At 35.0% G+C, this 116,976-nt stretch overlaps 2 protein-coding genes across 7 annotated transcripts; both read right to left on the bottom strand.

Moving 5' to 3' along the window:
• Window positions 1-15,100: 15,100 nt before the first annotated feature.
• On the bottom strand, window positions 15,101-63,173 carry PLD2_1 (Phospholipase; the record flags this gene model as incomplete). Of its 6 annotated transcripts, XM_051209334.1 has the most annotated exons (21): window positions 15,101-15,239; window positions 16,962-17,078; window positions 18,212-18,583; window positions 19,984-20,218; window positions 22,156-22,733; window positions 26,649-26,767; window positions 30,149-30,264; window positions 38,680-38,879; window positions 41,053-41,220; window positions 43,179-43,233; window positions 50,113-50,240; window positions 51,174-51,284; window positions 55,467-55,629; window positions 57,549-57,701; window positions 58,876-59,118; window positions 61,001-61,143; window positions 62,464-62,529; window positions 62,563-62,641; window positions 62,674-62,796; window positions 62,837-63,041; window positions 63,083-63,125. In XM_051209334.1, the coding sequence occupies 21 exons, from the start codon at window positions 63,123-63,125 to the stop codon at window positions 15,189-15,191; spliced, it is 3,468 nt and encodes a 1,155-aa protein (XP_051074788.1). In that variant the 3' UTR covers window positions 15,101-15,188. The 6 variants fall into 6 exon arrangements, with proteins under 6 accessions (XP_051074788.1, XP_051074785.1, XP_051074786.1 ...); XM_051209336.1 differs by lacking the exon at window positions 15,101-15,239 and having other exon boundaries at window positions 16,346-17,078; window positions 62,841-63,041; window positions 63,083-63,173; XM_051209337.1 differs by lacking the exon at window positions 15,101-15,239 and having other exon boundaries at window positions 16,346-17,078; window positions 62,563-62,632; window positions 63,083-63,143.
• A 20,488-nt stretch (window positions 63,174-83,661) lies between these two features.
• MCM2 (MCM DNA helicase complex subunit) lies at window positions 83,662-100,613 on the bottom strand. The gene is made up of 15 exons (XM_035733634.2): window positions 100,559-100,613; window positions 100,351-100,523; window positions 100,152-100,318; window positions 99,732-100,117; window positions 99,379-99,699; window positions 98,053-98,187; window positions 97,896-98,009; window positions 97,690-97,861; window positions 95,316-95,566; window positions 91,031-91,270; window positions 89,251-89,400; window positions 85,302-85,415; window positions 85,003-85,185; window positions 84,414-84,685; window positions 83,662-84,073 (listed from the first exon to the last, which is right to left on the bottom strand). The coding sequence occupies exons 1-14, from the start codon at window positions 100,562-100,564 to the stop codon at window positions 84,416-84,418; spliced, it is 2,682 nt and encodes an 893-aa protein (XP_035587756.1). The 5' UTR covers window positions 100,565-100,613; the 3' UTR covers window positions 83,662-84,073; window positions 84,414-84,415.
• Window positions 100,614-116,976: the final 16,363 nt, after the last annotated feature.

Raw genomic sequence — 116,976 nt, 5'->3', positions numbered from 1 at the left:
CCTCTGCATCTCAAGCCTGGACTCAGATTGATCACATCGCGATCAGCTAACGCTGGCGTGGTTGTGTACAAGACTGCCGCTCCTTTTGGAGTACCTATCTGGACTCTGACCATGCCTTGGTCTGCGCCAATCTTGACTTACTTTTCAGTGGCCAACGAAGTGACCGCCAACAACGGATTGATATTAGCAAGCTGGTTGCAACTTCTGTTGCTAGTAAGTATCGAACCGAGTTAGTTTCTAGGCTAGCTACCATTCCACCGAAAAGTATAGATGAGCATTGGTTGCAATTGCATGACGCCATGGAAATGGCGAGTAAAGTCAGTTGTGGGTTCGCGAAACGTCCCGCTTATAAGCACTGAGTTTCTTCAGGCTTCTTACACCTCATCAAAGCCCGTTGGTCTACTCCGGGTGACCGTGAGTTTGACCACAAACGAAGGATGTTACGTAATGAAATCGGGCAAAGCTTGCGTAAGGACCGAGAAGCCTGGTGGTCGGAGCGTGCTAATGAGCTGGAAGCAGCAGCTGCATCTGGTAACTACCGGAAGCTCTTCCAACTCATCCGAGCCACTGGCAGCAAGGAGTTTGGTGTGAGCGAAACAATCTGCGAGGATGACGGGATGCCAATCACTAACATCCATCGACGTCTTGGACGATGGGCAGAATTTTTCGAAGGGCAGTTCAACTGGCTTGCTGCTCCGGCAACATCGGTCAGACTGTCCTGCCCTCTATGGCAGGTGACGACTGATCCACCAAATGAGGCGGAAGTCCGCAAGGAAATCCAGCTCTTGAAGCGCTACAAATCACCGGGCCCAGATGACTTACCTCCGACTCTTTCTAAAGATGGTGGTGACTTTTTGACTAAGGAATTGACGACGCTGTTTACAAAGGTTTGGGAACTAGAGAGTGTACCAACGTCATGGAATGAGTCGATAGTTGTCCCTATCTTTAAAAAGGGTTCACGTCGTTCCTGTAACAACTATCGGGGGATAAGTCTACTTCCGATTGCGTTCAAGCTATTGGCTTCCGTCATACTTCGTAGGTTGTTCAAAACCCGAGAAAGATTGACTCGCGAGGAGCAGGCTGGGTTTCGTTCCGGTCGAGGATGTATTGATCATATCTTCACCCTCCGCCAAATGTTAGAACACCGTCATACTTATCAAAGGCTAACAATCGTAGTATTTCTTGACATTGGGACCGCCTTCGATTCGTTGGACAGAACTGTTCTCTGGGATTGTCTATTGAAGAACGGTGTGCCTGAGAAGTTTATTAACATCCTAAAGGCCCTATATACAAACACCTCAGGCAAAGTGAGGGCATACAACCACCTCTGTCCATTGTTCCATTCGAGCAGTGGGGTTAGACAGGGTTGTACAACCTCACCATTCCTCTTCAACTTTGCCACCGATGGCATTCTGGAAACAGTTCTGATGGATGAAAGTAATGGCGGTGTGGATCTGCATAAGTGCTGGTGGTGGCGTTAGTGATGAGACCGATTCACGTATAATGAAAGCCAGAGCGGCTTATGCCAATCTGGGCCATCTTTGGCGCCTTCGTTATGCTAGTCTGGCTGTAAAAGGTCGGATCTACAACCCGTCGGTGAGGGCAGTTTTGCTCTATGCTTGTCAAACCTGGCCTCTCCGAGTTGAGAATGTTAGACGACTCTCTGTGTTCGATCATCGTTGTCTCCGAAGGATTGCTGACATGCAGTGGCAACACCATGTCAGTAATGCAGAGGTTCGGCATCGTGTTTACGGGTGCAGAGACGATAAGTCAGTTGATGTCATCATCTTGAAACACCGACTTCGGTGGCTTGGACATGTTCTACGAATGTCATCCCTGAGAACTTCTCGTCGTGCATTATTTGACGACGCTAAGACTGGTTGGAAAAGGTGGAGAGGTGGTCAGTGTATGACATGGTGTCGTGGTATGAAAGAAATCTGCAAATGGGTGGCTTGTGTTGGTCCTTCACGACTCCCTGGCTGAGGTCCGAGAGATCGTGCAACAGTGGCTAGAGACGTTATCAGATATGGCTCAGAATAGAAGCCAGTGGCGATCCTGCTGTAACCTTTTACTTTCTTCATAAAAAGTGGTTGATTCTTCCTTAGCTGAAGGATTTCTTCTGATGGTACCTTTTCGTTTTCCCCATTATTATTATTACGCTACCTTACGCCAATCTCTTCGTTATTATTCTCTTGTTTTTTACGCTCCTCACCTTTTTTCCTTCTCTTCAAATTCCCACTGTTTTGTGTGGCGCATATATATTTGGTGCCCTCTTGTATCAATATTTGTGTTCAAATAAATAAATAAATAAATAATAAAACCGCAAATATTAGATCGGATGGAAACTACGAAGCACGGCATGTCTGTATGGTCTCATGCAGAAAAACTACTTTTTACCTGGTGGATTTTTTTCTTTTGGTATTATGGAGTGTAACAACTATAGGTTTAAACATGTTTGGGCTCATATCTACACCGTTTGACTAACGGTATATCGTATCTTCAACTGTATATGGCTTCCACAGAGGCAGTTAATGTAATGGCTAAAGGATTCCATTATAAACAGTCAACAAGCAAGTCTATTACCAATGATTGTTCTAATCGATTCGCTGAGATTTAAGCTTCTCAAAGCCAATCTTTCATTTCAACTCCTTTGGTATCAATCACGTGAAGTCTTGATTCGTCGATGTGATTTAGCAATCTAAGCTAAAGTACACCTATGCTAGGCTTTACATCATGACTGACAATTAAGAAGACTCTGAGTTCAAATTAATCTACAGGGTGATGTGGCATCCAATTTAGTTTAATTGACAAAAATACGTTGTTTTCCTCCTTATAACCCTTCTATATATTTCAAAACAAACTGTCTGTTGGCTGGAAAAGTTTAATTAGCTTGCAACTATACATCTTCAGCACGAATTCAGAACCCTCAATCGGAGTTTACAAACTTGCGTTACTCGCAGCGTAAATAAGATGTCTACCAACTAAGACGAGTTTAGTGAGTGATAGCTCGATTTGTCCTACTTCATGGTTATAAAACTCGGATATTTCTCTCTAAGTACCCACATTATCTTCGTCTAGTTTTTTCTACCACAACCAATACTATTTTCACCTCTACCACTTAGGTTTTTCCTGACAATTTCATCTCGATGCCAATATTGACGACTAGAACCGATGTACATTAGTATCGGGCCCCAAGTTCCATATGACCGACTGGCACATGGTTTGTTGAAGTGATTTGCCCAAGAAAAAGTTTTCATCTAATCAAACATTTTGCCTAGCAGTCATCTTTATACTTACTTTAGATGGTTATAGTAGCTTGTTCCTAACCGTGAAACAGAAATGGACAGATAGATTCTCGGGACGTTTCAAAAACCTTAACCATGAAGGTAATGAACTGTTTATAAAACCTTGGTTTATAGGTATTAATTGATGCCCGCTTTACTAGTTGCGAAACCAGGTCGTAGTGAGACTTCGAATAAAGTGTTGTATATGGAATGATTCGCATTAAAAAGTGTAAGCCTTGTTTTCAAACACCACTAGAAGGTTGTGATGACTAGATCTTTTGATACTTAGTCATTCGGTGAATATGTTTTAATAATGGCTGAATTGCGGACAAAAATAAGCATACAGAAAATACAAAAACCTTCTAGGACGTACTACCTGAATTCTTTTACCGCATATATACTAAAAAATCGGTAAGATATCTTATCCACGATGAAGCAGATTCGATTATCTGCACACACAAAACAACCCAATGATTTACGATGGAACTTTAAAATTTATTGGATACTTGTTACCTTGATTTTCTGAAGTCAGTTCTAACTATATAAGACGCTTTAAATCGAAGCTTGAGCACTTGAACTACCTCCGAGATAAAGCTGCTAAATATTCTGACGATGTCCTTTACAGTTTCAACCTAAGCCTTAGCTTTATACATGTTATCAGGTCTGGTGAATGAGTAAATGCTAAGTTAAGTACTACATTTACTTTGTCTACTATATTTCGACGCTGTAGATAATTCATATAAAGCCAAAAACGATATAAATCACAACGGATGCAAAAACAACAAAACCCACAATTCAAAAATTAGCTCTGCAGTGAGACCGCCAATAGCACGGTTAAGCTTAACAAATCACTCGAAGCTGGAGATATTTTTTCCAATCATTATAATAAACTGGCATGTCCTCACCCTTTTAGAACGTTTATAAATAAGCTCTCAGTCCATCTATGTTTTCGAGACTCACTATGAATGATAAGCCCAGGAATTCTGAAACCCTTCAGGTAACTATCTTCCAATATACCCTAGACATTCACTGAACAAATGCCTGGAGCCTTAATATATTTTTGTAGTTTGAATATTTCTATAACCATGCGTACCATTGTAAACCTGTTTGCGTCCAACTTGGTAAATGTTCAACATAGTTCTCGGAAATACACTCAGTTGTATTGAATAGCTATAACTCGGATCGGCTTGGTATGATGTTCTCTGTTACTCTTTGTCATACTTCGAAGTCATCGCTTTAAGGAACAGGAGACCTGTCAACACTCGGATACGTATTGATACAGAAAGTGAATGGCAAGAGACATAGTATGAAGCCCTATAGTAGTTCACTAATTACTGATTTCCATGAGAAAATTTTGAATTTTCGCATTACTCATGCTGGCAACCAGTTAGCTAGTTTCTAATCCACTCATGCACCTTTCGGAGATTGAGTTTCAGATCTTTAACAGATGCTTGTGTGGAACGTTAATAGAAGTCTTGCTTAAATCAACGTACATAGCATCCACTAGTTTTCTATTATCCAAAGGCTTAGTCCGGCTATCTCTCACGAATGGGAAATATGTTGTACATGAAAAACACTTTTCCAACACTATGTTGTTCACCATGAAACAAGTTATAAATTAATTGTGGGATTTGTAATCGTCCTTTTGATTATACTTTATAGTACGTATACTGAAAAATTCTTAAGGCCAACTGGTCAGTAGTTCATTGTGGGCTACCTCAACCCTGTTTTCTAACTTGAAGTAAAGATTCTCTATTTCCAGCCCTGCCTTAGTTGCGAAACTCTTTAGAGGTAGTAGTGCGTATAACAAGTTGTTTCAACAGTCGGGTATGTTCCTCTCCTGTCCTTGTTGTTTGCTCCGTACCTTGAAAGCTTAGAGTTGTTAGGGTGTCTTCAAGAATCAGGTCTTTTGTGGGGCTCTTTATTTTGTCGTCGTTCAGATCGAACGATGTTTGTTGACGGGCTCTCCACTTTAGTTGCACGTGGATCTGACTGCAATTAGATCCTATGAATGTTTGTTATCGCCTATCCTCGTATATAAATCGCGTTAGCCAATAACGGGATTAAATAAGTCAAATAATGAGAATGGACTTGTGAATACATATATTTTGTATATGCAGCGAATAGAACAGAGAGAAGCGAAACGACACGCAATGAAGATGACGGGTAAGCCAACTCCCCTTTAGTCAGGCGTTAATCAATATTTACAGTTATACAAAAATAAGTTACAGACATGTGATGAGACATGGGATAGGAAGTGTACACACACCTACGTGCTCATATAAAAACGGTCAAGATTGACAAGCGAATAATTAGCAAGGTCAGAATGTGACCCAAGTAGGATGGATAGAATGGGCTATCCGAAAGCTAGAATAAGGTATATGGGCTTAACATAATAACAGACACTACAGGTCCACTTGAGGAAGCCGAATTTATAAGATTGCTCCTATCTATAGCGGTTTGCGAGAAAACATGGTTATGAATTTTGATTTACCTAGTCTTCCTCTATGATCTAAGATACATTGTTCTGTAATTGAAGTGGCGAATCATGAATTTTCACCTGTTCTGCATATTCGGTACATACAATGGTATCCTTTGAAGGTTGACTGCAATTATTGCAAGTTAATTTTCTTATTCCCGTCAAACGACACGGATCGTATTGATACATTAGTTTCAATTGATTTATAAAATCCTTTGCTCTTGCTGCATCAAGAAGGATCACGTTTTCTCATTCTGTTTCAGTGGAAATAAATCCCCGTGATTTATCCAGGGGTGGAAGTGTTATTGAATCTTCATATGATTCTCAAATTGATATCCAGTCATTTAGATTTTCAAATTCAGATTCAGATCTGTGTAGTAAGGACAGAAGGCCTACGGCCTATGTTATTCCTTTTCTGGTATGCTTTTGTGAGTGTCCAGTCTTCTCTTGAAAGAGTCAATTAAAGGTGCGGACACCACTGCTTCAGGCAGCAGGTTCCAAGTATTGATGACTCGGTGTGAAAACCTGTATGCCACGGGTATTTTGTTCGTTCTTGGCTTTTCTACTCGCCTGCTATGTCCTCTAAGGTGTCCTGATCTAGTGGGGAGAAAAAGAGAGAATAAGTTAGGTCCAAAATCATTCCTCAGTATTCTGTACATCAAAATTAGATCTCCCCTTAATCTGCGATAGGACAGAGTAAAGAGGTCCAGCTTTTCAAACCGCTGTTTGTATGATAAACCTCGGAGTTGCACGGGTAGCTGCCCTCTGTACTTTTCTAGGATATCCGAGTCACCCTCTAAACAGGAGCTTGAAGTCTGAACGCAGTTCTCAAGCTTGGTTTTCACTAAGGATGTGTATACTGTGGTGAACATGGTAGTATCTAACTTAGTGAATGTCTGTTTTAAAGCCCAGAGTGTTCGAAATCCCTTAGCTGGGACTTCACGGCAATGGGCCGTCGTCTTGAGATCATGACTCACTGTCACCTCTAGATCCTTATGAGGCCGGATCACGGGTAATGGCACTTCCCTATGCTGTACTTAATAATCTTTGAATCCCCAAAGTGCATGTAGATACACTTTGCCGCGTTGATAGGCATCAGCCACTCTTTAGACCAGTTTATCATATTATTTAAGTCCGCCTGAAGAGTAAATGCGCCTTTGTCTCCAGTTATTACTCGCCAAATTTTTACATCGTCAGCGTATAATAACATTGGAGACTGTACTATACTTGGAAGATTACCATACATTATAAAAAGTAAAGGACCTAGGACGGAACCTTGAGGTATTCCACTAAGTACTGGTCTCCAGATGGAGCACTTGGAATTTATTCTTACCTTCTGTCCACGACTTACTAGGAAATCCTTAATCCATTTTAAAAGAGGTCCGGAATACCAAGGTTTCTCAACTTCAATAGCAGTCTCTTAGTTGGCACCTTGTCAAAAGCCTTACTGAAGTGTATGTAGACAACATTTACTGAGTTTCCGTTGTCTAGCGCCTTTATCCAAAATTCCCTTACTATAAAGAGGTTCGTTGCACAAGAAAGACCCTTTCTAAAACCATGCTGCTCGCTGGTTTCCACACATGTCATTATGGTCTTTTTGACTATTCTTTCCAATATCTGGTGAGGCTTACAGGTCTGTTGTTCGATGGAAGTTGTTTCGGTACTGTTTTATGTATGGTAGTGACGATTGCTTCTTTCCAGTCCACAGGTAACACACCTTGGTCAAGTGACATATTGAATATCAGTCAGTGGGACTGTGATATATTCTGCAATATGTCTCAAGATTTTGGGGTGTAGTTCATCTGGTCCTGTTGACTTTTCATATTTAAGGTGCTAAGAGCCTCAAGCGCATCATCTTGATCGAAGTCAACGGTGGGCAGGTGGTTTGTTGACTCTTTATTTTGGTTTGGTTCTTTGTCTAGAGGAGGTTCCTGAGTGAACACTGCCCCAAAATAGTCAGCCATAGCCTCTGCCTTTTCTTGATCTTCCTCTATCATTTCAGATCCACTTCCTACTTTAATTAGGTTAGGAATCCAGTGATGCATCCTTGTTTTGTAGTTTATGTACGAGTATATTCTCTTGGGCTGCTTGAGTGCAGATTGTGCCAGCTGCATTTCATATTTTCTTTGAGCTTCCCGAATTTTAGTTATACACTCGTTTCTCATCGATCTGTAGCGTTCCATCGTACCTACTGTGCCAAGGCGGATGGCAACGTCCCAGCATTTCTTCTTTTGTCTTAGTAAGCGTCGAATATCCCGCCCTATCCAGGGATGTCCGTGCTTCTTTTTTTTGGGACAGTTCAGGGTATGTATGGTTGAGTTACTCGATTGTATAACTGCCTGAATAGAGTCCATGCTTCCTGTACTGATGCCTTTGAGTCAATTTCCCAGTTTTCAGCCGATGCTGCGGAGTTATTTGCCTGCATATCTGCCTTCCATATGTTGGGACGGGCCGGTGCAACTGTTTGGCAGGCAATCTCAGCCATGAATTTGAATAAGATGACTGCATGGTCACTTCTCCCAAGTGGTGGGAGAAAAGCCATTTGACCAACGTCATCACCGTGTGTGAAAACTAAATCTATAAGAGAGGAAGAGTTTCTTCAGTCGTATCTTGTGGGATCTCTAATGTGTTGGAATAATGCTAATCCAATCAAGGTTTCTAACAGTTTGCAGTCGAACGACGATATAGATGACCTTACTTCCAAGTTAACCCAGTTTACATGTGGTGCATTAAAGTCGCCTACTACAAGGCTTTTACCGTTGTTACACCAGGACTTATGTTTACTTAGGATAAAATCATCTGCTACACCTTCTGGACTGCGATATATTACAACTACTTCAATATCTTGCCTTCGGCATTCCAACTTACATCTCAACAGTTCACATGTCCCTGAAATACGTGCTACTGTCTCTACTAATCTTATGGTTAGGGAAATTTTCGTGTACAGAATAACCCCGCCTCCCCTACGGTTTAATCTATCAGCCCTACTGGTTATGAAACCAGTCAACTGGATTTCACTATCTAAAACTTCTGACGTTAACCAAGTTTCCGAGACAGCAATAACATCCGGTTTTTCTTTATCCACCACTGACTTGAGCTCTGCCATTTTATTTAATAGGCTGCGAGCATTTGTGTAGCATACCTTTAAGTCTGTGGAGAACTTTCCCTTGCCACCCAGAGTGGCTTGAGGATTGTTTTGCTCCGAACTTTTACAACTTGAAAACCCTTAAGAACAAGGTTTCGTTCCCCGTTTTGGCGACGTTCATTTATTTCCGCTTCTGCAGCTCGTCTCTTAATACGATCAGCTAGACTGAGATCCTCACGGACATATATTCCGGATCCTATCAGTTTACGTGAATTACATAGAATCAAGTTCCTTTGTTCCACCGTGTTGAATGTGACCTTCAGGCGGCGGTTTTTCGGAGGACTTTCGGAATCCACCTTTTTTCCTATTCTATAAAGCTTACAAATACTGACTCCTGAAACTGTATCTGGGAGTAGTTTACTTATTGATGTCTTAATATGATTGAGATCGTGTTCAAATCTCGCCTTTGGTTCTTTATCTGAAGATTCTCTTATCTTATGAAAGATGACTGATCTCTCAGAGTGATCTGACTTGTCACGCAGTGAGGATTTTTCTTCAGATAACATCCCTTCCAATGCCTTGCTGACCAGCTGCGTTTTGCCTACAGTCTTCTTCTTCCCATTTCCTTTTCTCCTTACGGAAGTCCATTTGTCACCACTCAGGACAGCCACACCTGGACTACGTGAAACGGTGACAGTTTTATCCGGATCTTCTATTTCAACTAGAGGTGCATGACTGCCGATGTCAATATCAAGCGGCACTTCATTCCTCGTTAATTTCAACGGAGATTTCACGTTCCCGTCAACCACAGTCAGGTGTTTAACGGGTCCAGTAGCAGCACTTACTACACTGACACATTCTTCCCCGTCAGCGCTCTTGTTATAATAATAATAATAATAATTTATTCTCAAATAACAGTTTGTTACATGAGGCATGCCAGTTTACAGGCAAGATCAAATTGATACAAATGATACAATATCCACTGTAGTAAATTACACAGCTGGGTTGATAATTTAAAAGATATGAATGTAGATGGTTTTAATCAGTATCACAGTTGGCGCGCTTCACGAAAGTTGCGTTGCTAATGTGCAACTGATTGTCAAGGTTAGGTCCATTGAAGGTGGGAGCTTCTAAATGTCACAACCTTATGTCCCTTTGGAATGTCTAAGGCTTCGGGAATGGTGCAGGATAAAATCTTTCGTTCCATATCGCAAGGGGGCTGAAAGAGGGAGCAAGTAAAAGAAAACACGAGGGGCGTAGTAGCCAATATTCATGAAGGAATGTTTAAGGTATGATTACTCAGTCTACTTTTCTTTAGTTAAGGTATTTTTTAAGAAAGAGCATTTAATAGGTTAAAGAAAATAAGTGTTAACAAGGTGTGAGTGGACATACAACTGACAAATGGAGGCGATTCGGGAAGGAGCTGAGAGTATGGGATTATGTGTGGTTATAAAATAAAATATGGTGCTAGAAACAGTATTGTGATATACAATTGGCTATCTTTTTCATTTAGCAATTGGAGCCTTTTTCATTTTTTTGTATTATTATTTTTTTCAGGTATCATAGGGTCTTGAGTAAGCCTCGTATATTAGCGAATTGTCTAGTTTGCTTGTAATAGGATTACTGGGTAGAAAGTGAAACCAATTCAACGTTCGTAACACGATTTGAAGGGGTATTTTGCGTGATAAATCAGCATCAATACCATAAGTTCGTGACATCTCACTAAACCATATGGAGCCGTAATTAAACAAAATATTCTGCCCTACAGACATGGGTGGATTGAATTTATCTCCCCACCTTCATGTTTGCTGGTCAGTAACGCCACCCTCCCTCCTTTTGTGATGTTAGGCTCTCTTACGTTTATGGTAAGTATGAATACTGCTTTAATCAAAGCCCATAGTTGGAATACACTGTCTCTACTAGGTCCATGTTACAAGCAAATCAGATAGTTGAAAAGTCTTTTTTTGGGTTAGATGTCCATATAGTATATCACACTGCTATGAAAATAACTAATGGTTTAAAGAAGTAAGGACTAATAGCAAATCAAAAGATATGAGAGGGTATAAAACTGTAGAAAGAAAAAAGAAAAGATTTCAGGGCAAGACAAATAAAACATTGAGAAACTCACAAGACTTTGTGGCCAAATTTTGAGTTTTGTATGATCGGCCTTAGTAGATCAGCATTCATAAGATTGAGCTATCTGTCTATTTGCAGTAGAAAAAAAAGCATGACTTTTAGGAAGAATAATGTACATTTAACCTGTAGAGATTTGGGAACTGAAAGCTAGGGTTAGGAACATAAGGTTATAATTAATAAACAATGAATAATAGGAAAGGATAAGTCATAAATTCTGTGATTTGGTTATATTCGTATTAGTAACAGTCGAACTTGTTATAATCTTGCTCTTTCTAGATACTGGGCGGTCCGTAATAAAGTGCCTCATTGGTGGGCGGGAGTTCAAGGAAATGTTGAAGCTCTTTGGAGTCTAGAAATAGGGTTATTAGCTTTTTGAATCTGGTAAACGTATCACAGTTGCGGATAGGCATTGGCAGCCTGTTCCACAATAAACTATACCGTACTGTAAAAAACTTACAACGCATTTGTTTTTGGTGTTTTACGGTAAGTAGTGTATACGCGTTGTTTCTAAGTCTATAGGCTGGGTCATGGGTGATAGTCGGGCATCGTTTTTCTTGTAGGCCAAAGCCAATAGGCCCTTAGCCTCCTGAATTAGTACCTTTTTATCCGTACAGCAGAACATACAAAGCCAATGCGAGTTAGGCTTCGAGCATCTTTTGTAAGCCGTCGAACTTAGGCGTGTACACATTTTGTGGTACCACTTTTTACAATCGTCATATTGCATTCCCTCCTCCACGGAGAACAAACAACTTGGTTGCCCACATTTGTGAGTCTTACCAACCATTGTAATTAGATTTAAAAGGTTTAAAAACACACAATGATCACAATGTGAACACAAGTGTTAGTCAGGAGTAAAAAAAGTTACCCAGGACAAAATTAAGCAAAAAATTTCAAACTTTGACCAAAGTACTTTTAGTTAAAGTAGACCAAGAATGCTTTTTGGTGCAATAAGTACCCAAAGCAAGTTTAATCACAACAAGTACAAAAATTCAATAGTTTTCATTTTAACAGAAATGAAATGTTTCAATTTAGTAATAATAGTAGTATTATTGATATCCAGTCATTCAATAGCTTTCATTTTAACAGCAATAAAATGTTTCAATTTAGTAATAGTGGTAGTATTGAACGCAAACCATATAGATTCGCAGAGTTAACTTGTAATTTTCATAGCATCCTAAATGTAAAACTAATAAGGTCAGTATCGAATGTCGATGACTTACAGAACTATTTATTTTGGGGATTTATTTGACGCTTCAGGTTAGTAGGCTTATATAAAAATTACTTATTCGCGAAAATATTACATGAAGCCAGGTGAAAACGAAATACTATGAAGCGTAACCATTAAATCATAAATACTTCGCGACGATGGCAATAGTTCATCAAAGCAACAGAGCAGAGAAACAAGTGTAGAGAACATTTGGGCTGTAGAGCATCCACTAACAAGAATTATGCAAGCGACAAACGACCAGAGTCGCTTACAGCAATTGCAACTAGAATCGGCCACAGTTGTTTTTATATAAATGGCTTGACACATTACATTTTCCTCTAGAAACTCAACCCAAATCCTCTTATAAGTAGATTTAGTGTCGTGAAATCGTGGTTTTCTTATTAAGGAGCCATTACATTTTTTTTATCCTGAACACATGATTCTGTAAATGTCAAATGTCTGTGTTCAACAGCAAATATGTCATTACATTTAATTAATTGTCAAACTGTAATAATGGACTAGCAATGAAATATAGTACAGATAATCGTTCGGGTAATTTAGGTCCAGTAACTTTTAGCGTTTCAGTCAAGGCTCTCTGTTCTGCCTTCTTCGTTGATCAACCTTTGATCCTCGTTACCAGCAAAAATTTTATTTTCAGAGTAACTTGAAACGATAACCCACTGGCTCATGGCATAAAGAATAAGTTAATCTATAGTTTCTGCTGCTCAAGGGGAAACACGGAATACAATGGACAACCTGGATGCAACTAGACGATTCGGACTTTGCAGATGTCCTAGCTCTTCTATTCCATACACACGAACAAATGCAGATGAAGACAACCAGTTTAGCAGCAGCCTCTGCAGCAATAGGCCTCAACATACACAAGGCAAAAAGCAACATCCTCAAATACATCACACAGGACACCAACACAATCTCACTTGATGGAGGAGCTCTGGAAGAGGTGGAAATTATCACGTATCTGGGTAGCACCATCGATGAACAAGGAGGATTCAATGCAGGTGTGCAGGTGAGGATTGGCAAAGCAACAGCCGCACTCCTACAGTTGAAGGACATATGGAACTCAAAACCACTGTCAACCAATATCAAAGTGAGAATCTTCAATACGAACGTAAAGACAGTTCTACCGTACGGAGCTGAAACTTCGGGAACTACCACAACCGTCATTAAGAAGGTACAGGTATTTATAAAGCATTGTCTTCGTAAGATACCGAATGTCTGTTGGTCGGATACCATCAGCAACGAACTACTGTGGTAGAGAACAAAGCAACTTCCAACTGAAGAGGGAATTAGGAAAAGACACTGGAGGTGGACAGGACATACATTGAGGAAATCATCCAGTTGAATCACGAGGAAAGCCCTGAAGGTAAACGGAAAGTAATAGGAGGCAGACATCAAAAGAATAAATAGCAGCTGGAGACAACTGGTGGAGCTTGTCTAGGACATAGTTGGATGGAGTATGCTGGTCAGCAGCGCATTCTCGCACAAGGAGTAGCTGCACTAAGTAAGTAATTACCGTTCATTTGACATTTGTTCTTAAACAACGCGTAAAACACTGATTTATACAAAGTGTGCGTGTCTAGAATTATTAACTTATTGTTATTAAGTTGTCTTCTAGACCCAATCAAGTTTTGAAAAAATTCGATGAGGTTCAGTAGAGCGATTGGTATTCGCGATCAAATTACGGGTCACCGATCGATCCGACATATACACTACCAAACGGGGAGCAAAGATGAATGGTGTCTGGCAGTCGAATCCAGATCGTGTGTTTCGTTCTATTTGGGACTCGTCAGTTGGGTGTAAGTGCATCCCAAAGTTGATAATCACTCTGGGACTCGGACTTACTACAATTCACTCCAAAAGCCATCACGTTATTCACTTCGCTACCGAGTCCTGAATTTCACTGCTATCCACCATCCATCTTTGCTTATAGTGCTTGTGTTAATGTTGGTGTTTTTTGCAATAGTTTTGTGATTTTAGTGCGACAACAGACTACTTAAATATGAAAACATCTAAAATATATGAAACTCAGTAATTGATATACTGAATGACCACCTCATACTAGGTGGTTCAAGGTCTTTGAAACGAAACAGCGAGGGGCTTTGAGTGGTCCTAACTTTTTTACCATGCCGTAGGTCACCCATGTGGATGATCTCTTTGGGTGGTCATGGTCTGCTGAAGTTAGATGGAAACAGTATGACCGCCTAGCTTACGTCAAAGTCACATCTGGCAGTTAATATCTGATCTGGCTTATCCTATCTCAATAAAAAAGTTAAGTGGTCATTTGATGTTGTTAAGAGAAATACTGTGAACGGGAAATTGCATATATTTGTAAGAGCGAATAAGAGAAATAAAAAATGGGACCACTGCTCCATATCCATGTTCGTGGAGTGCAACCGCTTGATGGAATCTGGTTGTCTTTAACCTCCATAAGGCTCTATTAACAATTCGACGCTAAGTGATATGCCTAGTGAATGGCTTGACTGAGAGTCATTTACATTTCATTTTCTTTGTACCACAGCAATAAGAGTTTAAACAATTTTAAATGGCTGGTCATTTAGTAGAATATCATATTCTTCATATGACAGAAAAAAAGTATTTTATTTGTAGTAACCATCAGTAGCTAATGTATTATTAGGAACTATGCATAATTAGAGTGATTGTAGAACATTTATTCACCAAACAGTTTCTCATGATGTCCAGAGTTAAAAATCAACCCAATTCTTGCAAAATGTTTTCAGTGTTTAATTGATCAACTTCAAGTTTAATTGATTGATCTGCGTATTCATGACTTCACGAATACGTTAAGCATCTAAAGAACTGTTAGTGAGGTTACAGATATGTTCTCTGTAAAGTATTTCAAATACTCAAGGAAATAAACAGTCACTTACTAGTTTGAATAAGTAAAATATTTTTTTCACATAATAACGGGCACATTGAAAAGCTCATGGTAGCCACTTTCTTTCATCTCACAGATGTTTAATTCTGCCAAACACATTTGCAGATTTTTAATTCACTATGAAGTACAAGCTAGAAAGAAACATGCTTCCAAATTATGACAGCCTTTATAAAGCCCTCAAAAGGAAGAATAACTTTTCTACGTACAGATTGGTGAAATAATTCCATAGAAAAATTAACCTTTGATATTTGACAGTAAGAGTGCAAAACAGTTAGGACGGTGAGGGGAATGTGAGTCAACAGCTTATTCCAACTGAACCTTGACTGTAAATGTTAAATATCCTTAAAAATACTAGTAATATATTAACAGAGTTAAATCCTTCCATACCAGACGTAGTGTCCACATAGAACAGTTCTATAATGGTAGGGTGATGCTCAATAGATCAATAAGGCACATAATTTTCATTCATAAGGCCATAGGGCAGTGATCTCAGTTAACATGCACATGTGAATCCTAAGATTAAAAGCCACATTCGACTGAATAAGTGACCAGTTACTTCCACCTAATACTAACCATAATTTAGGAGAAAAATATTTATGTTCTACTCTTTTCAATTTACAGTCTAACTGCCATATTTAATTACAACCACACTGATATCAGAGAACTCTTATTTCCATCAAACAGTTACCTTTACCTTGTTAACTACTATGACACTTGCATGACACACATTTATCATAAATCTGATTCGCAAGGGGTTATTTTACACTGATTTTTAGGAAAACTAGAGGTCGTCTAGTCTTTTTTTATGACCTGAACAACGCAGCAAAACTTTGTGGTACTACCATCAAGAACACTGATTGTGAATTAAATGAAAAGTCACTCAGCCAGATCTAGAGAAATTATAGGGGCCTGATTTTGATGGTCCATCAATTCACATCGTCGAAATGAATGCATATTGTTTTCTGCAGATAATTTTATGAAATGTCACAGAAGACATTTCACTTCGTTTCATTACATCTGTTTCGTTGAAAGGCGGAAAGGTAATAATATTATTTGACGTTATTTTGTTTTATTTTGGAGAAAATTAAGCCGTCTTAATCAGTTATTAAAGTTTGAATTTGGATTTCTTAAAGTTCGAAAGTTATACTACAATTCAAGTCTACTCCTATTTTGTTACTGTCGAAATGGAGCAACCGAGAAATTTATGTAATTAAATCAGTGTTGAAAAATACACTCATTATACGTAATATTTATTTTTGTTTAATACTGTGAAAGAAAATAAGAATATACTTGAAACATATCTAAATAGTTAATCATTTTGTTATAGGTATTCTATAGTAGTAGTAATAACCACTGTCAGTACCTCTGATAAAAACAAAATCAACCTATTTTAATGTATTCACCGGTTCAAGTTGTTCTTGGAGAGTTATCTTTTTGCACAACTGTAAAAATATTATTCAAAGCTTTATGTTTTACTGCTATTTAAAGTTTCGTTTGGATTCATTTTCAGACTGTTTAGAAAGACATAAACGTGTTAAAATGTTTCGGAAAAGTATAAAAGTTATACTTAGCAAAAATAAAGTTAAGTTAATGAAATCTGAATTACTATAAAAAAGTTACAAATAATTTAAATAAGAACTGATATCATATGATTAATTATTCTTAAAAGTAATGAACACTTTAGAAAGACAAAATAATAGAAGTATTTTAGATTATCTGGTAATATGAAAAAAATATTCCGAGTGTCATGTCCAAATTACTTCTGGAATCATTCGTTCTATACTTCCTACTGGACATACTAGTGATTCGTCCGCAAGGAAATCAGAATAAAATGGTACTAAGTAGCCTCTTACATTTTTAAGTAACTCAATTGCTTTTTCACGATCACTGACAATTAATGGGACTTCATTTCTCCTTTCAGCGCACTGTCGAAAGGTTAACAAGCCTGAGCCAGGTATGCAATTAAAAACCTATTCATAAAAAAAGTAGACGAAATCATCATATTGCTTTATAACGGAATATCTTTTTTGTTGACTAGTGAAAAAACAAATTATAAATCAATTAGTGAGACTCCAAAGTTACAACTTCTAATTATCTGTAAATTCTCCACCGTTCTTAAAACACTACACAAACTTACATTTTGCCAAGAACGTCATACTCATTAACACTGGTTCATCTGTACAGTTTCTCATTTATTTATTTATTTGATGTGAGTCGTGCTTTATTAGATAATATGAGCACGAACATCTAATGAAAAGCTCTTTAGTTGTACAATAAAATTAGGTCACTCTCAAGGAATTGAATATCATAGTGATGTTGACGAGAAAGTGACGAGTGAAATAGTGATCACAAAACGCTTCGAAATTCGTCATCCTATATTTTAAATATGTTTAGAATACATTTTTATATTAAATAAATCCCTCAAGGCCACCTAAATTTTTAGATTTCTAGAGAAGTGAATTGTATATTTTGGTTATTTATTCATTCTATTATGGCACCATGAACGTATGCATAGATGTTACAGATTCTACATTGAGCATCATTTTTAACAAAAGAAAATATCGGCGTGTAATTTAATATCTTCATTTATTGATTCAGTATATATATATATGTATATGAAAAAGAATTGAAAATAACTTCACAATACAAGAAACCTTAACAAGTTCCATAAACACAAAGTACTGCTTTTCATCGTTTGCACAGTTTCTAGTTTGATAGCTTTTGTTTTAAAAACAAGCTACTAGTATTTGACAGATTTCGTTGCAGTTAAGATAAAAACTCGCTAAACAGCCCACTGAATAACTGAAAAGCCATATGGCATTAAAGATTTACACCTGTTGTCAACTTCCGTTCAAATGTTTGTAACATTTTTTTTTACTTTTTTGTTGGTGTTGAGGATTTAACTTCGTTTGTAACATTACTTTTCCTCTTTTTAACAAAAAAACTACTCAACTTAAACAGGAACCCACATTATCCTGCAAACACTATATTTGTAATAATATTTATAGCTATATGGCTACTCAACAATTAAACATGGAGATATGACTTTCATAGAATAGTTATTTGTTTATATATAATATGGAAAAAATAATTAGCTCCTCACTTTCTCGAAAATCTCTCCGTTGTTAACAGCAGTTGCATTCCAAACGTCGTGGAAAAATTCATTTGATACTGGGTCATCTAACAGGTCATGATGCACATACGTTTTGTATTCTTTTGGAATCTTTGGCAACATTCCAAGGAATTCAGCCATCAAACTTCTGCGAAATCTTTGTATAAATGGATGTACTTTTGCACATGTATTTCCAAGCTTTCCCTCAATTAAGTCATTGTCTGAGTTACTTTCGATTATAATACCCAATTCACTATCACGAAAGCCCAACATGCTTCGATCATTTATATTAGCTGATCCCAAAACCATCTTCTTGTCGTCAACAATCATAACTTTGCTGTGAATGTAAATTAGTTCTGTTCTCTGAAATGGAAAGAGAAGGATAAACTCGAAAACGAATAACGCAATGCTGAAAGCCATTTCAATGAGGAATCCTTATATTTTTAATGTTTTAAAACGTTATATTCACTAGGAGATTCATAGGTGCATCATGTCATTGAAACATTACGTAAATAAACTACTTGCTAAAAAGTGGTAAATCATGTTAAAAGTACCTGGAATAATCTAGCGAACTGATTTCCGTATAAGATCATAGATACATTGTTCTAAAAATTATTTAAAATACTCTGCGATCTATGCATAAAAGATTATATTAATTCATGGTTGTTTCTTGTCTTCTACTTTATTGAGTGATCATAAGAAGATTAAATTAATTTATTTATTGATTTTTGAGTAATCTTAGTCGTTCAATCTACCCTCAGTAAAAATTATAGGGTCACTGAATCATACTTACAACGTGACAAATTAAAGTATTTTCGTATTTTAACGCTTTAACGCATACTAGTAGTGAGGATTCAGTTTGGTTAGTAATAAATAGTTCTTTGATCGTCTTTTTTCTCTTATCTAATATTATCTTACCAAAGATGAAATATCAGTGCTGAAATAAGTAAGCATCAGGAAAAGCAATAAAATCAGTAAATATCGCGACGATGAACATAAGGCTACTATTTAAGATTGGTAAACATTCGACACATTTAACAAACATAATATATACACCTAAAACAGACAAGAATTTCAACAGACTAATCAAAGTAATTAGTTACGAAAGCAGTTTCAAAGAGTTTTATAAAAATAAAAAACTTGGAAATAAACTGAAAATAGACTAAGGTAATTTTACAGTCATTAATTAGTGCGGAATGATTTATTCTGTAAAAAGTACAAATATTTAATTGCTCATCATTAATTATGATGTCAAAACAGTCCACATTACAATAATTAGACAAAACAGCAAAATGACAGTGTAAGAAGTGTATAATATCACAAATTTTCAAGTATATTTACTTGAAATAAAGCCAAAAATATTTACGGTTAAAATACATGTATGACTTCAGTGAAAGAGTGTGGAATCCACATAGAAGAATAAATAGTGAATGAACTCTTTGGTTAGAAATCAATCTTGAGTCATGCCAACTTCAGCCTTGAATAATTCAGTTTTAATATTAAAAAAAAACAGCTTTTCAAAACTAACTACGTATGGAATATCCCAGAATAGCGATATCAATTCCTAACCATTTGTTTCTAACATTTCGAAAATAAAGCCCGTTGTCATGTCTTTCTTTTCAGTTATAACGCACGTAAATAGGAATGTTTACAAATAGCTTATCTCATTGACGCTTGAAACAGCAGTCACTAATTTTACACTGACGTTAATTCAAATTACACTGGTTTGTTAATACGTTTAGTACTACACTAAGTTGACTTACTATAGAATCATCAGGCCATTCGTCATAATTTCTTAAGCTACATATAGAAACATAGTCTTCAGGATTCGGTAAAACATGTTTCAACCGGGGAATTAAAGCATGTTCACCTGTAAACAAGCTTTGTCGTGTATAGTGTAAAATTGCATGTATATACGTCCCAGATGAAGTCCCAACTTCACCTTTGAACGCGGTAAGTGAAGGGAGCATTATGAAAACACGGAAGAGTTTTCCTTCGCTGAAAAGTAGAATTCGAAAAATTTAATTCACTTGATACTTATTTAGTTTAAATCTTTATAGGATATATATCAATTAAATTATTTTTCAGATAAAAAACTAACATAAATGTTTAGTAATATGGAGGAGAGGAGGCTAAATACTTGAACATTTTAGTGATTATTCAGTTTAAAACTTGCACACATCTAGTGTTCACAACGAAGAAGTTAGCTTACTCCCGTTTTGTTTAACATAACTTTCATTTAATTCCATTGGGTTAGGCATTGAAATTCTGAAAAAGCTATTCCAATCAAAGGAAAGTCAGTGTTATGTTGACACTGTCTTTTGCCAATATATTTTTTTATTAAATCAATTGTGAGTAAAAATTAGAAATAAAGTTATTTGGAACGTCTTTCAAATACTAAGTAATCACTTTTAATATGACCTTTGAATCGTCGGAAGCTGAAAATGTTGGCGTTTACATAGTTCATAACATATTAGCCACCATCCATATTGTCAGTCCAAGAAAACTGAAGAGTGATTTTTCTTGGGGACTGATAATTCTATGCTCTACCAATCTGAAACCTCTCTTTTTAAGTTTTTTTTTACCATACAACAAAGTTTACTAATATTAGTTTTTACTGGATTGTTGCAATGATTTCAGGAATTATTTGTTCTTCTGGATTATGTTGAATCTTTTATGATAGAAATCTACGTCTTACATGATTATTTACTCCAAGGAACATTCAACATTTGCACTGGTTTTAACAAGGACAACATCAGGTATTTTGACTAACAACATACATCTTAATGTTAAACAACAAAATCTTTGCTGCGTTACAACTGACTAATTGCAAATTTTTCATACACATGATTGCAGACTAAAAATTACATATATTATAACTAGATAGGGGTTTTATGGATATTGTAGTAACTTAATAGTTCGCGTTCGCGCTCGAGACCTATAGCTCTTGAGTTCAAATATTGTGAGGCGAGATCGTGGATGAGCACTGCTGAGGAGTCTCATACTACGGCGAAACGGCCATCAAGTGCTTCCAGGTTTGCCATGAATCTAACTATTAAATTACATGTATTAAGCTAAGTATTTCACATCAAGTTATTAACTTTTTTTCTATCACTAGCTAATACACAGTGGCTTACACATTGTGCCTTATCACGAAGTATTTATTAACTGATGTTCAATTTTTATTTATATTATTTTCACTCATTATTACGTTTATCGATTTTTAGGCAATGTATGTACATTAGTTTCATTCTTTTCAAATTCCAGAAAAGGATTTAGTTCTTGTGTGATTTTGAGTGTATTCTATTAAAATTATACATCAAACATTAGTTGATTGACTAAAATAAATAAGCTGCTAAAAGACTCTGAATATGTTGGTTTCTCGTCCTTCCAAAATCACATAAAACGACTACTTATATGAAAAAAGTACTTCTAAATGTAACAAAGCTTACTTAAAATATATTGAAAATTGATCATAACTTTAAGATGCAATTTTGTTTTCATTTGAAAGTTTATATATTAAGTTGATGCAAATTTAAGAGTTTACTCATACCAGCTTGTGAGAAGAGGATCATACATTGTATCTCAGTATGTTTATTTGTGAAATGCTCAAAATATACCATGCTAGGTTATTATATGATGCTGCTAATTGGATTACGACTAAGTGACTCATGGTACCATACGTGTAAATTTACTGAGAACCTTGGCTTGATATTATGTTGAATATGCATATGTATTAGTGATAAGTCAAACTAGGAAAATATAGCCGCCTAGTTCTCAAATTTCATCTGTTTTGCAGATGACGTCAACTCATAAATCAAAGTACTTTCACATAATGTAAATGGCATTCGGCTATAAACATAGCTTCGGAACCATTTTACTAAAGCTATACTAATAATAGTTGATATATAAAAAAATCTTTTGCATTCTCGTACTTATAAGCTCGTAAAATACGAAGATAAATGGCTTCACATATGCGATTTTTGACCAAAGCATTAGAGTTACTAGGTTGAAGGTGATCAGATGCTTGTCCATGAGGACTTTTTTCAATTGTAGAATTTTTTTCGCTTTCAAGATCTTCATCACTGTGTTGATCTTCTTGTGATCCTAAGATGTAGCTGATAAAATACTGGTTTTCAATATATATAAAGTTTTCTGCCTGGTTTATCATATCAATGTAAGCATTTAGAACCGACTTTTCTAATCCAATTTGTTCTTTGGTTTCATCGAGATCAATGTTATTTTTGTACCGACTAGGCAAGTTTTGATGAAATAATCTGCGGAAAGCTTTACGGAAACCTTTTTTATCTCCCGATTGAACTCCTAACGACCAGTTAGCAACACTTCGCAGAGCTTGTACAGTACACACTGCAGATTGCCTTGGGTCTACAAGGATCGTTGACAATTTTGTTTCAGTCCATGGAGAACATGGGTGTGATGGTAACAAGCCAGGTACGAGACGCTGAAAAATCCGTTTTCCACTTCCTTTTGGTGCAGACCTTATTTTCCTGAACTGTAAGAAAATAGTTCAATTAAATAATTCAAAGGATTTACTAAGTGACAAAAACATGGAAAAAAGTTTAGATATTAAACTTTTGCAAAACTATAACTGGCTTTAAATTAAGATACTCGTTAAGTTCACGAATTACAACCACCGAAGAAGATTTTGTACAACTCTGTTTCGTACACTAACGACTTGATCTATTCGATGATACAATCAAAAAATAAAATAAAATGAACAGAATCTTAAAAATATATTAGATTTTATAGTAGTTCTTATCACAGCCCAATGGAATACTTTTTCCGTACAAGCTTGATCAGTAAACGTGTCATTGGTAGTTTTCTTGAATTATAATTTATGATTTCTCATATGACCAGTGTGATGAGAGTTTTATTGATGTATGTTTGCTGGTTACCATGTATTTATCTGTTTATTACTAACCTAATCAACTGTTTTGTGATTCTATGATTTATTCAACAGACCCAACATTAATTTTGACCAGTATGCCAATTTGGAAAAGCACATATACTAACCGCTCTTATTGTATTGCTGTTCATATGACCGTGCAGAATATGCTCATTTTAAACACATGTATTTTTAACTTCAATATGGCAATTTTATCAACAGTTTAAGTCGAAGAACATATGCGAAGTTATTCAGAATATACGTTAATCATTAATTGAAAAAATTCACTGATAAGATAAATGTAACGCGTTTTGACCAGCAACAAATTGAAGTATCTTTTCATTAAAAGGCTTTTGAGTCTAGTTGAAAAAAATATACAAATATTCAGCTTGAACTAATAATAGTAAATCAATATTACAATGGTACTAAAATGTCAACATACTGGAACAAAAAGAATAAGATTGTAACACTTCTTTACTCAATGAAAATACATTCATTACGCTTATTTGAAATGGTAGAAATGAATTTTAGTAACTTTCAGTCGATGATCACTAATATTATATGTACAGCTCAATAATTTTATCAAACTGAAATGTTTTACTAAAATCAAAAACTCCATACAATGATACTTATTAAACAGTGCGAATTTGCTAATCCCAAAACGGTATTCCATATTTATATATTTTCTGAGGAAGTGCACATACCGGTTTTTGACACTCAGATATCTTGAATTTAGCATGAATAATTTGGAGCATTACCACTGTCATGTTGTCTAGGTTTATGGTTCAGGCAAACCCTTCAACTAGTAACAGTTCATGTAAGATTGCAGGTACTTATCGTAAATCAATTTCAATCATAATGAAATTTACATCGAGAAATTAGAAAAAAATACTAATATGTAAAGCTTGCAATTTATTATAGATGATATGCAAATATTTACTCAGTTCACCTGTTTGTAGTTTCTGAACATACCCCTATGAATATAATTTTTTTTATTGAGTTCTATTAAAAGCTCTATCAAGAGTTTTCTAGAACAAAATTCATTATAGAATATTATCACATTGAAATCGTTTTAAAAAACCTTTTTCAACAAAATTGTTTAGCCTGATAACTTTTTTCTTCTGTTATTTAATCAGAATTTTAATTCGTAAAATGCCAATGTAATGTGTTTTATGTCCATAGTAATATCGCTAAAAATATTCGAAGCAATAGAGGAGTTTTTAATTAGCCGATGTACGTACGCATGTATATTATTGATCTGTGAAATAAAGATGCACTCAAAGATACCTTATACTTATTGTACAAAGAAAAATAAACTAGAAATCAATATGATTTATATAAATTGTTTATCATCTACATACATTTAAATACCATTCAATAATCCATCATCAGTAATGTGATTGTTAAATGGAAATAAAGAAATAATATTTAACTCATATCAGTTAAATATAACTAATTAATTAATTACGAATTTAAGATGATTTCAACCAATTCATCTATTCTAATCAAAATTGAGTATAAAGGTAATATAATGTAAAGAAACATTTGGAAAACAACTGTAAGGTAAATTAGTTTCCAACAAAAATATGATTACAATCAGTTTTTCTTTTAAATTTGACTAATACTGTTAAGCTATTACAAAATTTGTTGTTTTTTAATGACTTTTAAATAACAAAATTATTTACTACTATCATTTGAAAATACCTAATGTTCAAACATAACTATTCATGTGAAATAGTTATCAACGAACATATAAAATAAAAATTTTTATGATCATAAAATGAAAATAATATTCATCGACTAATATAAGTATTATCAAATTAAATCAATCATAATTGAGCATGAATTTGGAAAATAAAAACCAAATATTCACATATCATTCAACAGGGTATGGTTAAACAGAATGAAGGCCTCCGTAGATGCCCAACTTCGAGACCAACAGGCTGGATTCCGTAAAGATCGATCGTGTATAGACTAAATTGCAACATCACGGATCATTGTAGAACAATCAGTTGAATGGAATTCATCATTCTACATCAACTTCATTGACTACAAGAAAGCATTTAATAGCGTGGACAGAACAGCACTATGGAAGCTTCTTTGACACTACGACGTGCCTCAAAAGATAGTCAATATCATACAGAATTCCTATGATGGATTAAACTGCAAAATCGTGCATGGAGGACAGTTGACAAACTCGCTCGAAGCAAAGACCGGTGTTAGGCAAGGTTGCTTACTCTCACCCTTTCTCTTTCTCCTGGTGACAGACTGGATCATGAAGACGTCAACATCTAAGGGGAAGCACGGGATACAGTGAATAGCTAGGATGCAGCTGGACGATCTAGGCTTCGCAGATGGTCTGGCTCTTCTATCGCAAACGCAACAACAAATGCAGGAGAAGACCACCATTGTAGCAGCAGCTTCAGCAGCAATAAGTTTCAACATAAACAAAGGGAAAACCAAGGTTCTCCGATACAACACAGCATGCACCAATCCAATCACACTTGACGGAGAAGATTTGGAAAATGTAAAAACCTTTACATATGTGGGCAGCATCATTGATAAACACGGTGGATCTGATGCAGATGTGGAGGCGTAGATCAGAAAAGCAAGAGCAGCATGTCTACAAGTGAAGAACATCTGGAACTCGAAACAACCGTCAACCAACACAAAGGTCAGAATTTTCAATACGAATGTCAAGACAGTTCTACTGTATGGGGCGGAAACCTAGAGAACTACGAAAGCCATCATTCAGAAGATACAAGTGTTTATTAATAGCTGTCTACGCAAAATACTTCAGATCCGCTGGCCAGACACTGTCAGCAAAAATCTACTATAGGAGAGAACAAACTAGATCAAGACGGACGAAGAAATAAAGAAGAAGTTCTGGAAGTGGATAGGACACACATTGAGGAAAGCACTGAACTGTGGAATCCTCAAGGCCAAAGGAAAGGAAGACGAAAGAACATATTACGTCGAGAAATGGAGGTGGACATGAGAAAAATGAACAAAAATTGAATAGAACGAGAAAGGAAGGCTCAGGACAGAGTGGGTTGGAGAATGCTGGACAGCGGCCTATGCTCCATCGGGAGTAACAGGAGTAATTAAGTAAGTAAGTGTTCACATATTAATATGCAAACATGGAAAACATATTTATTTGCATTATAATATTTATTGTAATAACTCACTATAATAATATCTTTTCATCTACGGAGTTCACTTCTTTTTTAAAATCTTCTGATACCAATGGTATTTTATTGATTAAATGATAATATAATGTGAATATTTTTGCATATTTTTATGTTATCTTTAATGTACTGAAAAGTATACTTGTGTAACAACCTAAAGTAGACACTTAACGCATTGAAAAAAACTGGCAAAAACGTTAAAGTACCACAAAGATATTTACTTAAGGTTTTTTATTTTGTTAATCCAAATTAATTAATAACATATTATACTAAGATAACTATATCTTAAGTAAAACACAATTTTGCTGAATCTAAGTAATATGGTATAACTTACTCGTATTTGATTCCAACGTTGAATAAAGTGTCTAGATATATCACAGGCAGCAGTACCAACAAACACACAGCCAACATCATGCCATGGCATACGTGGAACGCATGTTCTATCTACTAAATCTGCAAATGAAAATACCAAGTAAAATAAGTTTATTGTTAATTTTAAAAAATAATAAATATTTGTGACTATATTTATGTGGTGACGTGTTTCTCATTGGTAAAAATAGTTAACTGAATTCTCATGTAAACGTCAGATATGCCATATTCATAAATAATATTAGTCGATGATGTGGTTTGAAATAAATGTATTGTACATCGATTAAGCTCTAACTTCTAACCAAAAACATTGTTGGTTAAGTTAAAAAGGTTATATATTAAGAGAGAATAAAAAGTAATACGTCCTGAGTTGATGAGTTCTAGTCATTGGAATAATATTGTTCGTGAAAATTGTAGTAGGAAATGTTGTGTTATAGCTATTGTGATGATAACAATGATAACAACAATAATTAGTAAAGACATTACGCAAAGCGTAAAAAATCTGGATAAAAGAAGAGGGGAAATTTTATAATAAATGCTGAGAAAATAGGATTACGAGTGAGATAACCATATTATAGGTTCAGGTGAAAAACTGGTTTCACTATATCACTCTTAAACACATAGGTCAGATCGCTTCTACTTATAATCTTGCGTTTATCCGAAAATTACTCTGTACTAGGCAAATAGTTGTGAAAGTATATACATTTTCAATTACATGAAATAGAATGGCAATGTTTAGTAACTAAGTTACGCCATTTCCTAACTATACCAGCAGTTCCAAGATTGAATTCCATATCAGATAAAACGTTCTGACATACAGCTCTGTAAAATAACACGCAACGAAAAAGCCAATCAAATTACTGCATCCCAAGGACTTAAAACTGAGCAACACAAATAATATATTAATTAGTATTGGCAGCTATTATTCAAACATCAGTCATTGATTGATTTCATAAGAGTACCTCGAAGATAAGGCCAGCAAATTATAGAACAGAAAACAATATAAGCCATCATCCATACGTACGTCTGTTAACCTTAATGGAGGAGGGTAAGCCATACAAAACTGAAGGTCATCCAACACCGTCCTGGACAATCCTTTCCAGTTCTTCCAGATCCTATTCATTCTTTTCATGTCTGCTTCGAATTCTCGACGCAATCTGTTCGTCAACCTTCCTCCTTTCCGTTTACCTTCATGACTCTAAGTCAGGGCTTCCCTCGTGATTCAACTGGATGATTTCCTCAATGTATGTCCTGTCCACCTCCAGTGTCTTTTCCTAATTCCCTCTTCAGTTGGAAGTTGCTTTGTTCTCTACCACAGTAGTTCGTTGCTGATGGTATCCGACCAACAGACATTCGGTATCTTACGAAGACAATGCTTTATAAATACCTGTACCTTCTTAATGACGGTTGTGGTAGTTCCCGAAGTTTCAGCTCCGTACGGTAGAACTGTCTTTACGTTCGTATTGAAGATTCTCACTTTGATATTGGTTGACAGTGGTTTTGAGTTCCATATGTCCTTCAACTGTAGGAGTGCGGCTGTTGCTTTGCCAATCCTCACCTGCACACCTGCATTGAATCCTCCTTGTTCATCGATGGTGCTACCCAGATACGTGATAATTTCCACCTCTTCCAGAGCTCCTCCATCAAGTGAGATTGTGTTGGTGTCCTGTGTGATGTATTTGAGGATGTTGCTTTTTGCCTTGTGTATGTTGAGGCCTATTGCTGCAGAGGCTGCTGCTAAACTGGTTGTCTTCATCTGCATTTGTTCGTGTGTATGGAATAGAAGAGCTAGGACATCTGCAAAGTCCGAATCGTCTAGTTGCATCCAGGTTGTCCATTGTATTCTGCGCTTCCCTTGGATGTGGAGGTCTTCATAATCCAGTTTGCAAAAAGATTTTCTAAGTTGGTATGCAAGGTCATATGTTAAGGATGTATAATGATTGTTTGTCAAAACGTACATACAGTAGTACACTTTCAAGGGATTTTGGCGAAACTGTCAGGAAATGTTTGAAATATAGACGGATGTTTAGATACAAATCATTTAGGGAAACACCATTCAACTGAAAACTATGAAGACTGTGATTATGATCCACTAACAGAATGATCATTTATGGACGTAAGTAGTTACTTGAGGTTTCTAATCGTCGTTTTACTGACCTAATAACTGATTCTGAAATAAATTTGAGAAAATTATTCAAGGACACAATTATAAGATAAAATTTGGAGTTGAGGAAACTATTTGACGGCAAGACAGATGAACAGGATGACTTTTAATGACTTTCAGGAATATTTTGAACAACAGAAGGGAGAATGACACAAATCTATACAATTAACAAGTGGTATTTAAAAGGGTATAGTGTTAATTTATAACACTTTTATGGCCCCATTTTGAGTATTTATCGGACAAACCATGTATAACGAGGATTAACACAAAAGTAAGTCTAAAAAGAAGTATAAGCTACCATAGCACGGCGTGGTACAAATACTTTATTGAATATAGATCTGAACATACACAGGCAAAGTTCCCAATGTTGTCAGTCTCTAGTGTTTGATAATACAACGTGATGCGTTTTTCATTATTCGATAAATTTTGGTTGATCTGTAAACCTATAATTACTTTCAATACCTAAAAGTTTGTTTATTCTTTATCAAATTCCATCAAATTTAAATTATACTACTGCCTTATAAGTTACTCCTTTGTTTGCTGAGCTTTTTGTCCAGATTGAAAGAATACCACAAATCTGGGAAACAGTAACCACTAGAAACTATAGTATATTTTTAATCATTGAAAGTATATTATAAGCAAATTGTAGGAAAATTTGTCAGAAGATAAACTAGTACCTCCGTTTAATCGGCACTAAAGACTTCAAAAAGTGATGCTGTTTACTATATGATTAATCCACTGATATGAGACTGTATGTGAGACTGTAGTCAATAGATAAGAAATAAATTGTGAATAGTGATTTAGTAGTATAATTGGAGCTATTAGGTCAAACAAAGTCTTATGGTAAAATAAATATACATATGTAGGATCGTAGACGCGCATTTCTGAGGATTCCCATAGTAGGATGAAACGGCTGTCCAGTGCTTCCAGTTTTTCACTAGGGAACTAGCTTACATCGACTTGTAAATTTAGCTGTTAAAATGCTACAATCTCTGCAGATATCCATACTCATACATAATCTTGTTACTCAATAGTTGTACAATATGTATATAATATAATATAATAACAGTCTATAAATAACTTCCGAGTCTTACCATTGATTCAATCTTTTTTGGATACAAAATAACCTGAAAATGGTAGGGTTTAGCGATTAAAATTTGATTTCTCTGACTATTTAACCATGATATGTAAACCGTAAAATACACATTTTAAAGTATAGAAAACTAAATTCCAAAGATAAAGAGTGAGGGAAATATAGTACTTCGAAGTCAATCGTATGTATATCAAATTTTATTACTAACCCAATGCTGGATGCTCTTTGGCAGTTGGTTCAACTAAACTCCAGTTGACATAATCTTGTCCAATCCAAGTGCATCTTTGACCGGCTTGTGAAAGCTCTTCTAGCGAGGCCAATTCTCTTCAAATTAATGAAAACAATTTTGTATGATAACAATCTGGATTATCTTGATAATAGAGACATATGAGTATTAATTAAATGAGATTTAAATATACGTAGTAGACTATGAAAAATCTATGATCCTGTTATGGGAGAGAGCTTTGATAGTTGAACGTGTTTCTCAATCCTAGAGAAGCATCTAGTCTATTTTTCACTTGATTGTCAAATAACTAGTATTTAAAAGAAATTAGTTTCTAATTAAAGATATTTATTAATGAATAACTAATTAATCAGTCAAACAATATTATAGAGTAAGACATTCACTATCCTACTGCCACCTATTTCTTCCATCTGGAGGTTGACTGAATTATGAAGACCTCCACATCCAAGGGGAAGCACAGAATACAATGGACAACCTGGATGCAACTAGACGATTCGGACTTTGCAGATGTCCTAGCTCTTCTATTCCATACACACGAACAAATGCAGATGAAGACAACCAGTTTAGCAGCAGCCTCTGCAGCAATAGGCCTCAACATACACAAGGCAAAAAGCAACATCCTCAAATACATCACACAGGACACCAACACAATCTCACTTGATGGAGGAGCTCTGGAAGAGGTGGAAATTATCACGTATCTGGGTAGCACCATCGATGAACAAGGAGGATTCAATGCAGGTGTGCAGGTGAGGATTGGCAAAGCAACAGCCGCACTCCTACAGTTGAAGGACATATGGAACTCAAAACCACTGTCAACCAATATCAAAGTGAGAATCTTCAATACGAACGTAAAGACAGTTCTACCGTACGGAGCTGAAACTTCGGGAACTACCACAACCGTCATTAAGAAGGTACAGGTATTTATAAAGCATTGTCTTCGTAAGATACCGAATGTCTGTTGGTCGGATACCATCAGCAACGAACTACTGTGGTAGAGAACAAAGCAACTTCCAACTGAAGAGGGAATTAGGAAAAGACACTGGAGGTGGACAGGACATACATTGAGGAAATCATCCAGTTGAATCACGAGGGAAGCCCTGACTTAGAGTCATGAAGGTAAACGGAAAGGAGGAAGGTTGACGAACAGATTGCGTCGAGAATTCGAAGCAGACATGAAAAGAATGAATAGGATCTGGAAGAACTGGAAAGGATTGTCCAGGACGGAGTTGGATGACGACTACTGGTTGATGGCCTTGGTTCTTCTATGAGGTGTAACAGGCGTAAGTACCTAAGTAATGAACATGCGTTTTTATGTAGATGTAAAACACATACTGAACGGTTTAAGACTCGTTTTTATATTCTAGCCAACAATACCCTACATCATATCCAGACGCCTATATGCATATCTGTGTTTTGGCTCCTGAGGAAGGCAGAACATTTGTTCTCACTGCTTATTTTTATTTCTGAATTTCTAGCGGTCGTTTCCCGATTTTCCTAATGTTAAGAAAAAAGTATTCCTATAATTTTGGGATTGTAGAAACTATTTTATTCTTTACAAGGCATTACAAATCGATTAAGAAATATGAATACTTTTGGCTGCGATGTCTGTGTTAATAGGCTTTGATTTACATCCTTTACCTGATACGTCAAATCGATTAACCAGCAATTTGAATCATAAGTACCTCTGGGTGTGGAAAGTCAAAACCAGCCGCTTTTCAGATATTTCAACAAATTTACAAGTTTATTACTGAATAGTTCACTAATAAGCTAGTGTTAATAAATAATATAGTTAATAAAATTATTAGTAAATAATGGAAGCTTCGTAACGGAATTGTTCTTATGATCTGATTATATTACATAAGTTATAGCATGATATACCTGGTAGATAAAACTCCTGGTTTTAAGACCAAAGCCAAAAATAAGTGCTTGCGACGAATCCAAGAAAAGTATTAAATACTTGAACAGCAGTTCAATAAAGGTGTGTTAATTTAAGTGATATTTTTAAACTTATAATCAATGTGAAATGCATTGTTCTCAGCGTCACTTAATGATACATTTTGAAATAAAATCTGTTTCATTTTGGTCTGATGTTTCACTTCCCAATATGCAACTTTACTAGATCGAAATCCGGTGGCATAACGATTTATTAATTATCTGTTCGATAATGATATAGTTGAATAAATCTAATATTCACTTAGATAATGTACGTAATGAATTACATGTCGACCTTTATCATAAGTGCCATTATGACTTTTTCTGTTCTTCACTCTTCAACATTAGTTATTGAAATGCTTACGTTTATTCTTTACATTCCATATCGATTGAGTTGTATATGGTAAAACAGAAAGCTAATTTATCTAGTAAGACTACTACATATAAAGAAATTCAACAGACTCATAATCGATCTATTACAGTCCAGTCATTTATAAATTTAATTGATTAACCGTATTAAAATGTTTTTAAGTGAGAAATAGTTGCCTGTTATATGAAATACGACTACACCCTATAGAATGAATTTGACCTCAAGTAATTATATAATATTTTAATTACATGCTAAGGATACTTTAGTAACGTTCTTTTATGCTTTGTTGAATCACAATGTCTGATAAAAGATGTATTTCAAGTTAGTAAATTGAACTGCAAATACAAACAGCAATTATAACTCAAGCGATACGTATTATTCGTTTAAGATAATCAATTACAGACCTAACAGTGCCCAAGATTTTACAGCAAAGTGTGTTTAGAAATGCATATGGTTTACTAATTTGAGAAGAGATTTATTTCCATTCTCTCCATTTTTGTTATTTAAACATATTCTTTAAGCAAATCTTTTATAAAACTCATCCAGTGACTTCTTAAGTTTTTTCTTGGTGATTTCAAGAATGCAGCATTGTAAATAATCACTGACATTTTTGCTCCTAGAAGATAAGAATTTCAGTATAGAAACAAGCATTGTGTTCTGAATAATAAGTAAATCTCTTCCTGAATGTTTAGGTGTAATAATTTTTAAGCAATTAAAAAATATAAGTAACATCTAAATTTACGCAGATAACAACATTAAGAAATTCTTCAGTAAAGTGTTAATGACTGAGATTTTGGAGAAACGTGTTATGTGATTAGATTCAAACCACAAGGCTCCAGGATAATCACTAAATTCATTGACTGTAATGCTATATCTTGACATCTTAGCTAGTCAAATATTTCTAACCTTGACTATCTTCGGTAGCCCGGTCGCCAATACAAATCATTTAGTCACTTATTGATTTAAATATTATATGTAAATAACAAATCTTTATTATTAATGTAGTACATGGTAAATTGTTTTTGCACCTGACACCGCGAATAAGCTTTCATGCTGCAAGTGCTCATTTGATTAACTTAACTTCGTTTCAGCCTTCTAATTCTTTTTTTTCTCTCCTATTAAATTAACTCTAGTTGACACTTCTTTGTAATCAACTACTGCTACATCGCTGATTCTTACTGTCCTACTGACATTATTCTCCCTACTGTTCTCTTCGTAATTATAATAAATTTAACGATTATCAATTATTTTTACAAAAAACTGTTAAAAGGCTGAGTATTTTGTTGCATTTTGAAATAATCAAGTATATTACTATTAAAGACGGATCATAAAGTGCGTCATTAAATAATTGGTCAAAATACATGCAATCAATCAAATTCTATAGAAATTAATATCTGATCACTGTCAGAAACTCTTGAATTCTTCATTACAACAGATTTATTTTGATTGTTTTTATAAGCATCCTACTATGAGCAATTGGTTTGTACTTCATAATTCTATTACGAAAGACATGCTCACGTAGTTAGCAATGTTGATTCTAGTCATATGACTTGTAATTGAATGAATGTAGGTGATAAAAGATTGGTTTTTATATACATCTCATTTCTAGTTGCCTTTTGTTTAAGCGCGATATGTTGAAAACAAGAATGTTACTAAGCATTAGTAAAGTTGTTAACGCTTAGTAATAAACTGTAAAAACTAAACGTTTTACGCATGGTCCATCACTAATGTTTATGCATCCTAACTTCTTAATAAGGACAGATATCTATTCCTTACCATCAAGTTTAGTTTACGAAATCTCAACACCAATTGTTATAACCTGTCGATATTATAATTACGAGTTTTTTGTCAGTCCACATTCCAGTTAAAGTTTAAAAAGGTCAAGAACCGTAAATGTCATTTTTATTATTTATCACTAATTTATGCTTTAGGTAGAAATATCGAACAATATTACAAGTCAGTAAGATGGGATGTGGCGTGACTAAAATTAAGTGACTAAGCAATCAGATTTAAGACAGAGAGTCATGTGTTGTGTCATGAAATCCCTGTATCCATATGGTGAAATATCATTTCACTGTTATAGTTGATGTCACTTCGTGAGGAAAACCCTGATTCTAATGGAGTTTTGTTCTCTGAGCTGTATGGTTTGGTCGTAGAGCTTCCATAGTTATTCTGAACGACATCATCAGCCCAAACTTTAGGCAGAAGTGAAGTGTTCGAATTTCTCCATATATATCTCACAGCTTGTCTTGCAGACCTCGATGTTGATCGGTTATCAGAATCATCCATCTGAGCTACAAATCTTCTCCACCATCTCAAAACCCTGATTCTAATTTCCAACTTCCGATTTCTCACACTAATTGGTAGTCCCCTTTAGACCCTAGTATTTAGGTGAATTTTCTCATTGTCACTTTGGCGTTGCTCAAAGGTTGCCAATAAATTATAGTCTCAACTGGAGTGTTTGTATTAAATTTTAATGAATTATGAATTGACTGTTGTTATTTATCATCGATAGGCTGAAAAAAACATTTAATAGGTGGTGTTCTATGCACGTTTTTATAGTTATGGTGAAAATACCAAAATTATCATTATCTATAAATTTTAAATACAACTAGTGCAAGCTGCTTTCATAAAACAACATTAAAATGTTTTTCTCATTAACAAGAGAATACTTTTACGGTTCCATATATCCTTAAAACAAATGTAGGGATATCAAAAATAATCATCAGACTCTCTTAACATTTTAATAATTTACCTTTAAGAATATTTGCTGATGTCTTTATTGTGAGTAAAGCCGAGTGTTTATTTTTTAATTTAAACACACATCATACTGAAATGTTAAATTGTAATAATCCTTCAAAATAATAAAGCAGAACTTTAAAAATGTTTACTTCGAAAGTTTACTGGTGAAATTACTGTGAAACGATATTGCTTACTAGACATCAAAAATCTAAAGGACATAAGTCCTAAAATACAACTCGGGGAAAACTGAAAACTGATCTTTCAAACATCATATAATTTTTATTACTGGCTTAAATCTTTCATTTGAATTATTTGAATGCATGTGCAAATAAAATTATGTTTAGCAAGAATATCTAAAATGTTTCGATTGAGTTTGATGTGTTATTCAATTTTGAAATAAGTAAAAAATTTAATATACTATATAGTACTTTGTATTTTTTAGTAACGCAATGTTTCTAGCAATCAGCTTAAACAGACAATTTAGTAATCTTAAAGATTGAATTCATGAGCCAATTTAAACCAGACCATCATAGAAAACGTGGAAACACTGAATGGCCGTTTCGTCCTGCAATATGAGACTCTTCAGATGTGCTGACCCAAGATACCTCACGCTGTACTCAAACCCAGTACCTAGGGTCTCGCAAGAGAACACTTAGCCCACAGCGATTGAAGTTAGAAATTAACACCCTTCAATTCCGGCTCAGTGCTCTAGAGGTTAAGCGCCTGCGAGTTAGACCTTAGGTTCTGGGTTCGAGTCCCTTATGACGGATGGTGTGAGCGCGCTTTTGGAGAGTCCCATACAAAGTGGAAACAGCCACACTGCAGTTCAAGTTTTAACATGGTGACCTAGCTCAAATCGGCTCATGAACTAAATTCATAAAAGTACTACAATCACCACAAACCTCCATTCTGATGATATCATTTATTTAACAACGTTACGGTTATTCAATTTAAGTAACCTATTTATTTAGGTAGCAAGCGAGTTCATTACGCCAGTTACACCTCATAGAAGAACCAAGGCCATCAACCAGTAGTCGTCATCCAACTCCGTCCTGGACAATCCTTTCCAGTTCTTCCAGATCCTATTCATTCTTTTCATGTCTGCTTCGAATTCTCGACGCAATCTGTTCGTCAACCTTCCTCCTTTCCGTTTACCTTCATGACTCTAAGTCAGGGCTTCCCTCGTGATTCAACTGGATGATTTCCTCAATGTATGTCCTGTCCACCTCCAGTGTCTTTTCCTAATTCCCTCTTCAGTTGGAAGTTGCTTTGTTCTCTACCACAGTAGTTCGTTGCTGATGGTATCCGACCAACAGACATTCGGTATCTTACGAAGACAATGCTTTATAAATACCTGTACCTTCTTAATGACGGTTGTGGTAGTTCCCGAAGTTTCAGCTCCGTACGGTAGAACTGTCTTTACGTTCGTATTGAAGATTCTCACTTTGATATTGGTTGACAGTGGTTTTGAGTTCCATATGTCCTTCAACTGTAGGAGTGCGGCTGTTGCTTTGCCAATCCTCACCTGCACACCTGCATTGAATCCTCCTTGTTCATCGATGGTGCTACCCAGATACGTGATAATTTCCACCTCTTCCAGAGCTCCTCCATCAAGTGAGATTGTGTTGGTGTCCTGTGTGATGTATTTGAGGATGTTGCTTTTTGCCTTGTGTATGTTGAGGCCTATTGCTGCAGAGGCTGCTGCTAAACTGGTTGTCTTCATCTGCATTTGTTCGTGTGTATGGAATAGAAGAGCTAGGACATCTGCAAAGTCCGAATCGTCTAGTTGCATCCAGGTTGTCCATTGTATTCTGCGCTTCCCTTGGATGTGGAGGTCTTCATAATCCAGTTTGCAAAAAGATTTTCTAAGTTGGTATGCAAGGTCATATGTTAAGGATGTATAATGATTGTTTGTCAAAACGTACATACAGTAGTACACTTTCAAGGGATTTTGGCGAAACTGTCAGGAAATGTTTGAAATATAGACGGATGTTTAGATACAAATCATTTAGGGAAACACCATTCAACTGAAAACTATGAAGACTGTGATTATGATCCACTAACAGAATGATCATTTATGGACGTAAGTAGTTACTTGAGGTTTCTAATCGTCGTTTTACTGACCTAATAACTGATTCTGAAATAAATTTGAGAAAATTATTCAAGGACACAATTATAAGATAAAATTTGGAGTTGAGGAAACTATTTGACGGCAAGACAGATGAACAGGATGACTTTTAATGACTTTCAGGAATATTTTGAACAACAGAAGGGAGAATGACACAAATCTATACAATTAACAAGTGGTATTTAAAAGGGTATAGTGTTAATTTATAACACTTTTATGGCCCCATTTTGAGTATTTATCGGACAAACCATGTATAACGAGGATTAACACAAAAGTAAGTCTAAAAAGAAGTATAAGCTACCATAGCACGGCGTGGTACAAATACTTTATTGAATATAGATCTGAACATACACAGGCAAAGTTCCCAATGTTGTCAGTCTCTAGTGTTTGATAATACAACGTGATGCGTTTTTCATTATTCGATAAATTTTGGTTGATCTGTAAACCTATAATTACTTTCAATACCTAAAAGTTTGTTTATTCTTTATCAAATTCCATCAAATTTAAATTATACTACTGCCTTATAAGTTACTCCTTTGTTTGCTGAGCTTTTTGTCCAGATTGAAAGAATACCACAAATCTGGGAAACAGTAACCACTAGAAACTATAGTATATTTTTAATCATTGAAAGTATATTATAAGCAAATTGTAGGAAAATTTGTCAGAAGATAAACTAGTACCTCCGTTTAATCGGCACTAAAGACTTCAAAAAGTGATGCTGTTTACTATATGATTAACTACTGATTCTGATTCATTACTGGCCCAATTTCTTATCCTTCATTCACACCAATCTGTGGTGTCTCTGAGCATGGGAGTAAGGAAGACTGCATGAATTATCTAATTCATTTATGTTAAGAATGTAAAATGTATTATGAATATTAATGCATTGTTGTAGGCTCAATTTTGTTAATTCTTAAAATGTGTAATGTAGACCACTAAATTTCAACAACGTGAACTAAATTTAACACGCCTTCTGTAAAACCTAAATCTCCCAGATTCGATCCGTGGTCAAACTAATTAGAGCTGCCATAATAATACAAAACTCCTGTTGAGTCTTACGTATTTTTAATCGGTCTTTGACTTATATCAAGATCTGATAAATGAAAAACATCTGAAAATATCTTTATTGCTGCTCTGCAGATTATATGACGGTCTTAAATACGAATGGTATTCAATTTCTGATTTTCTAGTGTATCATGAGTACGGTAATATATTTACTCTAACTCCTTTTCCAGTCATTTAATAGAAATGAATATACGATCACTGTAGTTCTGTGTTTAAAACACTCTGTATGTTAACCACCAAATTAAATGAGAAACGTACTTGCGTATCACAACATTTGTTGTAGCTTCGTCTTCATAAGATGGATTATCGTAAACTAAATGCGTATCGTTATCATAGTTTCCCCATTCTGACTCACAGTAAGCAGGACTCATTTGAGCATTCAAAACTCTTAAACTTTCTTTTTTATCCAATGCCATTTGATACATAATAGAAAGCATTGCATCTCCTGCACGTTGAATCTATTTGAGGAACAATGGAACAAAGGAAATATATTAGATTCTGTTCTGTATGTTCCGAATAAATAAGTGAGTAAATTCACTAGAGCATATATTAAAACCATGAAATGAAATTTTCAATTATATTGTGAAAACTATTGAGATAAATGTCTAGAACTATAAATTAATAAAATCAATTATTTTTAACAATCAACAATTCAGATATTATGTTTTACTGTAACTTTTAAAAAGTAAAGAATAAACTCAATATTATTGCTTAAAACTGAAATTTTCGTTTACAGAACTGATTACATTTGTCTACCAAAATATTTCTACACAATAAATGTATTAATATGTGCATTATTTTTTTAATTAGTAAGATTTCAATGCTATAAATCTAACTTTAATAAAACAGAACTTTTATTCTAGCTACGTAAGTTAAAAATTAATCATTATTTCTACACAAACATATTTGGCTGAGTCGTTACAAAGTAAATATAGATGGATCATTATTATAAATTAATCGATATCTAACAAATAATTCTCATTGAAATTTATTTAAATAGCTGAAGAGATGCTGATGAAAATTTTTTAGATATTTTCAAACAAGATTTAAAGGTGCCTATAAAATATGAAAAAAAATCTATGTAATGTAGTTAGTTGACTGATAACCAAGATATAGTTGTACAATGATAATAACGTTCAATTATCGTGACAGTTGATTGTATAATATTTTATTATTTTTATTAAGAATGTTACCAATAATATTTAAAAGTCTATTTAATAAAATCTCTATGCAAAGTATAGATTTTTTATGAAAATTATAATTGTATGGAATTCAGAAATGATGTAGAAGGTAACATCAGTTACTTTCTGAAGACTGAGTTTAATATTCGATAGATTTTGTGGACTCTTGACTTTTGGTACTATTGAGATTTAATACCTAGTGACTTCAGAAGAATTCGACTTTTTCTGAGATACAAGAAAGGATTTATTGTTTCTAAACATAATATTTACTTACTATTCATGATTCATATCTCAGTTCGATTCATACGATTAAAATAGATTTCATTGTTCTTAAATACAACGAAATTGTAAAGTATAGTATTATTTCAATATGAGATGTACATGACGTCACGGAAGCTTCCGACTGATGAATCAAGTTGTACATTCTTATCAGTTAACTGGATTGATAATTATTCATTAAAGGGAAAAAAGTCAATGATCAATCACGACTACACAATAATACATCATTTATAATTCAGCAGAAGGTAAATGATGTCATGGTACTTCAAATAGTCCATAAAAAACTATTTGATAAAACTACAGATTCAACACGTTTTGTTTACCAATGAATTCAGCAAACGTCTCTAGTAACTCACGTTGATTTTAAATCATCTTCAATGAAATTAGTTTGCAGATTTAAGTAACATCATTGTGTTGACGGTTAATATATTTCTGACAGTAGTTTGGTAATTGTATTGAATTTCATTATTAAACGTCAAACGAATAATAAGGGAACAAGAAATTTATTTGTCGACGGTTTTTGTTATAACTGATCTTAATATGACACAGCTACTCCTGCTGCTTTTTATTCTTGGACACCAGTTCACTCGAAAAGTCCCCAAATAAGAACACGGTTGAACAAGAACGAAATTATATTCCAAATAACAAGGGTAGATGGAAGTAGGAATTACAATAAGAAAAACGTTGTTATATCTCTAGTTTTTGCACAAGAAGTAATCACTAGCACTAATTGGATAAGAAATAACCAATCAGCGTTCACAAACACAGTCCTGCACGAAACGTGCTTTAATCCAATCTATATTCCCTTAACAGTTCTACATCGACTGATATACAATTTAAACACTACTTCCCCTTATATTTTTCGTTGAGGATTATAAATTTGAGTTTGATAATAGCTACTGCTTTCAATAGCTTTAAAGAAGTGCTAGGTGATATATTTATTCTACAGAAATAAATTTTACATTTGTATTTGTGATTTTTGGTAGCACTATCGAACAAGAAGCAATATGACGATCTCTAATTTAATCTTTAATTAGTATTTTGGATGAGAGGGATGAAAAAAGTTCACAAAAAGTTAACCGAAATGAATGATATCTGCTTATCACTAACATGATTTTGTAAGAAACATAACAAGAGTAACTAATTACTAATGAAATCCCCAAATACTTACCGCATTAGTCAGTCTACGATGACGTGGCTTGGGCGTTTGATCACAACTTGAGTTTGTCAGATCACTTTCTGAGCCAACTGTTTGCATTTCCAAGTTAACAAAATCAGAACTTTGTTTGCCTTGAGGGTGTAAAGTTCCCCTTGATCGTTTACGTAGACTTTTTATTCTCTATAAAAAGTAAACATTGTCTGAAATAGCACGATAGCTTATTTATTCGTTGAAACACAATCATGAATAAAACCTGGGTCTTCATACAGTTTTACACTTTGAACGAAATGTTTCCAAATAAACCTAATTTAATAGCGACCCACCCTCTTTGTTTATTACAATTTATTGATTTTTCAAGTGAAAAATACTGATAATTTATGCATAAATTAAAATGTATGTGTACATTTAAGCGAAAAATAGGGTTTTAGATGGCATTGTAAAGACTGCGTGAAATTCTTCTACAGAAGAAAATGACAGATTTCTTTCGATGAAATGACTGCTACCATAAAACTCTAAATTTCATCTATAAGATATTTAAATCTTTTAAAATTTATCTAGTTGACATTTCCTCATTAGTTACGTATCTGGATTTACCTAGCGGCTATAAGAATTCTGAACCCTACTCGACTGATTTACTTAAATTAACTTGATTAAGAACAGACCAGAATAAGACTAAAGATCAGTTCAATAAAATAAGAATCCACTTTGATAATTTACTGCATTTCGATAAATTCAGCTATCAATTATTTTAGTATTGTATTTTGTTGTATTCAGATAACCACTTCACTCAGTTATGACATGTATTTAGTATAAAATTCGTTTCAAGTTATAATACCCTAAATATAGTTTCTGATTATTCAGAAGAAAATCTGTAAATAGTACTTGTTGTTTTCCATAAAATATAGGTTTCGTCAATCACGATTCGAATTCTTAATAGTTCATGGCTAGGTTGAGAATATTGAGGGCATAATGTCTATAGTTTTCAGCTGAGCAGCAAAGAGCAGGTTGTGACAGTTGCAGAGAATTACCTTCAGGACCAAGATATAACGTAAATAATACTATGTAACAACCTTTAGTCTAGTTACCCAATTACCAATTTATTAAATGTAAGTTCCTCCAAAACCGTAAATGAATTTGAGAATCCAGTTTATACATAAATTTCTAAATCGATTTTTGATAAAGAGATTTCTAAAAGATACCCAAAGGTTTTGTACTGAGAAAAAGGAGTCTAGAACAGATAATTGACTCTGATCTTCATTACAGGACGTTGATTCCACATCATCAATATATATGATTAATGTGTCAAAATGATTGGAAGGTGTTGTGTAACAAATTGAAAATTACGTGGTATTTTTATCATATCATATGAATAAGTCGGTAGAGAGAAAGTCATACTCCCGAACTAAGATGCTTTTTTTAAAGCCTACTATAATAACAAATGCATGTCATGTAATGAAGAATTGGTTTTAAAACAAATAATTTTACGTCAGGGTCATGTGAATGACATTTGGTATAGAATTTTATTGTACGATAATATGCAGGTGCGTTAGAATGATTCACTTAACGTGATATAATTTTGTTTAACATGTGTAGACCTAATTGTGTATTTAAAATTACAACCATAAATACGATGTCATTCCTAGTATCGAAAATCTGATCATGACTGCTAAGTACGCCGACCACACCATCGTAGACAGAATCCAATCACCAATAAGAACTAGTTAAGTGTGGCATTGATATCTGTGCAATGAATAATTAATGATATTAGTTTTTGATATAGTACTGACATTTTGCGTTTATGTTTTCATCAGTTATTTATTTTGCAGCTTCTAAAATTCAGGTATTCTTTGTGAAATTAATACTAATTCTTGTTTTGGAATTAAATTTGAAATCATTTGTTCATAATGCAAGACAACCGCGAAATACCTATATTTGGCGATGGAACCACGAAATAAAAAAATAGTACGTTAGAAGAATCGCTTGAATAAGAGGAAACTAAAAATAATCGACTCTAAAATAAATATACATTTCAAGGCAATTGAAACACATGCACATAAACACAGTCATGTTAAGAAGCACTTTGAAGGCAAGAAAGATTTTAATTTTTGGCTTTCCTGAAGGTAAATTCTTCAACTTACTCTTAATTCTGCATTGACCTCCTGAACTTTAGCGATTTTGTGAACATCCTGTAACCTAGACAAAAGATTACAATAACCGTGGAGGTGCAACATATTTAAACGCGTAATTATATTCAAGAAAGTTAAACTTTCATTTATACTTAGTAGTACATCATGGTTTATCTGATAAATGTACAATAAACATTGAATACACATCATGGAGACACATAGCATGTTTTTGATTTTGAAGAGAAATTTCAACTAATAATTCAAGTGGACGTACGATTGATGGTTTATGATCATTTTTAGTAAACCATTAGTAAAATCTAGGAATTTGTCACATCATAGCTTACTACTGTTACTTTTTTTCAGCATTTGATATCGAGAGTTTTTTATCGCATTGTGTATATTATGGTGGAACGGCCTTATTATTTTGGTATAGTATTAGGATAAAGCAAACTTGGCACATTTACTAAGTTCACTATGTGTCTTTGAGATAACTGGTTTATGAACTTTCGGTGACTGAAATAAGTCCCTTTAGTTCCTTTATAAGTTGACCTGCTACTAGTCAAACTATATTACTATTGACTATTATAAACACCAACCATTTTGTTAGACAAAATTTAATAAATTAAATAATTTGACTTAGTTGCCATACATACCAATGAAAAATGTTTTAGATACTAATGAATGGTCTAAAAGAATTAAATCACTGCTGTTAGCAAACTGTATTTAGTGGGTATATCCCATGTCCCTTGAAATAAAAGTCGGCTTTCCTCACTTAGACGTCAGACATCAATATCATCCACCCTTACCTAACAATTTCAGTTAATAAATAACGCTATAGTTTGTTACTTGGACAAATAAAAACAGGCCATGTTGATAGTTAATAATAAGATGGTAATTCTTGCTTTGGAAAATATACAATTCACTTTTCTTATCCAATTTTTACAAGTCTTACAAACAAAGATTTTAGCAAAAATGGTTTCATATACCACTGAAATATGAAGGAGCTTGATGAATTCTGATTCATAACGGAATTCATCCCGACTGCCCAAGAAAAGTTACGATATTTGTGTCTTAAACAGTGCCTATCATAATTTAAATGAAGCAATATGTTTAACATTATGCTATAGGACAGAATTTTATTCGAATAATTTTCCATGTAGGCTTGATAAACGCCAAAATAAATTCTACTGTAGGTGTCTTTTATTTCATGCGCCAAGCAGACTAGTTATGAATACAGAATGTAAAACTTTTTTTCAGCCACCAGAGTGGGAGTAATCCCATAAACCCTAAAATATATTATGATCTAGATCGCTTACATATCAACACTGAAGCGGGAGTCCGTGTCACAATAAATTAGTGATCATAGCCAATATCTCGAGTTTGTATCTATGCGGCTAATAAAACAACACACATATAGAATCGCATACATTTGAATTATTTTAGTTTGAGAACGCATAAGCATACAGAGTTGTATATTTAGCCTGTAAATATCTATCACAAAATCGATACATTACTGAAACAATAACCTCTTCTAATTGGTATGAAATCAACTTGGTTTATCAAGAATAAGTAAGCCAAATAAATAAGTTAAATCTACAAACTAACATTACATATAAAAATCATACAAAAAGACAAAAAATAAATTGATAATTTTTATAAAATTTGAAATAAATATATAATTTTATCTTTAAAACGAAATAATTTGGCATATAGATAAATATCTTCAAGATACATCTTTTGTAGCAAATATGTACAAATTACCAACACAAAACTAACTGCTTTCTTGTTACTTGAATTAAAAAAGAATGATATATTTTTCATTACAACTGGTGCACTTGTTTTGCACGGCCGCATATACTAGCTATCTATACAACTAAACCATATCTTGACTTTACCGTGTTGTAATAATTACCCGAAAATTCAACTCTATTACATCTCTTAGTCACACATGTTGTTTTGGGCCTTACACTGAAAATATTACAAAAATCGCATTCAGAAATGCGATTTGACATTTTAAATCACAGTAAACACAACTAAATGTGCAATTAAAGTTAAACATGCTGCATGTTTCGAATCAGATTTCTCATTCCTGTTTCTAACGTTTCGTTCAGAGATTCTATAAATCTGAACTTCAAAATGACTGTTGACAAACAACAAGAAACTCATTGTGTAAACGATGGAAATCTCAAACTATTTATAGATAGCAGATTTTTCGAGCCATAAAACTAGATTTTACATGGTGTAAATGTTTTGAGAACTAGCTTCAAAAAAACCTAATTGACTGAGCAGATTTGCAGAAAACAGACTATATTTCCATGAAGTTCCAGAAACTTTTCTCATAGCTTGTTCAGTGAATTTAGTTACTAGGAAAGATAAAGATTCAAAATGGTATCATTTATCATCATAGACCAATCCATTTTTGTCACTCAGAAATGAAAAAAGATAGTAAACTACCAATATAATTGGCTTGATTGAAGTGATTTTGTTGATTTATGAGCTACACCTATTCTCGACGACTTCAATACTCCCGTTGTAATTCATGATATGTTTGCTATATATAGTTGGATAGTCCCTCTGCTGGTTTCTTGAATTCGTTTCTACTGATAAGCTGGGCTGATATTTCTTGATGAAGTTGATTTGGAGGTCATTCTTCTGAAGGATATTCACCAGGTATTATTCTTCATTATTTTGCGCTGCAAATGTGCTTCAGTGTGTTTTTGTTCTCTTTAATGGAGTTTGTACGCAGTTAATTTTTCAAGTTCTGAAGTTATTACTGCCGTGTGAGTTGGCTCTCGATATACTTGAGTTTTCAGTTTTTCTGTGTCGGTTATGGTAGCCAAGATGTTCACGAATAATGGCTTGTTGTTCGACTAATTTTCCATTGTGAATTTTATATCATTAAAGACGTTGTTGATCAGTTTGTACGTGTTTTTCATCTCTTCCGTCTTGATGATGAACATGTCGTCCACATAAAGAATCCACATTTTTGCTTGATCATTGGTAAATTCGAGGCTTCCAGTCTCTGAACAACAGTTTTTGCAATAAGTTCTGATATTGTTGGTCTGATTGGTGTTCCTTTCGTCTGTTGGTAGATTTGATTGTAGAATCAAAAATACGATGTTAATCTTAAATCGATGAGTTTCCATGATCTTTGACTTCAACGCACCATGCACTTTGGGAGATTTATGTCGATTGTGAAGAGAAGGGAAAAAGTCTCCTTTGTCAAGCTTGGTTCCGTTGCGGTGAATAAGATTTTTACGTCGAAGGATGTCGTCAGTTCGTCGTCGTTGATTTCAAACTCATTAACCTTATCCAAGAATTGTATGAAAGATTTAATGGAGTGATTGGATGAATACACCAAATGTTTCAGTAATCTTGTAATTTCTCTGGATAAATTGGATGTGTGTGTTTACACACATTCGATTGGAAAAATGTTGAGATCTTGGACAGAGGGAATCCTAAAAGCACCAAGGAATTTTTCGAGCTTGGCACTTTGGTCAATCACCAATCAACGAACTCACCGAAATCTATCCAATCTATCAACCAATCCAGAGAGTCACGGATAAATATCGGACCAGGAATCAAATCAATGGGATATACTATCAAAATAGAGGCAGATAATAAGTTGAAGGTTAACAATAAACAATGAAGGTTGATGTCGACTGGACAGGCAGTAAGTCATATGTGGTGAAATTCGAATACTTCACTTCTGCCTGAAGTTTGTGTTGATGTAATCCAGAAGAATAACGAAAGCTCCACAACCATACCATCCAGCTCAGAGAACGAAACTCCTAAGCTACAAATTTCCTTTACCATTTAATTAAGATGAGTATTTAAGTACTAAGTGGCAAGGAGGACTTGACAAGGATGTAATACCATAAAAGAGATTTCATTTAAAAATTTTATGTCACAATAAACTATCCTATCTTGTTGCTAAACTGAATAATTCAACTGTAGTACATCTCGGAAAATATGTTCATACTGTAAAGATATATATAGTATTATTCAAGACCCGGTTAATTTAGCTGAAATGCATTAGAAAATAAAAACTATCCTATAAAACTATTTTACTCAAGGTATTAGACGTTGATAAAAATGGTCCTAAGTAAGTTACTGTTATTCTTTCAAAGTAATAGTTTTTTAAACAAACTGTTTTTACTTCATTTGGGTATCAGTCACACCCTGAACTGTATACTGGTGAGTTGACGTTCTCAACTTATGTATATACTTTGTTCTGTCTTATGAATAATTCCAGTTCATAGAGATCATGTTTGCATGAAAGTATTTTGCAAAATTATAATGTTGGTAAAACTTTTTGCAATAACATGTTTCTTATCATGTCTAATAAAATTTTAGCCTTTGTTGAGGGTTGGTATCATTTCACTTGAAAGTTTTACTTAGATTCTAAATCAATTACTTTGATTATTGCCTTCTCTAGGAAAAATATTTTAAGATGACCAAAACAAATGTATTTATTCACCTTATGCATAGACATTAGCAATATAAACAGCCACAATGCTAATAGTAAATTAGTAGTGATATAAAGATTCTCGACACATTTTCGTTGTAAAACGAATAAGAGTACTTGATAAACCCAGATTATTCATTTTCATGAATCGAATTGCTTCTAAAGCTAAGGTATTTGTTCGCTAAAAGATATCACCAATATTTTCAAAACTCATCTGTTGAAGTACACTTCCAAGACTAATGGGATGGCATGAGAAATATCGTTCATTGAAACCTTTGTAACGGAAACTGTGATTCACATGAATGTTCTTATCTACACAGATTCTTTAATGTTAAAAAATACGTTTCTATTGCATACAAGGAATTAGTAATAAAACAGAAGAAAAACGAGGAAATAATGTCTGATAACATATATGAACTTCACGATCGTTGAAAAAAATATTTTTCAGATGACTCAATATAACAATTGATCAAGACACCGATCTGAAGATGAAGCGAAATAAAAATAAATTGGGGTATTGATCGTTCTTTTTAAAAAAAGTTTACCAATCGTTAGAACGGGTTTTAACTACTAAAGATATACATCTAATTAGATTTTAAACATGTTTTAAACATGCTCATATTTTGTACATCGGTAAATGTAGAAATACATTACAGGACAACTGTATGGATTCGTAGATCAGGTTAATGATCTTAGTGGATTTTCGTTCTTTAAGCTGAATGGTTTAGTCGTGACGCCATCATTGTCCTTCTGAACATCAGCAGGCCAAATCAAGGTAGCAGACAGCAGCAGAAACAAATGCGAAATTCATCCGTTAGAATGATTTATGTTGTTTTCTTTAAAAACACAAGATTCCGTTTAAAAATAATCAGTATGTATATTACTCTAGATAATCAAATCTTTTGAAGAACAGATAAGAATGTGATATGAAAAAGAAAGTTCTGAAAAACGTTTTAAACATTTGCCTTAGCTTTAGCTGGTTATATATCTTTGCTAATGCAATTCGGCAATCTGTTAGGTTCTCAATAAATGACACAAAAATATTCACAAAACTGTAAAAATTCAGTTTTTTTCACAAAATCATCTGACTAATAATATGAAATTTTTGTCACATTATACAAATAAAAGGCTTAACAATAGCTTATACTTAAGACCACTTTTCTTGTGGTATGAAAAAATGTCTGAAGATGAAAAATAAAGGCAGTTTACTGCATTTTCAACTAATTTTGAGAGAATTATTTTCAAAAATTTTCCAGTAATCTATAAATGCCTACAGCATATTGTCGCTTAATCTTAAACCTACTCGATTTTTGTCAACTTGTGATGCAGTTTCCATTAGAAATAGTCACAAAATGAAGTTTAAACATTGTTACAATTTATGAATCATATGTTTTCTAAAGTATGAACAGATAAACTCCCCACGTAATTTTTATTACTGTGAAGTTACGAAATTAGAACATACAACTAATATAAATAGTACGCATAAAAAAAGATTTAAAAACAAAAAACATCTTTCACTATTTCATCTCTAATACTGAACGTACAAGTATATTGAATACAATGTCACTCAAGAACTTCTAATTTTTTAAAACTAAGATTAAATTGATAGTACACTACATGTTCCACCTGTTTTATGAGTATCAATAAGTAGGCATAAGAAATCGGAATTCGCTGAACAATTTCTGTTGGAAAATTATTAGTTTATTAGGGGTACTGTTCTTGATTAACATTGGTAGCATGAGCTTATGTTGTTTTAGAACTCAGTCTAAACAATAATAACAATTTTATTTGCTAGATAAAAGCTAAAGTTCATACTTGTTGTAGAATACATATAGAAAAATATGAGATGGCATTAAAATCATTGAAAGTATCCTAGCATAGAATGCGCTGACTCCAAAATAATTGTTTGAGCTGAATGTAGTAGCTCGAAAGCTTATTTTAAGTTATTTTTACATAAATAGAGGATTGATGAACAAAAAGACAGTAATGATTATTATTCCCTTTTTGATGGTGTAAGGTAAGGTAGTTTTTATAGAAAAGAAAATGTTAAAAAATATTAAAATATCATAAAAGGACGTATAAATGAAGGCCGATTAAATACGTGAACTCAAGTTTATGAGGATTTGAAGTTTCAGGCAAAATAGTGCTAAGATTGAAATGAAACATTTTGCTTGAATGAAATAGTAGACCGAAACCTTGCTTGATTACTACATGTAGAACGATGTGCATATCTTGTAATTTGTTTCTAAGGTCTCAAATGAGCATTATGAAAGTCATATAATGTAAAATCTGACAGGTTTAGAAGATCAATGACGCAAAAATTTTTTTGACTTATGAATCCAAGATTCTTGTTAACATGAAACCGAAGAAAATTTATTTTCGAGAAATAATAGCATTAGTCATAAATTCTGCGAAAAACTATTGTAAAATCCAGATTATAGGAAAGTGGCAGGACAATGATTTAAATCTATATCTCACCTGTGGTTATTGGTGTCCCATCTACCAAAGCACAGATCGATTCCACCAAGAAAAACTATTGACTGATCAACAGCGACCATTTTCTCATGATGACTCCATAAGCGTGTAGATCGTGGAGAACGGTATATCTTCGTTGAGAGAAAAGATTCAAATTAAAAACGAGTGAATAAATACACGTCGTTAATCTGCCCACAAAAGTAAACCCTTGAAATAAGCTATTCATAGACGATTGGATTTTCTTGTTGATGTTACAGAGAGGGTAAAAAAGTAAATCACTAACGTTCATATACATTTGGTTTGTTTAATAAGTTTTAACGAAAATACAAGGCTTGAAGAATACATTGAATTCACTAGTCTATTTCAATCCTTCTTGATAGCTTCAAAAGTCTGAAATTACAGGGAGTAACATAATTAAAGTCAGAGTGAAAACAATCTTTATCAAGCTGTTATTAAAAATACTTGAATTTCGAAATAATTTAGTGAAAATTATCATTTCTAAAAGGTCTTTGAAACCCGAGATAGAACATGATAGGATTATTTTTATGAGTTGATTAATGACAAGTGTTATTGAACGATCACGAATTGTCAACACTGATTGTACGGGATCATCATAAATAATTTAAGAAATGACAACTAGTGGATCTTGAACAGTAGGCTAAATAGTGACAAGAAGATTACTACGAACACTGAAACTAAGCTGACTGTTCGTATTTCATATTTTATACTATCAACACTATTGTTGGATTAATCAATTATCAAAAAAACTACATGCTTTAGATTTTATTTTATACTTTATTAACTTATTACTAAGAGACAGAGATCCTTTTATTTATTTTTAAAAAATATCTAACTGTAGATAAGTAGAGGTTTACTAATGATAAATCATTTCATTTAATTTTAAATTTTATGATACTTAGCTTTTTATACAATTTTTGCTTTCACTTGGCTATGAAATTTATGTTTATTATCATATGTTATTTCCTCATAAAAGCTAATAGATTATTATAAGTGACATCAAAATTTTCATAGATAAAATTTCATTAAAAAATATATAAACCTACATATATGTTAGAATGCAGAGATCGAAGCCAGCGCTTTACTTTTATGCTTCGAAATTTAACGGCGAGCTCACTTTCTTTATAAAGCATTATATAGATTTTAACTCCTTGTTTCTGTGTAAAAACATTGTAGAATTAATAAAAATGGTATTTGAGTCAAAAACTACAGAAAACCTTTTTTAAAAATAAATAATTTTGATAATTGTGTGTAAAAAGTTATGACTGTAAACGTCAATATGAAAGTATTTTGCGAATGTTCACAAGTCGAATCCAATACTGTAGTGCCTGTATTATTGAGTGAGTTTTAAGAAGTAGTTTCTGCCACTCAGCTCTACAGTTAAATATTGTGACACTTTTTTTTGTACTGGATGGTTATAAAAATCCAGAAGCAGCAGAAACCTACTCAAATGAAGTCTCAATTCGAATTGTCCATCTACACAAACGATGATTTAAGACCATGTAACGTTTTTAGGATCAAATATGCAATCAGAATTCAGAAGTAGATTTAAGTTTCTGGACAAAACTAATAGAATATAGCCTTTATTATTTACAATTGAAAGTTATTATTATTGACATAGTGGTTTGGCAGAAGTTAATCTAAAATCACTTATACTTTCAACCGAATGGATGTGTAGTAAGTGAAAAAACTACAAAGTGAGAACAGATTGGTTTAAATATCGAAAGACGAATAGAGTTCAAACTATTATATTTTCAACGTCAACTTTCTATATCCATTTAAGAATCTAGTAGACTAAATTTTCTATGCATTCAATAAAGGAGGTTTATAATGAGTCCGTTACTAAGATCCTGATGTTTATATATATTGATTACAATAATACACAAATACGATTTCTTACTTTCAAATACAAATAACTGAAAAAAGTGAGCTAACAGGCACACATTAAAAACATAGAATTAACAAAATTTGGTACAGAATACGCTCTTTATTATCTTATTCGATTAAATAAAGACGTTTTACCAAAAATACAAGCTTATTTAAAACAGCTATTATTTTCTTATAAACACCTTTAATAAACTTTAAGTAAATAAGTTATAAATAAATAAACATAATTTCTCAGTGATACTTCAATCAAATCGTATGGTGTTTGCAAATAATGACATGATTGTAAAGCCAGATACAAGCGCAACAATGTTGTATGTAATCGTAACTGTCTTAGTACTGGTGACCCTGACATATTTTGCACGGCACATTATCGTAAGAACTATTAATTTTGACAGCATCATTACTGCTCGTTAACAGACAACTTCTTAACATTGACAGACAGCTGTTCTAAAGAATCTCAGAAGTCCTCATAAAACCCATCTAAATTAACAATTTAGTGTATAAACACATGACACGTTAACATTAGTCATATAGTTTCACATCATTTACTCACTTGAGATTAGTAAATTAAATATTTATTTTGAAAATACATATTGTAGTATAGAACACATTCATTCAGTTATAATTAACGCAAAGCCTGGAATATATATGTGTTGACCCAAAGTACCTTAACTTATTGGTACAATGAGGTGAATTTAAAAAGATTCATAATGAAAAAATTGAAATAATGTAGTGACAATGATAATGAGAGACGCTCAACATTGAGAATTTGGTTTTTTAAAACGGAATGAACAGGTATGTATGAAGAAATGCTGGGATCAAAGACTTACAAAGACATAGTGTGAATATATCTGCGCTACTGAGATCAATTCCGAGTGGAGTTATCAAACGTCTGCAGTCACTGACATCAGTTATCTAACGTTTCTCAATCAGATAGTTTATACCAGTCAACATGACTCAGATCAACAGTCAAAAGCTTTATGGACTGACGGGATGTATTGGTCTTACCACCACTAGCTTTCCTCTAACACACCACTACAAAAGTGAACATGAAGCATTGAGGAAAACAGTGGTTGAGCAAACGCGACATATACCCAAACAACCTTGGCCGATAGAGCTTCATAACATCGTCAACCGATTTTTCGTTTTTCCTCTATGCCTAATCTTACGATTACTCAATCATTCGTTCTACGATAACCGAGTAATTTTGCAAATGTATTCGTGATCAAATACTAGTAACACACGAAAATCTCTTACCTTCAAGGGCCATGTTTCACACACATAAAGGACTTCTGATGGATAACGCTCCTAAGTTACAAGTTGTACACATTAACGGAAGCCAACCTAACTTTACAAGTCCGTCCAGAGACCGTTAGCTCAAACCCACCAGTGATGATGAGACTTTGAAGTCAAGTGAAGTGTTTAGCACCCTTAATTTCTTGACTGACCATGATTCAGATCAGTCACGAAGCTACGTTTTGTACTTAAACAGAGTATGTATCTTAAACATTATTGCCTTACCTTTCACAGCAATCGGATAACAACATAAAAAGAGTGTTTACTAAACATGACTATATTGATTGTATATTCCAAGTCGATAAGCGACCCTAGTAGTCGGAAATTGATCCTAAAAACATGAGATCTAGTTAAAGTAACATAAGGGGTTCATTATATTTCTACCAACCATTTTTTCGTTAATACCATATAATTTTTCTCCTAGACCACAGTCAGAAAATAACTTAATCAGCAAGTTTTCCTGTAAAAAAATGTCAAGAACGGTCTTGCTTGGTGACCTATACTAATATTTTTTCTGTTTCGTTACGTTGAACTTCAGAATTTTTTCTAAACGAAATAGTGAATGCACTAGGTGCACCCTCTAGGTGATTGTGAGTGCATAAGTCATATAACTTAACGATACCATCTTAAACTGCATGATTTCATAAATAAATAAAACACTTTTCGCTAGCTCAAAAATTGCTTGGGTTTTTAACTGAAGAGACTGAAAGCAATCAGTCTGGTCACCAGATCACTAATTAATATAAATACTTGTTTTAAATAAGATGTAAAATAAAAGAGAACTAAAGGTTGTTCCTGGGTCTATATGGAAGCAGTTCGCACACAAAAAGTCTAATTAAATTAAGAAAAAACAAAGTAAAAAAGCTAACTAATAATTTATATGGAACAAGGTATTGTATTATATACGCTTATATGTCAACTTCTTCAGCAAACGTCTAGCTGAAAAATAATCCCTTGAAAAGTAAATACAGTGACATCAATATACCGTGGCTATAAAAAATTTTCTTCTGTACAAGATGTAACTCCGCCTGGAGTCCCTCCGGGGGCTACTGCCGGTCCCAAGCCCGGATAAAGGAGGAGGGTTGGGCATGGGGTTAGCGACCCCATCCCGTAGAAAACTAACTCGCTAAAAAAACGCTAGCCAGAAAAAAATTATTCAGACCTTTAAAAAAAAACAAGATGTACATTTTTATTATTGCTCCAATGGCGAAAGTTGTTTCAGAAAGTGGAATGTAACAGAAATGCAATATGATATTTTCCTAAACAATTTATGAGTACGTTAGTTCCTTGTAAACAATTATACATAAGATAATAAATAGTGCTAGCGTGATATAAAAGGTTATTTTAGTGCGTTCAACATCCATAACGACTTAGCGCATGCATATATTTCATTTTAGAAAGAAATATGGAAACATTACTACAGAACGGTAGTGTGTATGAGAGTCAGGATGTTGAAGGAAAAAATAACAAAATAAATTTAATCACTAGCCAATTTGCACGTGCATCTTCTGGAATATATCCACTATATTATGAACCTTTAAGGATTTATCTCAAGACTCCATAATGAAAATTCCACAGACGCTGGTCCACAAATTAAAACTCTCGGCTGTTTCGAGACCGGAAAAGTTTCATGGCACTGACTCAAATCCGTATAATTTCAAATGAAGAATACGAATAAACCCTCCTGAAAATGTCCCCTCAAGCGTAAACTAGGTCAACTAGCTCGTCCTGTAAACAATTACAATAATTTATTCCCTCAAGAAACAGTAACCATGGAGGACAACACATATTTCGGCACATTGATGATCATTAATTAAACAGTAACTTGCTGGCTAAGTACCTTATATACACTACGTGTTGTGTTCAAACATGGGCAAATAAATGGAAAAAAACGGTAAGTTTCTGAATGCTGCTGAGTTAAGAAGGCTAATGGTGATAAATTTACGATTATCAACTTAGTACAACTCCTTGGACTAGGGTCTGGAGATTCTCCAACCCATCAGTTTAATAATTTATCAGACAGCTTAAAAGAGAATATACCTACGATCTTATCTATGACAAACTTTAACGAAATGAAAATTATTTGACTTTATCCTTATTATCACTATCAAATAACAATCTAGTTAAGATGGAAATACGGGAACTTAACAACTTACTGCCTTTGCGTGAAGCAGCATATCTAAGCGCCATGTGTTATCTCGTACTGGACGTCTAAGAAATACAGTGGGATGCATACACCAGTCAGTAATAAAAACTTCGTGTTGCGCTTGAGAAATTGCTTTAGCCACGGCTTCCATATAACAAGCCCCATCTATAAACCTTTATTTGACAGGGGAAAATAGGAAACTTCTATATTATATTATATGAAGCATCATTTGAATTGGCGGATTGAGTTTTGTACAAGAAAATGACAAATAAAATTCAAAAACTGAGTAATTATGGATTGAATTACAAGCTTCACTCTTGGGGGATCTAATGTTAGGTAAAGTTTTATAATTATGAACCAGTATTTGCGTTAAAAATGTCTCCTCCGAATGATGGAATATGTGATTGCGAAAGTGACGCACTCGTTCACTAACGCCAGTTAATCCGCGTCGTGGAGCACAGACTGCCCACCAGTAATCGCCGTTCAACTCTGTTCCGGACATTCATTTTTGGTTCTTTTCAGTTAATATTCATTCTCTCTATGTCTGCTTCCACCTTTCGACGCAATCCGTTCGTCGGTCTACAACTTTTCATTCTCCCTTCGGGACTCTAAGTCATGGTTTTTTCATGAATCAATTCCACAATTTCCTCAATGTATGTTCTAATTTCCTCTTCGGTTGGAAATTGGTTTCTTCCCCATCACAGTAGTTCGTTGCTGATGGTATCCGACCAACAGACATTCGGTATCTTACGAAGACAATGCTTTATAAATACCTGTACCTTCTTAATGACGGTTGTGGTAGTTCCCGAAGTTTCAGCTCCGTACGGTAGAACTGTCTTTACGTTCGTATTGAAGATTCTCACTTTGATATTGGTTGACAGTGGTTTTGAGTTCCATATGTCCTTCAACTGTAGGAGTGCGGCTGTTGCTTTGCCAATCCTCACCTGCACACCTGCATTGAATCCTCCTTGTTCATCGATGGTGCTACGCATATACGTGATAGGAACAAATATCAAACCAATGGGGGACACAACCAAAACACAGAAGTAAACAATGATAAATTTAAGGTCAATAAGAACCAATCAACGTCGAGCTGAACAGAACAAGCTGTGAAACACATATGAAGAAATTCGAACACTTCACTTCTATCTGAAGTTTGTGCTGATGATGTCGTTCAGAAGAGCGATGAAAGCTCCCTGACTAAACCATCCAGCTCAGAGAACAAAACTTCATTAAAAGCTTCCACCTCTTCCAGAGCTCCTCCATCAAGTGAGATTTGGTTGGTGTCCTCTGTGTTGAATTCGACCAATATACTCTGTTATTTTAATCTTGGTGTTCATTACAAATATATTTTCTTGAGTTTCGAGGAAAGGCACTTTAATAAAAAAGACTTTAACTGCCAGTTTCCTGATATTCGATTGATACAATGATTTCGCGAAATTAATAGTATGAAGAGTTTAGCACCAAAAAAAGTAAGTTAAATCTAGTATTCACTAGCTTTTTGACCATCATTAGTGAACTCTATTCAAAAACACTTTTCATGTTAAGTTAAAGCAGATATAATTTTAATTGAGATTATGAACCGATCATAGTTAGACCACCATTGAAAACCCGGAAGCATCGGATGGCCGTCTCGTCTTAGTGTGGGACTGCCCACCAATGATTATCCATGATTCCGCACTTAAGACCCGAACCGGAACCTTCGGTCTCGCGCAAACGTCTAACCTCTAGACCACTGACCCGCAATCCAACGGTGTTAATGTCTAGCTTCAACCAATCCACGATAATGCGCAACCATTTTCAATTGTCTTTGGTGGGTAAATGCTTCACAGTCAACACGCTTGCACTCGATTGGTTACGGTTATGGTTCGCGCGCGAGACTGAAGGTCCCGGGTTCGAGTCCCGCGTGCGAGACCCTGGATCTGCACTACAGTGGAATTCCATAATGGACGAAACGGCCATCCTGTGCTTCCGGGTTTTCAGTGGTGGTCTAACGATGATCAGTTTATGATCTCAATTAAAACTCACCAGTCTCCACATACCTATACTGACAAATATCACTTTGCTGAACTTGCTTAAGTAATAAACTTACATGCATATTTGTGTATCAGACCTCGGAGGTGCATATGATCCAAAACGATTGTATTGTATGAAATCTCTAGTACCGTCTTTGTAAATGTGTGATGAAAGTACTTTGTTCCAATCATTCATTCGATCATCTGATTGACAAATGACAACTAACTCGCTTTGACATAGAACAACAACAAACAAACGCAAATCATTAAATCATTATGAATAATAACAGACCATGACATTTATTAGCTTTCTAACGAAGAGGAAGTTAAGGTACTTTGCTCTTTTTACAAATGGCTTCAGAGATGTAAGAATTTATGCAAATCACTCCACTGAAACTTTTGAGATTCGCTTAAGCTTATCAATAAGACATGGCAATTACCTGTGAACAAATTTATAAAGCACATAATTTAACAAAGAGGAGGGCACATTCACATATTCTATCAAACATCGAATTTTATAATGTCAACATCTTTTAAAGTTTTCTTGCACCAAAAAGTAACAAGTATCATCTATTGATCTGATGTACTAAATAGCTGTTTTCACTTCAAATTATTTCCAGTTGACGAAGGCATTTTAAATAACATTATTTTACATCAGGAATTATCAGAAATACCAAACATAGACAGAATTTCCTTAATTAAGCAAGTCTGTGTCTTTATTACAGGTAGTCAATGCGACTGAAGATAAATATCTGGTAATGATGTATTTTGAATCGCTCCGTTATTTTCAGACCGGTAATTGTTTGTTAAAGCTACGAAACAAATATGATGTAATGAAACTTTATTCACAACAAAATCTGATACCAATCGGACCATAGTTGCAAGTGTTCTGAGTTTACTGGAAAATAAAAATACTGACAAATATTCATTGAACGAAGTTGACAAGTATTGAGAGGTGAGTTATTATATTCCTAAAATGTAATAAGGTTTAAAATTGTGGGATTTACAGCCAGTGTATGAAAGTGGTATGATCGGTAACGTATACACTTTCACCAAGGATAACCTGATAAATTCTTAAGCTATGAATATGGTAATGGGCTAGCAAAATCGGACATCCATTATTTAGCAATACTTTTATAGGTAGTACTTCAGTATCTTAATAAGAAATAGGTTTTTATAGAGACCGGACATTCATGTTTGATATGAAATAGCCTTCTTTACATCATTAGCATTTCACTTGAGATTTGTATCGTATGGTTGTAATTTCACAAATAATATTTTAGTGAAATACGTTTAGCTCCATATTTCTCCCAAGCTCTGGTAGAGTAAATTGATATCCTGGTTAAATATCTAGAGATCCAGACGGTTTCCAGAAAACTTTCACGGGGTCAAATAAACGCTCACCCAAGGGAATTATATAGTTTCAGCTGACACTGTCCTGATCGCTCTACTATTCTCGTTTTAAACGCAAAGTTTTGGTCCATTAAGAATATATTACACAAACGCCATGATCGGTTTTTCCCACTGAGTTCAATTGAAAACGCCAGTCTTAGTTTTCCTTTTGCTGATTTGTCGATATCTTTGGCTTTCACTTTATCTCCATGCTGTTTCATGTATACGAAGTAGCTATCTTTTAAAATAAGCCACCTATCAAAATGAAAGTAAATAACTTAAGACACGCCATAAATTAGCAAAATTTGATTTTATTGAAAATTCAAGTTGTATGGTCGACTCAACCATGATTTAATTTAAAACCTCAGTAGGTCCAAAACTGTTATTACCATAAACAAAATCAGTCGACCTGTTCTAGAGTTATAGTTATATAAATTTTAAGATTGGAAAAATCACGAAACTAAGTAAAGGATTAGATAATTGATGCATTGCTAGACTACGTCGTAGTCCAACAATTACGAGCTGTAAGACAGTTCGACTAAACGATTTCTTAAACACTGCTTTGGTTTAATTTACAGCCATATCACTTCTCAATCGCCAACATCTAAGGATGTTTAAAGATATATTGACTGTGAAGCTCTTGATTATTGATGTTAGTGAGTAATATATGAATGCTTGTGGTATTAACCAAAGTAAATTTGGAATAGATCAACTGAGAATGCGAATTCTATCAGTTCATAGTTTCAACTGTCAGACTGTCCTAAGCTAACGCTTATTTCATTGTTAATTGTTACCGACTGCTTTCATTAGTAAATTTAAGTTCCTATCATTTGCTTGAGAATTCATTGGCTCACTTTTTCTCTTGTTTTTCTGTAATTTAGACCTCAATAAATGAGAACATGAAATTTCGTTCAGACATTCTCCAATGTTTTTCTGGTTTCTTTTGTGATACCTAGACGTATTTCACTAAGAACAAGTTCGGGACTTCTGAACTTGAAAATCATCAGTAGTTCTCAAACAAACAAGATTCTAATATCGGCTGTACCACCAAGAAGTATCAAATCTGATTTACTAAATTCATTGCACTGAAGCACAGTGATGTTTTGTCCTTGAAATATGTTTCGGTCTCAGTTTCAATACTTTCTGTACAGATTTTGGCAAACAAACCCACTGGCCACCTAATTATCTTGACATTTTTAGTAGTTTAACGAGTTTGCTAGACTTAAAAGATATAAAGCATCAATAGATGGCTATAATCTGGTCGCTAGTGTCTTCAGAAACTACACAAGTATTTTGGAAGAAGTAAATACATGGGGGAAAATTCTTATGTGGTGGTGGTCAATGAGGCTGTTGATTGATGCTGACTCAAAAAATCGGGTGCGTAATATGTATTTTTTGTCATATCGTATTCCGAAGTCCTGTGCTGTCCAGCACTGGAATAGGTTGAAAAAATGAAGATGATATAATATCACTCGTGCTAATCTAATACTTCTTGGTTAAATTATGTTACTTCTAGGATTCTTAGTTTATACTACAATTCAAGCACTCCTAATTACCATATTTTCATATGGCAAATGTTAACCTTGGTTGAAAAATTCAAGTCACGTACTTCAAAATCGGTCGTATTGGCAAAGGTGAACACATTCTATAAATCTTCAGTGTGAAAGCTCTATCAAAATTTTCATTCATTCAAACTAGACCTTTTATTGTACACTTGACTTTCCGCAAAAATCGATTACGTTATCCGAAACTCCTTAATTTTTGTAATTTCACACTACTGCCCCAGGGTAAATACAGGATTTTAAACCAACATAATTTGAGGTTACTTTTATTGTGCTAATTTTTTAAAATCAAAACTCCATATTCATAGACATTACCTTTTGGCTAGAAGTTCTATATCGTAACGTAGGGTAATAAAAACTTCCAGACATTCCACTTTCTCATTTTATTCACTATGGACATGTGCCTACCTCTAGTAAAATAGCCTCTCACTATTACCTGAACTAAAATTATCTGTCAAAGGAAAATGCTAAAGACAGTATTTTCGTCAAATGAATTCCGAAATATGTTAAATTTAGGCATGTAAAAAATAACAAATACAACAATGAAATATGTTTCTCAGTGTAAGCTTACTTACCGCTTCTGTAGACAGATTCCTGACACACAACAGCACTTATTAAAGTAATTGTACGATGGCAGCTTATTAACAAAATCCTCTTTTAATTTCAAACCACCGGAACAATTCACGAAAGATAAAGGTGATACTTCAAGAAGTCTGAGCTACAAAATATTTAAAATTTAAAATCACCATTTTAGTTGATGGGGTTGAACATACGTTATAATATGTAAATCAGGGAAGTAATAAAATATTTCATACGGAGTAAGAGATTTTGTAATGAGTAAAGTTGTTAGGATTGACAAACCCAGATAGCTTTCAAGAGGGATTCTTGGACAAGAAAAGAAATGTAAACATTCCCCACAGAGACTAAAACAGCCCCAAATAACATGAATTTTTTTCGTTTTTTGACCGATTACTTGACGACAACCAATGTGTTGTTATTTTACGGCCTTCAGTGCTGAAATATTTCAATGCGAGTAAACGAAGTTTAGTTTTGCACAGGTTTACTCCAAAATGGTATAGTTGTCAGTTCATCGATCTCCTTCCATGTATTATATTCGTTGCTAAAATGAGGTGCTGAACAAACATATAACAGTCAGTACTGAAAGAATGGAAAAAATGATGGCTCGGTACATGATTTTGAATCCTTTATAACAAAATACACGCAGAAAGCACTTTCCAAAACCCAAATATAAAACCACGTATGGTTTTTGATTTCAATTCTAACTCTACTGTTTTGATGTAAATACAGTATTCGTGTATCACAAGAATAATTTTTGAACTATTATTTACCTTGTTTGAATTGTAAATATAATAACTTTTAGTGTGTACACAGTGCTATCACTTACATAAGAGATGGCCCATTAGTGACAAAGAAAGTGGGTATAAAACTGGTTTGTTCATAAAATTCAGCTTTACTTCCCATGCTTTTTGCAGTAAGTCAATGATCCACACATACACTTGACAATATTTTCACAAGTCGATAGTTACAAAATGTTCAAAAAATACAGTCGAAAGAACTAGATTTGTCTAGGTGTATAGCATTATTCAAACACATAATACATAATCTAAGTAGTTTGGTGTGAAACAAAAACGTTTAGGTAACCTGAAGCTAATCAAAATGTTGTTGAGGTTTTACTAACGCGTATCAATGGAATAAGAAAACTATTTTATCGGAGCATTTCAGGTGTTATACAGCCGAAATATTTTAAATCGTAGGAATTTAGAGATTATTGGGAAACACTCAAGTTAGAGGAGACTTGAAAATCTAAAGTTTATATCCAGCTAGTTCCAGTTTCGATTTGGAAGGGACAGGATGCTAGATATCGTGTGCTAGTTCTAGCAATGGTGATCTCTAAGTTGATCCAATGTTGTATTCTAATATATATACTTTCCAATTTGACAGTCAAAACGGATTTAAAATTTCAGTCATAAGCACCAAGACAGTTTCATTCCATACAAAACCGTAACGAAAAACTCACGACTAGATCTGTTTCTCGGTATTCTCGTACATCGATAATGCTCTGAATGTACTTTTCCAACATGACCTAAAATAATTTTTTTAAAATAAATCTTGCTACCCTGCGATTATATAGTTTTTTATCATTAGCGAATTCAAAAGTTGGAGGAAACGGATTAAGTTTTCGACGGCTGTCCTTTCTGCTAAAAGAATATATGAATATTTTAACTACCTTTTATTACTTATTGATAGCAAGGCTCTCTGTAACATAAACGAAGTATGGAAAGACTTTAATTCCGCCAAAGTGCGGTGAACACTCCACTCGAAATCTCCATGTTTCAATCTTAGCTCGTACCTAGATAGAGTATGTTTAAAATATATTGGAAAACATATACCAACTCTGGTTAGTGAGTACAAGACTGCCATGGGGGAGTTGTTTCCCAGCTAATGACCCAGTTCTTGATTGTAACTGATTTCCAGCATCTATTATTATCTGGGATTCGCAAGAATGAACAATTTTGATTATAATTGGAGTATTTGGGAGAAATACATTTGCATTATTATATCGACTTTTTTCATATTTGAGAGTGGAATCCAAACCTAAAAAGAATCAGTATTGAATCCGAAAAGAAGAAACCAACCTGCTTCATCAGGGGAACTTGTAGCTTCCATAACATTTGACATCGAAAACAAATTACATATGTTGAATAGGGGAACGTGTATTAAAAAAATATCAGGTTACTTAAACAAACAATTTTCAGTCATATCTGTAACTTGATACATCCCTGTAAAGTATACATCGGTGTCCGAAAATTCAAAAAATTATAAGTTGACTGGCCGAATACAGTATTCTAGGTTAGATATCATGGTGGTGAGCTATATAAGGTACGTGAAATTCGTCTAGCCGGACATTTTTCAGATTGGTGGGCTGATTACCAAACACTGAACTGCTTATTAAATATCTCCAAGGTCATTGATTGGCCTATCCTCCAGTTTTTCCGCACGCCATTTTCATGAAGTATGTTCTGTGCGGTGTAGGAGATTGCTTTAGTGTGGTTACATTTGTTGCTTAAGGTCACCTAATCTATCACATTGCTTAGCAGTCATGATGGAGGGGTTCAAAGTGGATATTTGGCAAATGGTGAGGTAAGCTAGAGTATCAGATCATTTTCGTTCAACTTAAATAGACTTCAACACTGTTGCTCTTCCAGTGTAAAATCCCTAGCATATTTCGGCCAAGCTATTTGAACAGAAATTTACAGTCAGTGCTTAGAATTCATCACTGACCCGTAGCATTTTATGTAGGCTTTTTATTGTCACTATTATAACTGAAAGTTGTCTAATAACTTGGTACAGACAGGTAGAGGAATTTAGTCTTGCCATTCAATACAGCGTATTCTACGGAATTCTATGTGAATAGCACCTGCCTTTGGCTATGTGAGAGTTCTTGATTCAAATATTGTAAATTTCCTACTGCTCCGAAGTTAGGGGACTTCCCTAAAAGTCTGGATTCAGAAAACGTATTAAATTCGGCAGCCGGACCAAATCTAGCCAATATACTTGGTTGGCTGGTCGGCAATTGCATGGGAATTATTCGTTAAGGACATAGAATTTCACAGTACCCGGGAATTTAAAGGCGTAACGTCAAACAGATTCAGCAGTAGCCTTGAAATAATGTCTTTGTGAGATGTAAACCATAATCGGTGGTATACCATATTTTGGTCTATTAACCTAATTACACACCGTTTCCTTTTTAACGGGTGGTATATATACGGTCTGAGGCTCGAAGTATGATTGAGCAACCCAACAACATTAGTTCCCACGGGACATACTATAGTGAGTTGGCCTGAAAACCCCTTACCCTTGGTTTATTCTAGATTGATTAACATAATTGGATAAGTATGAAGTGGGACTGAGTTATTTCACTCAGCCAATTTCCCGAGGTGGAACAATCTGTGGTTTCTAAGGGTTTTAATGTAATGTCCAAAACAACGTTCGTTATAAATGAAAAAAATTGCAACAACAATATTTCATATACTCTAGATATCACTTCACTTGAAACTAATGACTTCAAAGCCAGTAAGCAAGAGGAAGTTTAAGAGATACTAGGCCCACCCATCGAAGTGGATTAAACTGATATTCTAAAAAAAATTGACAGCACAATAAGGGAATTTACGACCCCTTCACACTTGTCACATCTTCACTTAGGCTGTATTTACGTTTTATATAAACCACAAAAGCTACAAGACTTCACGTAACGACACAATGCTATAGTGTATCACCACTCAAGAACAGATCACCCTAGTGGTCTATGCCCTTTTATTCCTTCAGTAGTCCAGTTTCTCAACTGCAAAAAAGCGCCAACCAGAGTGAACAATTCAAACAGTTTCAGCTATGCGAGTTGGACGATCTTCATTCTGAAGAATTATGACACCTTACGGTTAAAGCCGAGTTTCTTCGTAAGTCACAAGGTCGATGCTTCTCCTGAAAACCAGAACAAAAATTACTACATATGCATGTGATATTCAGACAATGTGGAGGACCAGAAGGACTAGTCAGCAATAGGCTCCGGGTTTCGCAGTATCTATTGTAATAAGTAGAAGCTTCTGTGTAGGACAGTCGGGAAAGTACCATAGAGGCATTAATTTCAACGTGTCAGAAGGAATGGATCTCCACCGAAAAGCTGGACAAGATTCAAGAAAGTAAGAGCAAGGAGACAGCAGTTAACACCAGCCGAACAACAACAGAGAAAATCAAGGCTCATGCCGAATAAACACAAGCAAACAAGTAAGTGAAGAAGAGCATAAGAGCTGACTAGTAAAAGTACGTGGAAGCACTAGCAAGGGAAGAGGAAAAAGCTGCAGGAGAAGAAATATGAGACAGATATATGACACGACGAAGAAACTATCAGGGAAATATAGAAAACCATAGATAACGGTCAGGGACAAAGAAGGCAAAATAATCACCGAGACTCAAGCACAGATTCACAGATGTGTAGGATGCTCCGAGAAACATTGAGTAGACCAGCCCAATTGAATCTATCGGACATCGAAGTAGTACCCACAGACCTTCCTGTAGATGTTACTCCACCAACGACAATCGGTAGTGAGACAAAACAAGAGTGGGAAAGCAGCATAACCTGACAGTATAGCAGCTGAAGCACTGGAGTCAGACATAGTGGTAACTGAAAACATGCTCTACAGTTTAGTTAAGAAGAATTGGGAGGAGCAACAAGTGCCAGCCGACTGGATAAAAGGATATATCATCAAGATATCACAGAAAAGAAATCCGAGGGAATGTGAGAACAATAATGAAATCCCACTGTTGTCAATATCGGGAAAGGTTTTCAACAGAGTATTGCTTAACTGGCTGAAGGATTCAGTAGACGTACAGTTTCGAGATCAGCAGACCACATTCCATAAGGTCCGGTCGTTCATAGACCAAATTGTGAAACTAAGGATTATCGTTGCATAGTCAGTTGAGTGGAACTCGTTAATACACTTCGACTTCCTTGGCTATTAGAAAGCGTTTGACGACGTGAAAAGGAGAATTATACGGAACCTCCTTCGACACTATGGTGTGAGTGGCTGAGAGAATCGTCAACATCTTCCGGAATCCAAACACTGGACTGCACTGCAGGATGGTGCATGGCTTACAGCTGAGAGGTGCGTTCCAAAACAAGACTCAAAACAGAGAGGACTGATTACTCTCACCCGTTCTCTTCTTTCGGAGGGTGACTGGATTATGAAGACCTCCACATCCGAGGGGAGCACAGAATACAATGGACAACCTGGATGCAACTAGACGATTCGGACTTTGCAGATGTCCTAGCTCTTCTATTCCATACACACGAACAAATGCAGATGAAGACAACCAGTTTAGCAGCAGCCTCTGCAGCAATAGGCCTCAACATACACAAGGCAAAAAGCAACATCCTCAAATACATCACACAGGACACCAACACAATCTCACTTGATGGAGGAGCTCTGGAAGAGGTGGAAATTATCACGTATCTGGGTAGCACCATCGATGAAAAAGGAGGATTCAATGCAGGTGTGCAGGTGAGGATTGGCAAAGCAACAGCCGCACTCCTACAGTTGAAGGACATATGGAACTCAAAACCACTGTCAACCAATATCAAAGTGAGAATCTTCAATACGAACGTAAAGACAGTTCTACCGTACGGAGCTGAAACTTCGGGAACTACCACAACCGTCATTAAGAAGGTACAGGTATTTATAAAGCATTGTCTTCGTAAGATACCGAATGTCCGTTGGTCGGATACCATCAGCAACGAACTACTGTGATGGGGAAGAAACCAATTTCCAACCGAAGAGGAAATTAGTACATACATTGAGGAAATTGTGGAATTGATTCATGAAAAAACCATGACTTAGAGTCCCGAAGGGAGAATGAAAAGTTGTAGACCGACGAACGGATTGCGTCGAAAGGTGGAAGCAGACATAGAGAGAATGAATATTAACTGAAAAGAACCAAAAATGAATGTCCGGAACAGAGTTGAACGGCGATTACTGGTGGGCCGTCCTTTCTCCTCGTCGAATCCTAATAGATGTTAAGTAAAATACTACAGATTTTGACGTTTTTCGGTCTTATTTTGTTTGATGCCGGCATCAATTTTTGATAAAACGATAAAAAAACTCAAGAGACGTGGTATTAGTATAAACATTCAAAACTAAGTCTCTGTGTGTTATCACTACATAATCCTGGACATATCTTTTTTACCTCAGTGGACTGCAAGAAGTTTACTCTAGGATCTACCCAGGACTATTGATCTATGTTTTTGTTTCACTGAGCTACAGTTTTTGCTGTTGTGAACAAATTTATCTCAAATATTTTCTTGTTAATGCATTTTACTTCAACAAAACTCAATGCCTTATTAAAACATATTCAGGCATCCAACATTCTACAATCAAATCATTGCTGCGTTGTCCAGATTGTTAATGTACCACTAAGTGACTTTAATTCCTCATGGAGGGTGAGCATTTTAATAGCAACATCAGTTATGTGATGGACTAAAAATAAATGTACGTATATATCAAGGGTTTTGTATTCAAAAGCTGTGTAGCGTGGTGTCGAGTTGAGAATAACTATGAACACCGCTACCAAAAAACACGTGCCAAGTAAATCAGAAGGCGAAGGTTAAACGTAACCAAATAATACCATAAAATCCCCGAGAAGCCAAATATCAGAAGGCAGTTAATGGACCAAGTCGAGATATATTAGATGGCGATCTCGTGGTATCGAAAGGATACCGAGATCGTGCCAGGATAGAAGCTTGGTTACAGAGCGTAACCGAATTCGCGCGAGGTCACAATCAAAGTGTGAGAATAATGGATGCTTTTTAGCACAGTTAAACAAAAGCACATTAAAACAGTCACTGGTACACTTGGCCATAATAATAATTGTTTTCAATAAATTAATCGCGTTCTCGTGATAAAAGTGAGTCACTACAGGTGTAAATACAACTCCAATGTTTATAATATGATCTTTGATTATGACGTAATGTTTTCCAAGAAGATACGATAATTCACTATTTAAAGATGCATGTAATAGGTGTGTTAAGAACCTGTTTGTCGACGAATAAAGTAAGAACGATGAATGATGTGTAACGCGTGCATCTTATCACCGGTTAACAGCGTAGAAATACTAGTATAAGGGTTGTGGAGATTATTAAGTTTTTGATTGAGATCATGAACCGATCGATGTTAGACCACCTTCAGAAACCTGGAGGCACTGGTCGGCCGTTTCGTCCTATTGTGGGACTCCTCAGCAGTGCGCATCCACGTCTTGCTCGCGGGATTCTAACCCAAGGCCTTCGGTCTCGCGCGCGAACGCTTAACCAACTGAACCTAGCAAAACGTTTTAGTGAATATTTATGCCCGTGCACATCAAATGAAGTTATGAAAAATAGTATGAATAATGACAAGATACTCACGAATTTATTTAATTAATTCGTCAGTTATTAAAGTTTTGTGTGATATCCGAATTTACTACAGTATTACCCGAGGTAAACAACTGGTGGAAAAACAAAGAAACTGTGAACTGGGATACATTATAATGAATATAATCGAAGTGATATTATTCTCACATCTCGGCACACACCATATTATTTTTAATATTTACGATCTAAGGTCTGTAAACTAATTCAAGTTGCTATACTGATAACAAGTTTCCTATTTCCATTGGTTAAAATCACTAGTCAGTTTCTCGTGCGGTTTTAGATATGCGTCACAAATTACATCACAGATATGAAAAGAAAGAAGGGAGTTAAAATCCAAGTTACTTTTCAAGATACTAAGATCTTTCGTTCTACTACTGTAAATCTCAATATGCGTTTCGCCTAATGTATTCTGTCTGCTTTTTGTTTCAATGATTATCGGGAGGATCACACTTGATTACTCACTAATCATAATAATCATCTCCACCAAGATTAACTGAGGTTATCCATAAAATTCTTACTAATCAGTTGTTGTTTTATCCAGCATTTCAGGTTTCTACTCGTCAATTGGGTTACTAGTTGCTACGTATTACAGTGTAAATTTCGCTGAACATTTTATTTCAAGCATTTCGAGTTATTTGGTTCGGTCATAGTATGTCACAACTTTCCGTTTGCGAAGAGCTTGATAGATGAACAACGTCACTGTGATTTCACAATTCCAGATTGATACCATTTTTATCACTACTTCTTAAAGTCCAGTCACATGGACAATGTTATTTACGTTAAAGTCCTCACTCAAATCAATAAAGAAGAAATCTGAAAATTTTTCTTTCACTACAACACTAAGTTATGTGAAACTTGAATCACCAGCTCAAAACTATCTGTGGATTTAAGCAAATCAAAAGTCGATCATGACTTTTCAGTTGGCTATTATCAAACAATAACAGGTATTTCATTGGTTGGGGAACAGTTTCTGAGGGTAATAATATGATAAATCTTACTAATTGAACGCTATATTCGGTTCCTAAGCTATTCTCGTAATCCACAGGCTAGAATTATACAGCGGTCTGAACACGAGAGAAAAGGCGCTAAATATGCGAGAAGTACATTACTCCAAAGGTTCGTTTTAGTACAGAAAATATAGAGTTTTTATAGTATTTTAGATGTCCTTGGGTTTTCCCAAAGATTCTGGAATGCTACTAAACATGGTAGCAGTATAGTAATCAGTCAATCAGAAACTCTACATGTGACTTTCCACTTTCTTGATGTTTCTGGCTAAAACTTCAAGTGAACGCTGATTGGATGAAATGCTTCTTAGTGTTCCCTGATCCTTTATTGTCCTTTGCGAGGAGTCTTCTGGATCATCCAAACGTAATGTGTGTAACTAACAACAAAATGAACATTTACTGGATGGACAAATTAAGTTTTTCGTGGTATTAACATGATAGTGTATGTAAAACTGCATGTGATTTGTAATAATTCACAAAATATACATTGTTAGCTGCCTGCTGGTAAACTAGATGGTACTGATCTTTTGAAAGTAAGTATCACAAATCAATTAGGATTAATCCACAGACACAAACTTGTTGACATTGTTAACCGTTGAATTATTTTGTGTACTCTAAAATAATGAATTTATTTCAAAAACTATCAGACAACACTGCTAATTTCATCACAAGTGACATGATGATATTATGGCTACATAAGTGATCATATATAGTCTCGATAAGTAATTAAGATTTTATGACAAAATTAAAGTTAGTTCTAAACAATCCTTGAGATTGAAAATAGATAAATACCTTAATGATTTGAGCGACTAGCTATGAAGCAATTATGGCGTGAAATCCCTTAAAATTCTTTTAGAATACATGTTATTATAATTATATTCTTAAAAAATGCTGGTCGACGGAATCAATAAACAGAACCTCTCAACTAGAACTAGATTATATGTTTGATTCACCTCACTACAACATAGTTCACTGATCAGAAAAACAATTAAGAGTTTTCCGTCAACAGCTCATTAGCAGTATTTTGTAACACTTGTTCTTGTTGTTAGGAGAGTTTTCTGATACTACAGCATCGGTAATTGTAGTGTTTTTTATTAGAATCCTAGACCATACTAGTCAGTGTTCTAGCCTCATACTTCTATTATTATCCACGTCCAAATATCTGTCACTTACGTCAGCACATTTTTGCTTTAGGATTGATGCAGTAGCGATGTGAAATAATGTGTTCTATATTGTGACAAATATTTCAATAGCTAATCTTTCGAAGATGAACCTGGAACATACAACTGGAGAATGAATCACATATACCTAGCATGTTTGTTACTTACAACAACCAAAAATTCGAATTCAACTCGTAAAATTTATTGAACTAGACAAACAAGAATTGATTGATATGTTATTTGTATGAAGACGACAAAATTTGGCTGCTTTTTGTAGATATTCATTGGGAGGTTAACTGCTCCATTTGATACTTAGAATGGCTTATAATCAGATTTTGATAACTTTTTTCTAGTCAATCATCAAAACTTTAATTGAAGAGAAAAGACATATACAATTAGTAAATCAGAAGAATTTCGAAGAAATCCTTAGAAAAATATCTATTTACAATAATTTGGTGATAAATATATTAGGTCAAAGAACTACGGTGGCCAACATTAGTAGAAGTCATTTGTTACCTCATCCTGCCTTTATTGGGTTGTGAAGCTACATGAATAATCGGTACAAAGCTAAGTACAACTTAGCCTTTCCTAGAGCTATATTGATCATTCTATGCAGAAAAAATTCAAAGAAACCAAATGTTTATAAATGCATTTCCATGTTATTGACAGTATTATCTACCAGTGAACGTGTTGCATTGCAATATCATGAAGAATATATCGTTTGAAATCCGTTCAAGAATTTAAATCAGGTTGTACTCGAAGGTGAATAAGGAATTAAGCAATGAGATTCTCTGATATCTCATCGGTACGAGATATTAGATCAATAACTCGAAATGCTATAGGGCTAGCAACAAACAACTTGAGTCGAATGATCCTGTATACACAGCCAAACTCCTAATGATAATGATCGTAGCTAATTCGATATATCTTATGCTAAGCAGGTTGCTTACATGATATGAAAAAAAATTTCTGAAAAAAATTAGTCTAGAGATAAGCAGCAGGTCAAATTGAAGAGAGTATATTAGGTGTGAAAATTTAAGAAAATGTAGAAAATACTTGACTGATCCTTGAACATCTTAAAAAGCTCACAATTGCTCGACTGAAAAAAGTTGAAGAATACAGTCAAGAGTGCATGCAATAAGGCTACTGCATAATCTAGCGCTCGTTTTCTTAGCTTTGTCAAAACTGTTGCTATCATCCATATCACATCTGATTTATGTGCTGAAAGAAAAGCAGTTGCTAGTCTTTCTTTGCCTAAGTATCAGGACTATTCACTTTTATTACCATCTAATAACACAATCACTATGTTAACCAACTGAGTATGAATCATCAAATATTCTTCTTAGTCGTCATAACTTTATGTTCATTTATTTAGTTGCGTAACATTTTTACTTACTTAATCAACATGAATTAAATTAAGATATTTAGTTAGGATTTGTTCTGATGAACATTCGAACAAATTCGTTTCTATTGAGGTATGTTAAATTTAATTTTCGATTTTGACTTTTAAGTTTATAAAAAATTATTGAAATGAGATTTTAAAAAATCAAGTGATTCTAATCACTGTTCTTGTTATTTCAAGCCATTTAAAAGAAATAAAAATTTGAAATCTATATGTACGAATCATGTTGTCGTAAGCCATTCACTAGTTAATATATTCAGAGTCCGGTTATCACAGATAAGCCTGATCTTTCAAAATAGTTCTTGCAAAATAAAAAGTAGGTGAAATCATAAAAATACTAAGATAAGTACATTCATAATTTTGTTAACCAAGTTCGAATCATATCCGTTTGTTTGTAAATCAGCAATGTAGCTAGTATCAAAGAACTAATTTAATCAATAATCACTCAGCCTATTTCCCTATTGAATTCTCCAAAAAGTATGATTGAATATCAAAAGTAAACGGTTGCATTCCATTCATTTTCACCAGACTGAAGCAAAATACTCAGTGTTTCGGCTGCAAATGAAGACTACATATTTGTCAAATGTCCTTATTCAAATAAAAGAAGACCAAGTTGAAAAATAAATAAGATTAGGTTGTAATTTACCTCCATATTAATACTTCTCTGTTTTCTAATCATTACCTGAATACATATGCATCAGTTTGTCAAACATTAGTTTGAAATTGTTTGAAAAAATAAGTGTTTAATTATGTGTTACAGTTATAAAATATGCTGGCTTTAATCATTCTTTGATATGATTGTCATAGTAACACAGTTATTCGAAAGTGATATTATCATTTGATTTATTCTCGTTCCATGGTTGATGACCTTTAACCGACTTTTTTGTTAACACCCCCACCACCTTTGCACCTATTTGTGAGGAAATAGCGATTCTCAGCTGGTCGATTAACTAATTAAGTTTTTTTAGACATGAGAACGAAACTAGTTACAGCGTATATTCAGTAATAGTTTCCATAAATATGATGGAATTATTCACAATAATAATATTAGCAAAAATAATGATTATTATTATGGATTTATTCGATTTCGTCTGTAGTTCTCAATTGATGGTATCACAACAACAAACCCTTATATTAAAATTTTTCGAATATACAGAATGCAGGTAGGTTTGATAATAAAAATGTGAACAACCAACATAGTGAATAATTATTTTTAAAAAAAATGTCATTGATTCATAAGTTGGCTTAATTGCTGACAGATTCTGTTTAAATATTAGGTATATAGAACGCGCGCTATCTAAAAAGGACAGTGGTATTGTTTCTCGTTGAGTTAATTAACTGTTTTGATCGTAAATTACGCATCAAAACTACTGTTTACACTTTAAATGTATCTACTTCAGTTAAAGTTATATTGTATTGAGTGTTTAGATTTTGCTTTTGTGTATTTATTGCATCGAAGCATATTTGGTTGACTTTTACTTGATTTATTTAGTTAGGGTTTGAGAATTCTTTTACATATCTTATTTTTGTCACCATTGTAGTTGATTTTTAAGATGGCCAGCTCTGCTCATAAATGTGGACAACCATATTGCTTATTCCCCGTGGAGGAAGGGGTGCAATGTGATGAGTGTAATAAGTGGTTCCATAAGATGTGCACCCGATTAAGCCCCACTGCATATAAAAGGCGCTCAAAGCCCAACTCTCATTGGCTTTGTAGTTTTTGTTGCTCGAGCAAAAAGTTACTCATCCAGGAAGCAATTAACCTCCTGATGTTGGCTAATAAGAAGGTTGATGAGGGCTGTACTGGTAATATTGGTACTGATGGCGAAGATTGCGTTAATGTCGTAAGTGCTGCCACGGCGCAAGCCAGACATCTAACTGTGCAGCCCGCAATTAAACCGTCTACCCCGAAACCATCAGTGAGTGACAACTCGTTAGATATCGGTGGCCATGTTGCCACAGCAGCAACCGGTGACCCAGATAAAAATTTACTGTCCTGAGTGGTTCTAATGTGGATGCTACGACTGATGGGATATGGATTACGCGGAAACGCAGAAGAGTAGGAAAGACAGCTAAAACTAATGACCGTTTACTTGATAAGTCCTTGGTTGACTCTCAGACCACTACGCCAAAGTCCCAACGTACAGCCTCGTCAAACATTGTTGTGAGTCACTCGCTTGACTCCCATGACTCTGCTACAATAAAAACTAATCTCAAGATACCAGTAGTTAATACACAGGATCTAACGTCACGATCGAAAGCTGTGAACACGGTTTCAAAAGATGCCAAACCCCTTCCTAGTTTAATTATTTGGAATCTAGAGGAGTCGAGAGACAACGACCCTCCTAAGAGACATGCACGTGATCTGCAGTTGGTGGAATCTGTGGTAAGAAACGTACTACCTGAAGAAGTTCCAGGGGTACATATCACGAAAGTAATACGACTTGGTAAATGGGTTGGAGGCGAGACCCAACCAGGAATAATATTGAAGGTGGTTCTCGGGGATTTTACAGAGAGATATAGTATTGAAAAACGCACAAAAAACCCGTGATTCAAATATTCGTATCCAACCTGATTGGCCGCTTGAGGATCGAATCAAGTGGAAGAATGCTCTTACGGAGTTGAGAACTCGCAAGTTAAATGGTGAAACTAAACTTACCATTAAGGGTTTTCGGGTAGTCAGGTCTCGGAAGCCTATGCTCTTGAGGCCTGTATGGGTAGAACGAATGATTACCAAAACACCTTAAGTGTGTTCTACACGAACGCCCGTAGTCTTAGAAATAAAACGTCCGAGCTAAGTCTGATGGTGGATGAATTAAGTCCCGACATAATTGTTATTGCAGAAACTTGGTTCACAGTAGATATAGGCTGTTCTCCCATCATTGCAGGGTATATCTGTATTAGAAGTGATAGAGTTTTAAGTCGCAAGGGAGGGGGCATAATGTTATACGTTAGGGATCACTTTCGTATACAATCAACCATATCGGAGGCCCATGTTAGTGGTACATGTGAGGTAGCATGTTTTAAGATTAAATCTAGAAATGGGTTAGTGATTATAGGGGGAATATACCGTAATCCGTGTTGTCTTGCTGACGACTTTATCTTAAGACACATCCGTTTTTGGAGTATGGCAGAATGTTGTCTCATCACTGGGGACTTCAACGCACCGCATATCAACTGGATAGAGCTTACAGCTCCAGGTGGAGGTTTCGATAGCGATCTTTTATCAACTGTTATTCAGTGTGCACTTGTACAATGTATCACAAAACCGACACTTATTGATTTGCAACATGAACCGTCACTGCTGGACCTCGCCCTCACCCACTACTGTGAGGATGTCTTTGATATTCAGCACCTCCCCCCACTAGTGAACAGTGATCACGTTATACTTCACTTTGAGTTTAGGACACATGGTATCCGATTTATATCTGCTCCACCCCGTCTCAATATCTGGCGAGCTAATATTCCGGCAATCAGAAACTTTGCTATCTCGACCGATTGGTTGGTCGACGCGGATGGGTCGATGGAAAACGAATGGAATAAGTTTAATACTACATTCGAGTTCGTGACGTCGCCGTTTATCCCACAGTCAACACGTAAGCTATCACATCGCTCTCCATGGATTATTAAGGAAACCCGGAAGCTGTTGAAGCGTAGGAAACACTTCTGGGACTTATTCTTGTTGACAGGTCATGCACCATTTAAGCGTGAGTACCAAGAATTCCGGAATATTTGTAAGAAAACCAAAGCTAAATCCCGTATTACTTACGAACGACAGTTGGTATATGATAGCCGTACCTGTTCGAAACGGCGAATGAAACGTAGTGATGGTATTCCCTCGTTACTGTCACATGAAAATTTAGATTTACTAGCTGAATCAGATCGAACAAAAGCTGAGACATTTTCAAACTATTTTAGCGAAGTCTACTCTACGTTTACTGTCGCAAATACTTGTCCCATTCACACCGAGATACCAGTCATTGAATCTGTAAAGGTGAATGGGGAAGCTGTCCTTCCGTTGATAACTAACCTCAAACCTTGTAAGATACCGGGCCCTGACGGGTTACATCCACAGCTGCTGTCATCACTTGCGAACATTGTTTCGAAACCGCTTGCGACACTCTTCAACATGTACCTTTCACTCTCTCAACTCCCTACAGATTGGAAAGACGCTATAGTCAGTCCTCTATTCAAGGATGGTCAGAGGCAGATCGTATCTAACTACCGGCCTGTCAGTCTAACTAGCATTGTCGTTAAGTTGCTCGAAAAGATATTTCGGGTTAGGTTGCTAGGCCACATAGATTCATACAATCTGTTAGCTCCTGAGCAACATGGATTTCGTAACAAGCGTTCATGTTTGACTAACCTACTTATTGCGAGAGAGGATTGGACAGCAGCCTTAGATAAAGGCCTGTCTGTCGATGTGATATTCATAGATTTTAGCAAAGCATTTGACAAGGTTTCACACTTAGGTCTTATGCAGAAGCTCACGAGCTTCGAAATAATAGGTACTGTACAGGAGTGGATAGGTAACTTCTTATGTGACCGCAGACAGAGAAAAAGGGCCAATGGGACGCTATCCGATTGGAAGCCGGTCAAAAGTGGTGTACTCCAAGGCACCATCTTAGGCCCTCTGCTCTTCCTTCTCTACGTTAATGAGTTACCGCTGTTGCTTAGGTCGTCGACAGTATTGTTTGTGGATGACGTAAAAATCTGCGGAACAATAAAAATTGGGGCTGATCATCTGGATCTTCAAGCTGACTTAAACGGTTTAGTTAGATGGGCTCGAGGTTGGGGCTTAGAAATCAATTCTAGGAAGAATGTGCTAATGCACATCGGTCTCGGTAATAGTTACAAGTATACTATTGATGGTAAACCTCTTCCATGCGTTCAAGAGCATAAAGACTTGGGAGTAATAATAAGTCATGACTTAAAAACAACTACGCATTGCAGCGCAGCCGCTGTCAAAGGTTTTCGTGCGTTATGGTCACTTTTTCGAGCATTTAAATGCTTTGACGAGGAAATGTTTCGAATTTTATATCCCACCTACGTAAGACCATATTTAGAGTACTGCATCCAAGTACTGTGTCCAAGCAGCTAGCCCATGTCTGGTAAAGGATACTAACTCACTTGAGCGTGTCAGCGTGTCGGAACGAAATTAGTGAAGGGTCTTTCTAAACTCCCTTACGATGAGCGTTTAAAACGCCTAAACCTTTTCTCCTTGTCGTGTCGTAGGACGCGAAGTAACCTAATACTGGCATTTCGTATCTTTAATTATTATTTGGGTGTTAATATGTCTTATCTTTTTGCTCCCTCCAGCAATAACAATCTCCGAGGTCATAGGAAGAAGGTTCATAAACTGTGATCTAATAAACTTACAGTGGGGTCCAGTTTTTCTCATCGAGTAGTCAATGACTGGAACGCCTTACCCGAACAAGTGGTATCAGCCCCATACATGAATATTTTCAAGGAGAAACTGGAAGGCAATCTGTCAGGATCAACACAGGCTCACCAACCTACTATCCTTATTACTGAAGACTGATATTCTAAAGAGATCATAGCTAAATATGTTTACATTCACTTGTATATACGCTGAACCAAGTATCTTTTTATTTGGATTTTCCGAGAGCAGAAGTAAAAAAATCCATAGGTTATGTAAATACGCATAATTTGGTTCATTATTACTAGTCAGTTGTTTGTGTTGATTATAACACATGTTCGAGGTTATAATCACCAATAAGACTACAGAATAAAGTAAAACTTTACAGATGACTTTAGGGTTCTACAATATATCGGATAAAGTTTCATCAACAGTCTACAAAAACAGTGATTGTAGTCCGAAAGGATAGGTCAATTAATAAATTGTAAGAGACCGGTTAAAAGAAAAGAGTAATAAATATTTCATGTACTACATAAAAGGTAAAATCTTTGAGTGCAAAACATCTAGGAGGCAAGAAAACTAATGCGAAAATCAACAACTATTTTAAATACTCAGAATAACAGAAATATTTAACTTTTTAACTCTTGTAACAACATCATTATTTATTGAACTATAGAACCATATATATTTTCAAAAAACAACTCTAGATACAGTGAATATGGTCTGACTGGACTTTATTTTGTCATACTCAAATTCTTTTTACATTAGTAGGATTATTCTATTTACGATATAGAGAGAAACTTGAAAGTTTCCCCATAGCATAGAATTCGCAATTTTATTGCACGAAGAGATTTTTTACATGGTAATTTTAGACACCATCTATAATATAATTTTTGTCTTTAGACGTTATTTGAATATTAAATGCTTTCCCTAATAAAATCAAGTTGATTACCATAGGCTATTTCAATAAGAAATTAGACTGAAATCTTGAGACCTAATCAATTAATAGAATATTTAAATTAATCTTTCATAGTTATTTATTATAACAGTATACAAACATGCTAAAATTTTAGGAAATAACCTTCAGTCAGAGGGTCGGATTACTTTTGGACTATAGGGACTTTATGACTATGATTAGATTTGATGATATGCTACAGATAAATACTTTCGAAATACGTTCAAAATGATAATGAGATTATTAATTAACTCTCTTCAGTTTTCTTTCAACTTTGAAATGTGTTGTTAAATATTTAAAAAATAGACAAGCGTAAAATGAACTAAAAAAGTTTATATCCTAACAACGGTAACTAAGGTTTCTAAATAAATAAGTTCCTAAAATACAATACATGATGTTCCGATTATATTTTCCTTCGCCATCAGTAGATGCCCGGTTATTGTATCTATTGAGATAAACTGCATGATACAAATATTGATGTATTTTTCTGAATTTATTGATCTAGATTTGTGTATAAGTTCAGTTAACAAAGATGATTGTTAGGAATAAATTTAAAGAGTACGATTCTAGAATAACCACTATTTAAATTCGTCGGTTAATCAATCGTATTGCATAAACATTTGGATTCTTTCCAACAACAGATTATGAGGTAAAATCTGTTGATCGAATCTATTGAACAGCGAAGTTAATATCATTTTCTCGCTTTACAAATAAGTAACAAAGTTTTTTATTCATATTAAAAATTGAATTTACAATGCAAGCAGATTTCAATGGTATTGTTAATTAATTTTCGATTTAATATTTTTTACAACGAAGTATAAATTATCACTTCAGATTTCTTCATCAAAATAAAATATAGTCCAATGTCTTTTTAACTAAGAGTGCAGATAATTTGGTATGTTCATTTTATTTAAAAAACTAACGAAAAAACGCATCTCACTTAATATACATTAAGTTGGTTTCGTTATTGTCTAAGATTGTCATGTTCATTTTCCGGTTACTTTTAACTGCTCCTGTGGAGACTTTGTATAGTCTGAGGCTGATCCTTATGACGAAATGAAATAGATGAGGAAAAATTTAGAGCCGCAGAGTAGCGAACAACTGCTTTTTTTTTTTACCTAAGTAGAACAGATGACAGGAGTGCGAACCCTATAGACTTGACATGACATAGAACTACTCAACCACTGAGTGGCCAACATTTTGAACTAAGTCAATTTGTGAAGTATTGAGACCTTCATAAAAAATATCAGACACAGCCCTACTGGTCGATGTTATTGATCATGGCATGTCTAGTAGAACTTCTTGAAATCTGTTACAATTGAGGATATGGTTATCGTTCGTTCCAAGTGATTTATCAAAGACTTCTTTGTAAGAAAAGCTAAGATGATTTAACAAAGTGGTATTTTTAATGACTGTGACAAAAAACATTTCACCTCATTATCAGATGTTCTTTCATATTTGGGAAATGTTTTTGATTATAGCCAAATACACAACTGACGAAAGTGGTTAACTGAATGATATGGTTTGCTTTTTTTAAATAGTTGACTTCCTGCGGTTTTAATATTTTATACGCTATTGGTATTTAAAAAATTGGACCCTTTTAAAATTTTCACTATTCTACGAGAATGTTAATTTTTCGAAATCCCGGTTTATAGAATAACATATTTTCCTCATTGTGAAATACTTCACTTCATTTTTCTTCGGCTGGGAGTATTTTAAACAAAAAACGATTACCAGTATAAAAACTAAATGGACACCAAAGGTAAACTTTTTATAAACACAAAATCCAAGCGTGTGCTCATCTTGAAACGAAATGTAGGCTAAATAATTTAACCGCGAGAATTAATAAGATCAAAACCAACTACAAATTAAACTGAAACAGACGCTCGAGTTATGAAACGATAAAGTTCGTGCCTTGACCACTCTATCTTGGCATTCACTAACACACAAGCAACACAATTAAAAATAAGAGTGAATTGGAGAATGTCACAAATTTAGACCGAGAAAACCTTCAAGAGAGTGCGGGAATTCTAAAGACTTAAGTTTGTATTCAATACATTAAGATATCTATCCAATCTGACAACCTATACATATCCTACATACTTACTAATGAAGTCAATACACTTCATATCACAAATTATTGCTAGGTGACTAAATATTACCATAAACATTCTAGACATCTTGAATAATCAGTGATTTATATCATGTAAACATGATTCGCGAAGTGCAAGTCAACTTCAGAAGTTTGTACATTATAAATGGTAGTTCAACAGTGCAATAAGCTTTTAAATTTATGTAGTAATCATGAGAAATAATGATTAACAGTTCGATATTGATAATAAAACTAGGGGAATGAAGACATTTCATTTTGAACCTATTTAAATGTTTTACTGTCAACTCCAAATAGAATACATTAGCAAAGTTATAAATTACATTGAATAAAATCAATAAATACAGCTAAAATTTAGCATCTGCTTCACTTATCAATTTATTCGAGTCCAACCTTTCACTAAAATCGTGGATTAATTAGTTACATTTATAAACCAAGTAGCAAATATTGCTAAACATTTTCGGCTTACTACGAAATTCTACACTATACTTTAAAAACCCACACCTCATAATAGATAAAAAAAATATCGAAAAACAGAAGAATGATGTGCAAATGGACTAAAGTTACACGTCCCATATACATAATTCTTTCAGCTGAATAGTTATAGAAATTACATAACAGTGGCATTGAGAATTCCAGTAAGAAACCACCCTGTTAGATCCAGGCTGTGTGATATTAAATATAAATGCACTATTAACTAATGGATTTTATCAATAACCGAAGCCGGTAACGGACAAATCAGGGCATCAGGAGCACACTTTATGAACAGTTGATTACCAACAGTAATGCAGTGATGGATACAATTAGAACATATTGACATCAGCTACTGTTGTGAAGTTGACATAAAACTACAGACCATTCCGGACTACACTTGTACATTCACCGCAAGTTTCGGTACACGTATTTATATCTATACACTAATGTATTCAGAAGTAAAACGGTCGCCTTATAGTCCAGTTTATGACAAGAGTGCCAATGATGAAGTCCGGAAATGTCTAAGAGCGCACTCGTTAGGATGAGATACACATATTTATACGAACAATAGACATTCTTTTTGCTAAAAATGTGCAAAAACCCATAACAGTCATCACTTAAATGAAACATAAGGTAACTTATTGTTCCTATTTGAATCAGACACGTTACATAGGACACCTTATTTAATTTCTGCATTTTTAACTCAATCTGCTTCCAAACACACTAATGATTTCAATACTTCCTCACACTTGAACAGTCGACATGTAGTTTAGACAAGTTAAAAGAAAGCAAATAGTCATTTCCTTTTTTACTTGATCGATTCATCTGGATTACTTGCTCTGTCAAAATACATTTGGGATTACAGTCTCATTGTGTAAATCTTTAAATGTCAAATACTTGGTTTGGATACATCTTCCATTCCGCCAGGTCATAAAATCTTATATTAAAATGAATCATGTCGGTATCCTAACAACTACCGACGTTCTACAAAATGAAAAGGTTAACTCGCACCTCAATAATATTTTTTTTGGAAATACACAAGGAACAAGGTTAACTGAAGAGTCAAGATTCGTATCAGTGCCACATAAAACAGTAAGAGATATCATATTTACGAAGTCAAATAACTTGTGAAAGTGAGTCCTGTATACAAATAAACAACTGGATGACTTCTGCTAACCCACAAGTACCAAACACAGCCTGATATTACCTTAGTGTGTACATGAATTATTGAGTATCTACAGAGAAAAAAATTAAACCTAAGGAATTCCAAACGGTTACGATGTTCTGAACTTTGTGGTCATATTATAAAATTAAATACAGGTAGCATGCGGGTCTATTAGCAGACTTTACAGAGATTTCAAACACGATTGACAGCTTTATGTGAAAGTGTCCTTTTATTTTCTCGCTAACTTTACCTTTATTTGACCATACTATTGATCAACACTTCATTGTCAGCGCAACCGTTTTAACCATATGTAGCCTCCCTCACTTATCCCAGGTTCATTTTCGTGAATGTATCGGGAACATAAGACTAGAGTGGAGTCCGGTTACAAATCTAACAGAGATGGCTTCAGTTTACTGGGAATGTATAGAAACATAATGGCAATGAACGACTTGCAGCACCGTCCTTTAACAAAATAATTAAATAGGAAAACTAAGTAGACACGAAGAGTTTAAGTATTCAAAAAATATTTTTAAAGTTGATAATATACAACAAAATTAATCCCGTTTATTATATTTTGGTAATTTTACTCTGAGTGTACGTTTCGAAACGGACCAGTGGAGCGAAATCTCAAAAAGTTATTAATTGACTAAACAAGCGTTAACAAAGCACCGATCTGGTCACAAAGGCATGTAACCACACTGGGTAGCATCCGTCTAGGTTGTTTAAAACCATGGACGCAACGCCGACAGACAAAAAAACTGTTGAGACTGATCAAGGCAGAACTTGACGGCGAACAGATATAATTATGAAATATGTAATGTTCATCGTAGGATGTAGAACAAAAGTGTTTCGACCATCCTTATCACGTTTCATATTACAGTAAATTTTCTAGCAGCCGATTTTTAAAAAACAAATCATTCCAAAAAGGAGATTGAAATTCATGCAAAACGATCTGAATGATAATTGAAAACCTCATGATACAAAAAGCAGCTGTACAGTTTAACAGTCGTAATCTGTTGAGTGGACTGTAAAAGGCAATGATCACTTCAGCGTTCATAAGGAAATTAAGTCAGTACAAACTAGTCTTGGATTGTCGTAACAACTTTATGTATGAAAATTTTATGAATGATTTACCAAAAGTGAGATAAAAAACATTTCTGCGGGACGGACAAACACTGTACTACGACGTAATAAAATCATTCGAATCCTTATACATATGCAATTATTTATGGCGCGTTTGAGTTTAATACACAAATGAATAAAGTAGTTTGTATCAAAAACTTTTTCTTAGTAAGACGTTACACACATACAATTCTAATCATAAAAGGTTTGTCAATTCCACAACTTATTTTAAATTACTATGTCCGATTTGTGCAGTGGGATTTATAGGTAACGATCAGTTTTATGACTACGGAATGCTAATTGATAGAGATAAGATTGTAACTCACACTACTATCTCCGTCCAGACGACGCAAATAAAGATAAATTCCAAACACGTCACAAACAATATAACTTCATAAATTGCGTAGCTACTTTTTCTTAACAATCGATAAGCCTAGCACAAATAGTTAAAATATTTTTATTGAAGTGACGTTACTTTTTTTATTCAAGCCTACTAATACTATAAATTGATCACAACTTTTAAAAGATTCCCGGATTAGGTTAGAATATTACAGGGCAATTGAAATCTACGTTTAAATAAGTACGAACTAGTGAACCTGGATGATTGCACGTCGGTGGGTGTGAAAGTGAAATTAAGATGTGTAACAGTAAAACACAAGTTATAAATGGTCAAACATTTATTTACTTAGCATAAAAAACGATGAGAGATGTACAGATCATAGTATTTCACAACAATCATAGGAACATGGATGATAAATCTGATAAAATAGAAGTATATAATATTTAATAAGTAAAACAGGTCAATAACTGATGTATTTTAGAAAAAATAAGGATATACAGATGCACAGAAATGTCAGCTGTATGAAGTGAGAATCTAGTTCAGTACCAATGTATTGTCCTAAAAAAATCAATAAAGTAAATAAATGTGGGTATATATGAAACAAATGTAACTAATAATTCAGTAACATAATAATAATGATAATAGTAATAAAGATAGACGGTCAGCCGTTCTAGCGAAGGCTATGAGTAGTGCAATCTGTAGAATGAAATTAGCACCTGAACTAAATGTACAATCAGCTCAGATATTTCAGTTTGCTCCACACACAGCCTCCGCTAAATGAACAGCAAATTGAAACAAAGTTACATCAAATTGAAATCGCAATCCATCAAAACTAGAAATTATACTACTTAGTATAGTCATAAAAGACGTACAATAAACCAAGCAACAAGTGGCTCACATTTATACTGTATGAACGATAACTTTCCGACTGGCATCATACACAAAATGGTGTGACTTAAAAAGGTCACTTTGCAAGAATGCACGAACAGAACTGATGTTTATCTGCTTGGCTCGCTCAGCGAATTCTCGTTCAGTGACTTCGATGCGCCACTCTTGACTCCCAGCATGTCGAACACGTTCGAAAGCTAACCGATCTTGGACTAACTGTTTAAGCAAGAACAATAACAATTCTTGGTTGTCGCGACGATAGCTCAAAAATCGCGAGAAAGTCTGGAAATAAAAAAAGATTAGTAAACCAATGAATTGAAAAACCAAAGCACCCCTTGAGTAAATAGCACGTAAAAATAAAAACAAGACAAGAATTTATACTGCTTAACACTAATAACGTTGAAAGAGTGTAGAATGGCCAACACCGAATGAAATGAGTAATTAGTACCAGTTGCTATAGAGACAGGAATGACACAAGAGTTTAATGACTATCTGGAAATCAAATTTATTTGTAGTGTTTATATGCTGATAAAATGGAGGTAGTAAATTGAAAAGGTGTTTACTTCAACCAATTGACAAAAAAAATTTGGAATACCAACCTGTCGCATTGACTTCATGACACTGAATTTTTGAGTAGACACAAATGACTCTAGCATGACACGGAGAGCCATATTAACATCATCGTCATTAACGAATTCCCGCAAATGCAAACGAGCGTGTGCTTCAGACAAACGGATTACCGATTCGATGTGTCGGACAGTTATTGGTAAGCTCCCAGTTACCTATAAGATTAACAAATGATATTAGGTGATCACAAAGAATAAATGAAGAACTCAGAATCGCAAACGATGAATGAGAAAAAAAAGAATGAATAACATGACTAATAAAACAGACTAACCATGGATTCCCGTCTTAGATCAGCGTAAGCTGCAGCAACCTTGTCCTGATCCATTTGGTTTAGCTTAGGATGAATACGGTCTTTTGCATAAAGAATGTATTTCTTTAACAATTCCTGAAGTTAAATTAAAACAGAACATTATCTAGTACGATTCTAAGTGACGTGAACGAAATGTATTGAATTAGAAAACATGGTTGGTGTTTTTAAATGCTAAGAATAAATGTTAATAATTAAAAACCTCAGCCATTTTTATATACATTAACAACATACAAACAAAACAAATGAATATCACTATTTATGTCATTACATATATGGAACTAAACAAAACTAATTAAAACACTAACACCAATGAAATACTAGCTGACCTTGCAAATCGGGGTTTATTTAGCAAAGGCTGGACTATAAATAAGAATAAATTATCGTAATTTATTTAAGACTTTAAGTGGTTGGTTATTTCCAACTCAATTTGGCAAAACGATGACAAAATGTCAAGCAAAAACAGAGTAACAAATAAAGATGTTGACTACAATTATATTTAACCATGGAAACAAACAAACAAAACAGTGCGTAATGAAATGCGTCAAGAAATTAACAAAGTATTTAAGCGAATGAATCCTTTGGAATGACTTTGTCGTAAAAAACTATGCAAAATTTAGGTGGCCGAATTTTTAGGAATCTGAAGAAATATTTTCCTCATCGACTAACGAACACAACTAAATCCGTCCAGCTTTTAAAGTGATGCGACAAGTAATTTAGATTCAACGAGTGATAACGCAAAGTTGCCTTATTTACCTTAATCTCAAAAGAAAAATATATGCATATCGTATACACATAAATTCACCGTTATAAACCCAAATTAGTCCGTTCAGAAAGAACCATATGGTTAATAATGCGAAACTACTGGTCGGGTTTCTGCATCACTAAATATCGTTAAACAAATGTTGAAATTACGAAAACTAACTTGACTCGTGCTTTTAAAGAGCACTTAATTGAGGAAGCAAAATCCATATATTTTGTAGATGGTGGGGTAAAACAGAATAATAAAACCTTTTACAAAATGGAACAGTCATAGGTAGATAACATCCCATTAAACCACAGCTATAAAATACCGAGTTCCCATAAAAATATACTACAGTTTATTAAACCAAACTTGGGTCAAGATGTATAATATATACGACCAGAAATTTATATGGCAACTGCAATTTATGGTTAAGAAATAGGGAAACAGGTATGATTCGTTACCGAGGTAGCATTTAAAGGAAGGTAACTGGGTGTTAAGACTCAAAGTATTATGAAACTGCTGCACATAATTCTGAATAACCGAAGCTTAATTTCCTTATATTTTAATGGAAACAAATTACAACAAATCTTAAGCACTATTTGGCATTAGTTTTTTCTGTCGACAGAATATCTGCTAAAGACAAGCAATTCATATAAGGCTTGATACAGAATATGACTTCATCAATATGAATAAAGCTTGTGTTGAAAACATTAGACAATTTGAGTGGGAACAATATAAACGAACGTCGATCCAGAAATTCAAATGACATACACTTATGTTGCTTCAATATTAATATTAAAGTTTCACATAATGACTATTTACTGTCGAAAGATAATCGCAAATTTTGATGTGACCTGTATGAATCCTTCACATTGAAAAGGCGTGACATTTTGCTTATTGTCTGTAATGTAATTGGTGTTGCAAACATACAACACAAAATAACATAGCTCAGAGCATACTTGATTGATACGGCATCGAAAATATATAATATAGATTGAGAAATTGAATAATATATCGCCAAAAATAAATTGAGAAAGAATATATATAAATCGCGATTCTGACTGAATGTGAGTAGTTTGATCAATCCAGAACACTAATAAAGTAAGTTGCTACACAAAGCTATGTTTATTGTGCAAACAATTAAATTAATAGGACAATTTAAAATAAAGATGGATACTCTTCTTCATTGTAAAAGAAAGCATCATTCCCAAGTTCCACGTTATTGCATTTGATATGATATTTCAAACGGTGGGTTTCTGGCTAGACATATGCATCTAACTGAGAAACTAATATGTTTTACTCTTGAAATAAAATTCCTAAATGATAAGTAAGTATTTGTATTAGTATATAGTGTAAATGTCCGAAGGATGGGAGATCATTTGATGAGGCAGTAAACCAACTGAGGTGGTTGTGACATGTGTTACGTATGCTCAACCACACTTTTATCCATTTATGCCAATGAGGTATGGCAACATGAACGGATGCACCTGCGCCAATGCGAACGGATTGGATGACGTCAGTCAGAAGAACGATGAAACCTTCACCACAAAACCATCTAGCACAGACAATAAAACTCTAACAAAAAATATTTGGACCCATATCATTCAAAGTTTCTAACAATCGGTTACGATAATTACGAGGACCCCAACCAAGCAGTCTATACCTTTTAACATGAATAAGTCCATATTCCAGTGGCTTCATGGACAGATGTCATGTTTTGGTTTGGGCGCCTCTAGCTTTCTTTCAGCCTACTCTTATAACAGAAAACATTCCCCGTTGAGGAAGGTGGTGGTTGGGCATACTTAATACATGTCACAATCATCTTAGTTGAAGATTCACTGCCTCATCAATCAATTTCGCATCTCTAATTAGCTCTCTACTCCGAACCCAGGCATCGCTAACTTGGAGGTCCCGTTACACAAGCAATGTTTCGAAGACACCGATCATCGAATACCAGAAACCTGCGAATATTCTCTATTCTTAGTGGGGATTTTTTACATCCATAAAATAGGACGGAGACAACTGACGCACAGCAAACTCGCCCTTCGGTCAAGTGGCCCCTAAATGCCCTTTTATGGTCGAAAGTGGTGAGAGTCGCTTCTTTTTCTCGAAATGCTCTCACATGGCCACGCATAAACAGCCATTGATAGGGATGTTTTACTCACTGCCTCCATGCTGCGGGGATGTTGTTCACGAAATTGAGGACGAAAAGTGGATGTCCAGCGCTTTAACCGGGTTGATCGATAAGAAGGACCCATCTAGGGGAGTTGGAAAACCCTGATTCCAAACCAATGGTGTTCATGGGCTCCAGTATCCTGAAGGAACAAATGGTGTATGAACCTATTGTTGGTCACCGGCTGATGAGATTTGTGTGGCGCATATTTATTTGGTGCCTCCTTGTACCAATATCTATATGTTAAAATAAATAAACAAATGGGCTCCAGAATCATAAAAAGACAATTGGTATATTAACCTACTGTTGGTCACTGGTTACCATTTTCTTACGCTGCTCTACTGCCTTGTTGATCAGACCTCTAGGTCAAAGAGTCGCTTCCTAAGAAAACCACCTGCTACGGTTTAGGCGGCCAAGCAGTGTCCCAGCCCCTACAATAATCGAATGATTTATGTGGCGCATATATATTTAGTGCCTCTTTGTGCTAATGTTTGTGTTAAAATAAATTAAAACATAAATATTGGTTAAGGAACGGATATCTTGCTTATGCCAAAAGTGACGCAAGTTGGTAAAAGCCAACCAAATTTATGAATTTGTGCCAAGATTTTTTAAGACACTAGACTATCAAGACTGATGAAGCATCCCAGATACGTGGAACGATCAATGCGTCCAACTACCCCACTCATCTTTATATCTTTCGGGATAGTAAGTATGGAGTGGCAACAACACAGATAAATAGAGTCAGTAAATCATCAAAAACTCCATGTAACAGAATATGAACGATAGTTATTACGAAAGGCAAACAATGAGAAGCAAAGAGTACAACCTTAGAGTTGGACGGATTTTTATGAACCAACTATAATTCTACACAGCATTATACGTTACTGCAGATGATGACAGGTCATGCGTGACAAATTATTCAGAAAATTATGTTTACATAGTGTGTAAGAATCACTGAAATTAAAGTATATATATACGAATTGAGAACTAATTACCTGATCTAGTGGTTGGATGTCTGCATAAGATCCACTTCGGGGAACACCACGTTCTGCTAATTGGTCATTCAGAGCAACACGCTCCTCCAGCGTCATATTAGGATGGTGACGCATATGACTTCCAACAACAAAGCGTGCAAGCATTTCATCCTGTCGATATATTACAATCAAATTTCGAAGCATTCAGCATTATTTATTACCAAAACTAAAACAGCAAACTCGTTTAAGCCATGAATATAAAATAAATCGCGGCGAAATCCATTAATATAAATGAGCATATTACAGCCCTCACACAAATCAATTGAGATTTGTGTGGCGAATATGTATCTGGTGACTCCTTGTACCAGTATTTGTGTTCAAATAAAATAAAGTAACTTTACATATATATATATATATATATATATATATATATATATATATATATGATTGATGGATGCACAGAATAGGTTTCAAATGTCGCAACGACACGGAGGACCCAGTTAAGGGAGTTGGAAAACCTGGTTCCAAACCAATGATGCACATGAGCTCCAGGAGCCTGAGAGAACAAGTGGCGTATGAGCCTATTGTTGGTCACGAGATAAGATGGGACTGCACCCCCTAACGTTGCTCTACTGTCTTGTGGATTAATCCTTGAGGTCAAAGGCTCCCGGCGTACCCCTTTAAGAAAATTACGTGCTTCCGTATGGGCACCCAGGAAGTATCACAGCCCTTACACATATCAAATGATGATTAATACTGGTGTCCCTTGTACCAATATCTGTGTGTTCAAGTAAATATATAAATAAAATTGAAAGCTATAATAATTACTCCATGAGCGATTAAAGCAAGTTTGGTCGACGTAAAATTTGATTAGTGTGTGTCGAGAATTTCGATCGCATTATTTACACGTATATTTGCACAAAGGTCAAACCATCCAATACAGGCAACATAACACATCCAAAAGAGAATTAGACGAATGTTTCCATCGCCGGGATATTGAACACAACTAGAACTACTAATTCAGTAAATAGCAGATAAGATCGATATTTTTCAGCATTAATAATCTGATAATTATCGAACAAAATAAACTGTGAACGGTTGCATAAACACTCATAAGAATTGTTTAGTAAATATTTCTGTTGTAAACTTGAATCTAACGTGTGAAAAATGTACTACTGAAATCCCTTATAAGTAGCATAGAACGAAACGGTGCCGTTTACATCACGTAAGTATGTACAAACTAGGGCAAGATGTTTCAAAACATGGATGTGCCTGGAATGGGGTTCTGATTGTCCCTTTCATCCAAAGAAAACCAAACTTCACACTCCTCCATTATAATGTCACCAAAGTGAAAGATCAATGAATTCTTCCAAACCAACGAATGGAAGATTTGTAAGACAGAAGTTACCTAGTAAAAGTAACCTAACTAATTGTTAACTCCAAGATAATAAGTATTTTTGCAAACCTAAGCACTGTGGTTATTTTACTTTTTGTGAACAGCTATTGCCCAGTTATAATCAATAGAGGACTTATTACTTTAATCATGCGGTAAGACATTGCAGAAGTATTAATCATGAACTTTGTACACAATGAACCAACATTCACTTTCGTAAAAATTAGAGAAATAGATGGAATCTTAATACCAGTAGCTAACTTGGGATATTAACCTGCACACATGTAAAATATAAAAAATCGGACGTTTGATTTTTTCATATAGGCCAAAAAACACATTAAACACTTAATCGTTTAATTATAATACTAAATGTTCTAAAGGTATCTAAGGAACAGTGTCATTATTCACCTGAACAGGATCTACTGCATCACGAACAACACAAAGAACATCAAAACGACTCAAAATTGGTTCGCTGAGATCGACATTGTCGGAAAATGTCATGCTCGGGTCATAACGACCACCGATAGGATTAGCAGCAGCAACAATAGTACATCTTGCTTGCAGGCTTGTAACAATACCTGCCTTACTTATTGAGATGCTCTGTTGCTCCATGGCTTCGTGTATAGATGTTCGGTCCTGGTCATTCATCTGTAAAAGGAAACAGAAATCAACAAACAGTAGACTTACTAACTTGACACCAAAAAACACTTAACATAATACATGACTAAGATTCAAGTTACGGAAACTGAAAAGAAAAAGCATAGTATAAATTCGAGAACTATAAATACCGATGACTACAGTTCAAACAGAAACGCGGTAACTAAAGGTTACGAATGCAATATGAAAAAAACATCCCAATAACTATCGGTTTTCATTCTGAGCTATGTGTGACAACTCAAGCTACTAGAATGCATGACTTCTACGATTCCAACAGAATGTGTATCAAGAATTAATAAATCTTGAAACAACTATTCTTTATTTCGCGACAGCATGTCTTAAGCTGATCACTTTACCTTTTACACCCAGTTCCACAGTTTGTAAGTGATGTAAACTATAGGGGACGGGAATTGGAAGCAGACGTCAAAAGGATGAGTAGCGACTGGAAGTCAGTCAGCTACGACGTAGGACCAGGTACACATATGCATTGGTCCATGTTGCCACATCTCATTAGCACAACAAGATGAACACCAAATTCATAGAAGTAATTACTTCAATGGTAGCAATACATAAAAAGCATTGCATATAAGGAAATGATACGGGGAAAGAGAATTCGTCCGCAGAAACAAAGGTATAAAGTGATTTAAACCTCACAGTTTAAGGGAAGACAAAAGAGTGTATACAATCACGCCATTCTGATCGATTCTAAGCGATGTCACACAGAATCTCCAACCATTGGTTACGATAGTCACGTGGACTCCAACCAAGTAGTCTGTATCTACCAACATGGCTCAGACCAGAAGTTAGTAACTTCAAGCACTGATGCCACGTTTTGGTTTGGTCGCCCCTAATTTTCTTCCATCCGTCTTCAACACTAGTCAGCATTACGCGTCGTGGTAATCAGTGTTCAGGCATACGTAACACGTGGCCCAACCATCTCAGTCAACGAAAAGACGAACTGCTGTGCAGCATACTCGCCCCTTAATTGATAGACAGGTATCTCGCCTTCGCCATAGATGACGTAAGTTTTCAAAACGAGTTTCCTGAATCCGTGCTGAGATTTCGTCAGACAGCAACCCATTACGGCTGACCAGACTTCCAAGATAAGTGAAGTTATCGATGCGTTCGACTACTTCACTCCCTATCCTTAGTTTAGGTGTTGACGCAGACCAGTAATGAAGCAATGAATTGCATTTAGAGGGGGAGAAACGAATCCCAAACATCCCGACATTGTTGCTAAGTGCTACCAAAAGACTGCAGTTTATCAGCGTCTTTACCAAACAGAACTATATCATATGTGTATTCTGAATTGTTAAGTGAATCTTCGTGTCATATTTTTCCCAGATCGTCTCACTTACACTTGACTACATAATTACAGTTTCTTTTATTAGTCTGAAAAGCTATCTTGTGTTACCAACAGACACTGCCTTTTTCATCTCATTTGCTTTCATTGCGCACCACTGCTCACGGTTGCTCCTTAGACTTTTGGTTGACCTAGATCTGATTTGTTTTTGTTCTCCATCGTGTTCACAGTCTGATGGGATGACTTTACGAGAATCCATTAGTGCAATAAACTTAGAAGAAATCCATTGGTTTTTCGTAACCCCTCAATTCAAATGATCAATAAATGTCTCTGCTGTTTGTATATTTTTCCAAGCAACATCTGGGTTCTCAGAACTACCTAAGTGTGACGCCAGTTGTTCCTGGAATCTAGTTTCGGCTTTCTCACCACTTAGTTCAACTTCAATGGATCTTCTTAGTGTGGTTTTTCTGCATCCAGTCAGGTGCAGGCAAATGCGTGCTCGTATTAGAACATGATCAGAGTATAAGCATGCAGTCCATAACGATCGGCAGTCTCCTGTCGAGCCCCTCCAACGATGACTGATGGCAATATGGTCTATTCGAGTCCATTTTACTCTGGTGCAGGGGGTCGTCATGTTAGGCGATGCCTCTCATGCTTAAAATTAGTGCTTGCTAAAGATAAACGATTGTTTGAGCACAGTTGCAGCAGACGTTCACCATTATCTGTTCGGTGAGCAGGAATACTAAAATATTCACGTAAATGTCTTCCTGCTTGGTTTAAGCTACCTACATGAGCATTAAAGTTACCTGCTACGAGCAGTATATCTGAGTCTAGCTTCTTGAAGTTCAGAAAGCTTACTGTAAAATTCATCTTTCACTTCACTGGGCTGCAATCAGTATGAGCGTAGGCAGAAACGACGAACGGGCAACGACGTGCGTCCCTCTGCTTCCGAGTTTTTACGGAGCCGTTTAGCCGAACAGCACATAGTCAACTGTTAACAGGGATCCATTCCAATAGTACTTGTTCTGCCCTCGTACTTGGTACTATGCCTACACTTGCCAGTTCACGAGAACTGGCCATCGGGTCGCCAGATACACGAAGGGTGCATCTCATCAGCTCTCCGTTTTGCCGAGGTGAGCTCAGCTGTATGACCATGCTAGGATCTTGTATGTGTGTTTCGGAGACACAACATACATCAATGGTACGGGATTCTAGGTTTTTAGCCAAGGAGGCCAGCTGGCTGATTCAACATAGTGTGTACTTTGAAGGCTCCAAAGTGTAGTTCGGAGCGAGCGTTCAGTAGACCTGGGACAGTGGTTCGTGCACTATAATCGTTGGCCATGGTGACATTTAAGGAGGGAGTTGAAAGTTGATGTAGGGAGAATAATAGGAATTGAAAAGGGAGATTGGTTATGAATACAATAATCCTCATTGCTGTTAAAGGTATCAGGGCGGTTTTCACCTCCCAGTTATCCACACCATGGAAGGGTTCTTCTAAAGGTACTTGAACAGGTAATCGGGTTAGAGGTGGTCTTAGTGACCCAAAAGCATGACTGCAGTGCCCAAGGGACAACTGCTTGAGAGCGGTCACACACGACCTTCGCGTAATCAATTTTTGTGTTAGCTCCGTACTTGTTAAGAGCTTACCGCCGGAGACGGATAACCGTGAAAAGGACTGCTCAGGACAGAGTCCGATGGAAAATGGTGGTGGGGGGCCTATGCCCCTCCACGGGGGGTGAAAGGTCTAAATAAGTAATGCGAGCCAAAAGTTCTCGTATTTTATACTTGCAACACCTAATATTATAACCACTACAACGTTAAAATACACTATCTCGGAATTTAGTATTGCTTATAATGTTGTCATCGAAGTCGATAACGAACGAATACAGGGTTGTCGAATAGTTAGTTCAGGTTTCTCAGCGCTACATTACTATGAATGAATGAAGACAAAAATTTCTGGTAACTTCTAAAACCAGCTCACTTTTAAATGCGCAAAGTACTTGGAATATAAAAGGCGACTGAAGACTAATGATACGGATAACCCCGAAAACACAGAAAATCGGTATGGTCTGCATTCTTTAATTTGAAATCAATCGTTGCTTGACCAACTTTTTAACCACCTAAGCCCTAATATGACATCAAACTGTTTCCACCAGTTACCCGAGACTATTGCTTCATTTGAATTCAGAATGACTTCTGACCGAAAGATTTCGTGCTTTTTTGAAGGCTTCCTGAATAATTTAGTCACAAGTCCTAAGCTCGCACGACTGCATCTTATGAACGAGTTTGTTGTGGTTTTCCAGTTGATGATAAACTCAGACTTAATCGCGTCCTGATCACAAAACGTTGGAAAGTAGACAGATATTCCCAAAAAAGATGTTTAATTCACCAATTTCTTCTGACTACTCTAAAAATAATGACTTAGAAGCAGATAAAAAATTTTTATTGAGAATCTAAAATACAATTGCTTTGAATCTGAAGTATAACAGAACACCGATACTACCAAGTACACAAGTAAATACTAATGGGACACTTTCTGAATCGACACAGAACAGACTCGAGGTTTGTGGTTCTCTAATAAACTATACAACAGTAGCTAGGCCTGCATACTGTTATTCTTCGGCCTCAAAATTTTCCCACAAACAAAGGAAAATACTTATAAAAACACCAGATCCATAATAAATTGAAAAAAATTTCATAATTCATATAAACAGGCAGTACAAGGACATTCACCTTATCGAATTCGTCAATTAAACACACACCACGATCTGCAAGAACAAGTGCACCAGCTTCCAAAGTCCACTCCCGACTCATTGGACTGCGAGTAACATACGCTGTTAGACCAACTGCACTTGCTCCCTGACCAGTTGTAAAAACACTCCTCGGAGCTAGCTGCTCAACACACTTAAGAAACTGTGACTTTGCAGTCCCCGGATCACCACAGAGAAGAACATTAATGTCACCTCGCACCTTGTGTTTTCCTCCTATAAGAATAATGAAAAAAATCTGTGAAAACAAAACACAATATGTGAATAACTGAGAATATTAATAATTTAATATCAACATCAGGCTAAGCCAAGTAACAGTAATAAAATCCCTGTAGACAAAATATGGATAGACATTTGAAGTAAATGCGTGTAAACACCATTTCCGTAGCAATATAAGGCAATGAAGGGATATTTCTAATACAAGGGTAACAAATTGTTACGCTAAATCAAAAGGTTTAGATTAATACATGACACTTATCTCGCTTGTGACTATAGCACTTAAAAACCGAAAATTCTCGAAAAATTAACCTTTAGCATAACATTAGGGCAACCGCGAATTCCAGTAAGCTCTTTGAAGAGCACCAGCTTAAGAGGCGATGATAATAAACCTGTCACCGAATTCGACAGAAAAACTGTGACCACGAAGTTCAAAATAAATTTAGCGAGAGTAAAAAAATTTACCCTTCTCAAATCAAGCTCTGAACTAAAGGTTGGAGCTTTTAATGTTCGAACCTTGTCAATATATAGGACCAGTAGAATTTTCCCATTTAGTATCTCAGTCCCGTCTACTACTTCCCGTGACCTTGCTGGTGTATGTAGACAGTGAAGTTCAAAAGTAGAAAAGGATCAGATAGACTGGATTCCAATAGACAGTCGCTTATGTGTTGTCCGAACAAGTGGAACAGTAAGAACTCGAAAAGACAGGGACACGCTGTCGCCTTTTCGCTTTCTCTGTCTATGCTCCGCCTGATTGTAGGTCGGATGAATTTTATAGAAAACTATCCAACCTTCGAAAAGCTAGACGCTCTGATTTTAAAATAGTGGCAGGTGATTTTAATTTTGAAGTGGGTAAACTAAACCAAACCGAAAGGCACAAAGGCGGATCTTACGGTGTTGTTGCTCAGCACACGGATAAGGGTGAGTCTTTTGCAATCACCATGATCAGATAACCAACTCTTTCTGGCAAATACTAACTTTAAACGTTGGGAAAAAATTGTATGACGCAAAGACCCCCACAACTGACTCAAACGGATCAACTCGTCATTAGCCATCGTTGGAGAGGATCAAATGAAGACCGTTACTCATTCTGGAGCACATGTTGAAACTCGGATCATGCTCAGTTTGTGCACGTATTTTTCTGCATCTTACTGGGCAAAGAGAGGCAACAGAAAGAAAAAACCCTAAAGTTCGACTCTATGTTTAAAAAGTCAAGAATATATTTCATGGACAAATAGAGAAGTAAAACAATAATAAAAGTGATGTTCAACCAGAGGTATCTTGCAAAAATATCCAAAAACAAGTACAGACAGCAGTGATATCCACCAGTAGCTCAAAGCAAAAGGTTAGGAAAAGTCAGTGGCTTCCAGCGGTGTCTACAGAACTGACAGGTACTCGGAAACTCATCTCGTCTGGCTCCGAACACGAAGGGGAGCGGAAGCAGTTTAAACGTGAGCCGACTAAGCGTACGTGATGATCGTGAGTAGCGAAAACAGAAGAGATAGGAGGCGGCGGCTATAGATAACTGTTCAGACTTCTCAAGGAAACGGATATTCAGAACCCTGCTGTTAGTGACTGTCTCGGAGAAAGACGGGACCATTATATACTCTCAATCCAGATTGCACCGATGTACAGCACACTTTAAAGGACACCTCAACTGGCCTTCAGACACATCTCAGTTACCCAATAACACCAAGCAACCTGGTGCGAGTCCTCCAACTCTTAGTGAAGTTGAAAAGGCTATGAGTAATCTAAGGCGAGGGAGAACAACAGAACCTGATGGATCAACTCGAAATTTTTAAGGACGGTGATCCAGTTCTAGCAGTTTAAGTAACCGGAGTATCAGCTAAAATCTGGGAACTGAACGCAATCCTATCTGACTGGCCTCGATCGCTGATCGTCTCCGTTCATAAGAAAAGAACAGAAATCAGTTCAATTAGTGTCTAAAATATTAGCCTCAGTAATGCTTGGACGTCTAACTAGAGTTCGTCGTGAGCGAACCAGGCTGGTTTCAGACCTAGACACGGATGTATGGACGAAATACTCACCCTTCAGTAGGTTCTGCAATATACTGGAGTTCCAAATAATTTAACAACAATGAAAACTTTTAGCTTTTAACGTACCAGGATTTTTAGGTTCACCGCCAAAAAGTGCCAGTGCAATGCCACGTTTAATATCTTCATGACCATACACACTTGGAGCTATGCTAGCAAAAATTCGATCACCAATCCTTTCATCACGTGAAAGTTTCAAGATCGCCCTTGTGTCCTCGTCAGTTAATGTCCCCACAGCGACCTGCATATATAAAACAAGACCGAAATCCACTCACCTTATCATCTTTACGAACAACGTTGTTTGCTAATATGACAGTTGCAAAGACTGGAAAACCGTGCTTAGTATTGAGTGATCCATCATAGCTATGTGTATATACCCCAGTTAACTCCTACAATTGGACTCATGATTGACTGAATTGAAACACGACTCACTATTTCATCCCCCGGTTTGCAGCTGTCAACCAGATCATCTAGAAGAATAGCGTCTTTGGACCTAGGAAGACGACCTGCTGGAACTTTGCCTGGGCTTTCTTGAAGAGTGATACGTTGATAATTTCTATAAACAGTCTGAAAAATAATTCAGAAATTAGATGTGGAAAGTCGTTATCATGAATGAAACAGGCAAACACGTTACTAGAATACATTCGGTATTTATAGTAATGACTAAGCTATGTATATGTTAGCAGTATTTACCACTGTTTTTTCTGTTTACCTCACAATTTCCTGGAGGATTGTTATTTGGTCTAGAATTTTGCGACAGAATGTTTAGAAAACTTAGGAAAAATCCCCTATTCAAATTTTCATCAAAAAAAACATGTCTTAGTCGAGGTGTCTGACGGAAGTTTTGGACAAATCAAATCACCTACTCCCAATTAGTCATCAATAAATTTGTACAAAAATTATTACAAGATGTCTTCTGTCAACGAAATACATCGTGACTGACAGATATAAGTGATCGGGACATGATACATTTTCGTTCAGATAAAAGTGCTAAGATTGTGACCATGGATCAAGAAAGTGATGCTCATTGTCTACTACATTCAGAGATGGAGGCACTTCCAATAAATAAACCGTTAAGAGACGACACATATCTACACCACAGATTTAAAGACTAAACTAGAGTAGAAATCATCCAGGAAGAAATCTTTGAACGCCTCAGAAGTGCTCATATTTACGCAACAAATCCACTGGTAAGATAAATCACTCAGGTCATTCAAGACAGACATAGGAATCATTTTACCTGAAATTATATCTTCAAGAGTCCAAACAATATGTGGAAAGTATGAAGTCAAGGAGTATACATGTTTCTTTTCATTCCAATAAGATTTGCACATAATTCGATACATGGAACAATGAAGAACTATAGTGTAGACCAATATTTGATATCATTTTAGTCAAATTGATGCTCGTAAGGTTATCACAAGAGGATTCAAGTCGCTAATATGAAGATGTCAGCTAACAAACTCGTTTCTAACAGCAAGCACTACCCAGTGGCGATCCACCCCCAGTAAAACCAAAATTTTTCGGTGACGTAGACACTGAAAACTCTTTAGCAAGGTCCCCAGTATATGAACTGCAGTTTTTATATGTTGTTGCTGGTCTTTCGACTATGTTATTTAGGAGTTTTCATTGTGTTGACCTGGCTTCTGGATACTTAGTCCATTTGGTTATATTAAACTCATATAACACACAGTGAACATAAGATTAAATCATACGAAAATGAGAGTAAAACAATTGGAAAAGTCGAAAAGTGATTACCTGTTCCATGCATAGTTCGAATGGACCACCTGACTGGCAGTCTGGACAGGTAGAAGGTTTGACCTCTGAGCCTGTTTGGTTTTGAACGAATGGGCCCAAAAGGCACCCACATTTCGTACAGTTGTAGCGGACTACACTCAACTGAGGCAGGACACCAGAACTACTTGTAACTACTCCACATGTTCGGATAAGTTGGTTAAGATGAAAATGACGAAGACATCGGAGGTCCTCAATGAGAGGAAGGTCGTTTATTCTGACATGGACTCGATTGGTGATTCTGTCGTAACGAGGGAACCGAGTCAATGTGACTTCACGAGCAGCCTAGTCGTATTAGAGCAGAAAGCTGACTTTACCTCGTCAAAAATCTCTAAGACATGTTGTGGGGCTTCTGGTAAAAAATATGCTAGGACTTGCTCCGCCGACGCCAGGTGTTGGTAATCAATATGCAGACTATGTTTGTTCTCTCTCGCCATTTGTACTATACGCTCAGCATATACGTTCCGATCGTTTTCGTCCAAAAACGTTCTGAGAAATGCTTTAAAACGGTTTTTGATTTCTTGACGAGTGACAGGTTGCTGGACCCATTCAACGACAGACATTCCCTTCATATCCTCCAAGTTTTCGATACTTTCCAGCACACCTTCAGGTTCTAAATCACCTTCATCACCTGCAGCTACTCTCTCCGCAATACGCCTGCGACGCGCAGGAATTATTTCTTCCTCCTCCTCACCGTACAAATCTGAGTACATAGCTAGCATAACTTATACTCTTACCGGCTATAAGATCACGCCTAAGTCCGCCAGCCGCAAGCAGACGCTCACGGTCCCGTCGTCTCATTTCACGTTCAGCTTCAGCGCGAGCATTCGGTGATAATTCCTCTAGGTCTTCATCGGGGTCTGCAAGACCTTCTGCCTCATAGACGTCAAGCTCCGGGATGGGACTGAGGTAATTGGACAGAGATTAGAAATTTACCGATAATCACGCTCCATATCGTCACCGAATAAATTCTCTCCGGATTCCTCTTCTTCATCAAGATTGTCATCACCCAGTATGGCGGCGGACTCATCCTCGAAAGCAGGTTCCTCTATATCCGGGCTTGCTGCACCTGAAAGCCCACCACCATGGCGACCTGATAAATCTGAGTTCTACTTCTGTCAAAGCACTTATCTCAAGCACTTACCGACATTTACAAAAATTCAAAAGTCGAGAACCGGGCGCCTGCAGGTTATTTCGACTACTTTAAATCCAACTGGATATTGAACTTGAGTGGAATCACTGGTCGCATGTAAGATATGCATTTTCGGGAAGACCACTAACTCCCGACATACGGAATTATGGGAAATTGACAAACTAAAAATTATCAGTCCTTGTCCATAATTTAGTACAGATAGTAGGTTTCTCTCAAGTTTACAAATAGTTGTGAGTGTTTTTGGACGGAATGAAAGCAGCTGTCGTTCAACGAGCTTCTGTGTCTGGTAGAAATGGTTCACAGACACATCAGGACGTTTGCGATATTCCAGAATATTACATGGCGACCCCTTAGCATTCTATATCTTGAGGGATATACATCTGGTGTTTTCAAGTTCAACTCATTTGAATTTGAAACTCAGTACTCAGAACTATTTGATTACTGTTCTCCTAAAAAGTTCCAAAGTGTTCTTGTCTATATGGACGTGTTGAACAATGAATTAAGAAAACTTTTAGAAGCACATGAGATAATGTTCAACAGAGATTCTCGTTATTATCTACCGAGGCGGCAAATAGATCCACAAAATAAATGGTTATGTAAGTCCTCGACATTGATACTGACATTATTTACTCTAATTGACACAACGTAACTGAAGACGTTAAGTCGAGCATCCATACCAGACCACGATCGTGTACGCTATGCTAAGCATTCTTCTCAACAATCATTCGGCTGAAATCACATGTTTGTGTATAAGGGATAAGTGGCCTTTATACAAAATCGACAACAGACACAAGGCAGACGCCAATCGCTGACAATATTCTAAGTGATCATATACACTGGGTAATTCATGGTCTGCTTGATGGTCGAATACCTCCTAAATCTATCATGATCTGAAACGAATTATTAAATTAGCGTCTCCAGTTAAGCTGCGTCCACAAAGTTAAACGGTGTAAGCATTAATGTCGAAGAATTACAGAAATATTTACGACACAATGTAAACGTTTATGCCATCTCTTAACGGTTTATTTATTGGAAGTGCCTCCATCTCTGAATGTAGTAGACAATAAGCATCACTTTCTTGATCCATGGTCACAATCTTAGCACTTTTATCTGAACGAAAATGTATCATGTCCCGATCACTTATATCTGTCAGTCACGATGTATTTCGTTGACAGAAGACATCTTGTAATAATTTTTGTACAAATTTATTGATGACTAATTGGGAGTAGGTGATTTGATTTGTCCAAAACTTCCGTCAGACACCTCGACTAAGACATGTTTTTTTGATGAAAATTTGAATAGGGGATTTTTCCTAAGTTTTCTAAACATTCTGTCGCAAAATTCTAGACCAAATAACAATCCTCCAGGAAATTGTGAGGTAAACAGAAAAAACAGTGGTAAATACTGCTAACATATACATAGCTTAGTCATTACTATAAATACCGAATGTATTCTAGTAACGTGTTTGCCTGTTTCATTCATGATAACGACTTTCCACATCTAATTTCTGAATTATTTTTCAGACTGTTTATAGAAATTATCAACGTATCACTCTTCAAGAAAGCCCAGGCAAAGTTCCAGCAGGTCGTCTTCCTAGGTCCAAAGACGCTATTCTTCTAGATGATCTGGTTGACAGCTGCAAACCGGGGGATGAAATAGTGAGTCGTGTTTCAATTCAGTCAATCATGAGTCCAATTGTAGGAGTTAACTGGGGTATATACACATAGCTATGATGGATCACTCAATACTAAGCACGGTTTTCCAGTCTTTGCAACTGTCATATTAGCAAACAACGTTGTTCGTAAAGATGATAAGGTGAGTGGATTTCGGTCTTGTTTTATATATGCAGGTCGCTGTGGGGACATTAACTGACGAGGACACAAGGGCGATCTTGAAACTTTCACGTGATGAAAGGATTGGTGATCGAATTTTTGCTAGCATAGCTCCAAGTGTGTATGGTCATGAAGATATTAAACGTGGCATTGCACTGGCACTTTTGGCGGTGAACCTAAAAATCCTGGTACGTTAAAAGCTAAAAGTTTTCATTGTTGTTAAATTATTTGGAACTCCAGTATATTGCAGAACCTACTGAAGGGTGAGTATTTCGTCCATACATCCGTGTCTAGGTCTGAAACCAGCCTGGTTCGCTCACGACGAACTCTAGTTAGACGTCCAAGCATTACTGAGGCTAATATTTTAGACACTAATTGAACTGATTTCTGTTCTTTTCTTATGAACGGAGACGATCAGCGATCGAGGCCAGTCAGATAGGATTGCGTTCAGTTCCCAGATTTTAGCTGATACTCCGGTTACTTAAACTGCTAGAACTGGATCACCGTCCTTAAAAATTTCGAGTTGATCCATCAGGTTCTGTTGTTCTCCCTCGCCTTAGATTACTCATAGCCTTTTCAACTTCACTAAGAGTTGGAGGACTCGCACCAGGTTGCTTGGTGTTATTGGGTAACTGAGATGTGTCTGAAGGCCAGTTGAGGTGTCCTTTAAAGTGTGCTGTACATCGGTGCAATCTGGATTGAGAGTATATAATGGTCCCGTCTTTCTCCGAGACAGTCACTAACAGCAGGGTTCTGAATATCCGTTTCCTTGAGAAGTCTGAACAGTTATCTATAGCCGCCGCCTCCTATCTCTTCTGTTTTCGCTACTCACGATCATCACGTACGCTTAGTCGGCTCACGTTTAAACTGCTTCCGCTCCCCTTCGTGTTCGGAGCCAGACGAGATGAGTTTCCGAGTACCTGTCAGTTCTGTAGACACCGCTGGAAGCCACTGACTTTTCCTAACCTTTTGCTTTGAGCTACTGGTGGATATCACTGCTGTCTGTACTTGTTTTTGGATATTTTTGCACGATACCTCTGGTTATGTTTTTGTTGTTTTCGCACTTTGAACAGCTTTATCGCTGGATACGGAAACCCGTGTGTTATGATATGTAATATTCATTTTAATCTTTTCCTTTCTCTCTTGAGAAGTCTGCGTTGCATTATATTGTGTTGTCGTAGTATAAACAAGTGACTGCTGTCGTAGCTTACTTCAGTTAATAGTTTGTCGTGGCCTCTAAGTCTTATATTGATGCTTTCAGTCATACTATTTTCTAACCGCCGTGTCTAACATCATAGGATCTAAAGGAGCATTTGTGCCGTGCAATGTGATTTGGTCGAGTCATCGTTAGGCTAATAGTTAAGGACGGCTCTTAAATTTGTTCCCTCGTCCTATAAGTTCCCATGACATTTATTCTTAGTGGTATTGGACCACAACCACACAATCCTCAAAGCTGAAAACGAGACTACTCGGAAAATAGATATTCAATATTTAACGCGGAGAAATACGTAACGATGGAGAAGGCGCGAACAAGGAATTGAATGAATTGGAGTTCGGATGGCATGGCTCGGCCATGCAGGCGTGGTCCCTCTGAATGTTACCTTTTATCTTCTATTCATATTAAATATATTGTTCCTTGTCTAGGCGAACCTTGTTCTACATCATGTATTGGTAATTGATACGATACAGTGAGTTGGTGTAGTCGATGGTGTGACTTCCACGTAAGATCTTATAGATTAGGCAGTTATATCATGAAAAGTCTACAATTTTAGGATTAGGTCTATTATTAGAGCAGTACTAATATCATAGTAGACCATAATTCTACATATTCACTGGTTTGCACGGTCGATGGAGAGATGTGAGAGACATAGTTACATACATTTACCTTTTCGAACTAATGCAATTATCACCAGCTACTACATAATTAATCATCAGGATCTTATCGTTATTTTTGTTCTACATCAGAACTGTTTGGGGTGTCAAACATAATTAATGTTAGGTGATGAAGAACATTTTTCAGCATACTACTGAAGGGAATATGATTTACATTAAGAACTTTTTTTCATGGGGAAAAATGTTTATAAATTTATAAACAAGTGCGGTCTCATAGACTGAAATTAATTTTGATCGAAATATTGAGATGAAGAATCACTGAAATTTATTTTCATAGAGGAAGATTGTATTTTTACTCAAGAATTTGAACGCATGTAGAGATTCTGTGTAAGTCAGGAACATTTTGGAAGTGATGTTTGAAAAGGATACAAAAACAAACAATAAGATACAGGTGCCGAATAAACAGAATGCAAGTTACGATCGCAATAAACCTAAAACAAAATATTTAATGAAGCTTTCAGATTTCTTCAAACACAGGACCTAGAGTCATCTATTTCACCGCTTAAAAGTGTCTGCAATTTTCTTCAAAGTTTCACCATCATCTTCAAAAAGTTCATATTTGTTTGCAATGTCTTTGATTTTTTCAACTAAGTGATGTGCAGTCTCTTTTTCACTATCTAGCAAACAATCGACTGCTAAAGAAAATTGTTTAGACCGTTGAAAACTTGCAAGAATCATAGAAACCTTGGATATTACGACGCTGATATTACAACCAGATGATGACAATATAGTGTCCGTGTTATCAACAGAATGATTTAATACTGAAAGTATTTCAGGTAAAAACGACACACCCAGTCCAGTGTTAAAAAGATTTTCCAATAGTTCATTATCTTGATTGAACAATAACTCCAATAAAGCACCATTTGTATTAATGCTGTCTGACGTGGAAGATGATTTGATATGACGCCACTGTACAATGAATTCCTGTGGAGTGGTAATGGACTTTGTAGCCTGCAACAAAGCCAAAATATGATACATATAAGAACAGTTTATTTGCGGATTATGTAAAAACTGAACAAACTTAAAGGCTAATAAAAATGCATTTTTCGGTACGAAAAATTGTATCAGAACTACCGGAAAAATTTTGTATCAAACCGTAGTTTCTGATAAAATGAAAGTAGCATAAATATTGATAGCATTTAATATATATATATATATATATATATATATATATATATATATATATATATATATATATATATATATATATATATATATATATATAATACATGCAATAGAAACAAAGAAACGTGTTTCACTTAAAATCATTAAAATAATAAGATAAACTGACTATGTATAGGACTTAAAACTACCCCCTATATTACTATTTTAGGATCAGTCAATGTTTAGTAATTATACAAATTCATTTTCCATAACTGGTTGTTAGAACCATGCGGCACTCTCAATCGCTCAACCTATTTTTGTGCCACGATCTTTCAGTGTTAAGTGAAGAGAATACTTACTGGAATAGGGGATAGTGAAGAATTTATATTGAAATCGCACATATTTCAGCAAATAAATGGTAACATTTACCTATACACTGCTGTTACAGTACATATTTGGCTGGAGGACAAGAACATTTATGAAGTTGAATTTATTCATAAGTTTTTTCTTCAACTGAAAATACAGAACAATAGCTAAGTTCATTTAAATTTTTGATGCTTATTTTCTTTTTATCCCACTCTCCTTTGTATATTACTTTATACCACTTATTCGAATTCAGTAACACTTCTCATAACCCTTGAGCACCCTGGGTAGCATACATATGATATCACACATTCCTAAGTATTCACGTTGGCCGATAACACCCAGGTTATTTGCTATCGCGATCGCTTCTTATTAATACCTGCTACAGGTATATTCGATTCCAGTGTATCTGTTAAACGTTGGTTTTATTGTAACGGTTTCCACATCTTGTTGTTCGTCGTTCTCATTTTGAAATGGTCTGCCAGTATTATCACTTCATTCTGCTTAGAATATCTGTTGACATTTCACTGTTTCAAAATATTTTACGTTATAAATAAATAGCATATCCCCGAGAGATATATATCCATCAACACCCTAATAGTGTTTGAAGTAACTAGAGGTGAGTACTTACGATAGCTGAATTCATTCCAGGTTCCATAAACAAGCTATTATTACTTGATAATATTGCTGAATAGTTCCAGCTGGACTTTTGACCAACAGTATTGGTTAGTTCTAATCGATCCAAAGGCTTCAAGTGGCATCCAGCGACAAGCTCTCTAAGGAAAAGAAAGTGAGACAGCTTCGGTCGATAGATAAGCCAATCAAAATTTTTCAAGTGCTTAGATTATTCTATGCAATCTATTTACATTGCAGCTGTTATTCGCAAAAGTGTTGTAATATCTTTTAGTACTGAATCAATTTTGAGAGCTGGCAAAAGGGATAGGACTATTAAAATACGATAGATATATGCAGAGTTTGACTGTACTGGTTGAAATGTAAACTCCTTTACTTTCAATAAACTAGTAAGAACAAGTATTCCAAACTAAAATCAGTTTATTTTATGCGGCTCACTATCAGACAACAGTAGATACTTAAACTGGAGCTAATGGTCAAAAATATGAAACCATTTAATTCTGTATCGTTTCTTTACCTATGTAAACAAATAACTAGTAAAATACACAAGTCTATGCAGTATAATATATTTTGTTCAATGAAAGTAACAGAGAAATCATTCATTCACGATCCTGTTTGCAACGGTTCGTAAAGTCTGTCATAGAGACGATGAAACTATTTAAAAATGTAGTAAGAAAGCGTAAAAACAAGGTTCTGAGATGTAATCTACAGAATACCAGTTTTGATTAGTCAAAAAAGACAACAGCGAACAATTTAAAGGAATTACATATACCTACGATTAAAAAAACCAGCTTTTACAGTATAAAAATTGATATGGATAAGATATCCGAAAAATAATACATATCCCAATAGGGTGAGCGATTTAGATGAGAATTAGTATGTATGTCCATTTTGTAACAGAAGTCAACTGAAGCTTAAGTACATCTGTGGTGTGTGCTACCGATGTCGACAGATATAAGTAGTATGTATCATCAATCGAAAGTGAAATACCTGGTGGCAGAGGGTTAAGAAGATCAAAGAAAAGAGAACGAGAACAGAGAGTGATTGGTATGGAAACGAAAGAACAATGAAGTCTGAGACGACTGACTGATATTTTGCAAGTGAATTATATACTGTATGGTTCTCAGATTTTACTAAGATGTTCTGTAATTTTGTATTCAAACACATGTAACTGTCCCCATTTATGTTCTCGTTCAGTACATATCGTTTAAAAAAATTCTCAATAGCATTACCGGAATTCTCTTAAATATGTGCTAAAAATGCAAAAATTTTATTGTCGTCCTTAAAGTCGATTTATAAGAACGATGAAATTTAACCTTGTATTTAAAAAGCTGGTCCGAAAAATTAATCACGATTATCCCTAGTACACAAATCAAGAAGCCTGAACAACTGGACGTGGTCTCAGTTTAACAATTAGTGAATTCACTGCCTGACATATATTTATTTGATCGTCACTAGCCTTCTTTTATTATACTTTGACATTAGATGGGGGCAAGAAACTATTTCTAGATAAATAGTGGGATTAAATTTTTTTAAGACTAAAGTAGATTGATTCAATAAACCATTACTCACTTCTATTACATACCAAGTTTGTCCACCATCAAAGATTACCGAGTCAGAGTTTCGAATTTTCCGATGGATTTTAGGTATGTGTTTACACACAAAAAAATACGCAACGTAATTATTACTTCTTGGGTGTATTCCCATATACATCTGAATTAGTAAATACAGTGACATAACTATTCAGTGTTTCCAGGCTTTCAATGGTTGTCTAGCTCAAATTGACTCGTGAATTCAATTGTGAATATATATATTAATAAAGTTTGATGACCAGTAAAGCATTATTCGTTTTCACAAAATATTTCGTATTCCAATTAACGTGATAGAGAGTTCATCTTCATTTATTGCTTACGTTTGATTTCGTGTTCAATCAATAATCAACCGTTATTCAATAACCTATACGGTATCATATCCGTAATAGATTTTTTTAATGTTACGGCTTTATTTAGTCAAAAATAATTCAGCCAGAGCAATAATATTTTCATTTTCAAATAGATATTTGATTGACAATTTGAATACCACAACATGGGTATATATTTATTTAATATTCTGTTAACTATAGCAATAATACAATCTAAAAAGAAATTCTGATGTGTCCATATCTAGAAAAACTTACAACAATCAGGCATCGTGAAAGTAATGGCGAAAAGAAAATGTAATTCAAATCGGACAAATAATGAAAGAAATGTCAGGGAAAAGTCATATTATCAATGCATACATAAAAATCTACTTTATGTTACTAACCTAAAATCATCATATGTTGGAACTCCTTGTTGAACAGCTCTAATTTTTGCATCATTTTCAAGCCAATATCTAGATTCTTTAGCAATAGCTGAATCCATTTCTTTTTCTAAGTTATTCATATTAATACCCAATTGTTTCAGATAATTATCTTTTTGTTCAACCATCTTTCCAACTCTATTGTTATACAATACGATTTAAATAATTCAAAAAAATTAATATATACTACACAAGTAAAGTGAGTATTTTTATAGAGGGATATGTATATCATGAATTTCTTACAATGAAACTTTCACAGTCAACATATTTTAGAGAACAACCAGTTTAAATCTATTTAATGTCAGCAGTGTTAGACAATATGGAGGGCAAATCACTTTATGTAATAGTTAAACGGATTTGAATGTTCGACAGTTAAGCAAATCTATTGTCACGTCTTTATTGTAAAAAGAACGTTACCTAAAAGATAAATCTTTAGATTAGTGTCAACTGCTTTGAGTAGTAGCAACGACTAAGTGGTCTTCCTGTCGTTTATGCTCGTAAAGATAAAGGCGCCTTAGCATTTATAGAGTATTTAACACAAACATTCTAAGTTTCCTTTTTATATGTAATATTTATGCTTTTTAGCCTTTAATACATATCTACTAAAAAAGAAACTATGGTTGGAATAACAAATACTACACAATTTTCTGTTTTCTTTGTATCCCATCAATTTAAATGATCTGAGTATTTAGGACATATATTTACGTTTTCTGAGTTAATGTTACAATGCCTAGGAATTTACAATGAATATAGCAGTCATTGTGGTGCATTCAAACAACTAAATAACTACGAAAAAAATCGTTCTATCATATGAAGTATTATCACACATGTAGCCGCAATCTAAAAATTTTTATAAATAAAACATAACCTAAGGTAATCAATTCAAGGTATAGGGAAGAAAATTATAGAGAATTAAATTAAACTGCCTTTTTTTCAGAAAGAAGTTAACACTTTGAAAGTTTTCTAGAAAACAAAATAACCTAAAAATAAAGGAGGTGAAACTTAATGTTTAAAGCTCAATCTGTCATTAGATTACCTAATATCATACTACTTAGTTCACAATAGTGGCCGAAATATGTCTATCAATTAAACTTAATGCTGGCTGGCATCAAGAAGCTTAAAACCCACAAACCAGTCAACAGGTTGTTGCAGATCGTTTATATTCAGTTTCCTATAAATTTTGTGCTAGTGTGTTTTATATTAAAAAAGATTAAAAGAGTTAACAAATAATACCGTTTTCAACCATCAGGTAAATATGGAAGTGCAATATGGATAGGAACTCAAATGAATCAGTAACTTGAAGACATATATATGCATCACATTGACTTTGAAATCAGGAGCTTACCATTCTCTCGTAAAACACAACAAATACGCAGTACGTTTAATAGGCATCACATTGAATAATATTGTGTTAAACATAATTAATAATCCAGTACATATTCTACCGTTACTGAAACAATAATCTTTCCGAAACTATTCAGTGTATAATTGGTTCTTACGCTTAAAGTGATTATTAGCTTCGTATGAAAGTCATCTAGCTAAGAAGAATTATGTTGTTAAAATAGAACAGAATAAACAATTAGACCAAACACCTTTCACACAGCTGTAAGATATATTAATGAGGAACTATCTTGGCAAACAGCTACATGAGAATAGGAGAAGTTGCCAACCATCTTCAAAAGATAATTTTGCACAGTGAGAAATCAAACAATACAGAACGTAAAGCACTGAATATATGTAGAGTAGATATATATTGCTCAGCTAGCATTATTCTGTAATATATAACAAACTCCATTGTTCAGTAAATTTATGGCATAGGAGTTGATAATCGAAATTGGAAATGTGAGACATATATAAGTATTTCATCAGTTTTTAAAGCATGAACAACAATGTTAAAAAAAGCGTATGTTTCAAAGCAGTATTGTAACACATTTTATTCTATTTTAGCTAGTTGATCAACTTTGTTTTTTTTTTCATTCCAATCCAACAACCAATGTTATCAAATTCATTTACTGTTACAAAAAATTTAAGTGACAGGAACGTTTAGATCCAAAAAAGGTTGCTTCATTTCAAAAACAAAGATCATGTAGCACATCCAAGCATTGTAAAGTATTTCAATAGAATTATGAGAAGACGGAGTTGATGGGACAAATGTGATGTATTTGCGCTATACATTTCAAACAATCTGGTCACATATACCTCCCAAGGCATTTTATATGAAAATTAATAAAAGTCAATTAAATAAAGGTTCCTTGGAAGACATATTTGAAATAACTGGTCTTCTTGGTGACACTAATAATAAAGAAAAGACTATGCATTCTTTTGATGTAAACTCTCTTTTTACAAATGTAACTTTAGCCAAGACTGTTGGTTTTCTTCGTGACCATACATCGAGTAATTTACACCTTTTTCTTATTCACTCAACACTGTTGAAAGAACTAATTTTATTGTGTACCGCGAAATTTCAATTCACATTTGAAAGCGAAAATTTTCGACAAGTTGATGGTGTTGCTATGGGTAGACCTTTAAGACCTCCCTTAGCTGATATATGTATGTCATATGTTGAAAGTATGACGAGTGAGCTCATCCACGAAGTAACTTTGTATAGGAGATACATGGATGATATTTAGTCATATGTGGTAAAGACTTGGTTGCTGCTTAGTTATTGCATAAACTCAATAGCGTACGGAATGATATCGTAATGACCAATGAGGAAAGTAATAATCGATTACCATTTTTTGGATACAGTATTGGTCAGTTTGTAGGAAGCCAACCTGAACTGAGCAACATCCAAATTTTCCTTTTCTGTCCATCGCAACACAATTATGGCTTGATAAAGTGCCTTTTCAACAAGACTCAAAGAATATGCACTACAGATACATTTGAAGAAGATGCAAAACTGCAACCTGACACACTGATGTCAAACGGTTATCCACTAATGTCTGTAAATGGATGCGAAATTCAGTCAACACTAAAACCTCTCTTTAATTATGTTCCGAAGAAAACTGTTTATTTCTCTCTACCACATAGTAGTGGATCAGGCAGTATGATTTTAAGACAGAGACCAGAAATACCGATTGAGCAAACGATATTAAACTCCTAAACTGGTTGTGATTGGAAGTACTAAGCCAATGACTCCACATATGTCTAGGTATGAAATGTATGATCACGTCATGTTTGTGTGGACACAAATACATAGGGAGGAATAATCGGACAATTATCACTTCGTTTGCTGAATCTTTATTTAATTGACCTATATCAATTTTCATATAAAATGTCTTGACAAATACACATATGACTAGATTATTCGAAATGTATAGCGCAAATACATCATATTTTTCACATAAACTCCGCCTTATTGCTCTGTAGAAATTTATAAAATGGAAAAATTTCTTGATATTCCAACAGCATAACTGACAAGAAGCAAACATTCACAGCTGAAGTGTAAAGAGATACAGATTAATAGAATAATTTTATTATCTGAAAAAACATATCAAAATAAAGTTATTCAGAATATATACATAATATAGTTTCATTTTACTATACAAATTAGTTTACTACAGAAATAGTCATCATTCGACAACACCTTGATATATACAAATAATTAGGTGGATTTAACACGTTTGCGCCATGTGAACTTTTCAGATGCACTTAACTCATCCCATCTAGATAGTAGTTGCTCAGCTAACCAATCTTGAGTTGGTGGAGCATTGAATGCTGTACGATGTTCACGTTTTAAAGATGGACCAATATGCTTTGCAAATAGTCTAAACGCAGAACGTATTAATTCAGGATCGTCACAATCAATATTTTCTTCATCTATATGTCCGGCAGAAGAACGCTTATAAAGAGATGGTCGATTATCATTAGCATGAATATTTGAAACACTAGATACATTTTCACACGTTTGTTTCATATTATCTTGAACTACTCGAATTTCATGCATACCTAAGGAAGGATTCTTTGAATTTGTACAATGTGACAAATTATTAGACTCTTTAGTTGAATATTTAGCTTCTGTAAAAGACAATAAATTACTATCAACTAATTCATCAAATGAGATAACAGATTGATAGTGTAACAAATATTCCACGATTTTCTCATCATCAAGTGAATTAACAACGGAAGATGTTTTAAGTGATTCAACCTCCACCAGAAGATCTCTTAAACACGATGCTAGTACACACGATTCAAGTACTAAGTTGGTATTATTCAACTTTATTTCCTCAATATGTTGCTCCAACAATTCACAGGCTTTCAAACGCCAATCTAACTTATTTTCACCAGAATTGAGTATTTCTTCACCATGTTGATCTGATATATCTGATGACACAGAACTATTCATACCATAAAGTGACTAATAAAAATCCACCTAAAATCAAAAGGAATACATAACAAGTAGGAAAGTAAGTAATAACTAAAATGAATAAAGTTAACAATCATTCACGTTTAACGAAACACAAATTGTATCTGAGTGAAATGAAGTGGTTAACGTTATAAAAAATTTCTAAGAACAACCACATGTTTCTGAACTAGTAGCAGTAGAATCATTTACCCGATATTCGACCAAATGTCCTATAATTAGGCAGTTCCATTAGAATCTTTGGTGAGCGAATCTTTTTCAGTACATAAACAAAATGAGTTTTCTTGTTGCATTCTAAAAGATTTTTAAGATCCGAAATAGTTTAGCCCAAATTAAACAGATTCTGAATAACGTGAATTGACAAGAAACCCCGACAAGATTTTGTTCAGTCCTCTTTTAATGCCTCTTAGTTAGCTGTAACCGTAATCATTCGAGTATTAGTAGATTAGAATAACGCTAATTTGACAGATTTAGTCATAAAAACTGTTCAGTTATATATATATATATATATATATATATATATATATATATATATATATATAACCCTTGATTTTATAACAATAGTGTTAAATTTAGAACCAAACACTCATGTGACTTAAGTCGTGATGCTTTTAAAACACAGCCAATCATACGTAAAGAACAAAACATTATCATCAAGCATTGTTAAATCAGTCATAAAGCATTGAAAAATCTCTTTGTCGGTTAAAAATAAAACAGCATTTTATTGCATCACAGTAAATAGATTTAATACACAGATAGGTTAATAAGTAAAAAAATCATAACAGCAACAAATTGGGATCATACATGAATACAGACGGAAGAAAATATGGAGCTTATAATGATACAAACCAAAATCAGTGGACAAAAATGAGATGAAATACATGAAATGCTTCATAAATATACAAAATATATATAATCACAAAATATTTGATTATAAGAGGAAACGAAACGAATTCGATGTTACATCACAACGATTACAATGGGATTTTAAGAGCGGGTAAACATGGATTGATACGATTCATCCAGAAATTAGCACATGATATATGATAGCAACGACCAGCTAGATTAATATAAACTAAATGATAGTTAGTTTGTTGGTGTTGAGAAAAACTGGATGATTCATTGCAATGATTATTAACACACAGGTCATTAGTCAAGCTGATCGATGAAAGGCAAACTCCGCAATATGAGGACGTGGTTGAATTAATGAAGTCTTGAATAACGAATTCATTTTCTGATGTTGAAACAAAATTAAAAGCCTGACCAATTTTATTCTGAAATCCAAGGAAGTACATTACAAGTAAAAATGAAGTTTAAATAACTTTTCAATAAATAGTAAGGTTAAAAAATATAAAAAATGACTACTGGGAAATGGATTTTTTCCCCAAATATGACCGGTATCAGTCAAGGAAGATTTAAAAATTTACATATTTATTCATTAAGCTATAGACACTAATTTGAATTCAGTGCTTTAAAACTCATATTTTTATTGGCTAACCATAGAAGACATCCCGAAATTTTCGACAAATACTCAGGGCCTGTAACTATACTTTAGAAACTCTCACAGATCATTAGAAATAACAATTATTGTTTTAAAGCAACTAGTTCCTTTGATAAGTGTTGATAGCGTAATAAGAAGACGTCTTCTCATTACACTATCCAAATTACTATTTTGTTGTCCCTGTTTAAAAAAACAGGTAACCAAGCACATTGAGTCCTGTAATGGATAAGGTTCACCAAAAATGCCGAATTGAGGTTTCTATCATTAGATAGATAAAGGATATCAATAGGAAGTATTGTAACTGCATATTAGTAGACAGATTATAGGGAAAATCGATATTATATGCGGAATATCTACTACAGAGTTCGTTATAACTTTATGCAAACTCAACAGAAAGAGTAAATTCATTCGTTATTTATGTTTTTTAAATTTATGTCAGAAATAACAGTGGTTAGTAAAATTTTTTCAAGCGAAAATGATCTTTTACAAACATTAAGAGCTCATATTTTCGACCCAGGTATATGGTCGATCTTTAAAAGTGGTTATAAAAAATGTTTATTTACACTAACAGAAGTATTACCAACAAAGAATTATTTAGTCATAATCTATGAAAAATATGATTCTACAGTGAGATCCGAGATGAAAAGTTACTTTAAAAAGTATTATTACAACTCATTCGAAATCTTATTCTACTAACTCCCAGCTTCAATCTTGATCTTACATTTGTGTTATTGCTCATTTCTGTCGATTACTTCCATCACTGAATGTAAGTGCATTCTGTATGCTGAGTCGTCAGTTCCTTTCTGTTTCAGATTTTCCCACACACTCCCTCACATACAACGTAAATTCAAGCAGAACGCAAACCAATATACGTTTGCAACCCATTGATGGACTCGCCCTAGGATGATTCCAGTCATTTAGTCGAGTTATACACTATAATAGAGAAGTTTGTTTCAGATCAACATGCAAATAATAAAAACTAACAAATATTTTAAAAATACCTTTAGATCAGTTACAACAGCATACGATGATAATTTACGAAATGAATTTTCAATATCCGAAAACAGTTGATGCATAGATGAATCAGTTACATCTAAATGTAAATTAAAAGATAGGTATCGGAACAATAAGAACCATATATATATGATGAATGTTTTAATAGTTGTTTAATTACGATCAATCTGTGAGATAAGCTGTAAAATCTAGTTTTGTAAAGTTATTATTCAGCGACATTACTTTTCTTCATAAAATCAAACGATTAGGATTCATTTAACCTAACGATTGAAACGTGGTAACAAGAATCGAAAACTTAAACCGATAATGCTAATGAAATAAGAAAGTGGATTTTTTGAGAAGCATAACTACTTACTGTAATTCTTGGCTGAAATGCTAATTCGTCTCGTCATCAAATAAATTTCAGTGGTATCTGTAATAAAACGAAATAACATATATGCTTTTGGGTTAACTAAAGCAAAATGGTTTCAAAAAGTTACTTTAATTTGAAATCTGAATATGCCAATTCAAAGAAATTTCAGATGACTCGCATGACATAACTAATACGATATGACGAAAACTTATACAACGTTTGTGGTCATCGATAATGTTCTGTGTTCACTAACACTGTAGTGATAAGAACTTTCGGTCATTATTTCGTGTGTTTAAAAAGTATGCTCTATGTAATTGAAATCTTCATCAAAGAATTTATTTTCAGTGGCCGAATTAGTCTGTAAATGTCTTCTACTAATATCTTCGGTGTAGTGCATCTCTAAACGCCGGACGAAAAATACAAATACAGGAAATGTTAGACTTCAAAATAAACAGAAAAAATGACCCAAAGTATTAGGTATGGTACGCTTAGTGAACAATGAAAACATAGCGGATAAATCCAGACTGTTTAACTCTCATATAGGTTTGATTTTGAAATATCCCTTTTTTTATTACATCAAATTGATGGCTTTTCCATACAAATAAAACAATTAAACTTATTTAGCATTCAGTTACTAAGATGTCATTGTTCGTGTATACTCAGATAACCAAGTCACTTGAGTTACAAGTTTTACATTTTCCGGGTAAAATATAAATTCAAACTCCATTTTATTACAAGTATTACTGTGGTAGACGGAAAACTCAGGTGGCGAAGAAGAATTTATTGTCCAATGCGAAATCACACATTAAATACATCGTTTGCACATCTTTGAATTGTTCCTTAGAAACCTCATTCCTTTTGTTGTCTTGCTTGCTCTCAGTTTTCTCTCTTCTCCTCATGTCGGTCTTCCCAATATTCTGCTCGCAGACATCCCACTTCCTATTGGTGACATATACTAATTATATCTGTTAGCATACATTACAACACAACCGATATTTAATTTAGCAACTTCAT

This window comes from Schistosoma haematobium, chromosome 1 (genome assembly GCF_000699445.3).
Source record: "Schistosoma haematobium chromosome 1, whole genome shotgun sequence".
Classification (NCBI taxonomy): Eukaryota; Metazoa; Platyhelminthes; class Trematoda; order Strigeidida; family Schistosomatidae; genus Schistosoma; species Schistosoma haematobium.
This window is presented reverse-complemented; position numbering and strand designations above follow the sequence as displayed.

Bases quoted from the DNA above. Each gene is read 5' to 3' on its own strand.
- MCM2 (XM_035733634.2), bottom strand. The intron at 98,010-98,052 runs GTGAGTCGTGTT...GTCCAATTGTAG, and splicing joins GCAAACCGGGGGATGAAATA to GAGTTAACTGGGGTATATAC. The intron at 85,416-89,250 runs GTAATTAGTTCT...ATTTAACTTCAG, and splicing joins ACATCCAACCACTAGATCAG to GAATTGTTAAAGAAATACAT.